Here is a 144,179-nt window from a genome sequence, read left to right on the forward strand (position 1 = left end):
ATGTTAATATTTTTTGAACACAGATGTCTCTTATTTTGCTTGACTTCGCAATCAATTTGGAATAATAGAATTTCCATTCATAAATACCTTTCGAACATGGAAACAGGATGTTGTAATCTATTTTAAACTTTAATGGAATGTAAATTAATAATTAAAACATATGTGAAGCATTAAATTATTATTTAAATTTTAATGATGTATAGCAAGGTCGCTTACCAACTCGAATCCTTTTTCACTGAGGAGAACTTTGTATTTGTTTATATATTCAATTGTAGGTACTTTACTATTTTTGAGTTCTTCCTGTCTGAGGAAATGTGATCTCTCCCAGATTTCCACAACCTTGCTCCATTCAAAGCCGTCGGTTTTTAGAATATCTAATTCGTTTTCATTAATTTCAAATTCGTCGGATGGTTTTTTTGAATTATTGGTGGCTTTAAGGTAAAGACAAAAAGAAAAAATAAATAAATAAAAACATATTATATAGTTATGTTATGGGAAAATTGTACATACATACCAGACTTTAGGGGTTGAGATTTGACTTTTCGTTTTATTATTCCCAATGCACTAAGCTTACTCCTTTTATTGTTGTAAGCATCGTAAAGCTTTCCCTTCGCTAGATGTCCTTTTTGAAATGGTACATAATACGTCTCCTTAACTTCAGATTCAAAAATTTCAACAATTGAATTAGATAATTGTATAAAATCCTCTCTAAGTAGCCTAAAACAAATTACATTTGTTATGAATTTTGTCAAATCCTTGTATTCGTTTATACATACTGTCTACTTGGGTTTTTATTTAGAATAAATTCAATTAAGGCCTTTGCAATTTTAATGCGGTCCTTATTTTCCAACGTTTTAACATTTAAGAATTGGTGAATGTCAGGGATTGCGCTAATTTCCTAAAGATAATATATTGTTGAAATTTAGAAACTCACTATTTCCACTAATCTAATATGTATACATACTAAAGTACTTATAATGAAATCCATACTTAAAGAAAAGACTTACTTGCTTTGATGGAAGACAATCCAAATTGTCAACAGTTGTGAGCACAATTATGTCTTGTGAGGAATTTAAGAATGGTTCTTCTCCAATGCAGGATATTGCTTGGCGAGCAGCTGTGAAACTTTCTGTTGATGGCGTTTCTCTAATTCTACCAGAATCTGTAGATTCACCTTCAAAAGCGGAGTCCGTATTGGATACACAAACGTCAGCATCTATGAAAATTAGAATTTAAAAAATATTAGAATTTTATAATTTGAAATAAAGTTTTTTTTTACTAATACTTACTTGATAGTTTAATATCTAGAACAAAATCGGTAGATCCAATAAATTAACTAACAAAATCGGAAAAAAAGCTTGGTTTTATGCTAAATCCTTTAGAGAGTACATCTACATCAACATCTCCACCTAAACTGTAGCTTTTTCGAACTGCAATGAAAACACAACAAAAATAAAAACGTAAACAAACAGACAATTTTGATTGCTTCCACATTTTGCGTTTGTTTTATCAATCTTCTTATATTTACCTTCATCCAAGAACAATTTGTAATTGTTAACTCCGTCAAAGCTAACACAAATAATCTCCTTTTTATCACCAAAAATTGTTTTAATAAACTTTAAACCTTTCATTTTTTGATTTTGTTAAACACACAACCTTCTCACACAAAAAGAACAGAACAACTGAAGTTAATTCTGTTCTTTTTTTGCAAGCAAAAAACATAACGGGACTCTCATCAAGGAATGCACACATTTGTATGCATGTATGTTTGAAAATGAAGAACTATTGCGTGACAATAACCATTACATGGTTGCAATAAAAATATCGTGATTGTTTTCAAAAATGATATTATTGCAGACCAACGAATACACAAAGATGCATGAAAAAACATGAATATGTAGTGTATTTTAAAAAACATACTATGATTGCATTAAAAAAGTTATTGTTGTCACCGAATAGACACAAGTTTACATTGTCAAGAATACAAAATCAGACATTTTGCATGAAAATGCGATATTTTTTTGATTTTCCATAATTTTCATTTTCATGAACAAATATATATATATATATATTACATTAAGTGAAGGATGGCACGTATTTGAAAACACTTTTCACTATGAAAAATACTTTTATTTCACAAATCCCCGTTTATTAATAAACTAGTACGACCGACTTCAATTGTTGCCAAATATAAACTGAAGAAAGAATCGTGGAAGGTTTACAGCAACATACCAAGTGACAATGTTATTATTCCTTCTAATCATGTTATGTTTAATGCTCGTAAGATTTTGATAATTACATTATGGAAAACAAAAATCGGCCACAGTATCATTGCTTACAACTATGTAAATGGTTTGTAACCATAAAATACTTTATTGATGCAAAAATGTTTTGTATCGGCAACTATGAAATAGTTTCTCTGATAATTGTATGGTTTATTAAAATAACCATACTTACGATTTTTTAATGAACAACATTGTTCCGACAAAATATTGATCAGATTTTTATTGCAGAAATAATGATGTGGTTGAAACAAATAAAAACATGCTTGAGGAAAGAATAGTATGACTGCAGCAAATATTGAGTGATTGCGGTGAAAATGTTCAACTATATTTTTTCTCTGCGTGTACATATAAATTTTCTGCGAAAATTTTTTTATCTTCCAATAACCCTACGAATGCCGAATAAGACCGGAGAAGAGATAGAGGAACCCTTGCGAGAATATTTGTATTTTATTCTTCAAGAAACCGAAATGCAAATAACATCAAATTTCGATTCGATTACGCGCCTAAATCGTTTAAAACCAAGTAGCCCCAAAACCTAAGAAGTTTCTTGTGTATTATCGGCCGCCGTGTAAATAATCAAAAAAATTTAAAATTCAAAGTATGCTGTACCTTGACGTTATCATTTAAACAAATTAATGGTCGTGTTTGTGTAATATCGACCTTTTTTTAGGAAACGAAATAACTTCCTGACGCGATCATGCCATTAGTCACACTACGCTTGTGTAATAACGGCCGATATATTTTCAAAACTTTGCATTCATTTCAAATTATTTCGTAAGTCATACACCCTCAACATTGGTTAAATATCAAGTGATTTTCAGCCTTTAGAATTTTACTTGAGCCGCTTCGAATTCTGTGTAGTATCGGCCATAATACAACAATTCGAATTTCCAATATTTAAGAGTTTCCCCATATTAAAAAATATCCGTCTTAACAAAAGATTAAAATATTTTCAATGAAAAAAAATTCCGACTTATCAGCAGGATGATACTTTGTGTAATCTCGGCCTTCATGTAAAAATAATTTCGAATTGTTACTCTTCAAAATATTTTGAAATCGAATTAATTTTCAATTAACAAAAAATGACAAGGCTTTTTTTATATTTTATGTAATATCGGCCCTCCTATGTGTTTTTACAACTATTTAAATAATCACACCTGCCAATTTAATTTTATAATAATAACAATAATTGTTTACCCAATTCAATTAATAAAAACAAAACCCAACAACAACGTACACACACAATTGATATGCATACACGTTTTACTAGAACAATATTTCTATTCGATTTTTTTATTATCAAACAAATTCAAATTAAATTTCCTTATTAAACAATACCAATACCAATGACAAATCGTTACATTGTTTCATTTTTTAATGAAATTCAAAAACAAAATGTGTAAACAAATTTGTAACGGAACTTTATTTTGCAACAAGCGATCCGATCGATCGTGTTGATTTTTCAAACAAAATTTGGCATCCCTGTCGCGGGCAGCCGGCAAATTGTGTAAATAGAAGAAAAGAACAACAACAACAGAAATACACACTCACTCAAATAAATAAAACACAAATGTGAAACTATGACAACAAGAACAACAACAACACCGAAATTCAACAAGTGGTTCATAACAACAAACAACGCAGTGAACATTGTTGGCTGTGGTTGTTTGTTTATTTGCCTGCCTGTCGGTCGGTCGGCCATCCATCTATCTATCTATCCATCCATTCAACATTATGGTCGTCCGTCCACTCAGTCAATGATCATGAAAGTGCAATGCAAGAAGTGTATCTCAACACCATACACCGTGGTTTGGTAGTTGATAAGAAGAGCATATTATTTATTCTACCATACAAAGTGAGAGCGAGTGGGAGAGAGATAGAGAAGAAATCATACAAGAGAGTGTTTACCTAACCAACAGAAACAAAACACAAACAAATGTTTTGTAGAAAGTATCTTATGGATTGGCAACATGTTGCATGCAGCCAATTGTACCGATCTAATTTTTGTTGCTGCTACTTCTGGTATGTTGTGTTGCAGTGTGCATCAAACCACCAAGCCCATGCAACATTGTTGTGTGGACGTGGTCTGTGAAACACTGCTGCATTAACAACACCACGCACAACCAGTGTTGCCGTTTGAAATTTTTATTTCCGCCCAAAATTTCCCCTAAAAAGTGCCCAAAATCGACAATTTATGGCCAAAAATTCAAGAGTTCAAAAAGTATATACTGACGTTAAATATTAAAAGCAAGGGGTCCTTTTTGTTCCACATTTTTTCAAATGCTGAAAAGTGCACTGTTTTGCAGCATGGAAATACAACATACATAATAACAATATTGATTTTTATTTTTAAATAGTTTATTTTAATATCTTTTTTTTTAATTTGTACTTTATTGCGGCAAAACTCCCTCATCGAAATATTCGTTTAGACGCCATGTGTCCTTGGACAGAATTCTATTCGACAATTTGGAGTCCATTTACAAATGACCGTCTGCCTGTCCACTCATCCGGTGCACACGATGTCTTTCGAAAGAAGTAATCGATCTCATCCAAACTTAGCACATCATAATATTTCTTCCAAATTTAAATCAAGTTCGGAGATGGAGAATATCGAAAACCTTCTTGTACCTCCCAACAAAGTGTCGAACTTTTTTCATCCAATACCAGATGAACGGAATGTCTGATTCAAACTTTCCACCTACTTTTACCAAACCTAGATCAAGTTCGAAGATGGAAAACCACGGGTGATTGATTTGATGCCTTGATTGTACATCGTAATATATCACCAAATCTGCATTAAATCCGAATATGTGGCCTCTAGGGCATAACTCTTTGATAAAAACATGTACATTATATAAATACTGTGTGGTCTAAACATGAAAGACCTTAATACTTATACATAATATACATTTTGGTGCAATTATCGGTCACAATATAATAAAAAAGTTCCACCTTGGCTATAGAGTGTAATTTCAAAATCTAGATTGAGGGTATATATATATGACGGCAAAACCGACTGAATGGCCTAAAATAAAACCAGGAAGCGGAGCAGAACATTCGGACGTGGCTGACCACACAATACCCTACACACAAACATTGGATAAACATTTTACAGTGAAAGTTTGTCCATACATGAACATTTTGGTATATCCGACCGCATACGTCAAGATAGTTGAGATGATTTCAAAGTCCAAATGATTTTATTTCATATGTTCGTGTAGAAAACCTGTCCACCATAGAATGCCATGTTCTTCGATGCCCAGATCCACTTTCCGGTAAAATTACATGGTGTTCAGATCTTACATATTGTCTGTAGAGCGATTAGAATCAAACATAAACATCCATGATTTTTTTCCGTATAAAATTTAGTCTTCTTCGGGTCATAATTGTGATGTCTAGAGCGACCAGTATTACAGACAAAAATAAAGTTTTAGATCCATTTGAAAATATAAGGGTCGACTTTGGATAGAACCGGATCCACATGGCGATTAATCCATACAAATTATAATGGACAGACAGGGGGAAAAACATGTCTAAATCGAATCAGCTAGTCGAAATATATCGGTGGTTTTGGAGCAATATTTCGCTGTTTTACAAACTCTTCTCACAAGATTTTGTGTAGGGTAAAAAAAATATATAAAAAAATTAAATGTGCCGGAAACGAAAAAATGCCCAAAATCCGCCCAAGTCCAAAATTTAAAATTTTTATGCCCATTTTTGGGCATAAATGCCCACTTTCGGCAACACTGCGCACAACACAACATCAGTTTGAGATACTCTCTTATTCTCCCACTCTATGTATTTCTCTCTCTCTGCCGTCAACAGGTTGTTGTTGTTGTTTTTTCATAAACAAAACTGTTGTCTTCTCTCCGTCAGTGTTGGGTAAAACTAAAGGGTACATTATGTTGGTACCATGGTGTGGAAATATTGAGATATTGAATTGTGTTTTAAAGTTGAATTAATTAATGAATAATTTGAAAGTTTTGAAATTGTATAAACTGTATTTATGATAAAATAAAAATTTTTTAAAAATATCCTGAGCAAAGGCCATGCTCGAAGATGTCTTTAAATCCTAATTAGATATCACCAATTAACGTAAATAGTCCCAGATGTTTTCCTTTACCAACCAGAACCAACCAAGCTGAGCCTAGAATTTGAACCTAGGTTATCAGAGCAACTCACATGTTGCCACATCACTAAGCGTTCTGAACCATCAAGACACTTATGAAGGCTGCAAAAAATATACGAATACCATGACAGCAAATTTTAAGTTGTGGAGGACAGGTTCTGGAGTGAATTCAAACGTCGAACCTTGATAAATCGTAGCCCAAGAGGATTGCCAGATTCCGTTTCGCAAAAAGCCGGACGTAACAAATACGGGGCAATGTTATTTTTATTTGTATTACACTGCACACCAATATTTCGAGGTGTGGAAATGTTTTGCTGGTTACTCTAAAGTTCATTTAGGAAAAAGCTGTAAACCTTCTTTTCCGATCTTGTGCACTAACAAATTTCGTATAAATTGCAGGTAGCTTTCGGATTTGTCTGAAATATATACCACAAGATAGATCTCTATGGACTCAGAATGTATAAATATAATTATTTTGGTGGGAAAATGCTACTACAGCTTTCAAAATTCAGAAAATAGTGTGGGACCTCTATATGGCTGCCATGTCAAAACATGACCCATTATGAATCATTTTCTGAATATATGCATGCCAGCCTCAGAAACTTCAAAATACAAAAAAGGGAGGACCATTACATGGGTCGGGTCGGACCTATAGAACCTAAAATTACAATTACTTCGGTATACAGTTTTCAAAATACCGGAAAAAAGGTGGGACTTTTATGTGTCAGCCTCAAAAAACCCTGTGTTCCAATTACGCGGCAGTTCGGAAAGTTCTTAGCCGCGGTATAAACAGAAAACGCTTAGGTGTTTCTGCAAAAATTGCGGATGCGTCTTTTTTTTTGTACTTGCGTGTCATGCAGTGCCTTTTTCTGAAGTTCTATAATTTTAACCTCCGATCCTTAAACAAAGCTTTACATTGTCTCCTATAGCCTATCACCCTAATTGTTGATCCAACCTCATATTCGAAAGAAATGTGGTACAATGACCGCGCCGGCCATAAATCGTACCAGTCTAACGCTGAGCATGGAGAGGCTACTCAATAATAGTCCCTTTATTTTTCGTGCCTAACATGTGTCATGTCACTATGGGGAAAGTGGACCTTCAAAGGGATTATGGGTTTTCTGGAATATGAGATCTATCGGCCTGCTCCTTCTAGTACCTAAGTAGTAGAATTTTAGAATTGGGCAATATCGTTCCTGAAGTGCTTCGCTCCCCAAAGGATTCAGTTAGTTCCATAGTTCGGTTTACTTCAATCGTACCACTCTCTATAAACGAGAAGTTCTAGATGAATGATTAGTTCAAAAGGAACTAGGAGAACTGGGGTATAAAAATGGCTGAAATAGCGATTTTAGCGGCATAAAAGCTGCCGACAAGCTAGCTTCACCAAATTTAGAGTGTAGAATTCTAATGTTAGAAAAAGTAATTTATAAAAAGATGGTCGGCCACAACCTCCGCATTTTTGGTATTTTGACCATGTTGCGTTCCTTTTTCAACCAAATTGGCTGTAATTTGGTATTTTGGTTCTCATTGTATAGAAAATCTCCTTACCAAAAATTATCAATATTGGACTAGTTTTTCGGGTAGCCCCCATATTAAGCTATATTACATTATTATTTATTTTTAACTTCGAAACTTCGTTATTAGGGGGAGTTGGGCACGTTTTTTAACCAAGTTGGCAGTAATTTTATATTTTGGATTCATATTTCTTGGAATGACTAATGTCACAATTAGGGGCGGATCCAAACTATTTGAAGTATTTTCCAAAAATATTTTAAGTGATTATTTATACTCTTTCGAGTCGAGCTTGATGATCTAAGTTTTGCAATGAAAAGGAAAGCCAGGAGAAGAACCTGCGACGCGTTTCGCCGTTGGTTAAGCGGCTCATAAGGCATATTGGGCTATGTGGCTTTACAAAGGTCGTACGTTGATAACTTGTATTTTTGTCAAAGTTCGACATTTGTCTTCATTCTAGGAACAGTCCTTTTCAAAGCAGATTTTTGTTTTAGCGATAGATAATTAATCCACACACCTACAAATTCTTCCATGGTATACACATGTTTTTGCGCAACCGTTTTGGAAGTGTGTTGATGGCTCATAACGTTAAGTGGTCTGGCAACATTTGTGTTGCTCCGAGGACCTAGGTTCGAGCCCTAGCCAAAAATGTTTATTTAATAAGACCCGTAGCACAAAACTAGGACCGTTTCTTCAACACCGTACTTCTAAATACTTTCTCACATCTGGAAAGTATATTTATTATATGAATGAAATAACCTAATCTAGTAGCGATCGTTCCTTTTGTAGAATAGTTCCTTTGCACTATTTCCTTTCGGAATGACACAACTTGAGAATATTAACTACTTCATATTTATTTTTTGACCGTAAAACACTTTGTAAACAAATATCAGCTGATCTCAATTCATTCTCGATTTTGAATCGAAACTCTTCAATTTAGTTTCGAAGTATTTCAAAAAAATTTCCAAATAAATCATTAACATATGTCAAAATTGTACCAACGAACAACTGGTTTCAAATTACACAAAATTGTACCGCTGTGTGCAGCAGCATGTGTGCCAACACTGACCGTCCGAGTGGTAGTCGTCGTCGTCGGCTCACACTCACACACAGGCTACAAGTGAGAAATTCGACCGCACCGCTCCACTCGTCGCTTGGTGTGTGTGTTCGTTCGTGTTCGACCAAAAAGACTTCAAATACTTTTGCTTTTTGTGAAAATCACTAGTCCTTTAAAGCATCTGAAGAAGAAAACATCGCGAAGCAATAAAAAGAAACTAAAAAATAATAAATAAATACAGAAATTGAATAAATAAGATAAAAAGATACAAAGAAATAAAGCAAGAAAAAATAATAGTATTTTGAGTTTGAAAAGAAAGCAAGAAAGTAAAGCGCAACATTAAAGAAAAAAATCGTAATAATAAAACAAAGTTAAAACAATAATAATTATAAAGTCATTAAAAAAAATAGTAGAGTGCGTGTGAAAAAAGAATTGAATTGAAAAGAATTTCAAGAATTCCAAAATAATTACATCTGAGAAGTCCCAACAAATTAAAGCCAATAAAAGTACGAAACTCGCGGCGTGAAAACGTTGTTTATTTATTTATTCTCATATCATAAGAAAAAAAAGATTTTCATTTTTGAATTTGAAAATAATCAAACAAAATCTGGAATGTAAAACAAACAACACAACAACAACCAAAGTAAATATTACACTAAAGGCCAACCACAACAAGAAGAAGAAAACAAAAACGTAAACAACCGATTTTTTTGTATAAACAAAATTGAAAATTTTAAGAAAAATAGGTGATTAGTTGAAAATTTTTGAAAAAGAAGAAGAAGAAATTGAAATTTTTTTAAAAATACGTTTTTAATATGCCCGCTTGCCCACAAAGTGTTAAAGTGTCAAGTGTTGAATTAAAAAAAAATACTTTTTTTTGGACCAGTTACCTTCTCTCTCCAGCTCTGGTTCTATGGAAAATTACAAAATAATAACAATAACAATTAAACGACAACAACAACAAATTGAGTTGACTTTTTTAGTTGTTTCGCCCGCATGCTGGATAGAGACACTGCAGGCGCGCAAATGCATGGAACGGCGGCGGCAAAAAAAAAACAAACTTTTAATAAAAATGTCAAATAAAAATGTTTAAAAAAATTACAATTATTTAAAAAAAGATTTTTTTAAGATTTCCGAACAATAAATCCTATTTTTTCTGACAATATTTAACACCAAAAAACCAACCACTGCAACCAAAACGTCACTTAGCCAAGATCACTCAGGCTAACCGGCCAGCCAGCCCGTCAGGCAGTCCTCTCGCCAGACTAACTACCCAAAATACAATAACTTGTTACCAATTGATTTTTTACACAAGACAAATGACAACAATAACCATTGTTATTATTGTTGTTGGTGTTTTGTCACAACCAGGATATTTCTGGAGTTTTTGTTTTCAAATTTCAAAAAAAAAAATCAATTGAGCGTAACGCCGCCACCACACCACCATTGACAACAACAACACCAAACCAGCAGTTCCCACAGTTGTGTAAGCAGGATAGCAGGACAACATCCTTGACAAATTTTAGACAGTCCAACAACAACAACAAGGAAATAAGGAAACTCTATGAGTAAAGGATTCCTTTATTGGCCTACTGTGTTTTTTTGTTCTTTTGCAATTCACCTGTTGCTAGGTCCATAGCAAAATATGATAACCAATTTTAAATTGCTCTGTCATGTTTTTTTCTAACACCATTTAAACTTGAGTGATATATTGAGTTTGTCATTTTTTTTAAAGATTTAATTTGTTAAATAATCAATTATAAATTATGGGAAATTTGTGGTAGGGAATCAACTTGATTAGAATGGAAAAAATATAAAAAAAAATTTCATTGAATATTATTTCATTTTAACCCATTTTGCTCTGAGATTATTATTTTTTTAATTTTTAACAATTTAATTTTTATAATTTAATTTTAATGGGAACTAAGGCCAATTGATATCAAAAATTTATCCAAATACGATATTTCGGTTTCTTAGATAATCTTTGGTGGGAATATTTTCTACCTAATGAGAAACCAAAATATCTATTTACATCCGGTTCGCTTGGAAATTGTCCTCAAACTATCCATAATACTGAAATATATGGGGTATCGCTGACCAATTTTAAAAAATTTTGGTAGGACGATTTACTGCCCAATTAGAATACAAAACATTAAAATTCAGCCAATTTGGTTGGAAAACGTGCCCAAGCTCCCCAAAACCACGAAATTTGGATGGTTCCGTTATATGAGGGCTACCCGAAAAAATAGAGCAATATTCATAATTTTTGGTAGGAAGATGTATTAACCAATGAGAACCCAAAATACCAAATTACAGCCTATTCGGTTGAAAAACGTTCCCAAGCTCCCCAAAATACCGACAGTTACGAGGTACTATTATATGGGTGCTACCCTTGAAAGTTGACCAATTTTAAAATTTTTTGGTATGAATATTTGCTAACCAATGAGAATAAAAAATATTAAAATTCAGCCAATTTATATAATAATCGTGCCCATGCTTCCCAAAATTACGAAATTTGGGAGGTTTCTTTTATATGAGGGCTACCCTCTAAAATGGAGCAATATTGATAATTTTTGGTAGGAAGATGTATTAACCAGTGAGAACCCAAAATACCAAATTACAGCCAATTCGGTTGAAAACCGCGTTCAAGCTCCCCAAAATACCGACAGTTACGAGGTACCATTATATGGGTGCTACCCTTTAAAGTTGATCAATTTTAAAAATTGTTGGTAAGAATATTTGCTAACCAATGAGAATTCAAAATATAAAAATTCAGCCAATTTGGATAATAAACATGCTCAAGCTCCCCAAAATAACGAAATTTGGAAGGTTCCTTTATATGAGGGCTACCCTCTAAAATGGAGCAATATTGATAATTTTTGGTAGGAAGATGTATTAACCAGTGAGAACCCAAAATACCAAATTACAGCCAATTCGGTTGAAAACCGCGTTCAAGCTCCCCAAAATACCGACAGTTACGAGGTACCATTATATGGGTGCTACCCTTTAAAGTTGATCAATTTTAAAAATTGTTGGTAAGAATATTTGCTAACCAATGAGAATTCAAAATATAAAAATTCAGCCAATTTGGATAATAAACATGCTCAAGCTCCCCAAAATAACGAAATTTGGAAGGTTCCTTTATATGAGGGCTACCCTCTAAAATGGAGCAATATTGATAATTTTTGGTAGGAAGATGTATTAACCAGTGAGAACCTAAAATACCAAATTACAGCCAATTCGGTTGAAAACCGCGTTCAAGCTCCCCAAAATACCGACAGTTACGAGGTACCATTATATGGGTGCTACCCTTTAAAGTTGATCAATTTTAAAAATTGTTGGTAAGAATATTTGCTAACCAATGAGAATTCAAAATATAAAAATTCAGCCAATTTGGATAATAAACATGCTCAAGCTCCCCAAAATAACGAAATTTGGAAGGTTCCGTTATGAGAGTGCTACCCTAAAAAATATAGCAATTATGATAATTTTTGGTAGAAACATGTATTAGCCAATGAGAACCCAAAATAACAAATTGCAGCCAATTCGGTTGGAAAGCGTGCCCAAGCTCCCCAAAATACCGAAAGTTACGATGTACCGTTAAATGGGGGCTACAGTAAAAATTAGAGCAATTTTGATAATTTTTGGTACGTAGCTTTTCTACACACTGATTATCCTAAATACTGAATTGCAACCAATTGCAGAAAATTAATTTGAAAAAATTGGCAGGTTCCATTATAAGAGGGCTACCCTAAAAAAATACAACAATGTTGAAAATGTTTGTTAGGAAGATATTCTACACACTGCGAACGCATAGTACTAAACGTTTGTTGTTGTAATTTACACAATAAAATATAACTGAGAACTTCTAAAAATTAATATTAAGGGATGTGAACTTTTAACGTTGGGCGCCATTTTCATTGGGTAAATTTTTTTAGCTAGTTATAGGTTAAAAATAATGAAGTACCATTTCAAGTTTTGCAGTTTTAATTAATCAAATAATTTTATAGATATTTTATATCATATATACAAAATAAATAATGTTTTGAGAATGTATTAGGTCCATTTAAATTGTTGTTGTAATTTGCACACTAGCTTATAAATTATAGGTTTGGGAACTTTTAACGTTGGGCGCCATTTTCATTGGGTAGGTTAATTTTTTATTTTTTTTAGCTAGTTATAGGTAAATAAAATATTAATGGTTGACAACTTTTAACGTTGGGCGCCATTTTCATTGTTTCGGCTAAATTTTATTTGCAAATTACAATAATTTACATAATAACATATAAATCAGAACTTTTAAATATCAACATTAGGGATTATAACTTTTAACGTTGGGCGCCAAATTCGGATTTTGGTTATTGCAGATTTACAACGGACATTTTTACGGGCATTATTATTTATTTGCATACATACACTTACAAATTAAACGACAGTTAAAAGATTTACACATTCGGTGTAAATACGCCCTTAACGTTCTCATTTTCTGTGGGTTCCTGAAAATATGTGGCAATTGTGAGGAGTTTTAAAACACAATTGGGATGCTTATATGTATGAATTCTAGTAAAAATTGGAAAAGAAGAATCACATAATACTATATTATAGGTATGGGAAGCACAGCTAATATTATCTCACTTAATAATAGAGATAGGGATCTACGAGTTCGGATTTCGGTTGATGTAAAACGAACATATTTTACGGCAATTTGTTTGCCATAAATATACAACGGAAATGACAACTTAAACGACGTTTACATTTTTACACGTTCAGTGTAAACTCGCCCTAAGCGTTCTCATTTTCTATGGGACGTCTAAATATGGGACAATTTCGAGAAGATTTACATTAAAACACCTTTGAGATCTGTTTACATGAATCAAATGCGTTTTTGATAAACTATTTTTCTTTTAGTGTCCTAAATTATGCAAAATATTTTCTCGTAGATTAATTTTTCAACGACATGGCCTAGTTCAAGGCCTTCATATTTCAGATCATAAGTCTTGTAGTTTTATTACTATTTGCAAAAAAGAACAATCACTACAAATGGCCACTGTCACGCTTAATAACTTATTTTCAACACTCTCATAAAAAAACCCCATTATTCACACTCTCTCGTTGCTCTCTCCCCCTGATCATCTGTTGTTTGATGATTGTGTGGTGGTGGTGTTGTGCCAATTAAACAAATGATTACTCTGTCAGTATAAACACTTTATAATACGGATGGATTTCCCATTAATAAACTGACATAAAATAAAAAATAATATTAATGAATAATGGAGGGACATAATAAACTCGCAATATTTATTTTTTTCTCAATAAAGGAAACATAATGGAATTTGTTGATTGATATATGCGTGATATTTTTTATTTAGAGTATTGGCATATAAAACATGTGATATGATTTTTACTGAAGAGTTTAAAAATAATTTAAAAAAATGGGACTTCATTTTGCAAAAAGAGAACAAAAAAAAAAATGAATAACCAAAATAACTCAATGTGGTTTAGTTGGAATAACTTTTTTCTGGTGTTTTTATTACCTGTTGCGGTTTTTTTGGCAAGAGATTCTTTTTGGTTGCATGGTTGGTTGATGATGTCACTTTTGTACCCTTTTTTCATTATTGAATTCCAACAAATTAAAATACGTCATCATCAATCCAGGAATTTATTGAATTTCCAAAAAAGGGGAACCAACCCAACAAACAATTTTTGTTGGGTGCAAATATATAACAGTGCTAATTTTTATTTGTGTCTTCTTTTTATTCCTCTAGATAATATAACAAAACTAAAATATATAATACAAAGAAAAACAAAAACAAAAATTAAAATAAAATAAAAAGCACAAATAAATGGTTGCTATTAATTGTTTTAAAGTGAAGTTTTGAAGTCCACATTAAAGAGAAATTAAAAAAAACACACAGTATTTAAACGACGCATTTCACACAACAAGTTTCTAAAACTCCTAGGAAGAAAGCAGTACTTAACATTTTTGCAACACATTTACTTAAATTGAAATTAATTTAAGGCAGCATTTCTACTCTTTTTGTAATAATTATCAATTATTTATTTTGTAAATGTAAGTATTTTATTTTATTATATCATTTTTAAGTTGTTGAAATAATTAATAAGCATATTTTTTCTATAAATATTATGTCAAAAATGATTAAAATACAAATGATATCATTTTCTGCACAATTTTCATGTAGTTCTAACAGTTATAACATGCGAACCCCCCTTAATCATTTAAACTCTCTCAAGAGCACAACACTTCAGGAAACAGTAATGCCAACATGGCAAATTGATAAAAGCGTAAAATGACTTTTTATTTTGACAGACAGATAATCGCGAGAAATCTTGACTGTATTTGTATTAAGAAATCGCCCAATTTTTTTATAATTCCATTAAAAATCAGTAATGCCAACATGTCAATAAAAAGCAAATCTCAAATTGAGCTATTTGTTTTTGATGTGGCTACTTAATCCACATTTTCAATAGAATGAAAGTAAATACTTCAGATTTCAGTAATGCCAACACAGCGGAAATCAGTAATGCCAACATAGCACATTGGACTGAACACTTCAGAAATCGGTAATGTCAACATGCCAAATTGAAAAAAGCACAAAAAGTAAAAACAAAACGTTTCAATGACTATTTTATTTTGACAGACCCAAAATCGCAAGAAATCTTGGCTGTATTTGTATAAAGAAATCACCCCAAATTTAGTTTTCTGAAAATTCCATTAAAAAATCAGTAATGCCAACAAAAAGCTAATCGCAAAGTGGGCTATTTGTTTTTAAAGTGGCTACTGATTCGACATTATCAATACAATTTATGTAAATACTTCAGATTTCAGTAATGCCAAATATCAGAAATCAATAATGCCAACATAGCAAATTTAAGAAGGGCAAAGGGTAATGTTTCAGGGATAAGAGGCGTTTTTTTCATATTCAAGGGAAAATTAGATTGTTGGAAATAAATAATGGGATTTTTTTTATAATAGAGTGGAAAGTATCTCCTTAATACTCAAGAACAAAATTAGCCAGGACGAGATCCCAAACCTTTTCATTATATTTTGCATAATCAAATTGAAAAGCTACTGCACTATGCCTTCAGTATTTTTAATAATTCTGTTTTTGAGGTTTTTAATCACGTGAACCCAAAGGAAGAAGTCAATTGTGATCCTTTCTACCGGATCATCAGTCAAGACTAAATTATCAAAGACATTACATTGTTGATGATTGGTCGAACAGCCGGCTTGAGTTCTCTACTAACTGAACTTTTTAAGTCTTAAGACCCACGGCAAAATAGGGATGGAAATGATGCCGAGTTTCAGTTGGACACCGACGCAATATCCTCACTTGTTAATGATACATAACATGTTCCAACAGCTCGAATTGGTCAGAAGTTGGTTTAATTCCAGACTACCCAGAAATGCTTTAATATTTTGAACTGTCACTGCAAAACATTAAAGATTAACTACCTTGTACCAAAAACACAGGGTAGTTCACTTAAAAAACAGACTACAGTAACCTGTATAATAAAGATCGGCTGATTGACATTTAGATCGTGATTAAAGTTATGTGTAAACCGTTAATCGAGTCAATTTAAAATCGAATGTACTGTATGGCAGTTACCACTTATCAAAAATCGTTTGTCTCTATTTTTCTAAAATAGATTGGATAAAATATGCATGTGTTCATGTGCTTCGTTTGTATAAGACCAAATTTATGTTACGACCTAGTCACCCCTAACAAATTCTAGGTTAAAATTGATTTTCAACTCATTAGGGAATAGATCGCCAATTTTATTGAAATTCTCTTTTGCTACAATTTTTGTTAGTTTTCTGTAAAAATATCACCAATAAAATAATTTTTTTAAGCCATAAAGAAATATGTTCCGTTCCAAAGCCAAAAAGAATCTACTAATTTTACAAGTTTGGAACTTTTTACTCGAAAAACTTTTCTGAACCCACGAAACACATTGAACCAAATTTAAGAGAGTGCAAAACATAATGGCTTTCTCTTTGTAAACGTTTTACTCGAAAATTTTGTCCGCTGTTATGTCGATTTTGAAGTATTGTCATCTAATTTTGGCATATTTACTAGATTAGCGTTCCCGAACTTTTCAAATTTTATTTTCCTCTGAGAGCGATTTTGAAATTTTTCCCTTTTACTATCTTTACTATTAAAAAGTACTGGAAAAGACCAATAGTTCATTACCTATTTTTATTATAAGTATATTTCCAATAATTATTGTAATATTGATATTCCATTCCTGAAAATATACATTTTTCATATAAACCACTTCCATCTCTGGCTTAAAATGTCATCGCCATTTCGTGGGAGAGAGTGATATTTACAAATGAAACAATCTGCATTTGAGAGAAAGAGAGAGAGATGAACAACATAAATACAGTGTTGCCAACATCTTAATTAAAGGCATTACTCGTCATGACATGTTTTTATAGTAAACAATTATAATACTCAAAAAATCCGGTTTTAAAGGATTCTTTTTAAAAAGGACTATGATGCCTAAATTTTTAATATCCAGATGTTTGGAATACCAGTAACCAAAAACATATTTTTTTGTTTGGTTTTCTTTTCGTATTTTTTTTTTTTTTGTTTTTGCCTTTCGAACATCTTTATCAAAATCTAGACAACATTTGAACAATCAATTATGTTCAATTAACACATCTTTAACGAAATATATTGACTAAATTGGTTAGCAACCGACAACAACGCACAACACACAACATGTAAAATCGATATCGATCGATAATGTTATCGAAACAACAACAAAAGCGACAAAAAATTAAAAATTAACAGCTTCTTTTTGTTTTTTTTTTTTTAATGGAAACATGTGTGTGAACTGACGACAAGCATATTGCAACATTAAATTAAATTGTAATGTGGAATTTGCACATTTCAATCCCCTCTCACCACCGCCATATAGGCTGCCTTTAGTGGGGGAGACGACGACACAGGGTGTTTTATCAAGTGTCTCAAGTATTTGTGAATGTTGGGCCGGGTTTTGTTTTGTCGATCTGTCTGTTTGTCGATCATATTAACGTTTTACATCAGCAGACTACTGCCGCTGCTGAAATACTTTCAATTGCCTTAAATTAACGTCAACACACAACGTCGTCTTGTCTAAAGACCCGCAAAGACAGACCAAGCTTTTGCTCTGATCATAGATCATTAAATTGAATGAAACAACAACAACAACAAAACAGAAAAAATGCGTAAAAAAGGGGGCTGGTACTGGCCAAATGGCTGACTCTGGACCGTATGACAAGTGTTTGTTTGTTGCCTCAACCGGACAATGTGAGTTTTGTTGTTGTTTTATTTTGCGTAGCAGTCAGTAATGCTGCGATTGCCCATGAACTCGATTTGTTTTTTGCGTACACATCTGTACATGCGATAATGCAATTCAGGCATGCATTTTTTATATACAACAATTACAAAAAAGGAAAAAAAAAACACTTAATACTAAAACACAGTTTTTGGTATGGAATTTTAGTTGTTTAAAAAAAATATACAATTTTTATTTTAAATACATATAAAAAGCATGCATTCAACTGTCTAGCCATTCTGCCAGCAAGCCAGCCTGGCATTTAGTCAGCCAACCAAAGAATATGTATATTTTTTTTCAATTCCATAATTATGTATGTTAATGAACTTGAGAACTATCAAAATACTTCCCATAACATGAAAACCCCTACACACACAGACGCACATAACCAACAACAACACCAAAATATGATTTCTTTATTATTTTTTTTTTAATGACGACACGGCGCTGCACATGAAACATAAGTCTGGCCATGGATGGCATCCCAAAACTATATATGCAGACATAAACGACCGGCAGCCAGTCAGCCAGGCTAAAAATCGTCCATCCATGTGCTCACAGCCACATTCTATTTGGAAAAAATAGAATTAACTTATATGCCGGCGGTTTATATTTAGTTTTTGTTGTAGTTGTTGTGTTTTTCTTTTGTGGCGGGAAAAAACAAATTAACACGGCTTATTTGAAAACAAAAAACAAACAAGTGTTGTTGTTGTTTTTACAATTGGAGCATTACCGGCTCAAAACAAAAAAAAACGTCAACAATAGCAACAAGCCATATGACACTTATTTCCATAGTAATGAAATATGTTGGTCGCATTGTAAAATATATACATATACAGCGGTTATTATTTATGCGGAAATTGTTGAAATTCTTGACATATTTCCGGAGTCTGTAGAATATAAAAAAACAAATGTTTTTAATTAAAAAATCATATAACCTTTTTAATATTTATTTAATGTTATTTTTAATTAAAATAATAATATTAAATATAGGTAGAGACGCGAAAAATATCATTTGTGCTGTAGGCCGTTTTTACATGCTTAGCTTTGACAATGCGCCTTGTGTTCCCTACAAAGCCGTTTCAGCATGACGTCTCACTGACATATTTCATATTGACATATTTCCTGTGTCTGTAGAATATAAAAAACAAATGCTTTTTTAATTTAAAAATCATATATATTTTTATATTTATTTAAAGTTATTTTTAGTTAATATGATAACAATAAATAGAGGGAGGGACGACGAAAAGTATCATTTGTGTTGAAGGTCGTTTTTACATGCCTACCTTTGACAACGCTCTTTGTGATTCCTACAAAGCGTAACAGCATGACGTCTCATTGACTTAAGATGGCAATACATGTTATGAAATGCATGCATTATTTATTAAAACGTGAAATGGGACGCATGAAGTATTTTCAACTGTTCAAACAGATTTTATTTAAGAAAATTCACTAAAAATTAAAGAGGAGACGCCGAGAAGTATAATTTGTGCTGTAGCATAAAATAATTAATTATCTTAATGATAGAGAAGTATCATATGTGACAGCAACGTACACAGGATTTCATTTCGGGGGGGGCCCGGTAGTACAAAATGAAAAAATTTGCTGTTGCAAACATAAATTTACTGTGAAAAAAATTCATTTCGGGGGGGGGGCCCGGGCCCCCCGGGCCGCCCCCCTGCGTACGTCCCTGATATGTGATATAGGTCGTTTTACATGTCAACTTTTGGCAACGCGCTCTGTGTTCCTCACAATGCCGTTTCCGCATGATGACATCTCGCTGACTTAAGATATCAATACACGTTATGAAAATATATCTATATATATTGATATATATATCTATATATATTGATATATATCTATATATATTTTCATACATAATTATAGACATACGATTACAACAACTGTCAAAAAAGCAGTTCGAATGTCACTTTTTTTAGAAGAGAAGTTTTATAATATTAAGGCCGTTTTTACATGCCTACCTTTGTACATTATACATCACTGTCTTACGATAACAATAGTTGCGTTACCATATCTGCAATATAGTACTATATTGAACTACTTTGAAATTCCGGTTGATTTTCATACATTTCGCATAACCAATGAGCAAATGCTTGACGTAGTTGATGATCGGTTGGTTTGAGTTCTTGTGTTAGCTGTTATTTATAAGCGGAATAATTATAAGTGGAATAAACGGAATGTCCAATTTCCCTAACTTTCGATTAATTTTTCTATTGCGAATCGAAAATAATTTTTAACAACGACCTAAAAATATCAAATGTCAATGAATAAAACCTCACCCTTGAAGCTACCAAAATATACCTTTCATAAGAAATACATTTAATAATTAATTAAAGTGTGGTACACATTAAGTTTGCCATAAACGTTTCTTATTTGCGAATGTTGTAAACATATGTTCGATAGGGACGTTTTTATATCGCAAAAATTATTCCTTGTGTGCCCTATAAAGCCGTTATTACATTTGTCGTGATTATTATATACCCATATCCGTACTTTTTGTAAAAAATCTAGCTAATGAATATTAACAAATTACTGCCAAGTACAAAATTTTTCCCAAAAAATAAAATTAACAAACATCTGTTTTATAATGGCGTTTTTATCTGACCTCGATTATTACACGTGTACCCTATAAAACCGTTTTTACATTTGCCTTTATTATTAATCAAATGCCGTAATCGTTTAGTGCGAAATTTCAATTTAATTTGTAATAATTATTATTTATGAAAAGAAGGTCTGTTCCCGTACCACAAATTGTTACTACTTTAACAATTTTTCCTTTACGATATCGAAAAAAATAAAAAATCTTAGAGTACGAAAATAGACTAATTATGTTTCTCAATATACCAAAATGTTTCGTAGTGTGTACTCCACTTAAAGCAATTGATAAAGGTGGCTTTACACGTTAAATGAAATTAATTACAATTACATAAATCAAATGTAATTTTTATTTAAATTAATTATTAACATATTTCCAGAAGAAGAAAGAACACAAATTAAATTGCAACAAATCTCTGAAATTATTTATTTTGTTTTCTCTTGTTATTATTTATTAACTAAATACGCATTTCAATTTCAAACAAAAAATATTTGCGCATATTTTTTTTATTGAATTCTGGTCAATAATTGCATTCCATTGCTGTGTGAAATAAATAAATGTACATAGACATATATTTATTGATTTTACTTCCGATCCCCCGTAGAACTAGACAATAAACAACAACAGCAACAACTAATTCCCTGTAATAATAAAACACAGAGGGCGGTGGTGGCAACTGCTACTTGGTTGCTTTGTTTTTTTTTTATTATTCTTTACCCCATCATGGCTATCATTGTCAGGGTCTGAGGTGTTGTTTTTTTTTTTTTTTTTTTTTTTTTTGAAATATTAATTTTAATTGATTCATCTCTGGCCACTTGACCAACCAATAGCCAGCGGAACATTGATGCATTAAAATAGGCCTGTAAAATGCAGGCATTAATTGTGTAGTCATATGTGTGTGTATTCGTGTACCGAATAACCATTTCAATCATTCAATAATTGTTTTATCTACATTTGAAACAGATGTTTAATTAATTCAAAGTAATGATACTCACATTTGACCTTGAAATAAGGCAAATGCACACAATGCCATGCCAATTCATCTCGTCCATAATGAGCAAAAGCGATGGCGGCGGCGTATATTCCTAAAGTCAAAAAAAGGGAAACAACTGGAAAGAAATCAAGTAAAAGCATATGGTAATTGATATCCACCATTGGAACACAAAATCTTGGCATTGCTGATTTTTTTCTTTTTTTTTTCATATTACTTCTTAACGTTTGATTGATCGAACAAAAAATGAATGCAATAATCAATTTCCAATTGCCAAGGCGCTTATGATTTCTCCAGTAAAGCAAACAATTAGCCAGTACCCTCCAACAATCGACTGACCGACCGACCATACTGATTTCATGTATGTTTAATAAAAACGTCAAAATAATGTTTCTTTTGATGCTGCCTCACAGCCCTGCCTGTTTTGACCGCGGCCAATTAGTTTGGGGGTTAATGCAAATCAATTTGTGTAGATATGAACGACGTCGAAGGAGATTGCCGCGTACACATTTTGATCAATGATCACATAACCACACACAGCATATCAATTAAAGCTCTGAATTTCATTTGTTTGTGATTTTTTTCGTTTTAAAATGAAAGTTCATTGACTTGCTATATTGAATTTCCAAAAAAAAAAAAGTAAAATAAAATAAAAAGAAAGGCCGGGGAGAAATATAATTCGTTTGGGGGAAAAAGAAAAGCCACATTAAATAATTTTCAATTTAAAATATTTTAGTTTGTAGGACCATTCTAAGTTTATACACAATGAAAGATCGCTTTCCCGCGTCGGTTTTACAAAAATAAATTTTTCTTCTTAGTTCACACATGACAATGTCAGCATTGATTCCACTTCCTCATAGCTTATCTTCTTATCTTCCATTCTCCATAATTTCTTTAATTTTTTACTGTAAATTCAATGTTTGTTGCCAACAGATTGATTTAACTGAACCGCCCTAATGATATCTCATTCACCTTTACGGCTATTTAGCGTACACATACATACATGTGCTCGTTTTTTTCTTTCTTCTTCTTGCCACATGAACATAATGTCTTCAAATATTGCATCAGCAAATCTTGTTTTATGCCAAACCAAGAAAATAAATTGCTGGCAATGAATTTGTTGTTGTTTTTTTACCTTTACAAAAATTGTTGTGGTAAGAATGCTAACAAAAATAAATATATATATAAGCAATCATATGAAATATGCGATGAACATGAATGTAAAAACGGCCTGGCATATATTTGTTTTAATTTAGGATCGATTTAGATAACCCTAACTTGACACTGAGTATAAAAATAACCTATATAGCTCTTATAATCAAATCAAATATTTGTAATGGCAATCAGCTGATTTATATTGGATAAATAAAAAAAACTTTTTCAATAAAATTGAATGTAAAAACGACACGTTAAAAATGTGCTGTATTTTCGCATACAAATTAGAATAAAAAATACTATTTTTAGACTAAAATCGATTTAAATAACCCTATCTTCCCAAAGGGTATAAAACAAACCTATAGAAACCTTTCAACTGGAGCTTGTAATGGTAAAGATAATGACAATCAGCTGACTCTTCCTCGAATTGTCGAATACTTTATATTCAAAATATTGGAAACGTTAATAAATATTTTGACATTTGAGGGGAATTACATCACAAAAATATTTTTTAGAACGCATAACAAATTATAAACAAACAACTAATTTTAGACTGTAATCGATTTTAGCTTCCTCTATATTGACATTGGATATAAAATAAACCTATAGAACCCTTTTAAGGAGATCATAAAGAGATTGTAATGGTAACAATGGTAAAATGACAATCAGCTGATGCTGATAAATCAATATTTGACATATTGGTTTAAATTAAATCACATTAAATCAGCTCTGTTTATATTAGAATCGATTTACACTATGTAAAATATAAACCCTAATAACTAGGTCATAAAATACTTGTAATGGCAAAAAACGTGACAATCAGCTGATTCGACATTATATTCGAAATTAGCTCACAAAAACAAAAAAATAAATTAGTCACAAAAATATTTTTAGAAATCATGAATTTAAAATTGGGCCGGTATAAACGTAATCTGTTTTCTCATATAAGATTCGAATAGAATTAGATATCTTTAGATACTTTTGAACCCTTTTCAAAAATATCATAAAATACTTGCAATCAATTGATATTACCTCGAATTGTCAAATACTTTATATCTCAAATTATCTATGCAATATTGAAAACATAAATAAACATTTTGAGATAATAAGATCACAATGATAGTTTTATAGGTCGGATTTACACCGAAACTGTTTTATTTATATTTATATGGAACTAGTTTCAATGAGTTCCTTTAATTCCATATATTTTTTTAGTCTTCGTTCATTTTCGTTTTATTATTGCTATTCTTGGATTTTATTTTAACCGACATTTGTTAAATCAATTAGGTAGTTTTTACATATATGATGGTCGTAGGAATATGTAAATCGACTTTTTGTCTTAATGTTCAATTGAAAAGGGTAAATTGACAACGAACATTTGTTGTTTGCAGGATTAATCATAATTGAATCGATTACCATTGCAAGTGTTCTAATTAGACAATCAGCAATTAAGTAATGTAATAACGGCATACCGGACGTGTGTATACATATTATTCGAATTTCCCTCTACATTTATAAACAAAATTAATAAAAAATTACAATACATTTACAAGCGTTATTACACAACAACAATTAAAAAATGTAGTAAATCAGCAACCGGCATTTTAACCGGCCGCTTTAACACCGCCACTGGCACACTGCCGGCCTGCTTGGCTGTCACTCAAGGCGCTTCTGAATCGTAAATCTTTAGAATTCGACGTCAATTACCCGTTTAAGGCAACATGTATGTTAATCGTTTTATATATTATTACTTATTTTGTAATATTGCTGTTGTGTTTTTGTTGTATTTTGTATTTTTTATGACATAACGCAGTTGTATATTTTCCTTTATTATTTCACATAAAAATTCAATTATTTGCTCATAAAAAAGGAAATAAAATTAAATTAAAGCGCAATGAAAATCATCATCATCAGCAGCCATATAAACAAACATTTAGTGGTGATGTGAATGGAGTACTTATGGGGGGAGCGTGAGCGCATCCGAGGGAGGTAATGACAACTAAAGCAACTCGTTAATAAACTTTGTTAATTATGTTATAAATATCTTCGCAGAGAGTGAGAAAGAACAGATAAAATAGAGAGTGACATTAAAAAAACTGAAAATGTGGGATATGCAAGGAAAACGCATTGAAAACAGCATGGCATGGCATTTATGGCCTAAGTTTATAATGTCATTAAGCCATATTTATTTATATATGCAATATGTTAAACCGACAGCGAGACAGACAGACCCAGTGTGAATAATCTACGTGAAACCATGGTTCTATTTATGGTTACAGTATGTTTGTGGTTACATTTTCTTTCATAACATAATGATCACGGTTAACGGATACATATGTTTGATATTGTTTGTTGGCGGGCAAAAAAATAATATGAAGAAGATGAAAAAACATATTGTATATGCATTCAATATGTTTTTGCTTGTTTGTTTGTCATTTCCCCTACATCTTCTTCTTGTTCTGGGGTTTTTTATGAATGATTCACATTTAATGGTGGGGAAAAGATGACACTGGGACAAGCCATTCGAGTTGACATAAGAGATGTGTTTTTTCCTCAATGAATGCGATAAATAAATGTAGTAACTTGGCGCAATGATTGGCAACGCGAAATAATGCAACACTGATAATTCAGTGCATTTAAATCGGCGTTTCTAAAACTATGAAATATATTCATAATCTAAAATTGAAAATAATGTCAAATTATGCTATTTAATATTAGAAAAACAATAATAGAATTTATGCGATTTATAATATGCGATTTATAATAATCGTTTAGTCTATAGTCGATGTAAAGTCTCCTACTTTCAGATTAAACGTTTTTTAGTTAAAAATGTGTCCACTACTTCTTTACTTTTGTCGTTTTTAAGAAATAATAAATCATTTCTAATTTATTTTACCCATTCTTATTGTTTTTCCTACACTGTATGTAAACAAAGATCAGCTGACTGGCTATTTCATTTCGTCAAAACAAACACAACTGTTTTTTTATTCCTCGGCCATCTGTCAAATTATAATTAGTAATATTTCTCATGATTGGCAACATTGATAGTTAATCGGATAGTCAGCTGCGCAAAATGCGGTACATATTTATTGTGCTATGATCGAGTTGATAAACAGTACATTATTATCTTATTAGTTACTATTCGATTTACATATCCCTAATAACCATTTAAGTTCAATATCGATCTAAAATGCCCTACATACACATGTCATATGGTGTGTTCACGGATTTTTTTTATTTTTGTAGCAAATAGGGGATACATTTAATTTTTTGGTGACTTTTTTAATAGACCTTTAGACTACGTATGTAATTAATCAATTGGCTTGTCATTTATTGACACATGCACAAAGGAATGACAGCGAAAATAATGACTGAATGCTGATTTGTCATAAAACACATGTCGGTGTAACTGTGTCATAAGGATGTACTAGGCCGTTTTTACATTTATGTGGAGTTGTCATTTATGATGGAATAGGGTTGTGTAAATCGATTTTTGTAGTTCTTTGTTTACATTAAACTTGCAATAAATCTAAGATTTAAAGCCTTTACATTTTAAGATGCTTTCAGATGTTTATTCCAAACATTCAAAAATATTTAAATTAAAATACCTTTAGATACATTAAAAATTATGTGAATTCCTCAATTTTAATTTTATATCTTAATATAAACGAAATATTTTGTAGCCCAGTTTAATGGTTTTAATTATAAACAAAATACCATAGACTATTCCTAGTGCAAAATGTACACTCCACATTTTTGTTTTATATTTAAAATGTTATAGTTTATATTGATCATACCGCATTCTTATCCAGCATTGCATTTTTGTTTGGCTGGAATGCAATGGTGGGTGGGTGATATGCCATAGTATGGGCATGAGTGTTCATTAATTTTTTTCTCTCAATCGATTATTGTGAATATTCAATGAGATCATAAATTTAATAGAAATAGTATCTATTTTTAATTTTATTTTATTTTGATTTCTAATTTTAAACACTATTGGCCCAAAATAAATTTTTTTGGACATCAATTGTTGCTGCTTGCAAAAAAAAAGTTTTCCAAACTTTTTTTCATTTCAACACTTTTCAAAAAAATTTCATACACAAAAAATTATGAATCATTTCCGTTATTTTTCTTTTTTTTGCGATTTTTGCACATGAAATATTTTGTGAAAATTGGATAAGACATTCACACGAGTGCGCTCGCAAAAAAAAGCCATTAGACAAAGTGAAAATGGGAAATAAATTGAAAAATGGTCTAAGAATGATTGACTGGTGTGCCAAATAAAAACAAACACCCAGTGTATAAATTCTCATTACTTCCGACCAAACACAACCCATCCACCATATTCATTCACCCATAGAGCCAAGCAACCGAACCTCCGACCAACCAACCATATGTTGAATTAATGTTGTGCGCGTGTTTGTTTTTCTTTTTGGGACTAATAGCCACATAGAATTCAATTAAAATTCCGCTGTAGACGCACATACACACACACTCGCAGAGAACACAAAAGTCTACATTGAACTTTGTGAAATAAATCAGGGGCACATCATTATGAAATATGTTGTTGTAGTCAATACATGATTATGATTTCTTCAAAAAGGAAAAACATATGGTAGCGAAAGTCATTTTCTTAAGAAGATTTAAGAAGAAATTGGAAAATGTGGGGTATTTGGGGACATTTTCGCATAAATGTATTAAAAAATATTTGTTGTCTAAATTGTTCCACTTTTTGGGCCACACTTAGGCGAGTTTAAAATTGAAATATACAGTTTGTTCAATATCGGTTTATAGAAACCTTGATGGAGTTCAAAGTTGATAATTTTAAACTTTATTGACATTTATTGTCTTTATATTTTATCATGGTCTAATTGAAATATATTTTCATTATAAAACGCCAGTGTATACGTATATTTAAACTGTCTTGTGTTGGAACTACTAGTCCCTAGCAATTATTCAGAGAAAGGAACGATTGGAACTACATTTATCTACATATCGATTTATAGAAACCTTGATGGAGTTCAGAGTTGCCAATGTTAAAGTATGTTTACATTCATTGCCTTTATATTTTTTATCATGGTCTATTTTAAATATATTTTCATTATAAAACGTCAGTGTAAACGTACATTTAAACTGTCTAGTCCCTAGAAATTATTCAGAGAAAGGAACGGTTGGAACTACATTTATCTAGTTTTATTATTTAAATGCTGTCACCATCATAACCCTTATAGAAAGCTTGACAGAGTTCATTAACATACTATGCTTACATTTATTTTCTCTATATATTTTCATAGAATATACCTAATTATGATTAAAAATACATAAAAATTTTATTTACAATATATAGACAGAGTCGTATTTGAACTAATAGTTCATAGGAATCATTCCGAGTAAGGAACGACTGGAACTAGATTCAACTAGTTCCTTTATTTCCATATTTTTCACTCTTCCTCGTGCAGGTTTTAGATGCTGTCATTACAATAACGATTTTAGAAACCTTGATTGAGTTTAATGTTGACAATAGTTACATGGATGTATATTACCATGTGCATATTGGTCTATTTGATATAACTACATTTAAATTTTATTTACAATATATAGACAGAGTTGTGTTTGAACTACTAGTTCATAGGAATTATTCCGAGAATGGAACGATTGGAACCAGATTCTACTAGTTTATTTATTTCCATAGTTTTCGCTTTTTCTTGTTCGGGGTTTAGGAGCTGTCAGCATCATAACTTTTTTTTTTAAATCATTGATTGTGTTCAAAGTTGACAAAAGTTTCAGTATGTTTACATGGACGTCTATTACCATGTTTATATTGGTCTATTTGAAATATATATTAACCTAAAATTAATTATGGTAAACCTTAAGTGTAAATGTACCTTTAAACTTTATTTACAATATATAGAGTTGTATTTGAGCTTCTAGTTCATAGGAAAATATTCGAGAAAGGAGTGATTGGAACTAGATTCAACTAGTTCCTTTATTTACATATTTTTCGTTCTACTTTATGGCGATCATAACTTCTTTTGCAATTAAAAAATCTTGTATTGTTTATCGTTTTGCTATATTTTCTGATATTTATTTGCGAAAGAGTATAAATATAAAATTTTATGATCATACAAGGCAAAATTCAAATAACAAAAAAAAAAATATTTGGATTTTATTTAAACTGATATTTTTAAGCTTTGAAATTTGTTGAAGTTTGTTTTAACCTAACATTTTGATCATGTCTGTATTAGGCCGTTTTTACACTTATAAGACATAAACATTTATGATGTTGAGAGACGGTGATAGGGATGTGTAAATCGATTTGTGTCTTAATTTTAATTGATTTTTTATAACCTAACATTTCAGTCATGTCTGTATTAATCCGTTTTTACACTTATAAGAGATAGACATTTATGATGTTGAGAGACAGTGAAAGGGATGTGTAAATCGATTGGTGTCTTAATTTTTAATTGATAACAAGTTTAAAATTACAATTTAAATGAAGATTGATATATAACCCGTAAGTAGATTAATTTATTTTAGAATTTAAATCAATTAAAAATTAAATTAATTAAACGGATATATTAGTTTACGTTTTATATTTGTCATATTAGACCAGATCATTCACAAAAATGAGATCGAAAACAACCAATCAATTCTCAAATTACCCTTTAATTATCTCGGCATTATTAAGTGATGTGTTTTTTTCTAATATCATGTGTTTAATTTCATAAAAATCGGAACACGCCATTGATACTTTGAACGCAAATCACTTTTAGCAAAACAATAGAAAATTATATTATTTATTATTAACCACAATAATTGATATTGTTGTCGTTTCTGTATTCTTTTGTATGGCAACAAAAACAGCAACAACAACAAACCGTATGACGGTAAAGTACAAAACATTTTTGTAAACTAGTTACACGACTACAAAAAAGTGGCAAAATAACAGCAACAACAAAAACCAGTTTAAAATATGGCTAAAAATAAAATATAATAAGTGGCAAAAAAATTAAATTATAATAAATAAATTAAATTTCAAAAAACAAAAAAACCAAAAACAATATCAACAGTAGCATTTACACAGTAACAGAACTGTGATTTAAAGTGGGAAAATACACACAGAGATTGCAATCATGCTTGGTTGGCTAAGGTTGGCTGGTTACCCCACATCATTATAATGGTCGTCATCACCTATTACCAGTAAATAACCACACTGGTGGGTATCCGTACACCATCAAATGGCTGAACTGTTATTCTGTGTGTGGTTATACTTCTGGCAATTTCCATCTAATGGTCGTGTGTTTTTTTTTTTCTTCAATATACTTTGTAGTTGCTGTTTTTTATTATATATATTATTGTTGTATTCTTCTAAAACGCCATCGCCTCGCCATCACCACCCAGATAACCCAGCACACGACTGCTGCTGCTGCTGCCACCCATGATCATTTAACTCTCATGTCTTACTGCAAGTCATAATTGCCACCAACTTTGCCGCCCAAGTGGCTGGCATGGCTGGCCAAGACTTTGTTGTTAAAACTCTCTCGTGTCGATCGTTGATTCAACATCTCAACACGGCATTAAGGCAGGCAGGAGTTTTTTTTTAATCTATTCATGTCGCATGTGCAACATAAATAAGCTGGCTGGCAACACGACAACAACCACAACAAAATAAACTACATTAATATACAGAGTAATAACAGCTCAACTGATTGTGCTAAAATTAAACCTCTTTTTAGCCAGCCGCATAGTCGCCGTTTGCCAGTCAGCCAGCCATCCATCGTGTTGTATACACAAATGTCCAGTCAGTCTTATAAAACAAGATATGTGTTTATGCCACCATGAAGTTGGTAATTGTTAAGATGAAAAAAAAAACTCCAACAACTACAACAATAAATATATATACAAAAAAATTATTGGGTGTCCGCTTGCGCGCTTCGCTCTTAAAATTCAAGTTTCAAGCTCACCTTGCCGCCATGCCTTCATTTTAAATATAAAATACCAAATAAGCTAAATTAATGCAATGTTAACACTATACCACAAAAGTATGATTCATGATTTGGAAATACTTCTATTTTTTAATATTCTATTCATTTAAAAAGATAGATTTTATGTGCACAACAAAAGTGCCAGCGATGCGTCGTATAACATACCCTTTATAATATCGTTAGTTCATTGGAATTATTCACAGAAAGGAACAATTGGAACGAAACTGAACTAGTTCCTTTATTTCCATATTTTTTCGTTCTTCCTGTTTCAGTTTTAATCAAATTCGAATGTATTACTATTAACGCTGTGATTTACTTTGTAGATATGTCAAATAAATGAGATTCGATGTAAATGTATCAAAGATTACGTTTACAACAAATCTGTTCTATAAAAATATTTCCTTTAGTTAAGAAATGTATTTAATTAAGAAAATAATAATTGAAATTACACACTCTAAAATGCATTTGTATTTAGGGTTCTATAGTTCGAAAATGTAAATTGGTAGAAAAATCGATTTGGTTGTTAAAGATGTGTAATTAGACACTTATTTTTTAGATTTAAACATAATAATTTGTTTGTTACCTGTGTAAAAATGCATAGATGTATAAACGACTTAAACGGCATATACATTAGAACTTTTTACCGGGTTAATCTACTTCATGAGGATTTATTTGACATATATGCAAAGGAATTGACAATTGAAACCCACTGGGTTAACGAAATCCGGTTAAATGTAAACGTACTATAAGCCCTTTAGGCCATATTTTATGTCGTGATACTATGTATTAATGTTATATAATATTAAAATTAAGTCCACTTATCTCGACCTACGCTGAATACTGTGAGAAATCGAGACAATTAAAAAAAAACAACAAAATTTGTATGTCTGTCAGCTGATTTTTGTTTACCTATACAAATATCAGCTGATCAACAATTTTATATAATTGAGCCGTTAAAATTTAGTTCCTCGATTTACAAAACGAGTTGATTATAAAGAATCATCTAAACGCGCTTTTATACAGCAAACCTTTTGTAGGGTATAATGAATTAAACTTTGATACGAAAAATCGATTTACACATCTCTTCTCCATCAAGAAATACATTACATACTTCATAGTTCCGTTCCAGAAAATAAAAAAACTACCAATTTTACAAGTTTTGCAACTTTTTACTCGAAAACAGTTCCTTAACCCACAAAACTAGTAAAACTAAACCAAATTTTAAATTAAAAAAGTACCGACCATATATAAATGTTAAAGCGTCCTAATTTTGTAATTAGTATTTTGACGATGAAAAGTTGATAATGTTAAATAATATTAAAATTTGTCGTCTGTTGTCAATTAACCAAAAGACAATTATCGACTTATACATCCCTAACCATCAAAGTCAAAGTAAGACATATGTTCAGATGGTCTAAATGTTAGTCAGCTGATGTTCGTTGTCACATACAAACACAAATGAATACATTAGAGTTATAAAATTATCATAAAAACGATTAAATGCGCATTAAACATTATGAAATAATATAAAGGAAACATTTAAAAAATCAATAAATAATAGATTCCTGCAGATTCTGAAACAGAGGCTGATTACTGAAACGATTTAACTATCAGTAGCAAAAACAGCAGATTGTTATGTTGACTGGGCATACGACAAATCCCATTGTGCGGATACTAAATTAAGAATAACAATTTTGTATTTGGAGGACAAATTTAACAAGATATCATAATTGATATACTTTATTGTCTGGAGATTTAAATTAGACCCTTAAAATATAAACTAAAGCTAGGAAAATATACAAACCAGCTGATCAATGTAAACAATCAGCTGATCAACAATATTATTTTATCCTTTCCTTTAACAAATTTTGCAACTTCATATGTTATTAGATCTAAGTACATACATTCAGATAAAACTCAACAAATTTAAAATTCCTCAAATTATTTAAATATTTCTCTCCATAAGAAAAAAAGACCTAATTCCTCGTACTACTTTCATTTTATTACTCTGAACTTGAGATCAATTTCACAGTTCTGTGAATACAATACGAAAAAATATAAATATAAATAAAAACTGTTTTATGGCAAATCATTTCCAAGAACTTGCATTGTTTGCAATAGAGGCCCCTCTATATTTTTCCAAATAGATAGCTAGCTGACTAGCTTACTATTCCAAATGATTTAAAAAACAAAGAATCTTGCCAACAACAGAGTGATTGTACGTACACCTTAGTATGCCCCATGACAAGTTATAACTTTTACTCTTATTTGTTGGCATGCAGATGGCGGTTGGTTGGGCTAGCGGCGGGTTGGCTGGCTAGATGGTCGGTGGGTCGCTCACTCGGTGTTGGTGATCTGTCTTTGTTATGGCCTTAAAAGATAAACAAGTTCTGTTTTATGGCAAAGATCAGTCAGCAGCCGTTACAGTTAATGCAATCAGCCAGTCAGCCAGTTTACTATTATAAAGATATCATGGAATCATGGCCGTCAACAACATCAGCTCAGGTGCATTTTGCAATAACGTTGCACTATAGAAATATGCCGTCTAAAACATATGCACACACACATATATAACAATCAATGTGCTCACACACACAAGGATCTGAAAAAAAAAACTGAATATAATATGCTTTGTGTGCCCGCGCTCTATGTTCTAGAACCAGCCTATCCCTAATACCAAACTTCGCCAACAACCTGTTGTTGATTATTCTATTGGCCAAAATGTGTATGGTTCTTGTCCATTCATCTATACGCTGTTTTATTTCTCTCTTTTTTTGTTAAATATGAAGTAGCTACAGCAAAAGCTAATATGTACGTGTACATATTTACAATGATTGTCCGTTGGTACGTCCGTCTATGGGTCTGTCGTTTGCCGCTTTTCTCAATCATGTGTGTGCAACAGCAGGCTAACATGCTAGACATTCTGTCGTCGTTTGGTGTTTTGCTTTTTGAAACAACATTACACTGCGCCTAGGCCGGCCTCTCCTATAGCCATGTGGATAGACGCGACATATAATCGCTTGCTTGCATGGCTAGCAGTAGTGGTGGTAGAATCTAAGTTTGTTGGCAATCTGTTCAGCCTGATAGCAGTGTTCAAAATACGTTCGCATGACTGAGATTTTTATTGGTATTGTTGTTGGTGCTGCTTGACGTTTTGTTTTACTATTTTTATTGACGTAACGTGATAATATTCAATAATTGCATATTTATGTATGTTTGTATGTAAATGCCTAGTTTTAAGTGTATAGAAAAATCATTGATGTGCTGTCATTAAAACGATTTGGCTAAGATTCTGATTAGATCGATTTTGAGAACATTCATGATGTATGTAACAGCAATCTAAACAGTGTAGCAACTGTGTTTTGTTTGAAAAGGGTGTTCAATTTTGGGAATTGTAATAATTAAATGACTTTATTTAGTGGCAATGTATTATTTAGGTAAATAGTGCCTTAGTACAATAATCGATCTGGTGATCCCTATGTTGACATCACAACGAACCTAGAGAGCCCTTAACATGTTTCACATGCTACATGTCAACGGAGAAAGTATAACAAAACAATGTAAACATTGCCATATAATAAGAAATAAATCTGTTATACAATTAGAATCTAAAAACAAAACAGCTGATTAATATGAATCTTGTTATAATCTATTATACGACTAGAAGCTAAAAAGCAAAACAGCTGATTGTTTTGAATCTTCTTATGTTGACTGGACACACGTCAAATTTCAAAGAATATAATAGTTTGGGTACAAAATATGATCTAAATTGTAAATTTTTTTTTAAGTATGATCCCATGTTGGGCGCCAATTTGTGACCATATTCAAATATTACACTACTAGCGTGCTTTTCCTTTTCAAGATTTATTTATGACGCTAATTGTATGATTATTATGTCTTGCCCCACATTGGGCGCCAGTTGGTAGCATTTTTTTTAAATGAGATTACAGCTAGTTAACTTTTAATCTAAACCAATATATTTTTATCAACAATATGGACGATGTTGACTACTAGATGGCGCTTTAACGATACCAGAACTTTTCATCGATACTTTCTTACATTTGCTAACTATGGCATTATGTGTGTCTTGCCCACACGTTGGGCGCCAATTTGTGACCATATTCAATATTACACTACTAGCGTGCTTCTCTTTTTCTAGATTTATTTATGACGCTAATTGTATGATTATTATGTCTTGCCCCACATTGGGCGCCAGTTGGTACTATTTTTTTTTTAATGAGACCACAGCTAGTTAACTTTTAATCTAAACCAATATATTTTTATCTACAATATGGACGATGTTGACTAACTATGGCATTATTTGTGATTTGCCCACACGTTGGGCGCCAATTTGTGGCATTTTCAAAATGATATAGTAAATATTTGTATTATGAATACAACCATTGGACACTAGATGGCGTTTTTATACCCTACACAACTATGTTGTCAGGGTATTTTAGCTTTGTGCAGCCCCAAATGTTTGTAACGCCGCGAAATATTGGTCCTAGACCCACCTTTAAGTATACCGATCGTCATATCTCGACTAGCTGAGTCGATCTAGACATGTGTTTGGGTACAAAATATGATCTAAATGGTAGATTTTTTTAAGTATGATCCCATGTTGGGCGCCAATTTGTGACCATATTCAAATATTACACTACTAGCGTGCTTTTCTTTTTTTAGATTTATTTATGACGCTAATTGTATGATTATTATGTCTTGCCCCACATTGGGCGCCAGTTGGTAGCATTTTTTTAAATGAGATTACAGCTAGTTAACTTTTAATCTAAACCAATATATTTTTATCAACAATATGGACGATGTTGACTACTAGATGGCGCTTTAACGATACCAGAACTTTTCATCGATACTTTCTTACATTTGCTAACTATGGCATTATGTGTGTCTTGCCCACACGTTGGGCGCCAATTTGTGACCATATTCAGTATTACACTACTAGCGTGCTTCTCTTTTTCTAGATTTATTTATGACACTAATTGTATGATTATTATGTCTTGCCCCACATTGGGCGCCAGTTGGTACTATTTTTTTTAATGAGACCACAGCTAGTTAACTTTTAATCTAAACCAATATATTTTTATCTACAATATGGACGAGGTTTACTAACTATGCCATTATTTGTGTTTTGCCCACACGTTGGGCGCCAATTTGTGGCATTTTCAAAATGATATTTGTATTATGAATACAACCATTGGACACTAGATGGCGTTTTTATACCCTACACAACTATGTTGTCAGGGTATTTTAGCTTTGTGCAGCCCCAAATGTTTGTAACGCCGCGAAATATTGGTCCTAGACCCACCTTTAAGTATACCGATCGTCATATCTCGACTAGCTGAGTCGATCTAGACATGTGTGTCCGTCCGTCGGTCCGTCTGTCCATTATAATTTGTAAACACGATACAGGCCACAGTTATGGACCAATCTTCACGAAATTTTGCATGTAGGATGGGTTCTGGCCAATGAAGACCCCTATTGTTTTTGGAAAAGATCGGTTAATATTTAGGGGATGAAATGGACCAAATACTAAATTTTTGTCGGTTTTTCTGGTCGCTCCAGAGGCCGCAATTATGGCCCAAACACCGCGAATTTTTGCATGGAGAAGGGGATCGGGTCAGAGAATAAGCATGCATGTTTTGATAAAGATCGGTCAATATTTAGCGGGTCAAATGGACCCTGACTTTTGTGTGAAAAATGACAAAATTTGTATTCTATGGCATACATATTTACTCCTGGAGGATGTAGACCCCAGGAGTTGATAGCATATCCAAGAGGAGTGGTTGGCCTTTAAATTGATACCAAATATAGTGATGTATCTACTCAGATGTGGGAGTTACAGTCAAATATTTACAGGTGCTTACGTATTCAGATATTATTCAGTAACCCATTACCACATTAGAGGGAGAAATATCGCGCTGATGGCTTTGACATTTTTCATGAAGTTCCAGTTATGGTCAAGAACAACGCCTACAATTTTCGGTGATGATCAGATTAAAATTTTGGGATGAAATGGACCGAAAACATAATTTTTTGTGTGTTTTTAGAGTATAATCCGAAAATCACAACACAACCCACCGTGAAGGTAATCTGGACAAGTAATTAGAAGGACTGTACTGAATATTCGAAAAAAGTAAGGAAGAGGTAATGTTAACCTCTAATCGGACAAGAGGGGGCAAATATCACGAAATATTACTCAGACTCGGAATAAACATCCTCAGAAAGTTAGAGTTCGTGGTAGTTGTGTAGGGTATCGCATGGTCGGCCCCGTCCGACTATACTGCTCCGCTCACTGGTTTTATTATGTTTTTATTCCAAATGTTCCGGGTTTCTGATAATTCCTACCTCTCAAATAAATAATACCCTGTGTTAAAGTTTTATAATTCTACAGTTTTTACTGCCTCAGCTACGTATTTTTTTGCTAATATTTACATTAAGAATACTGCTACTACCACTACTGAGGGTCTGTATGTTGTTCGTTCGGTTAGCTATCTCATTATCACTAGTCAAGCATTTAGCCGGCAATTAGAAAAACGAACAGCAATGACGACGACGGCAACCACGACAACACGACTGACTAATATCACTCGGAGATTGTGATGCAGACGCTGTGGCTGCTGGCTATTTATTGATCATTCATTTTTAGTTCAAGTTGTCTCAGAGCCACACAACAGGGGTAGTAGACTGCTGCGGGTGCTGCTGCCTCTATCAGACTCACTGTGTGTTAATCTAATTTTTTTCAGTTCTAATTTTAATTTCGATCGAACGAGTTAACGAAGACGAGTAAAACGTGTAATTGTAAATTTTTGGTTTTTTAGTTTCCGCCAAAAAATTACAGCGCGACGACAACAAACCCAAAAAGACGCCCGCCCACATTTCAATAAAATAGAAATATAAAAATATTTCGTCATACAAAAAAAAAAAAAACAATTTGTGATAAGTAAATAAGAAAAAAAGAAGAAAAGTAAGAAGGTATGAAGGATTTCAAATGAAATAAAAATAAATAATCAGTGTTATATGTGAAAACGGAATTCTTACTTAATAACGATATAAATAGAATTCTTATACCCGAAATTGAATTCAATTGAAAAATATTGATTGGAAGGTATCCACAAATAATTTTGTTTAAATCTAAAGTTTTTGTGCTCTGTGATTGGTTGAAAATGATGCGATATTCCTACAAGCTGCGTATTTCCCCAAACAACTTTATTTTTTGACAAATTCCAAATTTGTGGTTTTTTATTGATATCACACACACGCACCCTCTTTATCAAGAAATTTGATTTGGTTCATATGTTTCAATTAAGGAAATACCAATAATATTCCCAATATTCAAACGACGCAAACAGGAATTTATTTCCCATTCATCAATAATCATCATCCTGACCCGTTGACGTCCATGCGTTGTGGTTGTTGCTGCGTTTGTTTTGTTTATCTAGAAATCTTCAAATTCTTAGAATAGTATGGCAAAAAAAAAGTGTTTTAAAATATTTTACGGACTTAGCCTTTGATATAGGTACAAAATCAACAACAACAAATATGCGCCTGTCAGTGATAATTTGTGACTTTGGTCTTTCGATTTAGTTGTGATATGAAGTGACATGCAAACACCAAGCAACCGACCAAAACACACACACACGACAGACACACACACGTAAACGGTGGAGGTAGGGCGTGTTTATATTGGCAATAACGCCTCAGTAACGGCCGGCCGGCCGTCCGTCAATGTCCACAATTCGATATGTTTTGTTTGTGATTCTTTTTTAATTTGAAATTGATTGTCTTGATTGGTAGCCAATTTGTTGAGATTGTCGGCAAATTATTTTGCTTTTCCATTCTTTGCAATTGATCAATTCTCTGGCATTTCATATTTCATATCTTTTTATTATTTGTTTCCCATTTCAAATTCTTGTCTGTGAGTTTTATTTTTATATTTTTTATTTATTAAATGATGTTTTGAAGCTAGTTTTTTGATTTACTTTCAATTTATCATCAATACACAAATCAATTGTGTACGTCCATCCATTCTCCCTCCATTGAGTCTGCAACACCAGCCTCCTCCTAGTAACCGTATTGCTGTTGTCATTTATTTTTATTTCCCATTCTATCTTTGGTTTGTTTTTTTTTATTGCCACTTGTTTTGTGTTTTTGTTGTTGTTGTTAATTAAAATAAAGTAAAAATTATTATATTAACAAAAAAATCTAAATAAAGTAAAACATATTAACCGAACATGTATTCTATTATTGGCGATGTTGTCATTACTATTCTTCTGTCACCGACTGACTGACTGACTCTCTTATCTGTAAATTCTCTATGAAATATAAATGTCAACATTCCAATCTGGAACCCCTTAGTTAATAAACACTGAAAGTTTCTTTTTGGATTTAGAACATTTAAAATTTAAATATTTTACTAAAAGATAACAAAAAAGTACGGAATATTTTAGATAAATATGGTTAGCATACTCTAAAGTCTTGTGGAATGTTTAAATTTCAAGTTCATAAGTACGAAGTTTATAAGTTTGCAATCGAAGTTATGACGATTGTAGTTCGTTACTTATTTTATTTTAAATCAAATTTGCGAAGCTACGTTATTTTATTTTTTACATATAATACAAGGATTTGACAGTATAAATTAAGAGCTTTATTTAAAAAATAGGGTTCATGTGAACATCATTTATTTGTTTTATTATGAACAAATAGTGATTTTTTTCGAAATCTAGTTTGATGTAAATGTAGCATTAGCCTAAACATTTAAAATACTCTTTGATGTCCAATTAAGAATATTGCCTAACTAAGCGCACATTTATCATAAATTATATACTTTATTAGAAATCTTTTACAAACTCGATTCGGAATTTATTAAATCTCACATGTTTAACCTTTAATAATATAAATGGGATTTTGAAAGTAGCAAATTAATCATCAAACCACCTTTATTTCTTTAATAAATTATTCATTTAAATTGTCATTACCTCAAACATCAGCTGATTGACATTTAAATCCTTCAAATGTACATGTAAATGGTTAAGGTTTATTTAAAAAAAAAAAAACATTAACCTTAATCCAATTGACATTTTGTGCCACTAACTGTTTCGTTTGGTTTTCACGCCGGCGAAAAAGTATGCCGCTGACTCTCTGGTTGTGTTTAGACTCTAAGGTATATTTTTCAGTTTAAAATAGCAATCTATTATATCCCATTTATATACACACTTTATGTGAAGCTGGTTTAAAATACATAAATAAATGATATTTACACTGCCTTTGAGATCATTTAAATGGCAAATCAGCTGATTAGAACTGTGCGGTAAATAACGCAAAATTGTGCCGGTTTATGAACTACTCGTAATGAAAACGTAAACAAACATCAGCTGACTGGCACTTAAATCGTTAACAGATATATGTAAACCAATATTATATATTTTGAGTTTTATTATAACCCAGTAGGTTAATTTTCTTTTATATAAAATTAGTTTTCTATATTTTTAAAAGGTAACTGAAAAAACATCCACCATAAGCAAATACAATAAAATTCGATAATCTGGCGCCTCTAGGTTTACATTTGTGTTTAGTAATGTTTTACAAATCTAATATAAATATACACCTAATAGATCCCGATAAAGATGCTATCAACGTAATATTCTTAAATTTCAAAGTACTTTAACATAATTAAACATAGTTTACATCGACCTTGTTTACAAAAAATGTGATTTAAATTGTCATTATCTTATAGCAAATATGCCAAATAACCGACAACTATTTAAAAACCGCTCATTTTACAAACGAAACAGCTGATGTTGCATAATTGCTACTTTAGTCAAGACGCGTGTCACTAAATTCCTGTAAATCATAAAGACACAATTTTTCCTTTATAAGTCTGATATTTTTTTAGAAGGGAATGCGATTTAAATTGTCATTTTCTTATTGAAAATATGTAAAATAATCGAACATTTCTTACATAACAGCTCAAACTTAATTACGTTTTTGACAGTTCATTTCACAAATGAAACAGCCGATGCTGCATAATTGCTACTTCAATCAAGACGTGTGTCACTAATTTACTGTAAATCTTGAACGACATACGCAATATTTTCCAAATTTGAATTTTTTGGTAGAATTGTTTTGTAAAATGTCAATCACAAAAGTTGAAAGAAAAACTTCTATTTTTTCGGGCAACTTTTTTTGTCAGACGTTTTCACCAACAAAACTGTTGATTTTGTGTTATTGCTACCTTAATTATGAAGTGTGACATCTCTTTTTAATTGTACAATTTTTATTGACCAATCAAGATATTTATTATGTAAATTTGACATTTTTTCTTAGAATAATTTTGTAAAATATATTTGAAATTTATGCAACGAAAATTACGAAAATTACAATTTAAATCTACTGGATTTACTAACATTACAGAACAATGTAAATGTACTATAACTGTATAACATCTAACTTCTCTCCAATGTTATTCACAACGTTTTTTTTTTATTTAACAAAAATTATAAAAAAAAACATGTAAAACTTCGTGATGAAAGTTATTTGGCATAGTTTGTATGCCAGTTAATTGTTGAGCCATTTTATTGCAAAACAACCACCACCAGCAACAGGATGGTGATGATACACACACACAGTTAGTGATCACTAGATTGTTTGTTGATGCTTGATAGTTGGCGGGCCGATGTTACACACGTAAATTGCTGTTGTTTATATTACTTTGTTTTTACACCGTTGTTTTTGTTGCTGGTGTTTTTTTTCTAATTTGTTTCCAGTGATAGCGATCACATGCGGAAAGTGCTATTTCATCAACGTCATGATGCAATTAAAACTACAATTAATTTTATGCAAACGATCATGCCACAAACATACATAGTATAGTGTTGTATAGTATAGATATAATAATAATTGGATAGTTTAACGTGACAATCACACGGACATACTACAGGGGGATATTTATGCACATAACTCTAAGTAAAACAGCACGTATGTGTTATGTAGATATATACATATGTACATAGGTAGTAGTAGTTGGGAAGCCTACATTTATATATTTAACACAACAAAATATAAAAAAATCACAACAACAATACCTGCTTGCATGGAATGGAAATATTGGAGCCGCTTGGTCTTCGACGTATTGTTATGTTGTCGCTGTCGTCGTCGTGGGGGAATTTGCATTACTCAGCGGCTGAAATTGCAAAAAATATGTTTTAAAAAAAACAAAGTATTGTGTTTTGCCTTGCATTAAGAAGGAAGTAATGTTACAGCGTTTAAACTGTAAAACTAAACGTTTTACCACCTGGCTGGAGGATAGTGGCAATAACCACAATCACATTTTGCTTTGCCACCAGCCATTTTAAAATGTTAATGGCTGCATTGATGGCTATGAATACGCTGACGACGACCATGATAATGACGACAACATATATCACCGTCGTCGCCGTCATCCTCATCATTATTATGGCAATCAGGCAAACAAACAAAAAAATTATGCCGCATGCAAGCTCATCATATGATGACTTTTGCGGTTCTTCTTTTTTCATGCTGCTGCCTTAAAACCAATTGACCATAAACCACCAAACTTAAATGTGCATGCATGCGTGTGTCTCTTAAGATATCCATAAAATGTAATCGTTTGATGTAAGGCAAAAATTATGCGTATTTCCCATTTCATGCATTGTGATTCATAAATTCTTTCTAAAAATATTACAAAAACCCCAATTTCTTTTTCGCTGTCATGCTAAATTTTTGTAAAGATACAAAAAAAACATCATCATAATAAACTCCATATGTTCTCATTAGCATTGGCTTATCTTTTGTTCTTACACGAAATTTTATATTTATCCATAAAAGGCGGGAAAACACATAAACGACTGTCCTTTTTATACTTGGCTTAAATGTAAAGGAATAAAATGAAACAGCCACATAATTCAAATATGACTCTCTAATACACAATTGCAACTTCAAAATTAAGAAAGCCAAATAAAAAAAATAATTGGTGTGGTATAGATCCTTATAATCGGCATATACATTAGAACTTTTTACCGGGTTATTTGACTATATGCAAAGGAATTGACAATTGAAACCCACTGGGTTAACGAAATGCGGTTAAATGTAAACGTACTGCTAGATTGTGTTCCATTCCATTGTTCCATTTTATTCGTACACCGGTTTTGACAGATCATTTCACCAACGAAACAGCTGATGCGGCGTAATAACAACTTTAATTAAGACGTGTGTCACTAAATGACTGTAAATCTTGAACCGCATCCAAACACGGTGGAATTGAAATATGAAAACATATATCAGAAGAAGAAGACGATACAAAATTGATCCTGTATATATCCTTCTAAATTTTGTTTCTTTATAAATTTGATGTTTTCGTAGAATTGCTTTGTAAAATGTCAATCAAAAAATTTTAAAGGAGACTTTCTATTTATTCCAACAAAAGTGCTGATTTTGTGTTATTGCCACTTTAATCACGACGTGTGTCACTTCGCATTTTTTTGCAACTCTAGATATTGTATATGTAAATTTAACATTTATCGTAGAATTATTGTACAAACCAATTATACGATAAATGTCTATTCAATCACAAAAAACTACTTAGTTTTAATCGGACGACTTTATTGACAGCTTATTTCACTAACACAATAGCTGATGATGCATTGTTGCTATAATCATACAACTATTTGACAACTCCTTTCAACAACAAAACAGCTGATGCTGTTTCATTGATCCTTAAACCAGACATATGTGTCACTAAATGAGTCAATCTTAAATGTCACTCTGGCATTCAACCGCCCAATTCGATGGAAATTATTTACGAAATTCACTTCATTTCAAATGTCAATTTTGTGACGCAAGTGTCAAATAAAATCCACAGAATTTATGAATAGGATTTGGAATTTATATTTGAAATTGAGTGAAATTTGTAGTATAAACGCCTTGTTTTGGTATGTTTAAAATAAATCGCAATTTATTTGACATATATACAAAGGAAATATGAACATAAATGATTAATTATTATAAAACATGTCCGGCGTAAATATATACTCGTCATTTATTTGACATTCTAAATTATGGGCTTTACTTAATCCTCGTTGATGTAAATATAGCATTTCAAATGACGGTGATTTATGGAATCCTATTTTATTGTAATTACTTAATTTTGACAGCTCATTTCACCAAATGTAACAGCTGATGCAACCTTTATAACTTTGCTACTTTAATAGAGACGTGTGTCACAAAATGAATACCAATCCTACAAACTATCCTCTAAATAATTTTTTTTAATTTAAACATGTGAAATAACTGACAAATTTTAATAAGTAAACTTGACAATGAGTGGAATTGGTTTGGGGTTTTATAATGGGATTTAATAAATCCCCAAATATATTATTCCCATTACATAAAATATCTACACGGTTAAAAGTAAGCTGACAATCATGCAGCTTAAGCAATATTACGTTACCATTTGCGTATATTAACAATATATGCACTGTTTTTATCGACCTTGTTTAAAAAAACCTATAATATTAATTATCATATCTCTTTTATTAATAAAATATGTTTAATGTAAACAAAGTCTAAAGTCTGCGTTACCAAACACATCTAAAAGTCGTTACTTCAATAAAGATGTGTGTCATTATTGTAAATCATATAGCTGCTACCTTAATAAAGATCTGTGTCATTATTGTCAACAATAAATTAGCAACATTTATTAATATGAAAAATTGTATAACTACCAATTGGGAATATGTGCAGGCGATTATCCAACCAGGAATCAATGTTATTTGTCACATCAAGCCTCTGCGTATTGTTCATTCACCTTTTGTGAATACATAATTATTCCCTGTGTGTGTTTTTCTGCAAATTTTTTGAGTTCAAAATATTCATAAATATTATACAAAGAATACAAAAAAATAACAAAAAAATGTCTTAGCCCAGACAGGCCAAACAGAAATCCGTTTGATATGTTTGCCTTCATGCCACACAAACCGAAATTTGCATACACATACATATATTTTTTCCAGGTATTATTATGTGTTTCATTTTGGTGGCACGTATTGCAAGTTTCACGTTTGAGCTTGTCAAACACACAGCGAGCGTGTGCGATTTTTTTTTTGTTTGTTACAAGTTAAGTAGCCGGTTGAAACACGGTTAAGGAGCACATAACCTCTTTAACATAGCATGAAATGTGAGGGAGTCTTGACAGCCAGAGAGTGTGTGTGTCTCTGTAATCAAAATTCCATTAATAAAATGAAATTTACTAAGCATTACAATGGCTCGCATTTAAATGAACTTATTGGCCAACAAACAAACAAAACTATCACCACAAATATGCAGTTACACTTCTTTAACGATAAAATTTGACATTTATCATGGTGAAAGAGATTCCAATTAGAATTATGAAACTATTGGCCAGATAAGGCGAACAAGAAATGTGAATGTATACGTAAACAAATATCAGCTGATTGACTTTATACCAATGTAATACTAGTATAAACAACTAAGATTTAGCATCATGATTTAGAAATCGAGTCGATTTTTAAGACATAGTCAAAACTCATACTTTGATGGCCAATAATGTTTTGATGGCCAATCAGCATTATTCCACATTTACTTTTTAAAAAGCAATAATATAATACTATGTTTACACACAATTTTAAGCAAATTCCAACAAATGTGGAAAATTCGATTTTTTCTTTTCATCCTTCCTTAAGGCATGCAAATTGTAGGTGTATACATGTGTTGGATTTACCAGAAAAAAAATCACACAACCTCACTTTAATTTATCTATGTATGTAAATACATTTATAATATTGTAAGCCGGCCGGCAACTTTGGCCAATACCCAAGTGAAAATGCATGATTCATTGCAAATAGAAATGGAAAAAACATGGAGGCGAACAAGAAGAAGAAGTAGAAAACAAAAATAAAACCGAATAAAATTCAAAACCAATTGCGTGGTGTGGTATGAAGGTTGTATATCTACATACAATAACAAACTAAACGTATGTCGAGATGATAATGCTTAAAAATATCTTCATCCTCATTCATAGTTTTGTGTGACGCGCTTTTTTTTCTTGTATAAATGTGTATTTTGTATGCCTGCATACTAAATATAAGTAAAGTCATAAATTTTGAAATTCGATTCCAATTAGTAACACACAACTTTTTCTCTCTTTGGCTTATGTCCTCGGTTTGTCTGCCTGCCTGACAGTCTGCATACATGTGTAGCGATTTTTTTTGTGCGGTCTCTGGGTTGAAAATTGATATGCGTCAGAGAATCTGTTTTAACTGCTTTTATAATTTTTTTATTTATTGATGAAATGATGTATGTACGTTTTTTTTAAATGCATGCGTTATGTTTTTTGTTTCTTTTTTGTATATCGTTTTCTTTTTCGCACAATATGATGAAATATACGCCCTCTAAAAAAATGCCCACATAATTAAAGTGCTTTACATCGAAGTTATGTATAAAGGCAAATATAATTTTCCCCGAAAAAATTGAAATTAAATAAAGGGGTACAAAATGAAGTAAATTTAATGTTTAAGGCCTGTTGTGAATATATCAAACATACATTTGATGTAAACATATCACAAACACCGTGAATGTCGCCTGCTCGATTTCCATCATTTGACCTTAAAATATAAATTGATATATCTTCAGATTTACTCTTTTATATTCCAAAATGCAATTATTAATTTTTATAAAAATTTTCGATGTAACAAAGCCGTGTGATTGATGTAAACATGGCATAAGAACAGATTGGCTGCACAAGCCAAATGTATTTCTAATGTTACTACTTTAGTAAAGATGTGTGTGTGTCAAAAATTATTACAAATGTGTATTTACAAACTACAAAATTGAGAAAGACCTTCAAAACATATTAACTGTCAATTATTTCATCCTTACGTAATTCCTTATGTGTGTCAAAATTGACAACTTTGTCTAAATGACATAACCCATAATTAAACAGCTGTATTTGGTTTTTGACATATAATAATCGAATCAACAATTATATTATGTTCAACCACTTATTTCCTTCGAACAGCTGATTTATAGATCTGTAAAATATACAAATTTGGCTTATAACTGTCATTTAATTTTAACACACTGAAATTTTTGTTTGTTTGACACGGTATGATCGGTTTTCAAATGAGAAAAAAGTGACAATACAAATACAAACATATCATTTAGAATGACCAAGGGTATATTTACACCAACGGTATTTTATAAAAAAACAAATTCAATTAAATGAGGATTTTCATAAAACAAGTTCAGTGTAAATGTACCCTTAGGCTACCAACGTGTTTTATGATAAACGATTACATAATCACTTCCTATAGTTTGAACATACGTTAAAAATTCAGAATTTCGTTATTCGCAAATAAAAATGTACTTTACATTTAAATATATAGCTGTGTACACACTATAAGTTTTGTATGACGGTTTGGTTAGAATTTTGTTTGCTTTATAGTGTAACCGTTTATATTTGGCAGTTATTAGAAAATAACAAAAATATTTGCGGTTTTTGGATAGTCAATAATCTGTCATAAATACTGATAGTGTGCACACCACATAAGTCTACATTTAAATATTGCTGCAATACTATTTTTGAATAAAATAAGTGAGATTACAGAAAAACTGATTGTGTGTACCCCACATAAGTCTACATTTAAATATTGATGCAACACTGCAAGACTAAAAACCAGAATTTTATTTGATTATCCCCATTGACATTATTATCTTTAATATACAATTACATTACGTTTACACATTACGTTTACACATTGTTTCATAAAGGCGTGACATAAGTTTAATATTGATTTTCTTGATAAAAAAATTTAAATTGAATTTTTTCTTCGATACATTGTATAAGGAATTTTTTCCCCCTACCACTGCACATACACGTGGGAAAATATTTATTTTATTCACAAAACAAAAAAAAATTGTATAACAAAAGTAACAGTTATAGAATATTCATTAACGGAATTGAAATAATTAAAAATTGACATGCCTTTGACGTTATGAAATATCTTAATTAAATGTTTTTAAACATTCTAATTTATGAAAATATAAAATACAATACAATTGTTTAACAATTGCATCTTTATCGAAAAACAACAAAACAAAAAAAATAAATAAACTAAATATGCCATATATAATAACGTTTTTCTATACAATTCCAACTTGATTAAGTAATAAATAATGTATTTCTTCATTAATCATCATAGGATCTAATTAATAACCATGGGACAATATACAGTCAATAGAACTGTATTGTTGTAATAACAATTAACCACCACCCCCAAACAGATAAAAAAAAACACACCAACAAACAAACACTCAAAGAAAAATGTTAATGATTTTGCAAATCACTTTAAAAATTTCTTATTATATTATTATTTAAAAGAAATATATTTTTTAAATAATTATTTATTTCCAAAAAAGTGTGCTAGCCTTTACATAATAGCCAAACACTTTTGTTAAACCCAATGTAAAACCCCCCATGTGAAACCCCCTAATACTTCTTATTAGAACTTGATAAATGAGCGATTAAGTGTGCTACATGCTTTAGCGTATGTGTGCATGTTTTTTATTTTATTTTAATATTATTCATTTTTTAATGACATTTGTCGCTATTTGTTGATATACACACATACGTACATATATTCTTACCACTTGATATAGTGTGTTTGTCAGGGTGTAGTATTAAAAAGTCACGAGATAATTTACGAATGGTTTACACAGTCTATAGACTATATAGAAAAATAAAGCGACATGATGTCTGCCATGATCAACAACGACGGCAACGACGACGATGATGACAACAACAATGATGGAGAGGAGAATATCAGCAACAGAGAAAAAAAATGGTGGTAACACAAGAACAGAGAGAGAGAGTGAGAGGAGTGAAGCAAATCGTTTCAGTGCGAAGAACTTGTCGACAGCATGCGACGTTGTTTGATGTTTGCGTTTATTTCACATAGAACACTTGTATGTATGTTATTCGCATTGCTGATGCATTGTCATTTGGTCATTGTCTATGATGATGGCACATGTATAATTGTTGTTGTTGCTACAACAAATGCATGCATGCAAACGATTGCCGTCAATGTATGTATGCAACTATGTAATGGTGAAATGCAACGAAACGAAATGAATGATGATGCATTATGTTATTCATTCACTCTGTTCATTGTTTTTATTGTGTTCTAAATCCTAAATACTCCCCTGAAGGAAATGTGGGGTGTTGTATCGCCTTTGTCTACTATTGTGGCGACATGTCTCCATATTTTCTACAACTTGTCTACATATCATGTAATAAGAAGAAGCATTTGTTATGTTAACAACCAACTGAGCATGGTTATGCTTCTTCTTTTTTTCTTTAATTATAAATATGTTGGCGGCAATAGACAGATATTTTATTAAAAACGCGAGTTTAAAGTTATTAATGGTAATAAATCAATTAATTAATTAATTGGTGAAAAAATTTTTGAGCAAAAGAAATTATAAAAAATTTACAAGTGACATATGTGACCTTTTGTCTATATATACAAACTATTGACTTACTACTGACCGTGTCCACATATGCGACGCTGTGTCTATATCTAAAAACTACTGACTTACTACTGACCAAGTCACTAGTTCATTTCCAATGACAAGCACATGTTAAATGTCAATAGTAAAATGCATTGTGTTGGGTATAGTCGGTCAACAGTATTGGTGACAATGCCAATAGTAAGTCAATACTGATTTACTGTAGACATTTCCTACAGGGTCGTTACAAAAACAACAAGATCTATAACAAAACAAGAAAACAACAACAAAATAAATAAATAAACGAGCAATTGTATTGAATTTTTTTTATTATTTTGTTCGTCGTTTACACAATGAAAATGCGCAAATTAATTGAATATGTTAATCGTTATTTGGTTCTTCTCGCTCTCTCCGTCTCTGTCTCCGTGGTTGTTACCACTCTTGCTCTCATCTCATTGACGGTTAATCTCTGTGTAAATCATATAGAATATGGTAATGATGTATATTTTTGTTAGGGGGCTTGTCAACAAGCCAGGCAGCTAGCCAACCAAACAATCATTGGTATATATCATATATTTAAATAAACACAAATATTTACACACACGCACGTATATATTTATGTTTGCATGTGTAAAACATTGCTTGTAAAGAGCATTTTGCGATGTTTTATATCAAATATTTATTTTTTAGTTGGTTACAAAAATATTTTATTAATGAAAATCATGTGTTGTGTATTGTTCACTCCCTCTATCTGTCTCTGCCATACACACCCATGTTTATTTTACACAATATTAAGAAAAAATCATGTTAGCAATTAATATTATTGCTGAAAAGAGTATTTCAATTTAAATTCATTTGCTAATGGAAATTAATTGATGTGGCAAAAATGTTACATTTTGTTAGATTGGTGAACAATTTGAATCTTCGCTTTTTCAAAAAAAAAAATAAAAATGTTGGTAAACATTTTTTGTTAAAATTTTATTTTAAAATGAAGGAATAATAGAAAAATCATCTTCCACAGTTTCAAAATAAGACACAATTCTACCTATAGAACCCTCAATTTGCTCGAAATTATGTGTGAAATAAACATAAATTCAAATACAACACTGTTTTTGTAATGTTCAGTATGACAAACATGTGTTTAGACCTTGAATAAATAAAAAGTTGTTTTCAATTTTGTTAGTACTATAATAAACATATATGGTTTAATTCTTTAATTGTATACATATGTATGTACAGAAAAAATGCAAAAGAAATTGTTCCACTGCAAAATATATGAAATATTAAAAAATATAGCGGATTATACCTGGATCTATTGGTTTTTGGATATATTTGATAAACTTTGTATAAAATACTCCGTGCCGTTATCTTCATACAACGAATTGCATAATTAAAAATCAAGATATGTTTAAGGAGTTATTTTGCATTGATGAAACTGGAACTGTTGCACTTTATTTACTAAATTTTAATTTGGTTGACTCAAACTGCAACATAGAATTATGATAAATATGGTATAATATAAAAAACCAATATGAAAATGCTTTATAATTATCCATGGATAAAATCATTCTTGATATAATTTCAATAATATAATACATTATAAATATCATATCACATGTTAGGATTCATTTAAATGAAAAAGACTCTGTTTGACTTTATGTTTTGAATATTTGACCAATAGTGTATACTCAACTTCAATGTTTAAAAAAGGAGGGTGGAAATTAAACAAGTTTCGGAATATCCGAAATTATTACAAGATAGTTTCACATTTGTAACCATTTTGGCATATTTAGACACACACATTCACCATAAAATACAATTTAAATCTGTATCATAAAATTCAATCAATAACTACATAATCCGTTGTGTTGTGAAAATGGGACTTAATTATATAAATTTATACACTGCACAAATTCACAGCAACAAAAACAATAAAAAAAACTCCTTTGACAACTTAATGACTAGCGGATCTCTTTTTTAATCCTACTTCTTTCTTAGTATTTTCATGTAGCAGCATATAAACTCTTCCGTTTCGATTATAAAATACAACAACAACAATGAAAATCAATGATTCGCCAATATTGGCTGCATACAATGTCGCCATTCTTAAAAGAAACTTCAAAACCCAAAAAAAAACAGCAGCGACAAAAATTGTTTTAGTTTCTTCACATCTGCTGGGGCTGAAAATTTCACGGACTGTTCACTTGGTTGGCTAGTTTTTTACACTGCTCAACATATGAAGTTCATTATACACAAAAATACAATAATAATACCAACTACAACAACAACAACAAAAAGTTGCGACAGCGCACGGACATCCAATTTTTTTGTTTATAGACACATTTATTTATAGAACACAATGGTGATGATGAGATAATATCGTCTGGTGGCGGTTTGGATCAATGACAAGGTGGTGTTGTTGTTGTTTAAAACCTCACACAAGCTAAATTTACTTTGGCGTTGTAAGAAAACTATTCTATACGCCTGGCCGTACGCCCGTCCGTCTGTCTGTCTGGTCGTCCGTTCAAAATCGAACACATAAATTATGTGCGTTAAAAGTTCATACATAAATGCCCACATTGTGTGCCGCCGCCGATATCGTCGTTGTAAAGACACATAGCCAGCCATTGAGTCAGTCAGTCAGCCAGCCACCAGACACAAATTGTCCTCTTCTCTCTCCATTCTCGTGTATAGAGCTTGTAAAATTAGCTTCATTCAAGTTTTGCGCTAGTTATTTTTAGCCTGAGATCTTAACTTTATATGGTTGATTAAATTATTTTTAGCACATAAAAAGCAACCGATATAGCGTTCTTTTAATTTTTATGATATTTTGTTGTTTTTTTTTGTGAACTTTATATAATATATTTTAATTTTTATGTTGCATGTTTTTTTTTCTTGCAGATGTGTTCCCGCAGCATTAAAATCTCGGTGGTGATGATGTTCCTTATCTTCGTTCCACTGTTCACAGCTTTTCCCCGCAATCACAATATGGCCAAGAGAAGTAATTTCTTTGATCTGGAATGTAAAGGCATCTATAACAAGACCATGTTCTATCGTTTGGATAAAATATGCGATGATTGTTATAACTTATTCCGTGAGACAAGTATACACAGATTATGCAAGTAAGTTTAAATGTGCTAATTAAAAAAAACTTCATATTTTACAATGATCTTGAGAGAAAGAAAACACTTGGTTGACAAGTTGTCTATAAATCGCGCCTAAATCGAGTTGACATTTGAAAAAAAAATCCCCCGGAATTGCAGCAAATCAGGGTTGATTAAAAATACCACCATAAAAAATGAAGGTTAAAACAGATGTTTTATGAAAATACGTCACTTATTTGACATATATTCAAATACACATGACAATTTAAATTAGGCGTTTTATTACAACACATTTCGTGTATATGTTTTACAGACAGAAGACAAATTACATTACGCTTTTTCAATAATCAAAAACATGAAGAAATATATTCACTTCTAACTATAATTGTCGGACTCTCAGTTTTCCTCTCTATTACTGGGCAACTCCAAAGTCCAATAAGTGTAAACCATATGTAGTGTAAACCATATTAAACGACTCATTTTATAAAAACACATTTGATATGTACATTTTATTACGTGTTTAAATAATTCAAAACATGAACAGCTGATCATGTTTTTTTTTTCTTACAAAAACTTAATATACTTGTCGAACTGTCAGTCTCCCTCTCGATTACGGGATAATTCCAAAGTCCAATAAATTTTAGTCTAAACACAGTTGATAATATAAACGAAAAAAATTATGACTCGTTTTATTGAAACATTTAATATACACATGTAAGTGCGCACTCAATAACTCAAAACATAAACAGCTGATCATGGTTGCTTATTTGTCTTAATCGAAGCAATGTATTCAATTCTAAATGTAATTGTCAAACTGTCAGTCTCCCTCTCTATTACTGGACAACTCCAAAGTCACATAATATTTTGTCGGCAATCTCACTGTTGAGAATATAAACGATCGACGAATATAATTACGACACGTTTAATAAAAACACATTTAATATACATATAAATCACTATCATGTAAACGTAATTGTAAACGTACTTTAACCTCACACAAAGTATAAATATTATATTATCTGGCCACTGATCAAACTGTGTAAATTGCTCATGTCAAACTTGTCGCTAGAGACGTGATGAGTACACAACAAAATTGAATGGTGGACTGGAGACACATCAAATTCCTCATGCCTAAACACATGGATTGTTATATTTGGCATATTTGGAAATATGCGAATCATATTTGACATTTAAAAAGCCAATCATTTATGTATCAACATTTAACAAAAATCTAGCGTAGAAATAACAAAGCAAATTATGACTAAATTTTGACACATTCAATAATAATAACACTCTTCTAAATTATGGTATAAATTCCCAGAAAAATTAACGCGGAATATGAACTTTAAAATAAACAAAAAAATATATTAAGACCTTTATTTTCTTTCATTTCTGTGCATCACAAAAGACGACGTAGTTGTGTGTACTATTTTAAGATATTTTTTGTTTTATTTTTGAAAAACACACAAACACATATTCAAATGTAATATTCTAGTTCAAGGTAATATACACTTGACTATTTCCAATTTGCAATAGTATATTCATATATATTTCATAGAAAAAATATCAAACCGTGACCTACAAAAAGTCCAATCCTACGAATACCATGGACGTCATTTTTTTTGCTGTGTTGTTGGCTGTGGTTTTAAACAAGATGCAAATACAATTATCATTTGATATATATGCAATATCCTAAACTACAAAATATTGACATTTTCAATAATAACCAAATTAACTTTTGATAATTATAATTATCATCATCATTTCACACTAGACATTTATATAATATTTATTTCTTAAATTGCTTCAAAATAAAACGCCTGATATACATCCGGTGCATGTGTACTTAATCACATGTTATGCCTTTTGGCATATAGTATATTATTGAGCATACAATAAATAAATATATGCCATCAATTCGAAATGAAAGTGAATCTTTATTATGTATAATTGAAAGTTTTTTTAACAAATTAATCTTTTATTTACTTAGAAAACGAATTAAGAAAAATTTTTTCAATGTTTTATACCAAAACATGTGATCTATTTTGATATTGCATCAATTTAAACATTTTTTAAAGTACTTTGCCACCATATCATTTCACTGTAACTTTGTTCCTGTGTAAATGGCGTATAACTGTGCACTAATGTTTACTTCAAATAAGAATGTCACTCTCATGAATGCACGAATAACGGTCATTATTTTTATTGAGCATGCTGTATGCATGCATTGAGAGAGGCATCATTCACGAGTGCATGAATAACGGACACTTGACAGACGGTTAAATGTTGCCCACTGGTTACAAAAATAAAAGCGCCAACTAAATCGTGTTTATTCGTAAATAAATAGCTATTTAAATAATACATTATTTAAATAAGCAAAATGTAGACTTACATAAAAACAAATTTTAAGCAAATTGTTGTGATACCCAGACGAATCGCCAACATTTATTTTGCAATAAAAAAACCAATTGCCTTGAGTGCTTAAAGGAATGTTGCAATATCATAATACTTCTACAGGGAAGTTGAAATTATTTTTTGTTGTTATTTATTGTTTTTCTTGTTGTTCTTCTTTTTTCTCTCCCTCTTTATTTAAATCAACAGGCACAAATGTTTTACACATCAAACATTTGAAGGTTGTATTAATGCCTTATTAATACCCGATGAAGAAATCAGTCAACTGCAACATTTTATTAAAGTCATAAATGGCGCACCTTTGTCATTTGATTTTGCTTCCCTATTGGAAAATAACAATTAATTTACATTATGTAGCCACCATTTGAAAAAAAAACAATTACACGGAATATGACACACCTTCAATTTAGAAAAAACAAAAACAACAGAATAAAAAAAGTATATGCTAAATTTATAGAATGTTGTTAACTTTTTTGTTTTCTTTTTTATTTTGCTTATTTACATGAAATATGATTTGTTTATTGTTTTATTTTTCTTATTATTATTTGTGTTTTTATTTTATTTTCTTGTTTTTTTTTTATTATAGGAAAGACTGTTTCGATTCAAAATGGTTTGGTGAATGTTTAAAAGTTTTATTTATACCGGCCGAGGAAGTTTCACAATTACAAGATTTCATAAAAATTGTTAACGGTTCACCGATAAATTTCAATATGCCGCCAATTACAACATAACTACTTTAGATCAACACCAACATCCCTTCCCACCAAAAACAAACAAACAACAACAATCAAAGTTAAACATGTCTGTCTCTCTCTAAATTCATTGTTAAAAACAAACTTCCGGTTTGTCATGCAACTTTAGGCAATGATTTTGAATTCTCCAACCAGAAGATGAAGAAGATCATCACCCCTAAATCGCTAAAAAAAAATTGAAGAAATACCGGAAAACAAACACCACCACCCACACATCAAAAGAATATTGAAAATAGTAGTAAACATCAAACAAAAAAATAATGAAAATTAAAAAAAGAAGAAGCATAAAAGAATATTTTGTACTTATTTATTTTATTTTCGTAAATGTATTAATTACTATTATTATTATTAATTTTTATTTATTATTATAAATAATTATAATTTAATTTTATTTATTTTTAAGTTGCATTTGTTTTGTAAGAAAGTGAGAAAAAAATTTCCGAATTAGCTTGTCTAATATTGTTGGTTTTTTTTTGTGTATATTATTATTATTTTTTTACAATAATTTGCACAGCAATTTTAAACAAGGGTTTTCGTGTATACATACATATAAACATAAAAGAAATATTATTTATTTTTTTAATTTACTTTTTATTTTATTTTCTATAATTTCATTTTTTATAAGAAAACATGTTGTTAGAAGCGTAGAAACAAACAAACACACACACCCATAAAAACGAACAAAGTATTTTAGCAACGTTTTGTATTTATAGCTCATACACACACACATACAATTACATACAACATACATATAACCAATCAAAAAAACAAAAATTGAAATCAAATTAATTCTATTCTTGTTCTTGTTTTGCAAAATCCCAAAAAAAAACAACTCCTTGGTATTTTGTCTTAAGCTTGCTTGAACATTTTAAATGTTACAATTGTTTTGGACAAAATACAAAAAAAACGGGAGATTTTTTGAAAATATTAGATAATTGTAAAATATATAACATTATTTAAAAAAATATCCTGCATACCATATTAAAAAAAATAATAATAAAAAAAAAATAAAAAAAAATTAAGAAAGTGTAACGTTTAAATTTGCTGGCAAATCTTAATTATTATGATGATGTATGTACGTATTTTAATTACACACACACAAAACATATACATGTATATATTATAATAACTATTAAACAAAACATACAAAAAAAGAACTATTGAAAAATATTGTGATAGAACACGTTAAAAACACTCCTCTTTATACATAATTACTACAAAACACACGACTATTGTATTTTTTTGTGAAGAAACAAAACAATAACAAACAAACAAAAAACATAAAAAAGAAACAAGAAAAACAAAATAAAAAAATCGAAAACTTATAACTAACTTTGCTATGTGAATCCTTTGTATATGACTATGAGTTTTCTGCTGTTTTAACAAATCACATATGAATGAAACCCCCATAAAATTGGAGGAGAAGAAATAGAGTACACCTCTCAAAATACTACGTTGTATTATGGACTCAATGGAGTCCTGCTGAAGAATAGAGTTTTTGTGCAGCATTCTCTCGAAACGATGAAACTTTCTCACATGAACTGTGGCAACTCTGGAGTTTCAACCACATTCTAAAATAATCCTTCTCACACAATTGAGCCTTGTGTCTTGCTTGAGTCAATGATGTCGTCCCAAAACCTATTATCATTTCTGGAATTTATTTACTTTGGTTTATTAGGTATGTTCCTTATTCTTTGTTTTTGTAATTTTTATTTGTTTATATTTTGTTTTAATTTAAGATGATTTTTTTGAAGATTTTTCCAAGTTTGTTTTTTGAGTTTTGAATTGTGGAAAACATAACCATATTTTTTGAAGAAGTTCCCAATAATATGTATATAAGGCCACATTTACATTAGAATCGATTAATTTGGATCAATGTAAACAAGGCCTAAGGGACAAAAATAACTTTTTTTATTAAAATTTTTGAAAGTTTTTTGGAATATTTTTTTTGTAATATTATCTATAACAATTTCATGACAACGCTAAGGTGGTGGACGACATGACCTGAATTTAAAAAAATGTTACCACAGAAGAAGTTCCCAATAATATGTATATAAAGATAAATTCATTTTTTAAATACATGTTTATATATCCACTTTTAATATGAAGATGCCGTGAAAAACATTTTGGAAGAAAATAAACTCTCAAAAAATACAGCGTTGTCTAAACATTGTATTATCAATATCATTAATATTGAAATATAAAAAAAAACTAATACAATATTTTGTGAAAATCTAAACCAAAATCTGACAAATTGCAGCATTGATTCCAAAGTTTCTCCTTTAGTACAAGAATGATACAATAAATATGTACTCACTCCATTTAGCGCAGCTGACTGTCCGATTGAATGTCAAAATGCATATTTTTACATGAATTCATGGCTCAATGAATCCATTTAGCGCAGCTTATGACTTGACTTCAATGACGAACATAAGAGGCAACACTACCAAACAAGCCAAATATGGGCAAAAGTGTCATTCAATTGTTATAGTGTGTACACCGCTTTAGTCAGCTGCGCTAAATGGAGTACATATTTATTGTGCCATTATTAAAACATAGCGGAAAAAAACAAAATGCAACTCTGATATTACCAATGTCAAAACTTGATAACAATATTTCAAAGTAAATACATCAGCAAATTGGCATTTCTTTTTAATATTTTTACAGTAAAATAAAAAATAAACGATTTTGAAGGATTGTCATGTCGTTTTAGGATTTGTTTTTTACATCCCCTTTTATAACAATTGGTTTTATAGTGGATTTACTTTAATAGGAACTAAAAAAATAAAAAAATCGCAATGAAAATGGGAAAAATAAAAACAATTAATGTTTTGATTCCAGCAATTTATTTTTGTACATAAAAAATTTATACAAAGCCTTTGAATTTTGTAGAATATACAAAATTTCAATATACAATTTTTTTTTTTGAAACAAACTATTAACATTTTTGTATATATAAAAACAATTATTTTTCTAACCTCAAAACAATTTTTGACATTAAAAAGAAAGCAAAAGTGAACTTTGACATTTAATTTTTGAATGTTCACTTATTGTATATATAAAAAAAATAATTTAAATATCTATTAAAACAAATTATAATACAATGAATATTAATCTTGAAAATTTTTACATCCATTTTTTCTCCAATTTTTCTTGCTGTTTTCCAATTCTTCTCTCCTCCCCCCAACTCTGTGCACTATCGCTTGCTCTCTTCTGACACTACGTTCAGACAAGAATGCTTTGGCTCACCATTCTTCAACGCATGCATGGAAGCATTACAATTGCACCAAGAAATGGATAAATACTCGGAATGGCGTGATACTTTGGGAAGGAAGTAAATTCACTGACAGGCAAATATATACGACCGATCAACAACTGTTCCTCCACCAAAACAAAAAAAAACACATAAAGGCAACTTAACTATCTCTAATTGTTCTAAAATGCAAACAAATGAGATTAATTAAATAACAACAATAGAATGAACCCTATGAAAAGTATTACATATAAAAAAACAAAATAAAAATAAATAAATAAATTCAATTACATATTTGTTGTATGTAAATTAGGTACCTAAAATTAAAAACAAAATGGAAAATAAATAAAAAAAGAACTACAACAAAAAACATAAATAAATATTTTTTCTTAATGGGAAAAAGGTTTCAATTTCAGTAATTGAGTTAACTTTTTAACATTTTAATTTCCTTGGATTTTTTTTTTTTGCTTATTAATAATTGTTTGTATGGACAATAACAATTGAGTATTATGCAAACATTCTAAACTCCATATATATATAACAAAAAACATTCTACTAAAACAAAACAAAAATATATATTATCTACTGCAAATAGAAAGTATTAAAAATCAATGATGTCTGATGTAAATAAGTTCAAATATATATTTATGTATGTATATTCTACACATTCGTTTCGTTATAACTACTACTTTTTTAATTGTATATTTTTCTTAAATAATAATTACAATTATTATAATTTTTAAATTACATTTAGTTTAGTTTTATATATACATATATATGTGTAATTTTTTATATATACTTTTTGTTTGGTATTACAGTTATTAATTTTTTTATACGATTTTATGTTAATTGTCAAAAAAAAAAAGAAAACATTAAACTATTTTTAATATTCATTTTGTATGTATTGTATGATTTTTTTAAACATCTTTGGATCTAGTCGTATAAATAAAGATTGTTTAATACAATAATTAAAAAATAAAATATATGAAACCAATGTTTTATTTAATACAAATTTGGAACATAAGCCTAATTTCAACTACAAAGGTAAGACAATCATCAAATGGTACAATACACAAATCGCAAGCAATATTTTTTAAAGATTATTTTTTAATATAAATACGAGAGATTTAGATAAATAAGCAAATTATAACGAGTAACCTCTATTCATTTACGCCTAAAAGTATGCTTTAAATCGCAAGTTCACTGAATGGTTGGCAACACCGGCAAAGACATGCTAATAGCGCCATCTATTGAAACACATGATTGGAAATCGCAAAACGACTTTTTCGTTGACAACAATTTGCTAAAAAATTACAGATCGTTAAAAATTTAAAAATACGACTTTTCATCAATTTATTGATCGACACAATTACAATGTAATTCAGATCAAATTCAAAAGAAAAATACCCATATTTGTCGTGGTGGTTATTAAAAAACAAAAACATTAGAACGGTCAATTGATCAAAGAAGATCAAAGATATTTAGATTATTTTTCATAGATTTAATAAAAATATAACTTTCTATTAAACAAAATCATTAAGAGATGGCGCTGACGACAGGTTGCATACCTCATTTCTTTTCGTCATAACTTTATCGTATTGAAGATATTTAAATGACCGGTTGGTCGAAGAGTTCCCTACTCTGTTCCTCTAGACTATCGCGGATAGCATTAAGGGTCCCATGTAGGTCATCCCCTCCCAGAACTACAGTCCTGCCAGTCGTAGACTGATTTGCATCAGTCTTGCCTAGCTCGTTTTCCATTTAAATTGCCGGGTCGCCTTTTTTTGGGGTAAACATGATGAGCTTGTAGCAGGTACAGCTGCAGATGCAAGGCACCCACACCTAGAACATCCGGATCATGATCTCGACGACATGTGGCTTGTGGTCTCACCAACGATTGCGGCCGATACTGAGTTATTAACTCCCTACACCGAAACTTTATTTCTTCTATTCTTTTATTCCATGTTAGTTGATTATTTTAAGGGCACTACCCCGATTCATTTTGGTCCACAGGGGATCCGAAGATCCCCAAGGTTTCCACGAAGTGCACAGAAAATCCGGCATAGTTTGACTTAGTTCTGCTAAAACCAGCACATCGTAGAAACCCCCTTCCCATCCGCCACCCGACAAAACGCGCCTATTAGGAGATTGACAACTGCCCTAGGTTGTCATACGAAAGGTATTAATTTTTCTTTTTTTTTATAAGACCAATTTTTGTATGATTTTCTGTAGACTTCTGCAAACCGTAAGCTGAGGGTAAATATCTGTCGGCAACACCGATTGACACTTTTTATTTGTTTTTCCAGTAATAACTAATGCAATGTATGTCACTGCCAATGAAGTTTTACACTAGCTTCTTTGTTTTGAAATTCCACCCTAATGCCATTGGAATTGTGTGTTGTGTGATGTTTATCTTTGGCCGTAATTGATTGTAATTATCTGACTAAATATCACCCCTCCCAAATATTATATTCATACAAAAGGAGTAAAATTCCAAACATTTACGAAAATTCAAACATTTGTAACCATTTCACAACTCAGCCAATAAAAGAACTCCTCCGGATAAAAAAGAAAGAAACAATGCGTTCTTTATTCGAAAGTAAAAGTGTTCTGCAGTGTTTTCAAATAATGTTCTTCATACTCTATCACACTGGCTGTTTGGGGTTTAAACTGAAGAATGGTGTCAAGTTGTATTATACACGCTGGTCCACTATTTACATTTACATTGTGCGTTTTATGGCGCTGGCGAGCTTCTGCGGCGGAGCGGCTATCAAAATCAACATTGAAAAATATTACAATGCCATGATTGGTCGCTTGACGCCCATAGTGGCATTTGTAATGTGTTTGGAATCCGTTATCTGTGTCTTCTGTTATTTGGTGGTTACCTTTAGTTTGGATATGACACGTTCGGAGCACCAAAACTGTTGGCATCGTCTACAGAGTCTCGATGATGAATTGATTAAAGATTTTCCTGGTGTCAATTGGAACTACACAAAGAATACCAAAAAATATTTAAAATTAACAGCATTTTTTTATTTGTATTTTTCATGTATATCCTTCGGCTTTGTTTTTAACTTGGCCAATTGCAAGTGTGGCTATTTGAGTTCGTTGTTGGTGTGTTTCGGCTATGCCTACATGACGGGTTCGGCAGCAGTGGCCAGTTTCTTGTTTGTCGTTCAAATGGATATGTTACGGTTGCGTTTCCGTTTACTATATAAACTATTTCAATTGAATTTCGTTGAGAATAATGGCAAAGGACGACGACGTAATGACATCAAGATATTGAGAACATTTAAATCATTGGAATATTATTTTAAGGAATACAATGAATTAATACCACGTTTAAATTCGGTATTTAATGTTGTTAGCAGTGCATCGGTATTCCATGATTTTGCAATTATAACAACAATGGGTTTTTTGTTATGCTCCAAAGCAATTGAAGCGAATCACCATTGGAAAGAATATATGTTTATTGTGTTTTTTGTAATGCCACGAGTTTATAAAGTCATTGTGTGCAGTATTTATGGTCATATGGCGCATGTGGAGGTAAGAAAAATACGTTGAATCATTCCCAATAAAAGATGGCGGCGACGATGGGTTTAGGAAAATTGCATACCTAGATTTAAGATTGAAAGAAATATTATGATGTGTGAATGAAATTGGCTGCTCCCTTCGAGAGTTATAGACTATTTAGATCTCCTCAAACCATAAATGTGGTCAACACCGACTAATATTTCTTCCAATCTTAAATCTAGGCATGCAATTTTCATAAACCCATCGTCAGCGCCATCTATTATTGGGAATGATTTAAATCTTGCAAATTAGTTTTTATGTCTAAACTTCCAAGCGTATAACTTTTGAATAGATAATCGCATTTCAACTAAAATGGTGTCACATCACAGAGTAAATAATCTACTTTACTATGACTGTGAAATTATAGAAAACTTCAGTACTAAATTTCATATTTAAAATTTGAAGAATTTCTTTTCAAAAAAAGGTGTAAAATTAAACCTTTCAGATGACACCACTTTCATTTAAATATCTAATGTCAAAACCTATAGACATAGTCTAAACATGTTTTAATTCTAATTCAATAACAATATCAACATTACAGTACGTTTACATTTAACCAGATTTCGTTAACCCAGTGGGTTTCAATTGTCAATTCCTTTGAATATATGTCAAATAAATCCTCATAAAGGTTAACCCCTGTAAAAAGTTCTAATGTACATGTCGTTTTACTCTTTATATCTTCAATTTTGATAAACAGCGTAAGAAATGTTGGCAGGAATTTGTGCGCATGGAAAATTACGTAAATAAATCGTTTCGAATTCACGACACTATGGATTCCCTTTATCATTGGCGCATGCATAACAATGCGTATTTTACCGTTGGCAGGATTTTGCGGTTTAATCTGGGTCTATTGTTTATGGTAAGATGATTGAAAAAGTTCATTTATATAAACAAAAAATTATTATTTATATATGTTTTTATTACAGATATTTAATAGCATTGCGAATTATATAATTATTTTGATACAACTACAATTTCAACAGAATACAATAAGACGAGCATTACATAGCGGTAAAAATGCTAACGATGTTGAAATGATTGAAATGTAACGGAAAAAAACACTTTTGAAATGAAAATTTTGCAAAAAATATTTATTGAAATAAAATGTATGCTTCAAGGGATTTACGGTCTTCTCCAGTCTACTTAGAGCGTTATGAGGTATTGTCACTTCCATTAAGTCCTTGCTCGCTTCCGTGGTTGCATAAGACGCGACACTGGCATAAGTCTGATCATTAACAGCCTCAGTTTTATCAAAATTTTCTGACGCTGTTCGTGACGCAGTGTCCTCAGCAGAAACAGAGGCTTTACAAATATGCATCATTTTAGTTGATGCCTTCTTCGAAGACGTATTTCGTTTCTGCTCAGAAACGGACGGCGACGATACAAATTCATCGAGTTCCTGGTACTTATCATACAGATAAGGAAATGTTTCAAAACGACTTGATAATGATGTAAAGTCCGTCTTAATGGACACAAGCTCCGATTGCAAGTTTTTAAAGAGTTATAAAAATCGGCAGAAAATTTTCTACAGTGAACACAGCACCAATGAACGCCAACATTGTCTCCAATACTATCAACTACTTTCACGTTGATACGAGCACACTTAACATGCCACTGATTTAAACAGAACCATCACGTAACGCACAATTCATCTTCATTAGAAATGTTACACAATTCATACGGACAGATCATTGTAAAGCTTTTTTTAATTCAAATATTTATAAAATTAAAAAATAGCTGGAATTCGTAATCCTTTGATTTGTACAAAATATGTATTATTGGCAACTCTGTTTTGAGAAGACAATAAGAAAATAAACCAGAATAATGTTACAACAAACAAATTAAGAAATGTAACGAGGGGAACAAACAGGGAATGGAACACAGACTACCAATTAGAAAATAAATTGTATGTTTTTTTTATCACAAAAATTCACTACACCAATTAGCACAGACAAATCAAAAATAACGACAGAGTTGCCAAAGTATTGATGACTTGAATGATTTTTTTTCATTTTATCGTGCACGACACAGGGTGTTCTGCTTTTCCAACTAAAGTCGACCTATGTAGCCCTGGAAAAAGATGTTGGCATATATTACACTTCCCTTTAGAACCCTACTGCCTGTCAAGATCGATCTTAAAATCCCTAGTCAGCTTAATTTTGTTTTGTTCCCCAATTTTAACGATATTCTCTTTCACCATCATATTCGTAGAAATTCTGTGTGTGTCTGTCAGAGCGTCGGTGCGTGTTTTTTAATAAATCTATTTAATTGTACTAAATTAATTAAATATTTCCTTGTTGAAGATCTCAAGATAGAAAGCATGCCGGGCGCTGATGCAAGCCTGAACGACAGTGACTGTGTGTTGCAGGAACACTCTGTTAGTTGTATTACACTGGATGACTCCCATGAGGATGCAATAGAAGAAGGTGAACTGGACGACGATGAGGATGAATCCTCCCACGACGGCAATATATGTCGAATAATATTTACCAGCGAAAACTATGCCAAATTTGGATGTCTTATTGAAGAATGTATCAAAGAGAAATTAAATGGCAGATGTGAAAATAGAAAAATAGAAATTTTACCCAAAGAAGAGGACAACAGCATTACATTGAATGTTAGATATGCGACAGACAATGAGAATGATTCCCAACTTGACGAAGAACAAAGCGCCACTTGTAAACCGGACTCCTTTGAGAAGGAAGATTCACCAGACCTCAGCGGCATTAGTGAATTATTTACTATTGATACTACACCGGCGGAGAAATTGGATAGCATAAAAATACCCTCCTATAAACGAGCTATAAAGGATGCCCTCCTGGACGAAGAAGCAGCTGCAACTAAGAAACAAAAACAAGAAGAGAAAAATATGAAAGCATCCAAATCGAATAACTGTTTCAATTGTGGTGAAGCTGATCATAACATAAGAGATTGCCCGATGCCACACAATATTAAACGCATCAAAATGGCCAAGAAGAACTTTGCCAAAACGGAACGTTATCATGTTGATGTAGAGCAACGGTTTGCCCATTTGAGACCGGGCAATATAAGTGATAAATTGAGGGAGGCTATGGGTTTGCGAAAAGGCGAATTGCCGTTCTTCTTTTATCGCATGCGTGTTTTGGGATATCCACCCGGTTGGTTGGAAGATGCCAAGGTGGAACATTCTGGCATCAATTTGTTTAATTCGGATGTAAGTTCCAGTGTTATTAAATTCAGAGATTTGTTGTAATTTTTATGTTATTGTTTTAGGGATCGAAAATTTTGAATTCCGATGAGGATGACGGCGAGGTGGATGCAAACACTCACAAATACAATGTATCAAAAATTATCGACTTTCCTGGTTTTAATCAAGATCCAGGTGAAAATTTCTTTGATGTAAGTAGTGGACGATTAAGTTCATTTTAAATTATGTTGTAACATTAAATATCATTGCCTTATTCTACAGGACTACAAGTATCACAATGTGCCGCCAATGAACCGAAACCAAATGAAAGAGGAATTTGTTAAAACGCTCGGTGATAATGTGGTCAAAGGTTACAAACGCAAGAAGCTTAAAGATTTTCCCAAATCAAATGCCGATGATAGCATCAATGATTCCAATCACATACAAATATCAGATATGGAGATTGAAGATGTGGAGCCAAGTGAAAATGTGGAATTTGTGAGACCGCCACCACCATCCGACCCGCCAGAAATTGTGGAAGAGATACCGCCCCCACCACCTCCACTGCCACCCCCAAGTCCTGATCGTAGTATGGCTCCCGCTTCACCAAATTCACCAGATTCTCCATCTTTGGATGAGCTGGAGGTGCAAAAGAAACAACTTTTAAAGGCATTAAATACATCAGATGTAGAAATCGATGATTCTCTGGTCGACGAAATAATTGCAATAGAAGACAGCATAGGGGATGAGGCAACATACAATGAGACATCTAATGAACCGCCAGCAGAAGATGATCTTAGCCAAGAGCCCGATAAGGATGTTAACCAACAACCAGGAAACGCAGCTAGCCAACAATCAGAAAGCAATGCAAGCCAAAACAGTAATGAAGATTCTAAAGATTCTTGCAAATCCTCCGAAACCAATAATGACAATATTGACAAAACCTACATGGGTACACCGGTATTGAAATTCTCACCCTATGATTCATTGCCAAATGGTGAAAACTTTAAAGTTGGCGTCAGTGATGTCATTAATTTTGAAAATTTACCCGATTCAACGGGTAAATATGAAAATATGAAAGAACTTATAAAAAAGGTACGAACCGTTATACATAAAATTCACAGCGATGAATAAATCGTTACGGTCGGGTGGGTGTTTGAGAAATTTTACATTAATGATCTATTAGTAGTAATGCTTGTAATCAATAAATATAAACAAGATCATATTTTATAGTAAAAATTTGGATGTTTTCATTGAGGCAATGTTAGTCTTTATTTACATCAATTATGGTCCATATGTATATGAGGATTAAGCTGACACATGAACTGAACATTGAAAATCTGCTGCAAAAATGTTTCCCACCCTGGAATGCCAAATGCGGGGCCCCAGGCTACGTCGTTGACTTCATATAAAAAACCAGATGGTTCTCTCATGAAATAAAGCAGGGTATTCTTTTAGTGGACCACAGATTTTTCTTATAGAGGACCGAAGAGTATTCTTAAAAAAATTATCTTATAGGAAGAAGACCTAATGGTCCTCTTATAGTAGCACACATAGTCTTTTAATGGAAGAATATGCAGTTTATGTTTGAAACTATTCTGTAGTGAGATTCTGTAATATGTTTTTCTGTTGCAGGCATTTATCGATAACATTAAAACAAACCTTCACGAAATTTTGCATGTAAGTCCGGTCAATGAAGACCCCTAATGGGGTTAAATACAGGAAATATGATTCGGAAAATTTGCCAGTGTAAAAAAATGATCTGTTGACCTATACGCGAAATCTCGCCCAGGCTCGGAATATAGATCCCACAGAGATAGTTCTGTATAGTCCCTTTAGGAAATGTCTATAGTAAATCACTAATGACTTACCATTGCCATTCTCATCAGTTCTACTGACCGACTATACCAAACACAAAAGGTAGACCATGACACTAGTAAATTTCACTTTCACTGCCACTTAAAATTTCTTTTGCTTAAACTTTGTTTTCTTCACCAATTTATTAAATTAACTTTTATCTTTAATAACTGTAAACTAGCGCTTTTTAATCGTATTTTAACAAAATATCTATATGCTGCCGCCAAAATTATTACAATAAAAGAAAAATAAGAAGAAGGATAAACATGCTCAGCTGACTGTTAGCACAACCAATGTTTTTTCTTATTACGTGACATGTAAACAAGTGGAGACACGTCGACAAAAGCCATCATCCAATTAACAGGACGTGTAAGAGGTGAAATGATTTCATTGGAACTTTTAAATTTGACCTAATCGTGTGAAAACGCAAACAAAAAAATTGACCTCTCACTGGTTTTGCTACTGGTGAATAGGTGGCGCTATACAGACATAAATTCAATAACCTTGCAATATGTTTGATGTAGAAGCACCCTGTGATGGTAAACAAATAGGTGAGTCATACATTATGAAATTTAATAAAGGGAAAAGATTAGGAATGACCATTGGATCTTCTAGCGTACAGTAATGGAAACGTGGTTAGACAACACTTACCTTTTAAGCTTCTACTGCGCTGCTAATAATAAATTTACTTATATTTGGTTAACACAATTGCTATATATACTCGAAGTTACGGTTTTTAAATTAGTTTTTTCTCTCCCGCCCGAAGCGTTGGATTAAACGTCGGAAAATGCGTTTCGAATGCTTTCCTACGGCTGTGAAAAGGATTGAAAGGTTGAAACTCGGAAAATTGATGACGGAACTATTAAAAAGAAACACAAATTTATCTATAGAATAGCTTTGTTGTTTCGAGCCGAATGTAAATAGAGGAGATGGAGTTTTTACACTCTTTAATTTAACAACTGGCAAAATAACCGAACACTACAACGAACGACACCTGCACTTGATGAACGCGATGAAAGAACTAAATGAGCGGGCAATTCTAGAACTCTCTATCTTAATTTGTATGGGGAATAAGAGGGAGTTGAAACTAAAATATTTCATCTGATTTTTAGGTGTGTGTACTGAAAAATTAAATTTTTTCTGGGAGTAGCTATGAGGGCAAAGAAAGGAATATTTAGTTATTATACTCTCAGCCTTATGGTTAAAGAAGATATATAATTCGATTGGTTTTAAACCCCCATGTTTCTTTGGACAAAATTCGTTTCAGACAATTTGGAGTCAATTTACAAATAATATTCGTCCGGCTGGTGCACACGATAACCGTCGAACGGAGTTATAATATCATATCACGTGAATGTAGTATCCGATTTGAACTAAACTTTGCACATCCTATTATCTTTACCAAGCTTAGATCAAGTCCAGGGACCTTCTGGTACGTCCCTCACAACGGGTCAAATTTTTCAATATTTATAAATTCAATATTAGGTAAATGCAATGTTCTAATTGATCATAACTGTGTGATTCAATGGTAGACGGTGAAATTGAAAATTGTTTACCCTCCCCATTACCTACATGAGCGAGCCAGTGTCCAAATTAAAGAAAAAACGCCAAATAATTTTGGAATGTCTTTTTTGTTTCTTTCTTGTTTTCATTTCTTTTTCTCATCAATAATATTTATTTACAAGGATGGCATTAATAGTTTCTTGTATTTGTTGTTGTTGGATGTTTTATGATGGTATTATAAAACATTTCTCGGTTGTTGTTGCTTGCTTGCAAATATGTAAACAATTAATTATGTATCTTTTTTTTTGGTTTTTTACACATAAATTGAAATAGTTCTAACATGATTATATATAGTTTATGCAGTTGTTTGTAATTGTATATAAATATATATGTATTAGCATATTCGTAAGTATCAACAATTGGTTTTGTTATCAATTTAGACATTATTGTTGATTATATTGTAATAATATTATTATTGTTATTGATAATAATAGCTAAAAAACAACAACAATTAGAGTAAGGATGCTTGCTCTATAAAACCAGATTTTGTTTTTGTGCTTTGAAAAACAAAAAAATGGAAAACCAAATGATGAAAAATTATATAAAATAATTTAAAAAACAGTAAACACGTTTTTGTTGTTTGTTTAAAATTATTTTCTTAAAATCTTTTCTTTTTAATAGATTTATTTTTCTTTAACATAATTATACACAGAATACTGTTAACAATCAAAACAAACAAAAAATTAATTACAACCAAAACAAATAAAGTTCTGCGCTTTTCTTTGTATTGTAGTGGGTGTAGTAGTAATTATAATAGAGTGTTACGAAATAAGGGAGGAATCTTATTTTTTGTTTAAAAAATATGTAATAGCAAATATGGACAAAAGAATGGAAGATATTAACTTAACATTTAATAAAAAAGCAAAGGGATAAACAACGAAACAAGAGCTTTAAAAATGGGAAGAAAAAATTAACAAGCCGCCGCCAGCTATTTTTCTTTTTTAAGAGTTTAATTTTTCTTCCAAATAAATAATATTTTTTTAGGGATTGTTGGGTTGGTGTATCACTGCTTCTGTTTCTTTGTTAGATTAGATAGTTGTGTTTTTCGTTTTGTTTTTTTGTACAATACATACATAGTATTAAGTTTTACTTAGGTTTCTTTTTTGTTGTTTTTTGAAATTACAATTATACACGACATTATTTTTAAAAATTAAGCTAATTATTATTTAAGAATTTATATTGTTTTTTTGTTGTTGTTGTTGTAGTTTTTGTTGCACACACATACATATCCATATATATAAGGTGTTTGCTTGCTCCTTTGTTCCATGGAAAAACAATACAGCTCAGGTTTTACATTTTAGCAGCTTCTATCATATCGATGTTGATTTTATAGAATACATATGGATAGTATTCAGCTTGTCCGAAACCTAAGCCGGGAATATCAACATTCTGGAAAAGAAGCAAATAAGTAAGGAAACAAATTATTATTTTGGCACATTGGATAAAGCGGAAGTTTAAAAAGAGGAGGATAGAAGAATGGACAAGGATAATTTTTCCAATACTTACATCAGCACCACTGCCAGACAATTGACCACCAGCTGAAGCACCATCCAAATGGCCATACAATTGATTCAAGCAGTCACGTAGACGCTTTATGCTCTTCTTGTTGGGTTCAATGAGAATGGCTTGGAAATTGACAGGCAAACCGTATCTATAGAAAGGAAACAACAACAATATTGTATTAAATTATATGTTGATGAGAAATGAAAACATTTTCGTCCAGATATATACCTTAAAACAGATTCAACAAAGACACGCAATGCCTTGACATGGATCAAAGCACAGAAGGCTTCACTGAAGTTAACCTTCAACCATCTGACCAAAGGGCCCTATTTGAGAAATAAACCAACAGATTAATTAGTAATTTTTATTTATATTAAATATATTTTTTGTTACTTACAAATTGCTTCTTCTTGTCGGTAATCAATTTGGTTCTTTCATTTTTGCCAGCGGCCAATTCCTCTTCATTGTAAACGAAATCGCGTACAATGAATTTCTTTTCGCGGGCATGTAACTTGAATTCTTCGACAACCTTCTTGAACAAGGTAACATTGTACAGGCAGTAATCATTGTCTTGGGTAATCAACGTCGATGAACGTGGCACAATCATATCGGTGATTTTCTCATAGTTAGCCATCCAGTCGTTGGCCAACATTCTAATTTAAAGAGAAAAGAAAATAAAGGGAAAACAAAATTTTAATTAGTTTAGAAAATAGCGGAAAATTGCAAATTATTTGCTACTTACTTTGGTACAATGACCAAAAGTGTGGTTAAGTACTCGGAATCCAAAATGAAATGTTCCTTTTTAACCAAATCAGCCAAGTTACGGGTTAACAAACTGCCACTGAATAAATTGTAAAAAAACCAAGGGAAATTAATTAATAAACCAGTAAGGGGAAAAGCCAATGTCGAACGGGGCCTCTTATAAAATATCCTACACCACCTTGGGTTACACAGAAAAGGTACTCCTAAGTTTGTTCTATTCTAATGAGGAACATGTATTTGGTGAAATCGGTTGACAATATATGTGCCAGTTACATTAGTGCGCTATTTAGATGAAATCGGACAAAAATATATATGAGAGCTATATTTAAATTTGAACAGATTTCGACAAAACTTTACACACGTCATGATAGACCTTATCCGGTACACTGTGCAAAATTTCGTCTCAATCAAACAACCAGTGGGCATTTGGTGGACAATTCGCATAAAATCGGACAAAAATATATATGGGAGCTATATCTAAATTTGAACCGATTTCAATAAAACTTAACATGCATCATTCTAGGCCTTATTCAGTACACTGCAAAATTCCATGCCAATCGGAGAAAGTTTTTGTGTATTTGGTGCACTATTTAGGAGAAATCGAATGGAAATATATATGAGAGCTATATCTAAATTTGAACAGATTTGACAAAACTTGACACACGTCATGGTAGACCTTATCCGGTACACTGTGCAAAATTTCGTCTCAAACAACCATTGGGCATTTGGTGCGCAATTGCTTAAAATCGGACGAAATTATATATGGGAACTATATCTAAATTTGAACCGATTTCAATAAAACTTAACATACATCATTCTAGGCCTTATTCAGTACGCCGTGCAAAATTTCATGGCAATCGGAGCAATTTTTGAGTATTTGGTGCACTATTTAGATGAAATCGGATGGAAATAAATATATATGGGACTATATCTAAATTTGAACCGACTTCAAAAAAACTTAACATACCACTTCTATGACTTATTTAGTACACTGTGCAAAATTTCTTTATGTTACAAACATATGCAAAACCCTGTACCATATTGTGGTGTAGGTGGGTATAAAAACTAATATTTTTTTGAGGGAAATAGAAACAATTTTGATGGCTCATCATTTTTTTTGATTATAAGTTACGTTCAAAAAATTATTCTAAAATGCACATTTATTGGTTAATTAAATTAAGTGCAAATTTGTTAATATATTACCAAACATGCTAAGTGTTACAATGGGTATTGTGATCATAGAAACCAAATCGATTCTATTTTTTAATAAAGCAAAATGTATTTTTCGATAATTTTTACTGGAAATATAAAAGAAAATCTCTGTGTTTTACAGTGGAAATCTCTTATTTGGTAGCTATAATCAATATCAAATTTATTCAATTTAAATTTTTAAAAATCGATTTAATCTCTCTTTTATTTGTAACTTTTTTCTTTTTTGAACTTCGTTTTCGTTAACTTACGTTTGTTTCTTTTCCAAGTTTTGCAAACTACCCTTCAAATTGTTATAGGCATTTGATTTTGTCTTCAAATCGGCATCAATTTGGCCAACTTGTTTAGAAATGATATCGGCAATATTACGCAAAGATTGCTTAATTGGATACTTGGCCATATCCCATTGGAAGCGTGTAATGTAGTTGGGTAAATCGGCTAATTTAATTAAAAACAGAAGCAAAAGCAAAATAATAAAAAAAGAAATTGTTATTAAAATTTGAAATGATTAATAATATTATATATTAATACAATAATTAAAAAAAATTACTACAAATAATACACATACACAATTTTATACTAGATAGAGAGAGATACTATATTTTAAAGTGATTTTTGTTAAGCATATATAAAACTTGTCAGTTTTACTTTAAACAAAATATAATAATAATATATTTTAAAGCAATTTCTATTTCTATTAATAAGTGGTTTTTTCTTGATTATTTTTCTTTTTTGTTTTGAATTTTATAAAACGTTTTGTTCACTATATTATCTATAAGAAAAATAAAGCAACAACAAAATATGTTTTTTGGCAGATCAAATGGACAATAACACAAGCAAGCATTATATATACAGATAATAACACAAAAAGCTAAGATAAACAAACTTCCGTGAGCCACAACACACAATTTTAAACATGAATATTATATTTAAATAATATTTATTTAAAAAATATTAAAATAAGCATTTAGTGTTTTTGAAAAACTTTCCTAAGCCACAACATACAATTTTAAACATTAGTTTAAAAAAAATATATATATTTGAAAAAATATTAAAATAAGCCTTCAGTGTTTTTGAACAAAAAAAAAAAAAAAAAAACAATTCATAAATTAAGTATATAACATCATTTTACAACAAGTGATACATGCATTTGACATTTTTGTTTTAGTAATCATAAACCTGATAAGTTGAAACACAATTCAACATACAAACCAGTCAGGAAAAAGGCTAATGTCCGATGAATCCATTTACATAAACTTGAAACATGTCCTTTGGTATGCCGCCAATTTAGTATTTGGCATGAAATCGAACGAAAATATATATGGAAGCTATATTTAAATCGGAATCGATTTCAATAAAACTTAAGACATAATTTGATGCGCTGAGCAAAATTTCGTCGCAATCGGACAAACTTTGAGTATTTGATGCACATTTTCCATGAAATCGGATGAAAATATATATGTGATCTATATTCAAATCTCAATCGATTATAACAAAATTAAATAAAAGTCATTCTAGGCATAATTCGATACACTGTGCAAAATTTCGTCTCAATTGGACAAACGTTGGGTATTAGATGCATCATTTAGATGAAATCGGTCGAAAATATATATGTGGGAGCTATATGTAAATCTGAATCGATGTCAAAAAATTAATACACGTCCTTCCAGACTTATTTCGGAAAATTTTGTGTAAATCGGACAAATGTTGGGTATTTAGTGCCCAATTTGCATGAAATAGGTCGAATATATATATGGGAGCTATATACAAATCTGAACCGATTTGAACAAAACTTTATACGTTCTAGGCTGTATTTGATACAGTGTGCCAAATTTCGTCGTAATAGGACAAATGTTGAGTATTTGGTCCATCATTTAGATGAAATCGGTCCATGATTTAGATGTAATCTGAAACGTTTTCAATAAAACTTACACAAAAAACTTAAACGCAAACGTTGGATATTTAGTCCAGCATTTATATGAAATAGGACGAAATTATATATGGAAGCTATATTTAAATCTGAAGCGATTTGAACAAAACTTCACACACGTCATATTAGACTTAAAGTGGTAGGCTGTGCCAAATTTTCTCTCAATCGTACAAACATTGTGTATTTAATACACCATTTAGATGAAATCGGTCGACAAACAGGCGGACGGACGGGAAGTAAATATTGGTCGAGATCTCGACTCCGTTTACATATTACCTGTCACAAAGACATAATATCCTGTTCCACAGTGTGAAGCAGAGTCTAAAGATATCAAAACAAGACATGACACACAAATATATTTACAAAATTTTTTTAATATATCGCATATCATACTTAAAATTAAGGTATTTGTATTAAAAAAAAAATAAAATATAGCATAGTATAGCGGTATATAGTAAAAAATCGAATCTTGTACAATAGAACCGCTTCTGTCGGTTATAGCCATTTTGAAAAAAGTATAACAATATTGAATAGCAAATACATTTCAGCATTATTAGAAGAAAGAGGTGGTGGAGAAAAAAATCTGTGAACAAACAAAATTCATAAATATAACTGAAAAAAAGAGGTAAAAAACAAAAATAAGATATGGCAAAAGAAAGGTTACAGTACACATCATACTTTTTTCATTTTGTATGAATTATATGTGTTACAATAGTATTTTTTTAAGTAAATAAAATATTCAGTGATAAAAGTTTTTGAGAGAATAAGAAGAAGAAGATTTGGAAATATGTTCTTGTTTGTGTTTTTTTTTATTTTGATATGTACACACACACATACACACAAATTAGGAGTAGAGCATAGAGTACAAAACACAACCCGCTAACCTGGACTCAAAGGCATCGCTGGCGGTTCACCCATATCAATATCCGGACTGGAACGACCATGGCTACTACTGCCACAACAACTACTCACTGGCGACGATCTATGTGTTGATGTTAAATTAAATAAAATATTTAAATTTAATTGACTCGTTGTTGATGATTGACTGCTAGATATATTTTGATTGTTTTTTGCAATAAAAATGGGAAGGTTTTTTTTGGTGGTTGTTGGTGGTGGCGTTGGGAAAAATAACCGAAACGAAAAAAAGAAAGGAAGAATTGCACAAAAAAAAACGAAACCGAAAAGAAAATAGACAAATTCAAATACTAGTGAAGAGCAGAGCCATAAGTGTGGTGTTAGAAAATTTGATTTGTTTGGGGGGAAATGGTCGTGGTAGGGAATGATGGTGGAAATGAAATGAGGGTGTGGGTGTTAATGGTGAAAATAATGTGCCAGTGGTTTGAAAAAAGTAAATTTTAAATAAAAAGTATTCTTTTCTTTGGGAAGCTTTTTTAAATTTATTCCGCCGTAAGGAACTAAAAACAAAAAAATATATTTAAATCTGAACAGATTTGAATAACACTTTATACACCTCATTTTAGACTCAGTTCGGCTCGGTATGCAAAATGTTGACACAATCGGACAGACGTTTAGGTATTTGGCGCACTATATTTTACAATGGAAACACGTATTTCTAATTTTTCCATTGTAAAAAATTGCGGATGCGTATATTTTGAATACCTGTTTCTATATGAAGGAGTTGCTAGATCGAAACAAAAGTTAACATGTGTTCATAACAGAGATGGAAGTTTCCAAAATACTTTATACCGCGCTTTTTGTCCTATCCGAACTGCCCTCGTAAATCGGACGAAAAAATATTTGTGAAAAATATATATATGGAAGCTATACCATAAATCTGAACCGATATCACGTAATATACTTTATTCTATGGCCAAATCATTACGCTATGCAAAATTTCGTTTCAATCGGACAAACATTGGGAGTTTGGTGATCCATTTTTCACAAAATCGGACGAAAATATATATGGGAGCTATATCTAAATATGATCCGATTTCAATGAAACTTAACATACTTTACTCCAAGGTCAAATCAATGCGCTATGTAAAATGTTGACGCAATCAGATAGATTAAATAAATAAGGAAGCTACATAAAAAATCGATATCAATAAAACTTAATATATGTCACACTTAATTCGGTACACTGTGCTTTGGTTATTTGGTGCAGAACTTCTATGAAATCGGACAAACATATATAGGATAGCTATACCTAAACCTGAACCGATTTCAATAAAACTTTATACACGAGATTGTAGGTTCAATTTGGTAACATGTGTAAAATATAGTCTCAATCGGACAAACGTTGAGTATTATTTTAGATGAAATCGTCAAAAAAATATATATAGGAGCTATATCTATATATGAGGTGTATTTCCTATTCCATACTCAAGTCAAATAAAAAATAAAATAGACTGGTGTTTAAAAATAGAGCTTGCAAACAAAATATAAGATGTAAAGATAACTTCAATTACAAACGACGACGGCAGCGATGAAGAAGGATGTGTCATTCCTTTTTTATTCTGTCCTTTGTTGTTGACATGAATCTGATAACAATTCGAATGAAGGAAATAAAGAAAAATTAAAAAAAAATGGTTCCACAGAGTATGGATGAAATGTGACAATATTGATGATAGCATGTTGTCTATGTGAGGAGGAGGGAGGACAATGCTGGGAGGCGTGTTTGGGTATACCTGCTCTTTTTTGTTGAATGTCGTTTGTGTCTTTGAAACCACCATTCAAATGTATCGCTAACATCATCCGATAAACTATCAGAACTTTTCAAATGTTTTTGCTGCTGATTGTTGTCAGCAGCAGCACCACCACCATAATGGTCATGTGGTTCATGGTGATGATGCTGATGTGGATGGTTGTGGATGTGGGAGTGACGTTGCTGGTTGTGATTTTGATGACAGTGTTGGTGCTGCTGTTGATGATGATGACTTTCATTGTTGACATCCATTTTCGAAATACTACGGCTATGATTACTACAAAAGAAGCCAGCAAAACCACGAGTAGTCGACGAAGAACCGGAATTTTGGTGATAAGTCGGTGTCGATGGCATCGTCTTTTGATTCGACAAACTGCACAGTGTTGTGGTCGTTGTGGATGTTGAATTATTATTTATGCTACAAGTGTTATTGTTGTGATGACTGGATGTTAGCTTATTTAGCAGAGAGCGTGCGCTAAAATTGCTGGAACCTGTTGTGGGAGCGGAACTTGAACAAAAATATAAACTATTTGCTGTAGTCACTGGGCCGGTGGCACATGTATTTGCGGCCGTAATGGCTGTGGATATACTAAAACTTGATGAAGAAGTGGCGCCGCTTTCTTTCCTTAGAGGTGACATTAGACCAAAGTGTCGTTGACGTGTTGTTGTTGTTGCTGCTGCTGTTCCACACTGTTGTTGAAATGGATTAATTGATCTTAAATTCATCACCGAATTTGCCGATGTCAGGGTACAATTGTCATTGGCCACTGTCGTAGGACTGATCGCTGTAAGGCTTGTCACCTCATCGGCACCATCACTCGCCAAATCGCATGGACACGACGACGTTGGCGGTGGTGAGGCGGCGGCGGAGGATGATAAGATATCAAGATCACATTCTTCATTGGAGGAAAAATTCAAACAACTTCCCGATGGGCAAACTGAGCAAGAAGTAGTTGTAGTGGTGGTAGTTGTTGTGTCATGGCTATTCGACAAATTCGAAGATTTACCAGTTAAATCTGAATGTATGGTGGTGCTATGGGTGTTGGTGTTGGTATTGGAGGAGAAGGAGGTTGTAGCATGCGTTGTTGTTGATGTACAGCAATCATCGGGTGGCCCAGGACCTTAATTTGAATTTTGTTTTGATTTTCATACAGGGTGTTATGGTTAATTGTTGATGTTGTTTTTTGATAGCATTCAAACATAATTTGAAAACATTTCAGTTTTTTTTTCGATTTTTTTCAATAGTTTAAAAGGGTTTTGGTACATATATATTTATATATACACATTTGTTTTTATTTATTTTATTTTTTTTGTAAAAAATTTAAGGGAGAATCCTATTTACAACTAAAATATCCTACTGCTGATTTGTTGTTTTCGATTCGTAAACAAAAATACGGTGATATTTGAAAGATAATATATATTGATATATAAAAATAGTTCATATATACTCGTATATACTATACTAATATGTACGCTACAAAAAAATTCTTGTTTTTTTAATAAAGTGAGGTTATGACAAGTTGTTTTTTTTTTTAATTATTTGTATAGTTTAAAATTACTTTAATTAGACAAAAAAGGAACCTGAAACCTATAGTAAAAATGCTACGTCTGCCGGTCAGACAGACGTAGCATTTTTAATATAGGATACAAGTTCCTTTTTTGCCTAATTAAAGTAATGATCCCTTTGTTAGTTGTTATATAGAGGCAACTTCAATCTATCATACACATGTCATTCGGCAATCTGGCATGACATTTCATGCAAATGGGTCAAAATTTGGTTATTTGGTACACAATGAAGATGAAATCAGTCGTAAATATACATGGAAGCTATTTCTAAATCTGAACCAATTTCAATAAAATTTTATACATTTTAGGCTCAATTTGTTTAGATGTGCCAAATCACCCCACAATCAGACAAACTTTGGGTATTTGTTGTACCATTTGTATGAAATAGGACGAACATATATATGGGAGCTATATCTAAATCTTAACCGATTTCAATGAAATTTAACACATGTCATTCTAAGCTCTATTTATTGAGCTGTGCAAAATTTTGTCATAAATTGGACGGAAATATATATGGGAGATATATCAAAATCTGATCCTATTTCAAACAAAAAATATTTTTAATAAAAATAGACAGTCATAACCACACTTTATAAGATAATTTATAATTAATTACTGTAGCACCGTGTAAACTTAGGCTAAGTTGTACCTAGTAGTAAAATCCCTTTCACGTAACTCCTGTTGAAGTCATTTTTATTACTATTTTAAAAAGTTTAAAGAAAGAAATCAAAAAAAGATTTGAGTAAAGGAGGATAACAAAATCAAAATAACTCATTCAAATAAAAATAAGAAGAAGAAGAGGAAGAGAATAAGGAAAATAATCGAAACTAAAACTAAAGTAAGGTAAGGTAGATAATATAAAAAACAATGTGCCAAGATGTTTGGATTTAAATTTGTTTACAACTATAATAAAAACAAAACAATGTAAACAATTTGCAATTGAAAAACAAATTATTGGCAGCGTACAATAAAAACAAAATACGAATAAGTAGAAAAATGTTGGCAAATTATATATATAAAAAAAACAAAATATAGATTCCATGATTTGAAAATATTTGCAAAAAATATTGAGAGTTATGTACAAATATGCAGTAAAGAGATGCACACACACACGCATACACAAACATCACTAGTAAAAAAGAAATTGAACAACAACAACGAACGAATATATGATGTGAACAAGAACGTTTTAACATATTTCAAAATTCAAGAAAATTAAAGGGACACAAATGAGAAATCGTATAACAATGAATAATTCTAGTCGAACCAGCGAGAGACCAACAAAAATAGAATTTAAGAAAAATTGTTTGATGAGTTGGGGTTTTTTTCCAAAGACTCTGTACAAGAGAGCCTTTTTTGGTCTGCTTTGTTGTATATATTTTTTGTTAAGAAATATATTTTGCAATGATTTAAAAACTAATTGTTTTCCAATAGTTAGAAAACACAAACAACGACACTGTTTGTTGTCTATTGAAATGATTGAAATCATAATAACAATAATAATAGTAAGAAGTAGAAACACATGATTTGAGTTTTGAGTTAATGGAACATAAATGTAAAATAAAAAAAAATGAATGTAACAATAATAACAAGTTATAACATAAGTGTAAGACTAGGGGACTTTTTTTGGCGTTGGATGGGAAAGCAGGACAGGGAAAGGATTTGTATTCTTAAATTAAGGGAAATATAGGATGGGGGTTTCCATAAATTATACAGTGTTAGTGGTGTTTGAAAGTTACTGTTGGATCTTATAAACTAATTTGCTCGTGTTGGATTTTTATTAAGGCAATTAGTTTTAAGTGATTTGAAAATAAAAATGAGTAAATAAAAAATAGAGAAATGTTAAAAAATTCTTAACGTATTTTCTTTTAGGCTAATAATATTCCTAGAAATATATTGTAAAATAAAAAATAGCCTGCCCGAACTTTGTTTACTCTCCTTAAAGCAGATTTTGAAACCGCTGAAAAAATTACCAAATTTAAAATAATTGAAAAATATACTAAATCAGTAGTGAATACGTCAGCAGGAGATATTTTTTGACGAAAATTTCCATATATGGATTTAATATTAATTTAGTATTTTTTAGGTCTCAAAGGCTTTTTTCTTCATAGATTTAAAACTGGACTGAATTCAGTATGCTGTGCAAAATTTTGTCCAAATCGGACCAATATTGGGAGTGCACCATTTACATAAAATCGGACGGATCTATATATGGGAGCTATATCTAAATCTGTACTGATTCCAAGAAAACTTCGCATACACACCTAATTCAGTACTCTATGCAACATTTTGTCCCAATCGGGTAAATATTTTCAGTTTGGTGCACCATTTACCTAAAATCCAACGAAACTATATATGGGAGCTATATCTAAATCTGGACCGATTCTAACAAAAATTCGCATACATTTGGACCTAATTCAATAGACTGTGCAAAATTTTGTGCCAATCGGCCTGAATTTGCCTCTGTGATGCTCCATTTATATAAAATCTGATATAACTAGCTATATCTAAATCTGGACCGATTCCAACAAAACTTCGTATACATCAATCTGGACATAATTCAGCACTCTGGGTAAAATTTTGTTTCAATCGGACCAATATTGGCAGTACGATGCTCTAAAGGACCCATGGGTCTATCTCGATTCCTTTTGCCTGCACACAGACATAATACCCTGTACCACAGTGTGGTGAAGGGTATAAAAAATTGCTAAGAAATCCAACCCTAGTTCTTTTAAAATTATTCTTAAAATATCACGCTAAGTTCATTTAAAAATTTCCTACAAACATTTGTAGGTCTCTGAAGCCTACGAAAAGTGTCCCATTAAAATTTGTAGGCCTACAAAATCCAACCCTAGTTCTTTTAAAATTATTCTTAAAATATCATGCTAAGTTCATTTAAAAATTTCCTCTGAAGCCTACGAAAAGTGTCCCATTAAAATGTGTAGGCCTACAAAAACGACAACACAAACAATTATTATTTGTAATGAAAATAAGTATATCTAATTTTTAACAATTACTACGTTTAAATATGTACAAATATATCTCTCTCTGATGATTTATGTACTCAATTCACTGTGTAATAATAATACAAAATATTAAAATTTGCACTAAAGTAAATATACAGAAGAAAAAATATTTATGATGAATATTAGTATTAGAGACTGTGTATGTATGTATGATGTTGTTGTTTTGTGATGTTTGGTTGGGTTACGCATTAATATACAATTGACAATAATCATCAAATTGTTGTAATATAATAAAAACCAAAATAGTATAACACAAAATTTAACAATTTCACGAAAAACAAAAACAAATACAATAATTTCACTTTAAAACGTCCACAAAAAATATGGGAACCGTTTCTTTTTTCATGATAGTTGTTTGTTTGGAAACAGATAATATAAAAAGCAAATCTCTAAAACAATGGAAATACCAATTGTTATAGAGATGTATGTAATGAATGTGGCTGGTGCTATATGAGTTCAAGAAACAAAAATTCAAATAATCAAGAAAAAATAAAAACAAATAAAACTAAGATAAAATTCAAAACAAAAGACTAAAGTAAAATGTATAGAAAAAATAATTTAAAATAGAAAAAAGAAAATGAAAAAAAAATCTTGAAATGTTCAAATAGAGAACGAACCTCATTGAAAAACGTTTAGTTTTTAAATCTTCTATAATTTGTTGTGTAGAATTTGATATTATTATTTCAAAAAAGATAAAATATTTAAATATAAATGTATTATTTTTGTTTAACTACCATTCATTAAAAGGAGTTTTAAATAAAATAGTTTAAGACTATAAATTTTGTTAATATAATTTAATATTTAAAAATTTTGGTTAGTTTTTTTACTCATTCCCAAAAAAAAAATAATTCGAAAAAATAAACTATTTGTTATATATTATTTCGTCAAAAGTTAGTAAATAAAAATGCCTTCTACTGCTAGATATACTTTTGTAAACTAAATATTTTTGTTTTCGGACTTTAAATTAGCATAATTGTACTTACTGTTGTTGGCGAGCAAATTCTCATGCAATTTATCGCGTTGATCTTCTAAGACCTCACCCAAATAGGCGGCAACTTTACGGGTAATTTGTTCAACATAAGTATCCAATTTACCCAAATCATCGGAGAGACCCACCAATTGATCGAGAGTACCAACCTGTATAGGGGAGAGAGAAATAATATTTATTTTTAATTTTGTTGGTAAATTTCATTGGAGTGTGTGAGGCTTACCTTCAGATCGGGAATATGGAACTTAAAGTTGTTACACAAATTATTTTGTTTGCTGGTGAGATTGTTCATGGTATCAAAAGTTTGCTGGCAGGTTTTATCGCCAGGGGCTGAAATAAGCCAGTACTCGGACATCTTGCTGATTTCTGTAAATAGGAAGAAAATAATGTTAGAGAAAAATAAAAAAAATTAAGAAAAGTTTTGCTGTCCTTTGAAAAAAAATCAAAAGTCGTGTAAAACTGTTGGTATTATCAGGAGGTGCTCTTGGGTTTTATATATTATAAATTTATCCACGAAAGTCCACAAAAAATTTCCCAATGAAATTTTTAGACCAACGAAACTTTTTCTACAGAAATTTGTGGACCTCTAAGGCCTAAGACAATTTTTCTATAGAATTTTTTAGGCCTTTTGAGGTATATGAACAAATTTCGATATAGACATTTGTAGGCCTCTGAGGTATATGAACAAATTTCGAAAGCCTGAGGCCTACAAAAAAAAACTTACAAAAATTTGTAGGCATCCAAAATTTTTCACATTCAAATTTAGGCCTATGGATAATTTCCTATTGAAATTTCTAGGCTACTGATGACTATGAAAAAGCCTCTATTCAAATTTGTAGGCCTTATAGAAGTTTGTAGGCTTTTGGGGCCTAAGAAAAATGTCCTCTGAGGCCTAAAACAATTCTTATAGAAATTTCCAAACGTTTGAGGACTATAAAAATTTTCTACAAAAATGTTTAGGCCCCTAGGGCCTATACAATTTGTAGGCTTCTGGGCCCAAGAAAAATATCCAATGAGACCTAACAAATTTTCTTATAGAAATTTCAAAACTTGTGACAAATTTCCTACATATATTTTTAGGCCTCTAGGGCCTATGAAAGCTAAAGCCTACGCCAAAGGCCCAGAGTTGATTCAATACCCCAAAAAATTCATGAAGCTGTTGAGGACAAAGGACAGCCTATGAACATTTCATGAAAAATTTCAGTGTATTAGATACGACACACACATTCTATTATTTCTCTCAAACATGACATATGTTTTTGAATACCTAAATAATAACTCTTATGTTTGAAATTGCAGTAGAACTTCAAATCAACATAGTATTAGTAAAGATTTGGACGGGGCCATCTCGGTCATTTCCATAAACCTAATGAAAAATATATTTTTTGTTCTTGTGCCCTCCTAACAAAATTAGATTAACCCTACACCCCTGCCCTTTAGGTCCCATTAACATGTTATTGTTGTAATTGTAATAAACACAGCTGTTTTAATTTATTATAATTTCCCTGGAATTGATATGTTATATAATAATTGTATTACTATTTTTAATCTTTAAATCGAAAATGTATTTTCCTCGCCCTCCCTCTCTCACACACAATCAACACCAACATATTCTAATTACGGTGGTTTTTTGATACAAAAATAATAACTTCCTACTTTCGATTTTCAATGTCAATGAAACATTAATATCCTAGGTCAAGTAAATCTACATCTGATGGGGTGGAAGGTGGTTACCCTGAAAAAAAACCACAACCATTTCTCTATTTTCAATTACAAACACACACACCTGCCCACACCCATTTGGAATATTTAAATAATTTCTCAAACCAAATCAACTTATCTACATAAATCCGACCGAACAACCAACCATTAACATCACCACCTGGCCAATAGCCGCTTGGAAATGTTTAATATTTAATGTTCAATTCTTTTTTTCTTCTTCATGGAAGATCAAATTGAATAAACGGTTTGGTTTGTTGGTTTTTTTTAGCAAAAATAAAAAACTACAACAAATGAAATTTGTTAGACAACACCATGACTGGTGGTGACATTTCCATGTAGTTAAGACAGGTGAAGAAGACGACCCATGCTTATTGATAAATAATTTATTAACAAAAGCAGTCAAGTTTTCCAATTGAAAATATTATAGCATGGTAGGCAGCGAGACAACCTTTGGTTCAATGCCACTTTTGTTCGTCTTCTTTAAGAGTTTCAAAGTTAGTTTGCTAGGAATTGCAATATAAAACTTAAATGCAATAATAAAATTGAATATTTTTATTTCTGAAAGCAGATTTTCTTCGAGGGAATCATATAGTCTAGGGAAGATTTCAGTTAATACTTTGCAAAATTATCAAAATTTTCCGGTACGAGAAGGCAGACATTAGCACTCCATCTGGAGTTTTAACGACGAAAATCTAACTCACTAAGGAAGAATAAACATAAACATATTGTAGGGGTTATAACAGGTTACTGTAGAATTAGGATTCCTACCTTCTATCGGGATGGAGTCGTTTATGTAATATGTAATGTAATATACTCTAACCGTCTTCTCGAAAATATATACACCACCAAAATTCACAGCTTTAGCAAAAAATAGTACATGACTAAGAACAAGTAAAAAAGTGTCAGTCGGTGTTGCCGACAGATATATACCCCTAAGCTATGGTTTGCGAAGGTCTTCGAAATCACACACAAATTTTATTTTGAACTTTATATAAGAGATATGTTTTTATTAAAGAGGTTTCGGATTTAATCTTGATAAAATTTTATAAAATATTGACCATTTGTGAGAGAGGTACCGGAAGGAGTGAACTACTGAGTCCCATATTCGGACTTGATATAGGGTTGGTAAAGACAATAGGTTGTGCAAGGTTTGGTTGAAATATGGCATTCCATTCGTCTGCTATTGCATTTACTAATATTGAAAATGGCGACCTTTTTTGGGGGAGGTTTGGAGGAAGTCTTTGGACTTAATCTAGACTTCGTAAAGATAATGGGTTGTGCAAATTTTGGTTCATATTGGGCATTCCATTCGCCTGATATTGGATTTACAAATATTGAAAATTTTGGCTAGGTAACGAAATGAGTGGACCAATGGGTCCCATCTTATTACTTGATTGAGTAATCGAAAGGAGTAATGGATTTCATCCAAACCTTGCACATCATAATATTTCTTCCAAACTTAAATCCAGTTCGAAGATGTGGAATATCGATCCACATTCCTTTCCATAAAAAGCCACTTTTTAACAAGATCCCTCTATTAAGCGAAAATAATGTCAGATTTGCACAGTAGTCTCTTCTGGTACCTCTCCACAGAATAAAAACAGTGTGTAATAATTCCCTAGACCTTTGAAGACCAGGGGGTATTCATATACATCATAAGATCCTATTTGTCAGCGGGGATACTTTCATGTTTCCTGGTTGAATATTCAATCCGAGCAATGTGTTGGATTTTTGCTTTTGTGACCATTGAGACTGAGGGTACGGGGCTACATCAGTCGAAAAAGTTGGTTGAAGCTTTAATTTAAAGTCAGTATACCGACTACAAAGCCCTTATAGCCACAAGGTCGCCGCATAACACCAAAGTTTTTGGGATATCAGTCATACGTTATCCGAGTCCGAGTAATGAGCGGAGGTTTTACTCTTGTGAGATTTCGGAATGAGAGTGCCAACTTGGACTTTCCCATGACTTCGTTTGAATACAGACGGTATTCTGCTTAGCTGAATAATGAGCGGAGGTTTTACTATTGTGAGATTTTGGGACTGAGAGTGCCAAGGTTGCCACGCTTGGTAAGTTGAACTTTCCCAAGACTTCGTTTGAATGCAGACGTTATTCTGCTTAGCTGAATAATATTTTAATACAATTGTCTTACTTCAAATTGTCCTTCAGGGTAGCTGAATACAATTTCCTTTCAGTACTCAGCTTAGATGGATATATTTTTCTCTTAAAGAATTTTTATTCATATTGTCTGAAACTGTTATAAAAAAGGCAAACCTATTCAGCTAACTTATTTTTTAATTAATAATTTCCAAGTTAAATATAATTCGGTTTTAAAAATTTTTAGTGGATCTCTGCTAATTCAATTTTCCAAAAATAAAAAATCCTTTTTTCTTATAGAAAATATTAATTCAGCTTAGCTGAATACTATTTTTGTAAAAGTTTAACTATGTTGAAACTTGTTCGTTAAATGTTCGAAATCAAAAAAAAAAAATATATATATTTTTTTTCTAATAGTTAATATTAATTCAGCTTAGCTTTTGTATATATGCACGTTTAATCCAGCTTAATTAAAATAATATAATTTTGATTATCAGTTTAGCTGAATACAAATATCTTCTTCTTTCTTAAATGATTTTTTTATACCAAATTTTAACTTTTTACACTTTGTTCATATAAAAAAAATATCCTTTAGTTAGCTGAATACAATTTTGGTTTTAAAAACTTTCAAATTTGTAGATTGTAGAATTTGTAGATTTGATTGTATTTTTTTTTCTTCCTTTCCGGACTTACTCTCTTATATATGACACGTAATAATGTCGTTCTCATTAAAAGTTCAACGTTGTCAAAAACGTGTTCGCAACAATTCCGAGACGACCGCATTAACATTTTCCACAAAACACCACAATATTCGCGCGTTTAATAATATATATGAAAATTATTTTATTAAATAAATTTCAAAATTTCTACGACACCATACTGCAGTTGAGTAAGAAACTTTCTAGTTTTCTTTTTTTCGAGTAATTTCATTAAAACTTTTTTCGTTCATGACATCATAGAAGTAGTCGTCATGCCTGCCGCCGATGTGTTGAAGACAACACTAACGTGGAGACTAACTGGTGAATGTTCACACCAGGACAAATGAAAATGAACTAAAATCGTGTTATGAACTCTGCGCTGGTCGCTGTAGAGCGAAACGAAATAAAAGGAAATTGTTCGGCTTTTTTAGTTTGTCTGCATACAGGACCAAAGGAAAGAAAAACACAATGTGTATGTGATGATATGTATGTGTACAATGTGGTTCAAAAGTAATGCAATAATAACAAACATAAACGGGAAGGAATTTTTTAAAGAGGAACAAAGTGCCAGCATGGACCCTTTTTAACAATTTTCTGCGAAGAAGTATTTTATAATTCGAGAGATGAAACACCAAATGAAATTTTCACATTCCAAAACCAGGAATTTTAATTTACAGCCATTTCAATTTGATAATGGGGTCTGGGTTTAACCCTCCCAAGATACCAAAAAGAAGGGAGACATCTTTGTAAGGGATATTAAAAAAAAGCTGAAGATCAGCCACTGCTGGAAAATGTGGTTAAACCCTTCAACTTTTTTCAAGGAGACGGGTGGTCTTTGTGCATCTTCTGCACTAATCTCATTGCCTTCTAGAACTCAGAATGTCATGATCTAGAATTGGCAAAATTATTACGATGTACATATTTTGATCAAATCGGACATTCTAATTCCTTTGATATAGAATCAACAAATTTTCAAAATTTTGACACTATGTAGTGATTTGTGATTTGCAAATTTTGGATCAAATTGGAAATTTTATTCATTTCATATTGAATTTACTAATATTTAAATGTTTTGACACTTTGTGGGAGAGGTACCAGAAGGAGTGGACCGATGGATCTCATCTTCGGACTTGATCTAGCCAAGGTAAAAATATTATAATGTACAAAGTTTGGATCAAATCGGACATTCAATTCGCTTCGTATTGAATTAAAAAAAAAAAATTTGACCAATTTGTGTGGGTAGTATCAGAAGGAGTGGACAGATGGATCTTATCTTTGGACTTTATATAGGATTTGAAATATTATTATGATTATGCAAATTTTGGATCAAATCGGTTGAAATTTGGTTGAAATTGAATTAACAGTCTATTAAGATCTGGATCCTTTGTGGGGGAAGCAACAAATCGCTTGAAATTGAATTAACAGTTTATTAAGATTTTGATCCTTTGTGTGGGAGGTACCAGAAGGAGTGGACCGTCGGGTCCCATCTTCGAACATGATCAAGTTTTGGTAAAAGTATTAAGATGCGTAAAGTTTGTGTCAAATCGGATTTTTCATTCGCTAAATATTGGATTTGGAAAAATTGTAAATTTTCACCCTTTGCGGTGGAGGTGCTAGAAGGAATGCGCCGATAAGTCCCACCTTTCACCAATATACAGGCTTGATAAATATAATAGGTTTTGCAATGTTTGAATCAAATCGGATAGTCCGTTCACATGATATTACAAAATTACTTTTCAACAAAATTTTGACCATTTTGTGAGGGAGATACCCGAAAGAAGGAGTGGACCACCGACATCGTCCATCTTCGACTTAAGTTTTGAAGAAATACGATGTGCAACGTTTTGATGAAATCGGTTACTCCCTTCAGAGTAATCGTGCGTACGGCCGGGCAGACAGTCAGAGGGCCGGACATTTGTAAATCAACACCGAAATTGTCTAAAGCGGATTTGGACCAAAAAACATGGGGTCTAAAACCAATATTTCAATGAGGATGATGTTTGCCGTATCAAAGTGTATATATTCTCATAATCCATAAGGCTGAGGATATAAAAATGTTCTATGTAGCGACACTATGTGGATTCAAGTTCAAAGTGACAGAAGAAATGGTTCTAGAATGTTTTTAAAAAACTTCTGAACATCACTGTGAAAAAAAAAACAAAAGTCTTGCATGTTAAGTTTGCATGTAATTGTCATTGTTTCAAAACTACTTGCTCCTCATTCGATATAAGAGGATATGAACTTTGGAACGAGCTAAGTTCAATTCACTCATGTACTGTCATCTCCTTCTCAATTGTAAGACAACATCAGGCAAAATGTGATAGGTTGAGTTTCTTTGTTCTTTCTTTTTTTCATATGACTCTTTAAGTAGCCTTGTGGTACAATGACCAAAATTTTTTGAAACTCTCTTCTAAAAAAATCTAAAATTGCATGTGTTTGGTCTAAAAGAAAATCGATATTTTTTTTTTCATTCCACGAAATATATCTTCATATTTTTTAATTAAATATACATATATATATATATATATATTAAACAGCTGAACTTGTTGACCACATCAGAAGTGACCACAGAATTTTCTAAATTTGTTCCTATAAAATTAAAATATATGTATCCTCTTCGGTTCCTCTTAAAATATATGTATCCTCTTCGGCTCCTCTGCAATATTTTGAAATAACATGATTGTCGTCAAAACAACAACTTCATAAATCAATCGATAAAAACATTTCCTATCAGTCATTCAAGAAGAGAGGCCACTCAACTTTCATATATCATAAAAGTCCTTTTTTGTTGTTGTTGTCCTTAATTCTCACATTCATTTTCATTGTTCATCAATACAAAAAGCGAGAGGGAGCAAACAAATATCTATATATAAGAACTATAACAAACCAAATAGTCAATATATGTATGTTTTTTTTATTATTACTGTAGTTATCGGTTTTGGGAGATTGTTTTTAAACACGATATGTGTTACTATTTTTAGACTTCCTGTATACGAACGAACGAATGAATTGTTCGTATTCAATTCATTCGTTCGCATACTATATATGTGAGTGTATGTTAGAGCTGTCGTAAAACAAATAAAATTAGCTAGTCATAAACAAATATAAAAGGATTAGTTCCGACACTATGGTGTCGTTGGACGCGTACACACACTCAGGGAGATATATGAAGTGTATGTATGTAATAGATCATTTAATCATTTATAATGTGAAAAGTATTGAGTATGGATTATTCGTATAATTTCGTGTTTTTTTTTTTCAATGAGGAAATTATAATATTAAAAAATACAGATGGAAATTTTCATGTGGCAAAATTTGAATTTATTCACACACAATAATTAAAGGAAAAGAAAATAAGAGAGGAAAACGATAAAGTAGACACAAATGTCTACATTTTTAGAGCGGAATTCGTTTTTTATATTGAGTGTGACCTAGAAATCCAACATTATCTTATAGTAGACTAGGCAAAAAAAAATTTCCCCGATACTGTTTTAAACAGTTCAGTATGAGTGAATGTAAATGACATATACCAACTCACGAGCAGTGCTATATATTTCAAAATACAGAATTTATGCTGTTGTCCCTAATCAAAAATTAACCCTCAATTTTTTTAGTTATCAAAGAAAAAAATCAAACCAGCACTACATTGGACAATTACACATTAGACAAATTATGTTACACATGTATCAATCTAGCTTGTATTAATTATTAATAAAAAACACTCTTCATACAAAAACAAAACTTTTTCGGTAGCGATAGAGGACAATGTACATAAGCATAGCCAACAAAAAACTTTATAAGTGTAACGAAAATTGAATACATTTTTGTTGTTGTTTAGTAATTCCATTTTTATGACAATTTTCAAGGTTATAAAAAGGAATTTTTAACATGCAATCCATTTGTCCCGTTAATGTAATTAAATATTCCATCATGACAAATATAGAAGCTTCAGTTTTTGTTTTTTTTTAATAAATTATCAACAATTAATAAAACAAAGTGAGTTATAAAAAAAATATATCGTTTTTTTTTAAATAGTTAAAGTAATAATTGTAATTGATTTGTTAATTTGAGTGAAATCAAGTACAGTCGAAATCGTTTTTTAACGACACCTTTATAATGAAATATCATTAACCGTCATTATAAACGATTTCGACTGTAGAAAACCCATGTTATAAGTAAAACGATGGAAAAATTTCGATTCTAATAAAAATATTTAGACCTTAAAAATAAGTTTTTGCAGCCGCCTAAATATGTTTATATGTTCCTAAAAACAAATAAAGCTGTCTTTACAAGCTCATATAAACGAATCTTTATAGTTTCCTATGGAATAGGCTCCCCGAAAGGAGTCTTTATAGACTCTCCCAAGGGTATCTTTACAGACTCTCCCAAAGGGGTCTTTATGGACTCCTCGAAAGGAGTCTTTATACACTCCTCGAAAGGAGTCTTTATGGACTCCTCGAGAGGTGTCTTTATAGACTCCTCGAGAGGTGTCTTTATAGACTCCTCGAAAGGAGTATTTATAGACTCCTTGAAAGGAGTCTTTATAGACTCCTCGGAAGGAGTCTTTATAGGCTCCTAGAAAGGAGTTTTATTGACTACTCGAAAATTCTTTAAAGGCTCCTCGAAAGTATTCTTTAGACTCCTCGAAAGGAGGGTTTATAGGCTCCTAGAAAGGAGTTTTATTGACTACTCGAAAAGTCTTTATAGGCTCCTCGAAAGTAGTCTTTATAGACTCCTCGAAACGAGCCCTTTCATCCTCCTCGTAAGAAGTCTTTTCAGATTCCTCAAAATATTACCTTTCAGACTCTTCGAAATCTCTTTCGATAGGAGTATTAACAGAATCCTCAAAAAATGAGTTTTTATAGACTACTGAGAACGAGTCTTTATAGACCACTCAATAGATCATGCGGTTATGGGGTCTCTTAACCTATCGAACGCCCGCGATACTGCCAAAATTTGTCAAACAGTGCGAAGACATAGAGAAGGTCATCCTCTGGCCGTGTTTGAAACGTTGTATAATTAAATATATGGCATGGACGCCAGCCATATGTAAAATTCAGTCGAAGATTCGTATAATGAAACAGGAAGTATCCCTTGGCAAAAAGGTCGTAACATATGCGAATGATTGGAAGCGAAATTGTTCAAGCATAATGTCTGTAACTTCGTTTTTGCACAGCTTCGTTGTTGTTGTTGTTGTTACATTCGGTATGAATTAAACATACCAAAAGCCAAATCATTCTGCCGGTGCCTTAACCGACATAAGCGATTTCAAATATATACAAAAATCATGTCATTCTAAAAAAATCCGATGTGTGTAAGAAGCAGTTGCAAAACAACTATGAGGATGGTGTTCCTCTAAATCTAAGACATTCCAACAAAAACAACTATTGTTGTAAATATTTAGTAGAGAGTTCATGGGTTGAATTGGAATGTTTTATTGACGATGATTTTTGTTATTGTCCTCAAAATGGCATAACAACGACAACTTCATAATTTCCCTCCGGCAACTTCATAAGGGATCCGGTGGAACTCCAACCCCACAACCCCATAAACAGAATGTCTGTAAAGAAAAAACAAACAAACAAATGTTTGATAATGTTAGGCTATGTGTGAACAAACATGTAAACACATGAAATACTTCTCTCCAAGGAATTTGGTGTTGGTCCCTGACCCCAACTCCTGATAAGACAGGAGTGCCATTACATGGCCTATAACATTCATCACATTAATAAACGGAAAACCAACAAAAACTAAAACAGAAAAGGCGCAGTCATCACTTGGCACGCACATCTCCAAAAACCAACAACAACAAACAACTAAATCACATAACAGATAATTAACACAAGAGGTAGGTCGGTCGTTTGGTCGGTCATCATCAATAAATGTCTGGCAATGGGTCAAAACATGTATGTCCACATCCATCCATACGTGTACAGTCACATATAGCCCCAAAAAAACAAACTGCCAGGTCATGTAACTTTTATTAGTATTTACTTAAAATGTGTCATGCCAGAGAAATTAACGGAATTAAATATTTAATTTAATAGTAACCGTTGTCCGTTAATGTTTTGTTTGAAATTACGGTAGTTTCTTTCACTCCTATTCGGTCACTCTCCTAGACTAACCGTCTGTCGGAAGTTCACCACTCAAATGCAACTCTGTGTTTTGTTTGCACATCTTTTTGTTTTTGTATTTTCATAGCCACGGTGGTGAGTTTGAATTTAATGTCAGCTGTTTGCGACAGATGACAGTCACATGACAAGCTTGAATCGATAATTTTTTTCACTCACGGGTTTTTTCCTTCATATCACATCAAATCCACACAAGAAACAGAAAAAATATTAAACAGATTTTATTAAAAGCTGCGCATGTTTGTAAATATTTTCAGAAAATTACACAAACATTTAGCAGCCAGGCATTTAGTTAAAATGCTTAGCAATAGTATTTGCACAAATTCTCACACTTCGAGGCATTAAATTATTGTTAAAAATTCCCAAAAAAAGAAAAACAAAATGTTCCTTCAAAATTTCTTTTTCATATCAAACACAAAATGTTTTTTTTTTCTTCATACGATGGCTTTGTAACAGGTGTTAGAAATTCCACTACAATATCAATATCTGGAAACCATAGATTAATCCGTATTTTTTCGTGATCACCAATTTTGCATAGCTTCATAGTTTTTGTATTAGGTTGTTTTAAATGACCCTGCATTTACATGATTTTTTTGATTGCAATGTCGTTGTCGTCGTCACTAAGGAGACTTTTTTCGTTGCTCATTTCTTTAAGAGTTCTGTTTTCAGTTTTTTTTCTCGTTTTCATTTCAACACTTCACTTACATTTTTTGTAGCTTTTCAACGACAATTAAAGCGAATTTTCTTTTTTTATTCTACGTTTATTTGGTTGATACACCCGAATTTTCTAACCGAGTTTTGTGCGGTGGAAAACAGCAAAATTGCGTTGAATTAATTTTTTCGCCACAAAAATCAATCGACGACGACCCAAGACCCAAAAAAACTCAACATACAATCTTTTTTCTGTATAAATGACAAGCGAAAGAGGAGGAGAAGAAATTCACGTGATAAGTGGACATAGGGGTAGTTAGATCGACTAATCGATTTATCGAAATATTGGTTGATGAGAAATCGTGTCAACGGCAGATTATCGAATGTTAAATTTGAATTTTGCTTTTCTCGTCTTGTTGGAATAGTCAATGGGGTTGTAGTTGGAAAATGATTGATTTGCTGGAAATTGGATTGGTTCTTATTAGAACCAAGGTATTATAATACAAGTAAAACAGGTTGAATTGGAAAACAAAAAAGCAACTATGTAGCTTCTTCTGTCAAATATAAAAAAACATACGCAACAATACAATAAATTTCTTGTTTTGTTATCATGGTCAATAGGGTTGTAGTTGGAAAATGACTGATTTGCAGAAAATTGGATTGGTTCTTATTAGAATCATGGTACAATAATACAAGGTTGAGTTGGAAAACAAAAAAGCAACTATGTAGCTGTTAGCTTCTTCTGTCAAATATAAAAAAACATACAATAAATAACTAAAAAAGCTAGAAATGAATGAAACCAGTAGGCAATATAAAGTAATGAGTAACAAAGTTATTACTTTCGGACCAACGCTGTAAAAAATCATATTCATTTCAATTAAATATAAATTTATTTAATATGGTATTCAAGCAACTATGACTGGTGGCTTCTTCTGTCAAATATAAAAATATTAGCAACGAGTGGTTGTTTTTATTTGATATTTTGTCAACACAAAATTAAAACCGCAAATAATGAAAATGTATGATTTCATACCAAAATCCTATAGGGAATACGATGAAATGTTTGTTTCCTCCATAACTAAATAATTACTTCCAGATGAACGAGGTAAAAGTTATTATAAGTTATTTTCAATTAAATTTGAATATATTTAGATTTTGTTTGAATTTATTTGACATGCTTTCAAAACAATACAGATATAGATATGTATAGAATATATATTTTGATTTAATAGAATCTTGAGAAAAAAAATGGAATCAGCTGATAGGTAGCTTGTAATAATCACTTTTAGGCTACGTTTAGACTACTAAGACTACGTCACGTTAATCCTGTCACAAATCGAGTGGATTATATTTGACGTACACCCTATGGAATTGACATAGCCTAAAGGGGGAAACACATACGAGGATTCAGGTGTGACCTGTTAAGTTGGCTTTGTATGGATTGTCAATTTATTAAGGAATATCAAAGTCAATCTTGATTTCGGCCGCCGTTCTCCTTTATTCTTTTACAATAAAAGAACTCAACTTAACATGGCAAGCCTGAAGTCCTCTTATGTGTTTCCGCCTTAATTGCGCATATGGTTTAGTCATTCCCAATAAATCTGATCTACAATATAAGGAATACTATTATTAAATTGAATTTTTTTAATTTGCTCCATTAGTTGCATCTGCAATTATTATCTTAATAAATCATTTTAATTGTTTTGTATGTTGGCACAAATTAATACTCCTCGAAAATTGCATAACCTACATTGATTATATTTTATCGTTTTTTACATAATGTATGCAGGTATTATTTTTAAGATTTCATTTATGTTTTCCATAATTGCCAATTCAAAAAGTGTATAAAAAAATAAACGACATCAAGCCCCCATTATGCAACATGTCATTGCAAGTGTCCCACATGTGTAGCTCTCAATTAAAGTGCGGCGGCGACATGAAAACGCCGATGGCCCATTTATGTTCTTCCATCATCAAATAATAATTTATCAATATCAGCACTTATAATATTTATATTTACAAATGAAAATGAGAGCAAAACCTTTCATTTTTTTTTTTTTGCAGTAATATGGGCAATGTCATAAAAGTGGAAAAATTCCAATGTAAGAAAGGGTAATGTGGTGTGGGAATGATATAGATTTTGTGGAAGTGCAAAAAATGGGAAGAAACTTTGTATAATAAGTTTTATATGATATTAAATTCAATTCTTATTCCATTCGTATACGTCTAGTAAATCCCAGTAATAGATTCAGTGGTTTTATTTGACGTCAATCTAAACGTAATTTAAGGTAAAATCACGTTTAGGCTATGTCTTCTAAATTACGATACAAATCCTAGTTGATTAGTCTAGTAAAATTTTAGAAAGATGACAATCAGCTGTTATTTTCATATTAGCTTTTCAGATGCTGCCGTATTATTTTTCAACTGCATTTACATTAGAATCCATGAGAATTTATTCAACTGGATTTAGTAAATGTTAAAGTGATATTAGGCTACGTTTAGACTACTAAATCCACCCGATCTCAAATGTCAATTTCATTTCGTAAATGTAACGTTAATCCTGTTCACAAATCCAGTGAATTATATTTCACGTGTACGCAATGGAATTGACATTTGAGACCGAGTGGATTTCGTAAATCTAAATTTAATGTATTTTGAAGAGTGAAGCGATTGTAGTAGAACTAATGCATTTTTTGATGCAAAATCAGAGATGTATTTGAAAATATCTCGATGTAACACAGGATTTCGAGCAAATCGATATTATTAGTGGTGACATTTTGTGTGGTAAATCGAATTAGCAATTAAATAATAATGAATATTACCGACACAAAAGCTATAGTCTAAACGCATATTAAGGCTGGTAAGCAACAGTCAACATATTTGACTTATAGCGCTTTTATACTAGCTTAAATTACATTAATTTATACGATTTTAAATCGATTCGATTAACGAAATCCAGAAACCTTTAATCTAAGTGATAATCAGCTGATTTTTGTTTGTATACATTGAAAATTATTAATTTGCGCAGAAGAAATTTATTTAAGATTCATGTGATGAACATTTGCAAATTGTTGTTCATTAAAAAACTGTGTCGTATCATAATTTCGATCGTTATTCAAATAAAATTCTGCCGCAAGATGGGTTAACTTTCATTATGAGGATTTATTTGACATATAAACAAGGGAATCGACCAATGCCTATAAATAAGGTCGTCCAGGGAGACCAGCTGGAAATCAGCTGCCTCTCACGTTTGCTGTCAAAATCCATTATTGTGAGTAGACTTACATTATGAAAACGTAAACAAAGACCAAATTTTTGACATTAGACTTGAGAAAACACAGCTGACTTTCGCTAGGTGGTTGACATTATTAATAAATCTTGGAATTGACCATGGCACAATGAATAGGTAGTCCAGCGCAGCTGATGTCTTGATTAACTTTCAAAGTTTCTACTTGAATTCGATGTGCAGTGTTGTCAACCAGTTGAAATATTGTATGGAAAAATTTGACAGATAATCGAGACAAAAACAAAAGTTTTTGTTGGTATACATCACCTTATTATTGCATCATGGAATTGACCATTTAAATCAACTGCGTTAATGAAATCTGGTAAAATATAAACGTACTATTACTCAGAATACGTTTACACTGGATTTCGTTAATTCGGTGGGTTTAAATTGTCCATTCCTTTAAATATATGCCAAATAAATCTTCATAAAGTAGGTTAAACCAGTAAAATATTCTAATGTAAATGCCGTTTAAGATTTTCCTATTATGTCTTTTATGAAAGTTTTTCAAAAAAATAAAATAATAAATAAATAACATCCAGTTCGAACCAAACATCAGTCAAAATCATTAGAATCTCATTCATGAAATGTAACAAATATTCTCTCAAATTTTTCCTTTGCTTATTTCGTATTCAAACAATTTGCAATCTTGGGGTCATTGAATATTATCTCAAGATATTGTTGTTGTTATTATTATTGTTATTACTTTGTATGTCGTTGTGTGTAAAATGACAAAAATATGTACTCAATTTATTTCTTATCAATCATCTTTCTTGTAGTTCTTGTTGATCAAGTCCAAGTCAAGCTTCGTTCGATAATTGTGGGCTTGCTTCACAATTGATATGTCTCAGTTAGTCTTGAACTATACGTTCGATAGCAATGTGCGGCATTCGGAATTAATGGAATAGCCGCCGGACGGTAGTCGTTGTCTTTACTTATCCAAAGATTAAAAAATTCAAAAAAAAGAAACAAACAAAAAATTACAAAAAAATCCGGTGTCATCAATTTTAAACGGTACATTTAAATTAATTAATATATCAATACAAGCACAAGAAGTGTAATAAGGTGGCACTAAGCAAGAGACACACAGAAAGAAAGGGAAAGAGAGATAGAAAGTGTAAAGAAAGTACCTTAACTAGATGTTTGATTTTGTTAAGTGAGAATATTCTTGAGATTGTTTTCTTATCATTCGAAGTTCTCCAAAAAAGTCTCCTTTTCAATTGGGTGTTCTACTCGAATGAGAAAGCGCATGTGTGTGAGTGCGCCGATGTATTTTTGAGTGATAAAATATTTGCAAATCAATTTTAAAGTAAACAAACAAAATACAAGAACACATTTAAACTTTAAAGTGTCATACTACTTATGTATGCACGTCTGAACTGATAACCAACAATCAACAATTGGAGGTAACATCCCCCTCCTGGTGTCATATTATCTTCTTCATTATGTTACATACTTACACTGATGGTCAAAACTGAAGCAACTGAAATTCGGCGGAGCTCTTAAGTCGATATTTTTTTATTTTGTTCGCATTTTTTAGAAGTACAGGCTAAAGGGGAAACACATAAGACGACTTCAAGATTGGCATGTTAAGTTGGCTTATTTTATTGTAAAAGGATAAAGGAGAACGGCTTACAAATTCAAGTTTGACTCTGATATCATACAAAGCCAACATAACATGCCAAGCCTGAATTCTCATATGTGTTTCCTCCTTAAAGTTCTACGACATTTTCGTCCTTGAATTTTAAAGCGTTGACATTTTGATACTTTTAGGAGAAGTGATGAATTTTTTGGAACAAAATCAGAGTTGCATTTGTCGTTTTCATTCAGGATTGCGAGCAAAATGAGATATTGAATAAATTTAATTTTTTATGGTAAAAATCTAGATAAATTCAGTTCGATATTGCAATTAGAGATAATTCGAATTATCACGATAAAAGCTATAATCTAAAAGTTCATATACCTTCAGTCTGTGTGAAGCCACCATTTGTGGAATTTGACAGTCCAAACCGATAGTGTTCTTACCTCTAAATTGTCTTTTGACTGAACATACCTCATATAAAATATACCCAACATTATGATCTTCTTCATCTATCCGACAACTCGGAAATGTTTTAAATTTGATTTTTGGTACGAATATAATAGTACGTTTACATTGTCCCGGATTTCGCTAACCCAGTGGGTTTAAATTGCCAGTTCCATTGTATATATATCAAATAAATCCTCATAAAGTAGATTAACCCGGTAAAAAGTTCTAATGTAAATGCCGTTTAAGGCTATTAATACTCTTTTCCGCTTCAGTTGCTTTAGTTTTGGCCACCTGTGTGTTTTGACAACAAAATATCTACTCCACCACTACCTATAGTTGGAGATCATTAGGGGGTGTTGTCTATCAGTGTGAGAGTGATAACATAACACAACTGGGAATCCTCTCCCCCATATACTGTATGTTGCATACGTTTTTTTTTTGAAAAACAAACGAAGTCTTATAAAATACGGCTGTTTTCAACAACAATCAAACATTAAGTACTCAGTGTCTTACTGGGTTGTATCTCTGAACGCTAAGAATAACGGGTTTTCGGTTATTTTTTTTTTAGAAAAAAAATCCTGGAAGAAATGTATAAAACTATTTTAAAATTCCTCGTACTGAGTGTTGCCATACAGGCATCGTTGGCTTTGGAAAATGGTTTGGCTCGTACACCGCCCATGGGTTGGATGCATTGGGAACGTTATCGCTGTATTACCGATTGTAATAAATATCCTGACGAGTGTATAAGGTAAATATGAAACAAAAAATAAATAAATCAAAAGTGAAAAATGTGACATGAAAATGTGTACAAATGTGTAAAAAATTATACGATTGTGTTTCGAAATCGGAAAAGCTCTTAAAGGACATACACACACGAGGATTCAAGGCATGAATCTTTATGTTGTATTGTATTGAATTCGAATTTGTAACGAAATTTCAGAGTCCAATTCAATTTGGGCGCCATTCCAATTTATTCGTTTACATTTAACAATGTCAACTTAAAACATTATGCCTGAAATCCTCGTATGTGTCTTCCCTTTTAATAATCTAGTTCTGATATTTTTTACTAGCTATCCACATTTTATTATTCGACAAATCTTTTAAAACTATGTGATTTTGAAACAACGACAATTCATTTCCTTGCTTTGAAGAGAAACAGGAAGAATTGAAAAATTATATTATTTTTAATCGAGATTAACCTTGTTAGGTTTTTAATTACGGAAAACAAATCTTATTTGTTTGCATTGAGAATATTATTACGTATCAGGTGATGTTTGTTTACAAAACAAAATATAGGCATAGAATTAAATGATGCTAAATTGGATCGTCGATTTATTCTGAATCCCTTAAAAAATATCCTACATACGTTTTCATAATGGAAGTCTATTCACAATGATGAATTTTGACAGCAATTGTGAGAGGCACCTGATATCCAGCTGGTCTCCGTGGATGACCTTGATAAATTCCTATTAGGATTTTGAGAATACTGGTCAGCTGCGTGGTATTAGAAATTTGTATGTATACGTAAACAAATATCAGGTGACTAGCTTTATATCATTTTAATACAAGCATAAACATCTACGATTTAGAGGGCATAATACGTTTACATTTGGTACAGTGATTTAAAAAGTTTTAATTTAATTGCCGTATTAAACGTGACTTAAAACATTCAGTATAGATATAATTTTTTATATATTAAAAAAATAATAATAACTCAATACATTCACAAAATATTTTATTTAATAATTTTATTTTATTATTTCATTAGTGAAAACTTATTTAAACGCACCACTGACTTGCTGGTCGATGAAGGATATTTGGCTGCCGGCTATGAATATGTTATCATTGATGATTGTTGGTTGGAAAAGGAACGTGATAATGTCACCAATCGATTAGTTGAAGATCGTAAACGGTTTCCAAGTGGTCTCAATGCATTGGCGGATTATGTGAGTTATATTAATAACAAACACAGAAACTACAGATAAAAATAATTATCGTTTTTCCAGATCCATCAAAGAGGTGTAAAGTTCGGTTTATATCAAGATTATGGTACAAATACCTGTGCCGGCTATCCTGGTGTTATCAACAACATGGCCTTGGATGCTCAAACATTTGCCGAATGGGATGTTGATTATGTTAAATTAGATGGCTGCTATGCGGATATTAATCAAATGGATGAAGGTTATCCGGAATTTGGTCGTTTGTTAAATCGCACAGGACGTCCAATGGTGTATTCATGCAGTTGGCCAGTATATCAGGAATATGAGGGAAAATTGGTATGTTGTAGTAAAATAATAAATGCTTTTAAATACGGTTCTTATGGTTTTGTTTTTGTTATATTTAGCCCAACTATGAAGCTTTGAAGCAACATTGTAATTTATGGCGTAATTGGAATGATATTGATGACTCATTTGAATCGGTTGCACAAATTATGGATTATTTCTCCAAGAATCAAGATAGAATTCAACCACATGCTGGACCAGGACATTGGAATGATCCTGATATGGTAAGTTTAAAGAAATGATAGGAGATTTTATGCACGGGCAGGCATAAAGCGAGTACACACTACCAGTTTAAACTGCCAGATTTCTTGCCGCTTACTGATTGACCAACAAACAGCCATATTTTAGCTTGATGTATCAAAAAAAGCAAAACTCGTACCAAACTGTCACTCAAATCTGGTAGTGTGTACACCGCTTGCTGCTATTTATTTCGTAAGCGTTAAAAGTCGAGGTGTTTATTCTGTTTCGAAATTAATTGTTTTACCCTTTTAATGAATTTGTTTTGTTTTTTTCAGCTTATCCTTGGCAATTATGGTCTATCGTACGATCAAAGTAAATTACAAATGGCGGTGTGGTCTATTTTGGCGGCTCCTTTAATTATGTCAAATGATTTGTCAGCTGTTCGTCCAGAAATTAAGGAAATTTTACAAAACAAGTAAGTTACGAGTATTGAATGCATTTGCAATTAGTTTAAGCTTTTTATAAGAATTTAAAATCCATTTAACCTATAATTAAGCTTTCTTAAAAAATTATTGATTAGTCTTAAGCAGGACACAAATTTTACTTGTTTGACCATGTGACCGTTCATGTCCGTTATTTACGAACGTATTCATAGTTGACAATCCAAACAGATAGTGAGTTAACCATGGCACAATAAATAGGTAGTCCATTTAGCGCAGCTGATGACTGGATTAACTGTCAAAGTGCGTAATTTCTACTTGAGTTCGATGTGCAATGTTGCCAACCATGTTAAATATTATAAGGAAATTTGACAGATGGTCGAGTCAAAAACAAAGGTTTTTGTTTTCATACATCACCTTATTATTGCATCATGGAGCTAACCTAAGGTGGCCATATTCCTTCTTTTTAGAGGACAATTATCTGGTTTTATTGCCTGACCTCTATAAATGTCCGTCTGTCATCTATTTCAATGAACGTCATCTCTATTTGTTAAACCTTGGTCAATATTTATTTTAGAATATTTAAACACATATTTTTTGTCAAGTCGTTGCAGTACTTGTACTGTTCAGGCTCTTACTCTTAAAAAATAAAAAATATATATATTTTTTTGTATTGATAAATTTTATGACTACATGACTGTTACATTGAAAATTTTTAGATTGAGTATCGTGACACTATTGGTGGGTTTCAGAACCTATACAAATCTAAAAATAGAAATTTTGTTGAATTGTTTTCAATTTTTTCCTGATGTCATTTTTTATTTTTCTAAGTATGGTCGCCTTAGCTAACCACTTAATTCTCTTTTGACTGAACATACCCCATATAAAATATCACAACATATAAAAATGTAAACAAATCAATGGTTAAAATAAATAATTAAAAATATTTATATTTCTTATTAGGCACGTCATTGCTGTCGATCAAGATCCTTTGGGTATTCAAGGTAGACGAATTTCAATCAAAAACAAAATTGAGGTAAGGAATTTGAAGCGTACACGAAAATGTATTTTGAAATAATGTTAACTTCCACTTTATAGGTATGGTCAAGACCGATTACACCCGTAATTTTGAATGGTGAATATTCATATGCTGTGGCATTTGTTAGTCGTCGTGCCGATGGTGCTCCCTATACAATTAAATTTAAACTTTCCGAATTGAATTTGACAAATCCTCGTGGTTATTCAGTTACAGTAAGTGCATTTTGAAATGCTGAACATTTTTAGATTTTTAATTATTTTTTTAAATACCTTTTTAGGATCTTTACGACAATAACAGATATTTAGGATTCGTGAAACCATCGACCGTTTTTGAAACACGTATTAATCCCAATGGTGAGTATTGAATATAATAATTTTATTTCAGAAATAATTAGGCTAAAGCTGGTTTTTGATGAATTCCCATTGTTATTTAATTTGTCATTTCCTGTCAAATAAATAACGATTGCCGTCAACAGTCAATTACTTTAGTGGTCGTGGTTAACGGTATGTTATACGAGCCCTCATTGACATATGTACTCTCATTTTTTGCTGTGCTGTCACATAGCCTTTACAGACGCGATCTTCGTGCATGTCATTAATCTGCTTGCTCACTTTTTAAGTCGACCTTAATGCACAAAACCATCAGTCATATATCAAATTAGATAATATAATTTTATTTTCGACCTTTACCCTTATTTAATTATATACTATCGACTTCACTTAAAATAATTTTCTAATCTAATTTTTTTCTATTTTAGGTGTTATGTTCTATAAGTTTACGGCTTTGCAAAGTGGTAGAAAATAATTGACGTCTTACGTTAATTATTAAATACATACATACATCCAAAGAAGAATAAACAATCCAAAAACAAATATATATAGAATTTATAATAAGTACATAGATTTGTTGAATAAATGCCAATAAAATGTATATTTTTTCATTTGAAATTTGATTTTTGATTGATAGCAAGGTCATTGCAAAAGTGTTTTGTTTTTTGGATTTTCTGTAATCTAATAACAAACCAATAACCAAAATTATGGTATTGTGTGTATATAAGTATGTTTTGAACGTGTCTATCATGGTATTATTGTTTACAAATTAATTACGAATTTTATTTTCATTATATTTTGTGGTTGCTTGTGTAAGTTTAGTTCACTGTAATATTGAACAAAAAAGCGAGTAAAATGAATATTGAAAATAATAAAAAACGTTTCCATAGTTTTCATCGATTCACAAATCGAATGGATTGCAAGGCATATTCTAAACGGGCTCGTACCAAATTCTCTGGATTTAAAATGTCAATTCCATAGGGTATACCATGGCAATAATAAGGTGATGTATCACAACAACAACCTTTGTTTTTGTCTCGATTATCTGTCAAAAATTTCCATATAATATTTCAAATGGTTGGCAACACTGCACAACGAATTCAAGTAAAAATTACCCACTTTGACAGTTAATCAAGACATCAGCTGCGCTAAATGGACTACCTATTCATTGTGCCATGGGTATACCCATGGCACAATGTCAAAGTGGTAAATTTTACTTGAATTCGATGTGCAATGCTGCCAAATTTTTGAAATATTATATGGAAAAATAGGTATACCATGGCACAATAAATAGGTAGTCCATTTAGCGCACGAATTTTTTAATATATGTTCCACGAAAATCTAGCCTTAAAGTAGGGTTAGATTTACGAAATGTACTTTATTTTAAATGTCATGCCATAGCGAATACATCAAATAAAGAGCGATGACGTTTTTGTCTCGATCATATGTGAAAATTTTCTTTATAATATTTCACATGGTTGGCAACATTGCACATCGAAGCTAGGTAGAAATTACACACTTTGACAGTTAATCCAGACATCAGCTGCGCTAAATGGACTACCTATTCATTGTGCCATGGGTATACCCATGGCACAATGTCAAAGTGGTAAATTTTACCTATTCATTGTGGCATGGGGTATACCATGGCACAATAAATAGGTAGTCCATTTAGCGCAGCTGATGTCTCGATTAACTGTGAACGTGTGTAATTTCTACTTGGCTTCGATGTGCAATGTTGCCAACCATGTGAAATATTATAAAGAAAAATTTCACATATGATCGAGACAAAAACGTCATCGCTCTTTATTTGATGTATTCGCTATGGCATGACATTTAAAATAAAGTACATTTCGTAAATCTAACCCTACTTTAAGGCTAGATTTTCGTGGAACATATATTAAAAAATTCGTCATTTTTTAAAAATAAACCCATATTCGGTCTTTAATCATGATCAAATATTATAGGTAAACCCGCTTGATGGTTGACATTTATCAATGCGACAATGTGGCAACAAAAGACTTATTGGTAACTGATCAAAACTGATGTTTGTCGATAATGACGTTCCGCCGTTATCAATCACTAAATTTAAAGTGTTGCCATCTCAATTGACTAAATGATGCTAAATTTTGAATGGTGTACACATTTTAATTTTTTAATAAATTTTGCCCAGATTCTGTTTGTAGTGTGACATTTTGAACTGATGATCGTGTATACTCTCTTTCAGCTTTTTTCTGGAAAACCTTTCTCTTACCCGAACGAACCTGTAAAACATGTTTAAATTGAAGAGAACATCTTTTAAACCGTCCCATTAATTGATTTTGGCCGATTATCATTGACTAGTATAGCAATTTTCATTCCAATGCTATTTTTATTAATTTAAAATATTTTTTTTTGGGCAAAACGAAATATACATTAGAACTTTTTACCGGGTTAACCTACTTTATGAGGATTTATTTGGTATATATTGAAAGGAATTGACAATTGAAACCCACTGGGTTAACGAAATCCGGTTAAATGTAAACGTACTAGAAGCCTTATTCAATGTAATATTATGTTCACATTGTACTAGATTTTGTTAAGCTAGTGGTGTACAGTTGTCAATTCGATTGATACAAAGTTCTAATGTCAATGTCATGTAATAGAATTTAGAAGGATCCATATGATCTGAAACAATATAAGATATCATGGAAACTTTAAACTGTACCACCACATAAATAAAATACAATTTCCATACATTTTCCTTGAGTAAAATAAAAATTTTATTTTTTTATAAATTAAACAAAAAAATTGTAGTAATCATTATACAATATATATAATTTTAAAAATTAATAACCTAATGTCGATGACAAGTTTTTCATATTGTTGAACTTAGTTTTGTAGATGCAAAGATATAAATGGGGGGAAGAGAAAAAAAACTGGGAAATAGCGTTACAATAATATTTTTGAATAGTTTTAAGCTAAAAAATAAATAATTTATTAAATTTTTTATCTGATAGTGTTAAAGATTTAGTTAAGCCAGAACACAATTGTTGGCTTTTGAATAAACCACTATTAGTTTATTTGAAATAAACCATTATCTTCAGCACCATCATCATTATTGTCAAGTACTAGTTGTTTTGCTGGCTTGTATTGTTGTTGTTAAGAAAAGTAATTGAAAATAAATACATAGCTATATATGTAATATAAAATTGTATAGAAATCAACAAAATTTAAACTAATTTAAAGTTAATTTTTTTCCGATGTATTTTTTTATATCAATTATTGTTTTTTTCTTTCGTATAAAACTTTTAAAGTTTTATGATTTGTTGTGTGTGTTTGTTGTTGTTTTTTTTCCATTCCATATTAATTATTATTATTAACTAGATTAAATTTAATTGTAGTTAAGTAAAGCTAAAGTAGCTGGAGCTTTCTGTTCTGCTTCAAAATGTTCTCCTCTTTCACACGCACACACACTATTTCAGTGCACACCATTTGAAATGGTTGGTGTACGTTCATAGGTGCGCCGATGCATTTCATCAACACTCTTGAGGTAGTAGGTGCCCGGGAACAAGGCACTAATGCTGCCTGTGGGCGTATAGGGTGCGGCATGATTGTTCTTTTCGCGAATCTCCATCAGTTCCGAGAACACTTCGGGCGCCACTTTCTCCCGGGAATTCAGCAAAGGCAAAACATAGTTCAGTTTCTCACTGAATTTCTGGAAGACATCCGCATTTGAGGTCACTTTGATGGAGTACATAGATGCAGCCAAGCCGGATCCGTATGAAAATACAGCAATTCGCTTGCCAACTAAATTTTCAGGCTTCTCACTGACCAGCAGTGATACCAAACCTGAATAGACCGAGGGAGTGTACATATTGCCGACTTGATTGGCCAACAGCAGTGATTTTTTCGTCTTCTCCTCAAAGACATTGGCAAATTGTGTCATGAATGCCTTTTCCACATCACGATCGAAATAGGTTGTGGCCAGTGTGTGGTTATTGAATTTTTCCAAAGCGGGATATTTTTGGGCGCGTTTTGTTTCATCGGCGGTAAGCAAAAAGTCATTGAATACCAAGCGAGCCACAGATTTTTGTACTAATTTGCAGAATGGGGTGTGGAAGAGAATGGCATCGAAGTTGTCCAAGCCCTCCTTTTCGTTTTGGGGATTGAGTTTTTCGAATTTCTTACGATACAACTGATAGCAGGTATCCAAAGCAGACAAGTAACATTGAATAGATAATTTGCCATCGACTGTTGGGTATTCTGAACTCAAATCTGGCTTATAGAAATCGTAGGCATGTTCCATGTGTGTTGCTCTAAGGCCTCTTTCGAAAACCAAAGGTGCATTTGGTCCCACCAGCATGGCAATGGCGCCGGCGCCACCTGTTGGACGTGCAGCACCCTTGGCGTACACCGCAATATCCGCACAAACTGCCAAGGCCAAACGGCCATCCCAGCTAGATGATTCTACCCAATTGATGGCATTGAAGAGAGCAGCAGTACCACCATAACAGGCATTTGTGGTATCAATACCTTCCATATCGGTATTACCACTATCGGCAAACAGTTGCATCAGTACGGATTTAACTGATTTCGATTTGTCGACAATTGTTTCGGTACCAACTTCTAGACGGCCAATATCGGCGGCTTTAATATTATGTCTTTCCATAAGGCGGGTTACAACAGTCAGGCACAGGGAATTGACATCTTCACGATCCGAACAGAAGCCCATTTTCGATTGGCCCAAACCAATGGTATATTTACCGGCGGAGGCACCATCGAATTGTTCCAATTCGGTTTGATCGACATACTGTGAGGGGAATAAGACCTCAATGGCTAAAATACCAACATTTTCGGGCCACATTTTATTATTGTGTGTTTATTTATTTACAGCGTTGAAGAGGTAAGAAAGAAAAAATATAACTGAAAATAAAGAGAGAAAAATATAATCAATTAGTATTGTTATTGAATTTGAATAACTTAAAAATTTAAATATATATAAAATAATTGCATTATTATTTTTAACGATTTGGATCAAATAAAAAATTTATCAACACTTCATGTTTTTGTGCGTTTATTTTTCAGTTGAACATGTAATATGTTTGAATGTGCTTTGTGTAAACATAGTTTTCCAGATGATAATATAAAATCTAAAATTGGCAAGTGTATTTTTTGTTAGAAATACATATATTATGTATATTTAAAGTAATGCTAATTATCTGCTATTTTTGAATTTACAAGTAATAATTGAGTAATTTTATATAATAATTTAATTTCTTTATAAGAGAAGTAGATATTTTTGTTTATATATCACTCTCTTTAGCACGCAGCTCTTCTTCTTCCCTTAGTATAAACAGTATGCACAACGACTTAATATCACCAGTGTTGTGAAATGATGAATTTCATTGGTAAAATGACAATAAGTAAACATATGTAGCATACTTCTAGGCGAATAAAAATACTGTTGGCAATAAAAAACTATAAAGTATAAAAGCAATTAAATGAGAAATTTTAATATAATGTATATAAAATATGACTATTAATTAAACATAATTTTTTTACAAAAAGTCTCCAATATTACGTCTTAAAAAAATTGCTGTTGAACTTTAAAACTTTTGCACTTAATAAGAAGTCTGTAAATTTTTTTTACTTCCATACAAGTACACAGTAATATATACATATCCATATGTATATTTAATACCTTTGTTATCGTTTAACATTTTGATTAAATGCCAAGACATAGGTATTTAAGAAAACAACTAAAAAACACTTTCACCATTTTTTTTGTGCAGTTAATAGTAATGACCATGAATTAAACTGTGAATAATTCTTCTTTGGTTGTTGTATTTTAGTCTTGTTTCGAAACTGAAAACCTTTCTGGCCTGGTTTACAAGCCAGCAAGCATGGCGGCAGTAAATATTAGTTTTATGATTGCGTTATTGACAGACAGACAGACAGCCTAGCCTACTCATCTCTTTTGTGTCCAAGTAAACAAAAACACACAAAATACAAACAAAATCTTTGAACAAGAGAGTAAATAAAATCAAATCGTACGATGATGTTAGGTTTCGATATGTTGACAAATTTTTGTGGATTTCTCAATTTGTGTTGTAATTTTTATGCTCATGTGAAACTAATAGGAAATTTCCGGTTTCTTGTTGGAAATTTATTTAATAAAAATAGAAGATAAATGTGGGAGATTTTATGTAAATTCTAATTTACATTTTTATGTTTTACAAAAAATTTCTTTGGGATGACCTAAAATGAAAAAGTTAAGCAGGGGGTAAGGGCTAAGAAAACCTAAACGAAATTTTCTTTACAAAAATACACTTGTTTTAATCAATAAACTCAGATTACAGTTTAACTAATAGCCCATGCTTAACGTAGGCACATGCATACACACGCACACTTCAATAACTTTCTCCTAAAACTGTTAAAAAACAATCTCTAAATCACACAATGAGCTGCAATTTAAAATCCATAACAACATACATACATAATTTTTAGCTTTTTTTGAGGTTCGGTATCCAGAAAAATAAACCAAGCATATTTTCTCTTTAGAAAATGCTTGTTGTTGTTGCTATTGCTGGTGCAGTGGTAGTCTTGATTTTTATTGTAAATGAAATAAGTCTGTCAGACTTTCTGACTGGAATATCAACGAGAAGCAGCCTGTGTTGTGTCACATAAACACACATACAAACACGGAAAAGCACAAGCCTTAACAACTAATTTGCCGGAGACCACTGAAGCCAGTTTTATTGTAAACAAAAAAATTTCAAAATTTCTTATTTACGAGGATGACTTTAAAAATTACCATAACATGAAGATGTTAATGAGACATGAAAAAATAAGGTGTGTGTGACAAGTTTATGCAGATTTTGAAAGATCAATTTCAAAATGTAAACATATGTAAATAAATTGTGTTATAAATACACATGCAAATTTATTTCGGTTTGTTTGATTAATTAATTTAAAAAATGCATAAAAATAGCATATTCTGTCATTTTCTGTATACTACATTGTATTAGGTATTTTTCCATTGCCATTTAATTCCACAGACCTTTTAAAATCTGGCAAAATAACGTTACATAATTATATTGTATGCTAGTTTAGTTGATTCGTCAATAGGATACCACTCCTCATCTAATATTGTTCCGTGAAAGAAATTCTTTTGAAATATTAAAGGATATGGCTGAACTAACTATCTCTTCTTCTTACAATATTAACGAAAGGCACGTTAATAACACATTTTTTATAAAATGCGCTAACCAACACTATTTTCAAAAATTTCGTCAGTGATCGTTCGTCATTCGTTAAGCTCGGTTTTTTGTGCTTCTTCACAATTTCTTGCCAAAAATATGTGTGTTTCGGTTAATAAAATGTGTTAAATTAACATTAACGATACAATTGAGTTATAATTGTTAAAAACGAATAATAAGATCATGTGTTACATTGTGAATAATAATGTAATAATTCCTTCGGGCAATTGCCGCCTATTGTCACTGTAAAGAATGGTGTGTGATACTGGTTTTAATGGAAAAACATAAATGCTCATGTCTGTTGTGATAAAGATAATAAATTGAATAGAAATTGAGTGACTATGCATTTCTTCTCCCTATATTCCCGTGCAATGGGTATGTTAAGCAATTGTACTTGATTCAAAAGGATATCCAACCGAAAGAAATGTATGAAAATAAATGTCAAATGTGTAGCCTTCTTCTTCCACTACTGGCACTCACACACGTTAATGACAATTGCATTACAATTACGCTGACCAACACTATTTTGTATAGCTTTCGTCAGTGATCGTTCATCGTTCGTTAAAATCGCGTTTTCCTTTGTGCTTCTCCACAATTAGTTTGCAAAAACGCGTATTTTCGGTTAATAAAATGTGTTAAATTGACAATAAACTATGAAATTGTGTTGTTATTGTTTAAAAAATATGAATAATAAAAAAGCATTTGTGACACAAAGTGAATAATACTGAATAAGTTCCTCGGGTCAAAGGAAGTAGACATTGCAACGCAAATGCAAAGAATTCTCGCTTGCTAAAATTATTTTTACGGTGAATTATAAATATTCATGTTTTTTGTGATATAAATTATAAATTGAAGTGACATAGATTAACAAAGCAAATGTTCTCCTTATATTCTTACACAAGGGGTATGTTCAGTAATTCAAAAGGATAAGGAAAGTAAGCGATGTGTATCTCTTCTTCTTCCACTACTGATATCTGACATTCACATAGGTCAACGATAATGACAGGTTGCATTAAAATTGCGCTAACCAACACTATTTTACATGACTTTCGTCAGTGATCGTTCATCGTTCGTTAAGCTCGGTTTTCTTTTGTGTTTTTCCACAATTAGTTGGCAAAAATGCGTATTTTCGGTTAATAAAATGTGTTAAATTGACAATAAACGTTCAAATTAAGTAAAATTTCTTTCAATTTTGTGCGTGTTTCGTGTTTTGAACGTGAAATATTAAATATTCGTGTTTTTTGTAACATAAATAATAAATTGAAGTTACTATGCAAATTTTCTCCTTGTATTCTTGCACAAGGGGTATGTTCAGTAATTCAAAAGGATAAGGAACGTAAGCGAAATATGTTAGATGTGTAGCTCTTCTTCTTCAACTATTGGTAACTGACATTCACATACTTTAATGACAAATTGCATTAAAATTGCGCTAACCAACACTATACTGCATGACATTCGTCAGTGATCGTACATCGTTCGTTAAGCTCGGTTTTCGTTTGTGCTTTTTCACAATTAATTTGCAAAAATGTGTATTTTCGGTTAATAAAATGTGTTCAATTGACAATAAACATTCAAATTAAGTAACATTTCTTTCCATTTAGTGCGTGTTTCGTGTTTTTAAAGTGAATTTTTAAATATTCGTGTTTTTTAACATAAGTAATAAATTGAAGTGGCATTGAGTGACTATGCAAATTATCTCCTATTCTCCCCCAAAGGGGTATGTTCAGTTAAGATAACGACAAGGCATGACATTCTTCGGTCGGGTTAATAATTTATAAAACAATATAAACAATTTTCCGACCCCAACTTTAACAAAAGTTCAGAATATTAATATGGAAACCCGAGAAATGGATTTTTGTTCTGCAAAATCATTTAAACATCTGGCTCGCTTATGTATGGATCTTTTTGTTGCCTTTTGGTTAATGGTTGTTACATTCCGGGAAACTCAAGTAAGTAAATTTGATGTGTTTTTTAATTCGTTTTGCTGCTCTATATAGAAAAGTAAAAATTAGGTTAAATTCAAATCAATTTCATGTTAGCTTTGACGACTTCTATACAAATATTTCTGGTTTGGTAATAGTTTAGGGACATTCTTCAGATACATTTGAAATTTTTATCGAAGATACTATTTGTTGCGATATGAATCCAATAGTTCATGAGCGGATAGTGCCGACGAAGATGGGTTCATAAAAGTTTTCATGATAAATCGCCTGTCAAAAAGGTAACAATACATTATAATGTAGTTAAAAGTTATAGCCATATTCACCTAATATTCAGAAAGCACTATAAGGAGTATTTTCATTAAAAATTTCAAAGTTATTATATACTAAAAAATGGAAATGTTTTTAATGTCAAGGACAATTTTGCCAATTATTTTACATAGGATGTCGTACATCTCCTAGTTCCGAAAAACCATGTAGGTTACTTCTTTTAGTTGAATTATTTGTTCATCCATAACAAATTTGAATATGGTAACTAGCGTCAACCACACTTTCATATCATCCTCATAAAATTTCCTACATTCCAACACATAACTTAAAGACAACGTGTAAGCATTTGAAGAGCTAGCTGTGAGCATAATTTGTGCCTTCAAAAAAGGTGTTAATTACACAGGTAAATCCCTTTGGTATTTAGGTCATTACCAAAACACTTCTTCTTATTGCAGCAATCAAAACTCATGGCGCAATTCACACACACAAAATAGTACTTCAATTTTTTTTGGCAATGAAAAATTAACAACGTCAATATAGCAATATTTACAAAAAAACACAATATTTGCTTAGTCAGCCATCATTCACCAGGAGAAAATGTTCATTTATTTCCAGTTTTGTTTTTCCAAAATTCATTAACAAAAATAAACAAATTTCTTTCTGCGAATCAAATTTCTACGAAATCAAAAAAAATGTTTATAGCAAAACAGTTTATGGAATTTTGTGTTGGAAGTATTTTTGTTATTATTTTTTAAAATTAATAAGGATATTTAAAAATAATTACTTTGTTTCACAAGAAATCCTTTTCACAGTTATGAATATTTGTTTTCACTTTTTTGTAAATTCTCCAGTATTTTTATTTTGTTAATTTTGCGATCACAACCAACCGTTTAAGTGAAAACCACTTGTATAACTGACACAACGTCTGCCAATGAATTTCGTTCGAACACTCGCTCAGTGATCATCAGAGACAACAACAAGAGCACCAGGTACAACAAAAACCTCAAAACATATTTTTTTTCTTCGAACGCAATACACTATGAACTGACTGAGCAATACAAGAATTTAGGCCCAATATGAATGATTTGGCTCACTGACTGACTAGCTGGCTATGGATGGACAATGCGTTATTGTGGAGAGAAGTGGCGCTATTGTTTATACATTAACTGATTGACGCTGTTGTTTGGCGGCGTGTATGCATGCATTAGCCAGCTAGCTGCTGACGCTGAACTTTTGTGGATTGTTTTCGTTGCCGCATGGAACACCTTTACCACATACTACAACGCCAAAGGTCTGGGGCGCGTGTAATCTCTTTTTTTCGTTTCTTTCGTCGTGTGCTCTCTTCGAAAGAAAGAAAATAGTTGCGTCATAACAATGGCAATATCTTGTTTATTTTCAAACATTTACGACTTTTGTACTTTGTCTTGTTGTTTTGGAGTCTAGCGGAATACGTTGACTTTTCATAATTTATTTCTGTAGTTTTTTGGTTAACAATGCCCCCATAGATGTGGCTATAGTTATTACTTTCCTATTCTGAAAATCTGCGTAACAACAATGGTGTTTGTCATCCACTATTCTTCAACTTTGTTTCGCATGTGTGCGCTGGCTTATCTATATGGTGTAATATAGCCGATAAGTTATGGCCGTTTATAGTTATTTTTATATTCATATCTATTGATTGGTAACGTTTTTTTATATTTCCCCAAACTTCTTTTCGCTGTGGGGGAAATTTTAAAAGTCATTTTGATAGTAGCCCGCCCAAGACAATTTTTTGTTTCTCTTTTAATTAGATAAACAATATTTTCTGTTTGTTTTTAATTTGCCTAGAAAATGTTGATTAGTTATCGCCCATATTGTTTTAAAGTTCACACTTTTCCTATAGAACTCGTGGCCTTATTTTTGCCTGCAAATTTTAAATGAATAATTTTAATAGCCTTCTTTGTTTTCGCCAACAGCATCTTTTGTTCTCTCTTTGTGACCTGTTTTCCTGCCCCATTTTGTGCGCAAATGGAAATTGTGGCACTTTGAACCACATATTTATTCTATTTACAAAATAAATAAGACGCATAATAAGTTGAGTAAGAAAATATAGGGGGCCAGATTAAGATCTAAAGGGAGAGTCATTTATTTTATAGCAGTTTTGGCTGGGAATACATTTATATATTTTTATATATATTAATATTTAAGATTAGTTTTCTGCTTAGGAGGATATGCTTCATTAATAGCGATTCAAAAAAAACAACAAAGTCAACTCCCAAATTTTCACAGTAATTATAACTCCAAATTACTGAGTTCTTACCCATTTTCGTGGGAAGAATTTTCTAGGAGGTGACTTTTTTTCTTAATCAGAAATTTTAAAAGCCAAATGACAGCAACATGGTGGAAAAGTACAACAAGTAATTTTTTAATTCCGGATTTTAGAGGATGACAGATCTCCTCATAGTAATGTTCAATTTGAAATCATGTTTAAACACGGTTTTTATACAATGACACCTCCTACATGTAGCTATTTTCAAGAACATTTTCAAACATGGATTAACATTTAGACACAGTCAATTTCAAAAAAAAAAAAAAAAAAATTTTTTTTTTTTGAAAGTTCATGTCACATTTCTGACCTAAAGTCTCACATCTAAACATAGCTTCATTGAATTACAGAAGCAAAACTTAAAATAATGAAATCATTATATGGAATCTATGTCAAAACCCAGCAAATATAGAAATTTGTGTGAGGTCTTTTAGACATTAAAATAGCATCATGCCTATTTACAAATTTGGCTAGTAATTTTAAATGCAGTAAATCTATGTGAAGTGCTAGGAAAAAGAGCCTCGAACTATACCAATTTTGAGGTAGTGACTTAATAATTTTTTAAAGTTGACGATATCGTAATTGTCCGATTTTTGCGAATTCAATGACGATCTGTCACTTAAGGACCTATAAATTTAGACATTCAATTAAACAAACAAGTTTCTAGGTATGATAAATTACAGCTCGAAACAGAATCAAATAGGTTGAAAATGTGCATAAGGCCACCAAAATATATGTAAAGGACATGGACCTTTATTTGCACCTAATCAAAGCTCAAAGGTGGTAACCGATTTCATTCAAATTTGCACATCGTAATATTTCTTCCAAACTTAGGTCAAGTTCGAAGATTGGGAATATCGGTCCACTTACTTTGGTACCTTCCCCACAAAATGGTCAACATATTGTGAAAATTAATTTTATTTATTTTATAATATCATGCGAACGGTCTTTGGCCCATTCCTCCACTTCTTCTTTTGTCGCCATCACAAATGGTCTAATATTGGTCAATATTTTATAAAATGTAATTTGAAGCGAATTGAATGACCGATTTGAGCACCAGTAAATCCGAAACCTCTTTGATAAAAATATATACCTTTGTTAGAACAAATAATAAAACCTCTGTGTAATTTCGAAGACCTCCACAAACCATAGGCTATACCCTCAGCCTGTCGGCAACATAGACTAGTACGTTTTTACTTGTTTGTAGTAAGATGAACCAGAAATATAGACACAATTAAAGCCAATTCTGTTGAAAAGCCAGTTTGAAAATATCGAAAATTAATTAGAGGCTCCGAAATTTAAGGAGCTTCGGTGAATATTTTGTTGCAAATGGGATGACATATTATGGTGGAGAATATAAAAATATTTTCCCATTTTGGTTTATATGGAGGAGGGTTTCGCTGGGTCAAGTCAAAACTCTTTAAAGAATCGTATGAAAATATTCAAATCTTGTATCGAAATTACGCAATTTATTAGGAACTATATAAATCCACAAGCTATACTTACGATTTTCAAGCTTCATGGGGCAACAATTAACAAATATCTGATGGCACCACAAGATAAAAAAAAATCGGTTAAGATCTATGACACCGATTATTAATTAAAAAAATTAAAATTTTATCGACTAATGATATATTAAGTATAAAGTTATTATTGACGCGTTGCATTTTTAGTAATGCATTTACACAACATTTAATCATGGGGGTAAACTGATGAACTTATATCAAGGTTCCCCTATAAATTAAATCGATTAATTAGCCAATTACAATTTCCAAATTAATTACCATTTTTTCCATCAATAATCTTACATTAACTCGAATATAATTAAAACATAATCATGGAAATTGAATAGGAAAATTTTGCGTAATGATATATTAAGTATAAAGTTATTATTGACGCGTTGCATTTTTAGTAATGCATTTACACAACATTTAATCATGGGGGTAAACAGATGAACTTATATCGAGGTTCCAAATTAATTACCAATTTTTCCATCAATAATGTTACATTAACTCGAATATAATTAAAACATAATCATGGAAATTGAATAGGAAAATTTTGTAGTTTGAAAATGGGTTTCGTAACATCCCTCAAAAGTGCAATATTGAACAAATTCGATTTCAAATTTCTAGGCCGGTTGTGCATTCTGAAAGCAGACTAGGGAAGGGTTTACAAATGAATATATAAGTGAATATCTTAATATTTTCAATTCATGAAAAATCCTAAAGCAAAAGCTCAATTTCTTTCATAACAATCTTTGGGTTCTTCTAAGAATATAATTCCTTAATAAAAAGAAAACCTCTGAACAATTCTTAAACAGTCTTTTGAAATCTTTTGTTATTAGGAATTATTGCAATTCTTGAAATATTATTGCCCATTTCATTAATTCTACTATCAAACCAAATCAATTATTTTAAGTGCAATTGAATGTAATTGTATGCCATATTATTAAAGGTAATTGAACTTGAATTGTTAATTGAAACAAACATGCGTGTTGATTTTCTTTTTTTGCACTGCACATGGGACTCCTCTGACATTTATTTGCAATTGATTCCATATGATAAAGATAGAATTTCAATTTAATACAATTTTAATTTAAAAAAAAAAAAACGACAAACAATTTTATAACAGACAATTTGCAAATGCATGAGGCTATTGAGGAAGAACAATGCACGCGGACGGGCATAATTTCTATTGACTGATTAATAATATAAGATAGGGAGGACAAAGTGCAATCATAAGTCACTACACAATAATTCACAAATACACTGAATTCTATATAAATGGAATTATTCAATATTGCGTTCAATAGAAAATGCCTTTAATTTTCATTGATAATTTGTCATTGTTTTTAGACCCTCCACATGTCCCCTGTTTCTTTAGATTTGATGTACTTCTAAACATTGATCTTTATTCAGTTTAATGCGGCAATTTGTAGTTCTAAACATTAGTCTTTTCTTTCCGTTTATGCAAAAATTTAATCAACGACAATCTCCTAAATGCATTTGTTTTTTTTTTTTTCAATATTGCAGAACTGACTGTAAATCGTAATTTGTCACCAAATATCACACACCCGCATATATGTATGTACGTACGTACGCAGGCAATCACACGATATTGCCAGAAATACACAACGGCGGCGAGCATGCATGCAAACATAACAACAGCCAATCATAATTGATGCTCAAGAACATGCCATCGGCAATAAGTATGGCCTGGAATTAATCAAGAAAAACCATGATAATGATGAATGAAAACCACAACATCGGAATGATTTAAAATACCCAGATCACTTCAGTGAACAGATTAAATCATGCTTCCTTGTTATAATCTACATCCACACTTTTTCTTTTAAATAATTTCCAGCCATCCGGCGTGCACAACACGACCCCCATTAATTCATTCATTGCGACATGTTGCATTCAGCCACAAAGATAGGTGATAATTTAACAAAAGAATATGCCTCAATTGGGGAGACTATCCAAAATGATGGGTTATTACATCATGTCCCCGCTCGCTCGGCTCGCTAGCTATTTCACAAAATCCAATCAGACGTTGTAATCCAATACAACAACGCGCAACAAGAGTGAGAAACAAAAAACTTTCACTTATATTTTCTATTTTTTTCTTGCTTTCTTTCGTTGTCTCTCTGCTGTTAATGTCGTGTGATTGATCAAGTTTCATTTAAAGATTTTTCGGGTTTTAACTTACTTTCTTTGTATATTATCTGGGTATTCTCTTTTGCCACAGTCTTTCTAAACAATGGTCTCTTTCTTTTACACTTTTGCAATAAAAGTTAATACAAAATTATTACTTTAAAAAATCCCTGGACTTGTTCCCTGTTTTCTAAATGTTGTCTAAAATGAATGTTTTTCTTTTTTTCTCCTCTGCTGCACTGCAACGAACACTCAACTGACAGCCACTTGCTCAAAGCTGGGGTATGTTCAGTGCGGAGAGCAATTGCCGTATGGTCGTGTTTTGTCAATAAACAGCTGTTCTCGGTGCTTTTAGTGTAGTGAACTAATATGAAACGTATATGGTAGAGCGTAAAACTATTTGAAAGCGTATACATTGATTAAAGGAAGATATTTTTTGTAAGCTATGTTTATATGTAAGTGATTTATGTGTATATATCTTCTTTTTGGAAATATTTTACAAAATTAGAAAGACTTTCAAGGACGGAAAAGACATTGGTGTCAGAAATAAAGAAAAAAGAACACCTAACCAAGGATATCAAGATAATTTATTATTATATTATTATTTATATAAGATAATTTATTTTTATTATTGATATATATATATATATATATATATATATAAACGATAGTATCAGCAGTGTTGCTTAAAAAAGTCAGCTTTTAAACCCAGACTTACTGCCAATATTTGAACGGGAATTTTTTACTAGAAATCCAAATCAGTTATAACGACCGTTAAAGGACCAGCGAAATTGATCGTTATAAGCGACGTGACCCTGTAATCGATAATTAATAGAAGTTATATATTTTCTGGGGACTTTTGGATATGTCGATATATAATGGATTTCGAGTGTATATTCATCATCAAAGACCTTTGGTATTTAAGGTTCACAAGGGATAATTTCTCTCACCTTTGGAATCTGCCTAATAATATTGTATTTTGAGTACTTCGATTTTCTTCTAGCATATCTAAGTCAGTAAACCATTGAAGACTACGAACCTGATACTTGTGCGAAAAATTTATATTATTAAGCAATAGACAAAAATAACCTGACGTATCATGCAATTATTTTTTGTTTTATAAAAGCAAACATCTTGTTTTCTAAACGTTCAGTGACCCAAAACAATTTGAATGCATTCAAATTCTTCTATAACACGTGCCTATATTTAAGAATACAAAATACAATGTATTTATAAGTAATGTTATTGACTTGAAATTAATCTATGAATATATTTTTTCGGTTTATTTCAGGTCGATGTTGAAACAAAATGCAAAAAACAAAGCAACTCAATATAAACAAAATAATTGGATATTTATAAAATGAAATACATATGTATATTCTATGTAAGCAAAAAAGGAATTGGTGAATTCGAAGCGGTGTGGAAAATGTGGAATACGTTTCAACGTCAAATTCCATACAGAATCATAAATATGTTTTAAAGGCTGCACTGTGTCCGAAGTTTTAAAATCGCCTTAATTAAAATTATGCTTTTTAAAGGTCGAGGAGCAATTATGGAAAATTATAGGAGGACATTGACACGCTTATTCACCCGCACCAAAAATCTGCCAGAAGTCCATCAACAACTGCAAATTTTTATCCGATATTTAAAACGTGCCATTAAGACACCTTGAAAGAGCGAAATATTAGTCCAAATACCGACTGTGAAGTGATAAAAATGTCCACAACAAATCTTCAACGACTTGGCTTTCAAACTATGGAGTGCCAAGGGAATGCCGCTTGCAAAGCAATCATATCAACCATTTCTATTTAATTTTAAAATCCTATAAATCTTAAGTCACTTGGAAGAAAAATAACTTACATTCAATTAAGGATATATCATCAGTTCGATTTCCGAGCATCGGAAGTCTCCAAAACATAAAATGGAGTTCCTGTGGTCTATGTTACAAACGACCCGAATCTTGGCCAACAACTGTCACCTGTGCCCATTGACTAAAAAGCGTGGGGATGCTGCATTAACAATAGAAGTAAAATGTATCCTCCACCGGTCAGCAAACATAAAATTGTACATACATTCTCAAGACCAATGGTATATCTTCACCTGATTCGAAAATCAGCACAAACAACTGTAATATCGGAGAGCTTGCTATTAAATTATTGTGTCAAAGACGTAAACAGTGGACCAGATAGGTAAGTGATCATAAATACATTTTTTAGGATAATACTTTATTATTAAAATCGTATTAAATTTCCGAATTAATATTAACGAACTATAAAATATATTTTGTAGTTTTCGAACAAATTGGTGTTGGTCTGGGCTATGTTCGTATTTTGTATTTGACGGAATACCCTGTATCTGTTCACAAATTGTTGTATTGGTGAGTTACCCTTTGGCTTTGTGAAATACCTAGCAACTTTAATGTTAACGTATGGCGACTGTCGACGTTATAAAAATTTAAAAATGAAAATATTTAATAATCCACACCAATTTAAAAATTTGTTGAAATTTTTTGAAAAATATTAAAAAAAAATCGATTGAATTTTTTTTAAATCCACGCCTACATTTGCTGTTGGAAAAATATTTTTAAAAATTCCACTCCTATTTTTAATCTTGAAGAACCTATTTTTAAGCTTGAAAAAATATTTTTAAATCCACGGCTATATTTGAAGCTTGAAATTATTTTAAAAAATCTAGGAAAATTGTTTTGACTTGAAAAATATTTTTAAAAAATCCACGTCTATTGGTTTGACTTGATCCACGACTCTAATGGCAGCCTTTAATTTGATTAGAACAAATATTTGAAAAAATTTCAATATCTGTTAATTTTTCTCTTCAGTTGGCCTCTAATGGTAGATAGCCTCCCATCAATCTCACCCGTGTAGGGTATAATCTCTTCAGCTTAGCTATTACTTATGTATGCAATATTTAAAAAAAAAACTTTGAAAACTTGTTTTTTTTTTTTGAAATATTAACGCTACATACTCTTGCACACTCACTTGCCATCAGCAACAAGTAATGCAGTCAATATTTATTTTTTGTTTTGTTACTGCATCAGCCGCCTTATTATCAAGATCAACTGATGTTGCTGCGGTCGGTCTAAAGTTGCTGCTGCTGTTGCTTCAAAAACAAGAATTCCCAAGACAAATTCCAAGTATATAAGTTTTTTTCTTTGTGGTTTATTGAAAACTTGTTTTCTCAATGGTTGGTGTTGGTGGTTGTATAGGGAGTGAGAGTCACTTTGGTTAAGACCCAAAGCCAGCCAACCTATGTTCCCAACCTATGTGTCACGACTTTAATGCAAATGTTAAACAAAAAATGGTTCAGCCCATGTCACCGATTTGTGGTTTTGAAAAAATGAATAATATTTACATTTTTTTCTGTTTACAACAACTACAACTTTCCCAAGACTTTTAAATACAATTCATTAGATCGGCACTAACGAAAAACAACAACAACAAAAAATGACATAAATTAATTAATATTTTATTTGTGTGTTTGTTATTATTGAAAACAAAAAAGTGTGATTGAATGTTGGGTTTGAGTGAGTTGTTTGGGAGCGTGTGTTTGAGACTGACTCATCGCTGCTTCTATGAAATCCGAACATTGCTTCGATTGGATATCCCAATACCAATCGATGTTACTGTTGTTGTCTATAACAATTTTTATTTCAACATTTAATTGTTTTTTTTTTTTTTGATGTTGTTGTTTATTTTCCGGTGTTATTATGTATGTTTAGTTAGAAGCTATTGTATTTTTTTAGGGAACATATCAAACAAGGCATCGGCAAGGCCAAGCGTGATGGGGAGGAACCTACAATGATTTTGGTTTACGAACATCAGGAGGAATCCAATAGGGGATGGATGGATTAAAAACAAACATTTTTTCATGAACGGATTTTTTTCAAGCTTTTTCCCAGCTGTCATTCGGAGCGTGATTTTTATACCCTCCAATATAGTATGGAGGGTATATTAATTTTGTCATTTCGTTTGTTACACCTAGAAATATTCATTTCCCACCCTATAAGGTATATATATTCTTGATGAAGATAAAATTCTAAGACGATCTAACCATGTCCGTCCGTCTGTTAAATCACGCTATCTTCTGAAGGAATGCAAAATTTTGCATTGAGTCGTCTTTTGTCTGCAGGAAAGTCAATTTCAAAATTGGCTATATGGGTCGACTTTTAGGCATAACCCCCATATAAGGGTACCGCCCAATTTACGATATTTTGGGTTTCTTGAGCGCGCTTTTCAACCGAATTCGCTGAAATTTGGTACATTGAATTATTTTTGGATGCCAAATGTCTCCACTAAAACTTATAAATAAAGGTAATTTTTTCGGGTAGCTCCCATATAAGGGCACCCCCAATTTTCGGTATTTTGGGGTTCTTGGACGCGTTTTTAAACCGAATTCGCTGAAATTTGGCACAATGGATTCTTATTGGGTACCAAATTTCTCCACTAAAACTTATAAATAAAGGCCATTTTTTTCGGGTAGCTCCCACATAAGGATACCGCCCAATTTTCGATATTTTGGGTTTCTTGGGCGCGCTTTTCAACTGAATTCGCTGAAATTTGTTACATTGGGTTCTTTTTGGGAACCAAATGTCTTCACTACAAATTATAATTATCGGTCCACTTTTTCTGGTAGCCCTCATATAACGATATTTTGGTAGCCCCCATTTACGGTATTTTGGGGAGGTTTTAAGCGCGATTTTAAACCGAATTCGCCGAAATTTTCCACAATGGGTTCTTATTGGGTACCAAATTTCTCTACAAAAAATTATAATTTTTTTCAGGTAGCCCGCATATAAGGGTACCCCCAAATTTTCGGTATTTTGGGGTTCTTGAGCGCGTTTTCAACAGAATTCGCTGAAATTTGGTATTTGGTGTAGTCGCATATGGAAACAAATCTTAATATCAAAAATTATTTATATTCGGACCCTTTTAGCAGTAGTTCCCATTTAACCCCCTTCTTATATTAAAATAGTTAGCTGATTAGTTCCGTGTTCCCATAAAGGTTCTTGAGGGCGTTTTTCAATAGAATTCGCTGTAATTTGCTATTTTGTAGTCGCATATGGTAACAAATCTTAATACCGGAAATTATTAACATTCGGGCCCTTTTAAGAGTAGTTCCCATATAACCCCCTTTTTATATTAAAGTAGTTAGCTGATTTATTCCGTGTCCCCATATAGGCGTATTCTACCATAGTATAGTCGTTACTCGAAATAGTCAGTTTTACCCTACAAATTATGGAATTCTATTATGATTTAGCCATCGGTTGTAATCATTCTGCTTTCTAAGGAAATCGTGATAAAAAAAACTCGAACCTGACGATAATGAAATATATCGGCCAGCATTTAGGCATCTATCCCCAATATAATTATACCTCCTGAACAGAGGTGGAAGCGAGCCGACTGTGAATCGGCGGGGCGCCGATTCAAGTGAGCTGGTCGCCGACGATTTCATCTGCTCAAACCGGCTAAAAATCGCCGCTGAAAGTTGTTCAAAATTATGGGGATATATTGTTTTCTTGGGGGACGTACCCGATTACCCGGTTATTTGACCCGGAAGTTCGGGTAAGGGTACCCGGTTATATCCGGTTCTACTTATAGGGATATCTTGTTTTCTTGGGGGACGTATCCGATTACCCGGTTATTTGACCCGGAAGTTCGGGTACGGGTACCCGGTTCTACGGATTCGGTTTATATAAAATGGGTATCAGTTTAAAATTTGAGTGGTGATATGATGGGGTATTGGTCCCCGATTTTTTGTAAAACTCCATAAAAGTCGAGCTTGGGTCCATTATAGTCCCTCTCCAATCCTGAAGGTATTTTTATAACCTTTAAAGAAAAGGTATTTTTGTATCCTTTACAATTATACCCATTTTACCCGAACTTCCGGGTCAAATAACCGGGTAATCGGATACGTCCCCCAAGAAAACAAGATATCCCCATAATTAGGGTAAAAATACCTACCTCTGGAAAAAAATTTCAGAAAAATCTGATCGTTTTTACTAAACTAGAGTTAAGCCCCTTCACCACACTGTGGTACAGGGTATTGTCTTTGTTTGTAACAGGCAAAAGGAAACGAGATAGACCCATGGCTTCTTGGGGGAACATGCATAGAATCACTTTCTGAGTCGATTTATGCATGTCCGTCCGTCCGTCTGTTGATGTTAAATTGTAAACAAAGTACTGGTCGCATTTATCATCCGATTTAGTCGCATTTATCATCCGATTTGGATGAAAATTTGGCACAGCTCATTTATTTGGCCCAAGGACGAACCCTATTGAAATTGGGAAAAATCGGTTCCGATTAAGATATAGCTCCCATATATATTTTCGTCCGATTTAAGGTAAATGGTGCGCCAAAGTCCCTAAATATCTTTCGATTTGCACAAATTTGGCATAGCTTGCTAAATGGAGTCTATAATAATGTGTGCTAAGTTTCGTGAAAATCGGTTCAGATTTAGATATAGCTCGCATATGTATTTTCGTCCGATTTAAGGTAAATGGTGCACCAAAGTTCAATTTCATGTCAATGTTTTTTTCGAAAAGTCTGTTAAGTGACTTTGTAGAAATACCCAGAGTGGTGAAGGGTATCATATAGTCGGCCCAGTCCGACTGTACACCTTTCCGTACTGGTTTATATAAATTTTTATGGAATGATTGTTTTATGGTAATTTTTTTTCTCCCAACAATGTTCTTCCCCTCATTCACCATTAAGTCATGGCTGTTCGGCTTGCTATGTCTTTTATTGGGGATTTTTTTTTCAATTTTCCTGGGGTGTTATTTTGGTGTCTAAAGTTTCGTATGTGTTTCCCCTCCACCTAACCACAATCCAGGTGATGAAATGAATATTTCAAAAGATGTTTTTGGGGATTTTTTCGTATAGGTAACCTCCTCCTCTTTATGAAGTCATCCGTCATGTTTTTTTTCCTCGCGTATTGAAATCAGTCATATTTTCTGCTTTAAGTCCGATTTAAAATGCACATTATTTTACAATTAGTAATACTATTTATTTTTTCTCTCGTTTTTCTTTTACTCTATTTTTTTATTTATTTTTTTTTCATTTTAATTTTTGTATTTTTTTACAATCGATCTTAATCATCGTTTTTGTTTCATTTTTTTATTACTTAAAACTAGAAAATATCACATGTTATTCATGTTTTATATATATATGTATGTACGTATATTTATGTATAAATACTAACTAATCGTATGTCGGCTAATAGGTATTAGCCAATCTCTATATTTTTGTGTTCTGCAACAGTCACAGGCAGTCGTCGTCTATGCTGTAAATTTGCTTGTTGTTGCTGTGGCCAACTCTAGTAGTTTTGTCGTTGTGGTTTCTACATCTATTGCAGGACATCCGTCATGGTCATGATCATGACCTTCTCCTGGAAAATAAGAAAGAAATGGAAAATTATTTATTTATTAAATAAATAGAAAAATAAAAATAGGCGTCGAATTTTGAACATCTTTTTCCATCTCCAACCAATAGGCGTGAATTTTTTGGTCGTACTTTTTTTCTATAGAAAAAAATTCGTAGACGCTCAGGTCGGAGTTTTTTTTCTATAGACCCTCAAGTTGGAGTTTTTTTTTCTATAGAAAAAAATTCGTAGACCTTCAGCTCGTAGTTTTTTTTTCTATAGAAAAAAATTCGTAGACCCTCAGGTCGGAGTTTTTTTTTCTGTAGAAAAACATTCGTAGACCCTCAGGTCGGAGTTTTTTTCTCTGTAGAAAAACATTCGTAGACCCTCAGGTCGGAGTTTTTTTCTCTGTAGAAAAACATTCGTAGACCCTCAGGTCGGAGTTTTTTTCTCTGTAGAAAAACATTCGTAGACCCTCAGGTCGGAGTTTTTTTCTATAGAAAAAAATTCGTAGACCCTCAGGTCGGGGTTTTTTCAATAGAAACAAATTCGTAGACCCTCAGGTCGGAGTTTTTTCTATAGAAAAAATTATTTATTTTTTGATGGAACTAATCATCAGGGCAATTGCCTATCATTATCCGAATTTTAACAGATAATCTTAACTGAGAAAGTGCGCATGCTAATGAATAGAAACCTCAATAACTTAAATGCAATTGATTAAAATTCTGGGATACGAAGTTCAATGACTTTTTAATCTAAATTATAATTCCTAAAGCCGAGTACTTCTTTTGTTTCAATATTTGTTGTCACCTGCCACTCCAAGGAGTAAACTTTTAAATACATTTTTTGTTTCAATATTTAAGTAAAATTTATGACAAGCACTTGTTTATTTTCCATGCAAAGAAAACAAAACTCAACACATTTCGTCATAGATAATAACAAATTTCGAGAGGTAGGTGTATGGTAAATCAAAAACGTGTCTATACCCCTTCCGTCCTCTAGTCCACACATTGGTCATATCTCCAAGTGGCAGTGCATTTCATTCGATATTATTTTTTATTGTTGTTATTACATTAAAACATTGTTGTTATCTCCTTTGGCAACTTAATTTAGCGCAAAAATTCTGTGGATACAGACGAACAGACAGACAGTGAGACAAAAATTCGTTAGGTAAATACTACTTGTCGAGAAGTACGTACACAGTACTACAGATGTTATCTGGGGATTTTTTTTTCGTTTCATAAAAAATGTCAGTTGTCAAGATTGTTAGGAAACATATCAGGTGAAGGAATTATATTCAAACATCATTCACATTGCTGCAAATTTGAAATGAAGGCTTTAAATTAAATGTGAAAAATTATCGAATAAAATTGTAGGTGTTGGCTGGGTCGGTATTTTAAATAATGTCTTTGAAATCGGGCCACCACCAGTTTGACATGTGACATAAATAGATTATTGTCTATTTTAATTTAATAATATTTTAAATTATGATATTTCATCAAATGGAAAGCTTTGATTATTTATAGTTTGCCGCCAATTTTACCGAAGATAAAATTTTGGACATTTTTGTTATTCAAAGGGATAAAAACCTCAGAACTGAGATTCTACCAATTTTGTATAGAAAAACCTCCGACCTGAAGGCCTACGATTTTTTATAGAAAAAACTCTGACTGAGACTCTACGAATATTTTTCTATAGAAAAAGCACCCAGATAGGGGTCTAAAATTTGTTTCTATAGAAGAAACTTTGACTTAATGTTCTAAGATTTTTTTGCTATAGAAAAAAAACCGACCTGAGGGTCTATGAATTTTTTTCTATAGAAAAAAAAACGACCTGAGGGTCTACGAATTTTTTTTCTATAGAAAAAATCCGACTTGAGGGTCTACGAATTTTTTTCTATACCCTTCACCACACTGTGGTACAGGGTATTATGTCTTTGTGCATATGTTTGTAACAGGCAAAAGGAAACGAGATATACACACGGTTCCTTATGAGAATATTTATAGAATCACTTTCTAAGTCGATTTATGCATGTCCGTCCGTCCGCCCGTCTGTAGATGTTAAATTGTAAACAAAGTACAGGTCGCATTTATGATCCGATTTGGTTGAAATTTGGTACAGCTCACTTATTTGGCCCAAGCACGAACCCTATTGAAATTAAAGGAAATCGAATCAGATTTAGATATAGCTCACGTATACGGGGCACCAAAGTCCCTACATATCTTTCGATTTGCACGAAATTTGGCATAGGATACTGAATTAGGCCCAGAATGATATGTGCTAAGTTTCGGAAAATTCGGTTCAGATTTTAGATATAGCTTTGTCCGATTTTATGTAAATGGTGCACCAAAGTCCCTATATATCTTTCGACTCGCGCGAAATTTTGCATAGCGTACTGAATTGAGGCTAGAATGATGTGTGTCAAGTTTCGAGAAAATCGGGTCAGATTTAGATAGAGCTCTCGTATATAGTTTCGTCCGATTTAAGGTAAACGGAGCACCAATGTCCCTTCATATCTTTCGATTTGCACGAAATTTGCCAGAGGGTACTGAATTAGGCCCAGAATGATATGTGCTAAGTTTCGGGAAATTCGGTTCAGATTTAGATATAGCTCCCATATATAGCTTTGTCCGATTTTATGTAAATGGTGCACCAAAGTCCCTATATATCTTTCGATTTGTACGAAATTTGGCATAGAGTACTGAATTAGGTCCAGAATGATGTGTGCCAAGTTTTGAGAAAATCGGGTCAGATTTAAATATAGCTCTCATATATATTTTCGTCCGATTTAAGGTAATTGGGGCACCAAAGTCCTTACATATCTGTCGATTTGCACGAAATTTGCCATAGGTTACTAACATAGGTCCAGAATGTTGTATGCTAAGTTTCGTGAAAATCGGTATATATTTAGATTTAGCTCCCATATATATTTTTGTCCGATTTAATGTAAATTGTGCACTAAAGACCCAAAGTTTGGCCGACCGGTACACAATTTTGTACAATGTATTGAAGTTACGCTAATTGAATGTTTTGTACCTTGAAGTATTTCTAACAACCTCTTTTATATATTTGTTCTCTCATGACAGGTGTATTCACAGAAATTTTCTCTGTATTTGGATTTACACTTGATGTTGTTGTTGTTCTGCATGTTCATGGGAAATTTCGTGCCTTTGAAATGGAAATCTGTCCCTACAATAGCTCGTGTGTTAAGTTTCGAGAAAATCGGGTTAGATTTAGATTGAGGTTCGTTCAATATCATTTCAATGTTCCTTCGAAAAGGCCAAGGCGTCTGTTATGTAGGATACATATGTAGAACATACCCAAAGTGGAAAAGGATATTATATAGTCGGCCCAGTCCGACTTTACTACTTTTCTTACTGGTTTTCTATAGAAAAAAACTCGGATCTATGGTCTACAATTTTTTCTTATGGAATACACGCTTTTGGGTTGGTCTTAATTTTTTTTTTTAATTCACGCCATATTTAAAAAAATTCACAAGTTTTAAGTGAATGCACATGAATTATATCATCATTTATCTGCTGCTGTGGACGCTCTATCTTGTATTCATAAATTCAAATAATATTTGAATGAAAAAAGTCGTTGCACTACAACAACAACAACGACGTCAAACAACTGACATTTCAAATAACTCTCCCAGGGATAAAAACACAATATTTATTGTTAGAGATAATTGTCCGGACACCTAAGGCCGATAACATAATTTCATTAGGTAGTGGTGGGGTTTAGTTGATATAAATCGTAAACTTTTTTCGTGATACTTTCTAAAAATATATTACCAAAATTTAATCAGATTTAATCGGGTTCCTTTATGTCAATTGACGTCTGCCGTTTTTCGTTTCGACTGCAGAACAAAAAAAGATCGAAAATCAACTAGTCATTGACAATAAACTGACCGATAAGATTTGAAATATGAATCTGAAATTAGGTAAAATTAAACATATATATTTAATTTAAAATATAGAAAGTTCCCATCACATAGGGTGGAGGTTCTTCCCTGTCAGACTTTAATATTTCCAATTATGTTCTCTTACCTTCCGTGTAACTAAAAAATAAACCCTTAGGGCTTGTTAATTTATAATACTGAGTGGATGACGTTCAGTTCGTGTGAATCTTTAACCAAAAGCTTAGCGTCTTCCAATCTGAAGTGACTTCCGTATTGAACACAGTTTCCTATTTATGGTCATAGCACCAACCAGTCTTAATTTGAATCACTCATTTTAGGTTCTGTCGTGTGCCTTATTGTGCGGCGCGCGTCTCAAAGATTTCCGTTGTTATACCTAGTTAATATTCAAATAGCAGACAAAAAAACAAAACCCGAACCAACCTCAACGTGTGTTATGGATTACTAATTGTCCAAAAAGAAAAACACTAACAAAAAATACAAAAACAATAAAAGAATTATTATTTTTTTATTGTTGTTGCCACCTTAATGAACCTCCGAAGTGTTTTTTTTTTTATATAAAAAATTATCGAAATCATTTGTAGAACACAACCCACTACAGGAGATAAGAATAATTTCGTTTTTGTTTTTTTTGGTTGTTGTTTTCTTACGAAACCCTAACAACACCTCGAAGAGGTATGCACCCACTCGATCGTTAATGATGGACGTTAATTCAAAATGGAGTCGCTACAATAACTCTTTAACTTTTCGTGTTATATATATTTTTTGTTGTTTGCCTTTCCTCAATCGACGCCGTGTGATGTTTTTCTCAGTGCCGTCGATTAAATTGTTTGTACACTTGAAGGGTTTCGAAAAAAAAAACAAAATATTTTTTCCAACTGATATCTCGGTTGGTACTATAAATCTTGAGATATGCAAACGTGAAGATAACAATTCTGCATTGCGATAACTCGTTAAGTATTGGAGGTTATTTCGCATAATTTTATGGACTATGAACAAACCAAAAACCAGAGGTCTGTGAATTTGTTCTATAGAAGAAAATAATAAAAAAAACTAAAATCTGCGGAGAGCCGATTTGTTTAAGCATTTTCTCAATTCCTACAAGAGGCGTTGATTTTTTAAAAATATTTTTTTTATGATTACTCAAGGCGTGGATTTAAAAAAATATATTTTTTTTCAGTGTGGTAAAGGGCATAAATATAGACCCTCAGATCTCTATTTATACCCTTCACCACACTGTGGTACAGGGTATTATGTCTTTGTGCATATGTTTGTAACAGGCGAAAGGTAACGAGATAGACCCATAGTTCCTTTTGAGAATATGCATAGACTCACTTTTTGAATCAATTTATGCATGTCCGTCCATCCGTCTGTCTGTCTGTCCATGTTGAATTGTAAACAAAGTACAGGTCGCACATTGGCACAGCTCATTTATTTGGCCCAAGGACGAAATCTCTAGAAATTGGGAAAAATCGGTTCAGATTTAGATATAGCTCCCATATATATTTTCGTCCGATTTCGTCCGATGTCAATATTGCACAAAAGTCCCAATATATCTTTCGATTTGCACGAAATTTGGCACATCCTACTGAATTAAGCCTAGAATGATGTGTGCTAAATTTCGTAAAAATCGGTTCAGATTTAGATATAGCTTCCATATATATCTTCGCCCGATTTTATGTAAATGGTGCACTAAAGTCCCTATATATCTTTCGATTTGCACGGAATTTGGCTCTTCATACTGAATTAAGCATAGATCGATGTGTGCTAAGTTTCGTGAAAATCGGTTCTGTTTTAGATATAGCTCCCATATACATTTTTGTCCGATTTTATGTAAATGTTGCACTAAAGTCCCTATATATCTTATGATGTGCACGAAATTTGGCATAACGTAATGATATAGGCCTAGAATGAGGTGTGCTAAGTTTCGTGAAAATCGGTTCAGATTTATATATAGCTCACATATATATTTTTGTCCGATTTAATGTTAATTTTGCACCAAAGTCCCTTAATATCTTTCGATTTGCATGAAATTTGGCACGGCGTAATGAATTAGCTCTAGAATGATGTGTGTTAAGTTTCCTGAAAATCGGTTCAGATTTAAATATAGCTCCCATATATATATTTTCGTCCGATTTAAGGCAAACGGTGTACCACAGTTCCTCAATGTCTTTCGGTTTGCACGAAATTTGGCCCAGCGTAATGAATTAGGTCTAGAATGTTGTGTATTAAGTTTCCTGAAATCGGTTCAGATTTAGATATAACTTCTATATCTGATCAAATGAAAAATTTAGTATCGGCTGCAGAATGACATGTTTATGGATCCAATTTCAGTTTACTGGTCCTTTAAAAATGCGACGTCTGTTGGGATTCATATTTTGAATATACTCAAAGTGGTGAAGGGTATCATATAGTCGGCCCCGCCCGACTTTACTTCTTTCCTTACTGGTTTTCTATAGAAAAAACTTCGACCTGAGGTCTAGGATTTTTTTTTATAGAAAAAACTCCGACCTGAGGGTCTACAATTTTCCGAGCTGAAGGTCTGCTAAATTTTTGCCTATAGAAAGAACCGACATGAGGATTTCCGATTTTTTTTATAGAAAAAAAACTCTTATCTGAGGATATACGATTTTTTCGATCTGGGGGTCTAAGATTTTTTATATAAAAGTTCGACTTCAGTGATTGCGATTTCATTATAGACAAAACTCCGAAATAAAAAATATTCTTTAAAAAATCCAAGCATTGATAAGGCCTTGAAAAAAATATATTTTTTTTAAATTCACGCCTTAAAATAGCCCTGAAAATTTGTTCTTATATCTAATATCTAAATCTACTGCAATTTATTTCAATTAAAATATGGTCTTGCCCCATTAATCACAATTTTTCCAAACCCTGTATTGTTCGTATTTTCAATAACTGACCAATCCACGTCGTCTTAGGTAATTGGCTGTTATCAATCAATCCATAAATCATTTTTCAATATTATATGGCTGTATATAATTGTATGTGTGTGTGAATGCCTTGTACTACTTACCTATATTTTGTAGACCAAACATTAGGCAAAATCCTATCAGCATGGCTAAAAATGCACCCAATCCGGCATGATTTTTAGAAAGAATTTCAAAGAAGACCACATACAGCAGAGTACCACAGGCAATGCCCTGTAGTATCGCTGAGGGTAAGCTATCCTCTGACGACGAAGAATCATGACTTATGGCCAGACCGATGGCCACACCAATTGGACTGACAATGGCAAAGGTGATGGTATAGATCGCAGCCAGAATGGGTTTGGTACGTGCCACAATTAGTTCCACGCCCACACAGAAAGCCAATACCAATTTGTGGGCTGAGACAGCGGCAAAGAGAAACCAAACCGACGACGTGCTATCTTCGAGACCAATGGCCAATCCTTCAAAGACTTCGTGCAGAGAGAGGGCCAAGACAATACCCAAACCGCGCAGCGAAGAGCTGACCACATTTTCATCACCATTTCCAGAGTCGAGAGGCAAATGTGAATGGCCGTGGCCACCGTGGTCGTGATGCTGATGATCGTTGGCATGATTGTCATGATGGTGTTTGGGTGTGGGGCAGGGTGACTTGGTCGGTTCCAATTGCAGGTCGCTGTGTTTTTCACAACCCGATTCGCCGATGAGGTGATTCACATTTAGCGTCGACTGCAGATAGCTGGGATTTTCATAACTTCCATTGCCGTTGGCGGCCATGACCTCAACACTTTTAATGGTGCCCGCCACATTGTCCTCCGCGACATAATCATGATTCTTCTTGCGTCCTCCCTTAACCAGAACACTGTTGCGAACACTGTGACCCCTCTCGAACGCCGCCACCACACAATCATCTTCGTCGGCATTGTGGGGCTTGTGCGAAGTCTTGTGACGATGCAGATACATGTGGACACACTCTTCGATGAGGTACATTAAGAAGAAACCTGCACACATTAAAACTTCGGCCACACCGAAATTTGTCTCGCCCATTTGTCCACAGCTCTGAAGATGTTCCACCACCTCCTGCACTTCGGGCAGCAGGTGGACGAATGTTGTGGCCAGCAGTACACCACCACCAAAATACAACAGATATTGGACGACACGAGCCGAACGGGATTCGGGTTTCTTTTCGGTCCACTTCAGCCAATAGTTCAATAAGAATGGAATGCAGCCGAATATGACTGTGGCGCAGAAGAGAGAGGCCATGGCCAAACATTTGGCAACCAACAGATCATGTTCATCGGAAGCTGTTTCGGCAGGATGGTCATGATCGTGATCGTGGTCCATGTTTTTTGTTTTTTTTTTTTTTATAAATTTTACCACTAACAACAACTTCAAGTGTGTTTAAACAATGTCGTTAAACAATTTTCTTTTCTTTTTTCACTTTCCCGAGTTGTTTTTAAATTTTGTTGTTGTTATTGCTTTTTTATGTTGTCGTTTTTATTTCGGATGTTTATTTTTTTATTTTTATTTTTATTATTATTTTTTTTTTTGAAAACTTGTTTCTTCGTTAGTGGTTTCCGTTTAACAAACAAACAAAAAATAAAACCGTTGCAAAGGTCTAACCTCGTAGACCTTTCGCAAACTACTGATCGTTTAACTTAGTGTTAACGGTTATTTTAAACGAGCAACATAACACTTTATACTCTCCCACTCTTTATCTTTCGCTCTCCACAATTACGGCTACGAACATAAACAACTACAGAGAGTGTCAATCGTAGTTAAGTACCTTAAGCTTATCGATACTGCACAGATTGCTGCACAGTGTTTGGAAGTAAACGAGATCGAGGACTATTGGATTTTTTTGAAGAATGTTTTTTTATGTTCTAACAAAGGCATGGATTTTAGACGAATATTTGAAGGTCTCTTTTTAAGCGTGAAGTTATTTAACAAATAATTTAAGGCCTATTTTTAAGCGTGGAGTTTTTATACCCTTCACCACACTGTGGTACAGGGTATTATGTCTTTGTGCATATGTTTGTAACAGGCAAAAGGAAACGAGGTAGACCCATGGTTCCTTTTGAGAATATGCATAGAATCAATTTCTGAGTCGATTTATGCATGTCCGTCTGTCTGCCCGTCCGTATGTTGATGTTAAATTGTAAACAAAGTACGGGTCGCATTTATCATCCGATTTGGATGAAAATTTGGCACAGCTCATTTATTTGGCCCAAGGACGAACCCTATTGAAATTGGGAAAAATCGGTTCAGATTTAGATATAGCTCCCATATATATTTTCGTCCGATTTAAGGTAAATGGTGCGCCAAAGTCCCTAAATATCTTTCGATTTGCACGAAATTTGGCATAGCTTGCTAAATGGAGTCTATAATAATGTGTGCTAAGTTTCGATGTTCACGGTTTAGATTTAGATATAGCTCCCATATATATTTTCGTCCGATTTAAGGTAAGTGGTGCGCCAAAGTCCCTAAATATATTTCGATTTGTACGAAATTTGTCATAGCTTGCTAAATGTCTACAATAATTTGTGCTAAATTCGTGAAAATCGGTTCCGATTTAGATATAGTTCCCATATATATTTTCGTCCGATTTAAGGTAAATGGTGTGCCAAAGTCCCTAAATATCTTTCGATTTGCATGAAATTTGTCATAGCTTGCTAAGTGGAGTCTATAATAATTTGTGCTAAGTGTCGTGAAAATCGGTTCCGATTTAGATATAGCTCACATATATATTTTCGTCCGATTTAAGGTAAATGGTGCGCCAAAGTCTCTAAATATCTTTCGATTTGTACGAAATTTGGCATAGCTTGCTAAATGGAGTCTATAATAATGTGTGGTAAGCTTTGTGAAAATCGGTTCCGATTTAGATATAGCTCACATATATATTTTCGTCCGATTTAAGGTAAATGGTGCACCAAAGTTCAATTTCATGTCAATGTTTTTTCGAAAAGTCTTTTAAGTGACTTTGTAGAATATACCCAAAGTGGTGAAGGGTATCACAAAGTCCCAGTCTTTCGAGTTGCACGAAATTTGGCTTAGCTGGTTTAAGAATATTTTTGAGGTATATATTTAGGTTTGAATTTTTAAAATATATTTATAATATTTTTAAAGGCCTATTTATAGGTGTGGATTTTTAAAGAATATTTATACCCTACACGAAATTTATGTTGTAAGTGGGTATTAATTTGTGCTTTGTGCAGCCCCAAGAGTTTGTAACGCCATATATATTATTCCTAGACCCACCTTTAAGTATACCAAAGTTCAATTTCATGTCATATCTCGACTAAGTCTGTTAGGTGACTTTGTAGAATATACCCAAAGTGTGTATCCGTCCGTCCGTCTGTCCATTATAACTTGTAAACATTATAACTGGGTATATATTTAGGCCGCAATTTTAATACGTATAATATTTTTAAATGCCTATTTATAGGTGTGGATTTTTAAAGAATATTTTTAATGTATATTTTTTTAATTTAAAAATCGGTCAATATTTAGCGGGTCAAATGGACACTGAGTTTTGTGTGAAAAATTACAAAATCCACAATTGAAATCCGAACATAACAACACAACCCACGGTGGAGGTCAAGAGAGTGCAAATATTGCCCAAGATCAGAATATAGAATAACACAAAGTTAGTGGAAGTTTTTTAAGGCCCTAACAAAGTTGTGGACTTTTTTAATGTATATATTTTTTTTAATTTTAAAGAATATTTGTTAAGGTCTATTTGAGGCGTAGATCTTTAAGGCCCTAAACAAGATTTGGATGTTTTAAAGAATATTTTTAAGGCCCTAACAAAGGCACGTTTTTTTAAAGAATATTTGAAAGGCGTGGATTTTTTTAAGAATATTTTCAAGACTAACAAAGGCGTGTTTTTTTAAAAATGTTTTTTTTTTCAAGGTTCCTATAAGGCGGGGATTTAGAAGGAAGGCTTCTATAAGGCGAGCATTTTTTCTATAAAAGTAATAAAGTAGTAGTAACACTGTGGTATGTTTGTGCTCTCATTGACTCCCTCTCTTTCTCTCACAGTCTCTCCAAACATGTTGACTTGCTCACTCTATATTTGTCCCAGTCTCATTACTCCCCGAGAATGTTAGTTTTTATTGGTCTCTGTTGCGATGTTGTTAGCTGATATTCGTTCGTTCGTTCAATCAGTCAGTCAGATCAAAAAACCGCAAAACTATTTTAAGATTTCAAATGTGTGGCGGCATTCTTGTTTTAATTTTTTTTTATTATTTTTGATTTGCCTTTTGTTATGATTGATTGACGGAATAACACCACCCTTCACCTTGCTACTGATTCCTACTTTTACTTGCATTTATGTTTCGTGGTATCATAATCGTCTGGTTCGTAAATGGGTCTAGGCCATGATAGGTGATCGGGTTAGAAATGATTTAATAATTCCACAAGGAATAAATATTATGAGTTTGAGAATTTGAGCGAGAGTGTGTGTGTCGGTATGTTTCATTTGTGTGGCAAACCAGTTTTTGTTTTCATTTTCATTTCAGTCTCCTCAAGCTAAAATATTCAAATAGATATTCTTCTAATTTCTTGTCAGACAACAATATCCGATGAACGCATTCTGGTGTGATAGGAATAAAGTAGACATTTGTGATTGTTGTTCAGTCGTCGTTAGTTGGATATTATTCACGAGATTTTTATTTTATTTTTGTTTGTAAATTAAAAATTCATCAGCTGCCGCCGCCAATAGTTTATTAACCCGAAGTACTTTGTTTTTACAAAAAAATAAACTTGTAGGCGTACTAGAATTATTTGTATTTACCGGGAAATTATTTTTTTGATTTGTTTTAATATTTAATATTAAATAAGTTGAAATAACTGTTCAGATATTATTTATGTACATATATTAAGGGGGGTCGCTGAGGCCAATCGATTTTTTCTATGGAAAAATATTAGTTGAAATATCCAGGCCCAAAAATAGGTCTTGAAAAATATTCTTTAAAAAATCACCGCCTAAAAATAAGACTTAAAAATTTTTTTTTAAAAAATCGACTCTTAAAAAATAAGATTTGAAAACTATTCTTAAAGAAATTCATCCTAAAACCAGTAAGGAAAGTAATAAAGTCAGACTGGGCCGACTATGTGATACCCTTCACCACTTGGCTATATTGTACATATGTATCCTTACAATTATATGTCAATGTTCCCTCATGTCTTTCCGCAACCTATGATAAATTTAATTTCATTCGGGCAGATTTGGAGTCGTCTACGTACCATGGAACAAACCGATTTATATCAAAATTGGTATACGCTATTCGTTGGTGCACCATTTACATTATATCGGACGAAAATATATATGGGAGCTATATCTAAAACTGAACTGATTTTCGCGAAACTTAGCACACATCATTCTAGGCTTAATTCAGTACGCTGAATTAAATCGAACCGTGCAAATCGAAAGATATTTAGGGACTTTGGTGCACTATTTACATTAAATCGAACGAATATATATAGGAGCTATATCTAAATCTAAACCGATGTTCACGAAACTTTACGCACGTCATTCAAGGCCTACTTCAGTACACTATGCCAAATTTTGTGCAAATCGAAAGATATTTAGGGACTTTGGCGCACCATTTACCTTAAATCGGACGAAGATATATATGGAATCTATATCTAAATCTGAACCCATTTTCACGAAACTTAGCAAACGTCATTCTAGGCCTAATTCATTACACTATGCCAAATTTCGTGCACATCGCGAGATATATAGGGACTTTAGTGCACTATTTACATAAAATCGGACGAAAATATATATGGGAGCTATATCTAAATCTGAACCGAACGCTATGCCAAATTTCGTGCAAATCGAAAGACATTTAGGGACTTTGGCGCACCATTTACCTGAAATCGGACGAATATATATATATATATATATATATATAGGAGCTATATCTAAATCTGAACCGATTTTCACGAAACTTAGCACACATCATTCCAGGCCTAATTCAGTACGCTGAATTAAATCGAACCGTGCAAATCGAAAGATATTTAGGGACTTTGGTGCACCATTTACATTAAATCGAACGAATATTTATAGGAGCTATATCTAAACCGATGTTCACGAAACTTTGCGCAAGTCATTCTAGGCCTACTTCAGTACGCTATGCCAAATTTTGTGCAAATCGAAAGATATTTAGGGACTTTGGCACACCATTTACCTTAAATCGGACGGAAAAATATATGGAAGCTATATCTAAATCTGAACCGATGTTCACGAAACTTTACGCACGTCATTCTAGGCCTACTTCAGTACGCTATGCCAAATTTCGTGCAAATCGAAAGACATTTAGGGACTTTGGCGCACCATTTACCTTAAATCGGACGGAAATATATATGGGAGCTATATCTAAATCTGAACCGATTTTCACGAAACTTAGCACACCTCATTCTAGGCTTAATTCAGTACGCTGTACCAAATTTCGTGCAAATCGAAACATATATAGGGACTTTGGTGCACCATTTACATTAAATCGGACGAAAATATATATGGGTGTTATAACTAAATCTGAACCGATTTTTCCCAATTTCAATAGGGTTCGTCTTTGGGCCAAATAAGTGACCTATGCCTAATTTCATCCAATTCGGATCAGAAATGCGACCTGTACTTTGTTTAAAATTTAACATGGACAGACAGACATTTACCTTAAATCGGACGAAAATATATATAGGAGCTATATCTAAATCTGAACCGATTTTCACGAAACTTAGCACACAACATTCTAGGCTTAATTCAGTACGATGTTCCAAATTTCGTGCAAATCGAAACATATATAGAGACTTTGGTGCACCATTTACATTAAATCGGAGCAATATGTATTATGTCCTTGGGCCAAATAAGTGGCCTATGCCTAATTTCACCCAATTCGGATCATAAATGCGACCCGTACTTTGTTTACAATTTAACATGGACAGACAGACAGACGGACGGACGGACATGCATAAATCGACTTAGAAAGTGATTCTATGCATATTCTCAAAAGGAACCATGTGTCTATCTCGTTTCCTTTTGTCGCCTAAAAATAGGCCTTTAAATTATTCTTTAAACTAAATCCACGCCTAAAAATAGGCCTTTAAATTATTCTTTAAACTAAATCCACGCCTAAAAATAGGCCTTTAAATTATTCTTTAAACTAAATCCACGCCTAAAAATAGGCCTTTAAAGTATATTCCACGCCTAAAAATAGGCCTTTAAATTATTCTTTAAACTAAATCCACACCTAAAAATAGGCCTTCAAATTATTCTTTAAACTAAATCCACACCTAAAAATAGGCCTTCAAATTATTCTTTAAACTAAATCCACGCCTAAAAATAGGCCTTTAAATTATTCTTTAAACTAAATCCACGCCTAAAAATAGGCCTTCAAATTAATCTTTAAACTAAATCCACGCCTAAAAATAGGCCTTCAAATTATTCTTTAAACTAAATCCACATCTAAAAATAGGCCTTTAAAGTATTCATTAGACTAAATCCACGCCTAAAAATAGGCCTTTAAAGTATTCTTTAAACTATATCCACGCCTAAAAATAGGCCTTTAAATTATACTTTAGACTAAATCCACGCCTAAAAATAGGCCTTTAAATTATTCTTTAAACTAAATCCACGCCTAAAAATAGGCCTTCAAATTATTCTTTAAACTAAATCCACGTCTAAAAATAGGACTTCAAATTATTCTTTAAACTAAATCCACGCCTATAAATAGGCCTTAAAAAATCATAAATAGGCCTTCAAAATATTCTTAAAAAATCCACGCCTATAAATAGGCCGTAAAAAATCATAAATAGGCCTTCAAAATATTTTTAAAAAATCCACGCCTATAAATAGGCCTTAAAAATCATAAATAGGCCTTCAAAATATTCTTAAAAATCCACGCCTATAAATAGGCATTAAAAAATCATAAATAGACCATCAAAATATTCTTAAAAAATCCACGCCTATAAATAGGCCTTAAAAAATCATAAATAGGCCTTTAAAATATTCTTATAAAATTCACGCCTATAAATTGGACTTAAAAACATAATAAAAATTTATTGTGTCCGCATCAAGTGACGGCTGAAGGGCTTCTCAAACTTTAAACGCGTTTTTCTCTAAACATTTTTTTGCGAATGGCGGGCACGATAACTCAAAAACTAATAATCCAATCGGCTCCAAATTTTGCAACGTTTCTCTGGGAGTGTAAATAGCTCTTTATGAACTAGGATAAAGCCAATCGGTGAAAATCTTCCTTACTTGTTTTTCAACTTGGTTTTTGGTAAAAAATCGGCGATTTACCCAAAATATTTTTTCAAAGGTCCACCATTTTGTTAATTTTAGAGCGAAGTCAATAATCCTAGTTCATACGAGAAAACATGTACTCTTTCTAACACCGTTGGAATTTTCGGATTCCGATGTTCCAGTGAGGAGTTATCATGCCCGCCATCAAAAATAAGGACTTTTCTTTAATTACAAAAACAACAACAAAACAATAACAAAATTTTTTTGTAAATTATTTTTCTTCTCTTTTAAATCTTCAATTATATATGTGCAAAGTTACAAACCTTAACAAGCGTTGGTATAGATTTACCAGCCCATTGAAAATCTTGAAAAAATAAAATCGAGAATGGGGGGGGGTTCCCTTAAACTAAAAAAATCTATGGACCTTATAAGAGCTCTGGAAAAAATATTCTTTGAAAAACCATATCGAAAAGTAGGCCCTGAAAATATTATTTAGAAAAAAAAGTACATCTTGTAAGAGCATTGAAAAATATTCTTTAACACCTAAAAATATGCCTTAAAAAGATTCTTTAAAAACTCCATTCCTTCTAGCCACCTTTAAAAAATATTCATTAAAAATCAGGCCTATAATAGCTCTTGGAAAATGTTCTTCAAAAAAAATCCCAGCAAGGCCTTGAAAATATTCTCACCGACTCTTGGTAATTATTTCTATAACAAAAAGTCCTCATCAAGTCTCGGTGAATTTTTCAATAGGTGATGACATTATGCAGATTTGTAAATTACCCTTTTTCAGGGGGATTTTTTTTCTTTTGTCTTGTCATGTAAGTCTTTGTTCATCAAACTTTAAAGATAGAGATGATTTATCGGTGGTTATGTGCAGGTATGTGTGTATATCATTGCATAATGTAATCGGATACAAATTAAAGGGGGGTGTTGGTATGACAACTTGTCTGTAATTAAATTTTATATAAATAAAGATGATGATGTGGCGGAGGAGGTGAGTTCAATCACTTTATGACAGGGCCTAATCTTATCTTTAACTCACGTTACGCATTTAATTACCATCAATTCGCACATTAGCTACTCTTTAAATACAATAAATATCTCAATTAACAAAAACACACATTTGTCGATTTTTTTTCAAAAATAATTTAATTTATTTTTTTGGCTGGAATATCTAGAAAATAAATTTACACGAGTAACCTAATTTTAATTATTTGTGATAAATATTTGCACACTTGAGACTCTTGGGATTTTATCTTGTCAGTCAACAAAAGGCCTTAAAGTGACAAGGACGTTATCTGCGGTGAAATGAATTAATGTTTAATTTTAGTTATTCTATTGTATTTCAAAGGAAAAAATATTAACATCTGGTTACAGTTTTTTTACTATATACAAATTTCTTGGAATTTTTCGAAAAGCTCTTATAGACACGGATTTTTAAAAATTATTTTGGACTTTTAAAAAGTGTGGATTTTTAAAGACAATTTTTTAAAGCCAATTATTTGGCGGGGATTTTTTGAAGAATTTTTTTTAGGCCTAAAAAAGGCGAAACAAGGCCTAAACAAGGCGTGGATTTTTTTAAAGAATATTTTTTCAAGACCTAAACAAAGCCTGGATTTTTTAAGGAATATTTTTTCAAGGCCTAAACAAGGCGTGGATTTTTTAAAGAATATTTTTTCAAGGCCTAAACAAGGCGTGGATTTTTTAAAGAATATTTTTTCAAGGCCTAAACAAGGCGTGGATTTTTTAAAGAATATTTTTTCAAGGCCTAAACAAGGCGTGGATTTTTTAAAGAATATTTTTTCAAGGCCTAAACAAGGCGTGGATTTTTTAAAGTATATTTTTTTAAGGCATAAACAAGGCGTGGATTTTTTAAAGAATATTTTTTTATGGCCTAAACGAGGCGTGGATTTTTTAAAGAATATTTTTTCAAGGCCTAAACAAGGCGTGGATTTTTTAAAGAATATTTTTTCAAGGCCTAAACAAGGCGTGGATTTTTTAAAGAATATTTTTTCAAGGCCTAAACAAGGCGTGGATTTTTTAAAGAATATTTTTTCAAGGCCTAAACAAGGCGTGGATTTTTTAAAGAATATTTTTTCAAGGCCTAAACAAGGCGTGGATTTTTTAAAGAATATTTTTTCAAGGCCTAAACAAGGCGTGGATTTTTTAAAGAATATTTTTTCAAGGCCTAAACAAGGCGTGGATTTTTTAAAGAATATTTTTTCAAGGCCTAAACAAGGCTTGGATTTTTTAAAGAATATTTTTTTCAAGGCCTAAACAAGGCGTGGATTTTTTAAAGAATAATTTTTTCATGGCCTAAACAAGGCGTGAATTTTTTAAAGAATATTTAAAAAAATTGTTATCTCTTTTTTAAATTGCATGTGTTGCGTGAATCGTAACTCGCGTAGTTGTGGAGTTATCTTCCTCTAGAA

At 32.0% G+C, this 144,179-nt stretch overlaps 7 protein-coding genes and 1 long non-coding RNA gene across 10 annotated transcripts; 4 read left to right on the top strand and 4 right to left on the bottom strand.

Moving 5' to 3' along the window:
- Positions 1-768: 768 nt before the first annotated feature.
- On the bottom strand, positions 769-1,740 carry LOC133321267 (uncharacterized). Its single transcript, XR_009754007.1, has 4 exons — positions 1,529-1,740; positions 1,290-1,430; positions 1,008-1,216; positions 769-898 (listed from the first exon to the last, which is right to left on the bottom strand). It is a non-coding gene; the product is annotated as an uncharacterized LOC133321267 (long non-coding RNA).
- A 50,785-nt stretch (positions 1,741-52,525) lies between these two features.
- Positions 52,526-59,240, top strand: LOC133321265 (ion transport peptide). 2 transcript variants are annotated; one of them, XM_061530363.1, is made up of 2 exons: positions 52,526-52,756; positions 59,132-59,240. In XM_061530363.1, exons 1-2 carry the CDS (start codon positions 52,536-52,538, stop codon positions 59,238-59,240), a joined length of 330 nt encoding a protein of 109 aa, XP_061386347.1. In that variant the 5' UTR covers positions 52,526-52,535. The 2 variants fall into 2 exon arrangements, with proteins under 2 accessions (XP_061386347.1, XP_061386346.1); XM_061530362.1 differs by lacking the exon at positions 59,132-59,240 and adding an exon at positions 55,737-55,936.
- Positions 59,241-61,735: 2,495 nt separating this feature from the next.
- LOC133321273 (putative gustatory receptor 47b) lies at positions 61,736-63,777 on the top strand. Its single transcript, XM_061530369.1, has 4 exons — positions 61,736-62,129; positions 62,181-62,701; positions 63,426-63,587; positions 63,655-63,777. Exons 1-4 carry the CDS (start codon positions 61,736-61,738, stop codon positions 63,775-63,777), a joined length of 1,200 nt encoding a protein of 399 aa, XP_061386353.1.
- A 1,271-nt stretch (positions 63,778-65,048) lies between these two features.
- LOC133321274 (zinc finger CCHC domain-containing protein 8 homolog) lies at positions 65,049-67,028 on the top strand. The gene is made up of 3 exons (XM_061530370.1): positions 65,049-65,921; positions 65,981-66,106; positions 66,177-67,028. Exons 1-3 carry the CDS (start codon positions 65,049-65,051, stop codon positions 67,026-67,028), a joined length of 1,851 nt encoding a protein of 616 aa, XP_061386354.1.
- Positions 67,029-70,567: 3,539 nt separating this feature from the next.
- On the bottom strand, positions 70,568-94,361 carry LOC133321264 (V-type proton ATPase subunit C). 2 transcript variants are annotated; one of them, XM_061530359.1, is made up of 9 exons: positions 94,315-94,361; positions 83,187-83,329; positions 82,959-83,112; positions 73,040-73,226; positions 71,560-71,658; positions 71,215-71,470; positions 71,046-71,143; positions 70,821-70,965; positions 70,568-70,703 (listed from the first exon to the last, which is right to left on the bottom strand). In XM_061530359.1, the coding sequence occupies exons 2-9, from the start codon at positions 83,316-83,318 to the stop codon at positions 70,605-70,607; spliced, it is 1,170 nt and encodes a 389-aa protein (XP_061386343.1). In that variant the 5' UTR covers positions 83,319-83,329; positions 94,315-94,361; the 3' UTR covers positions 70,568-70,604. The 2 variants fall into 2 exon arrangements, with proteins under 2 accessions (XP_061386343.1, XP_061386345.1); XM_061530361.1 differs by lacking the exon at positions 94,315-94,361 and adding an exon at positions 87,474-87,515.
- A 5,801-nt stretch (positions 94,362-100,162) lies between these two features.
- On the top strand, positions 100,163-104,320 carry LOC133321275 (alpha-N-acetylgalactosaminidase). Its single transcript, XM_061530372.1, has 9 exons — positions 100,163-100,323; positions 101,344-101,521; positions 101,582-101,851; positions 101,920-102,081; positions 102,373-102,512; positions 103,441-103,513; positions 103,576-103,728; positions 103,794-103,869; positions 104,274-104,320. The coding sequence occupies exons 1-9, from the start codon at positions 100,163-100,165 to the stop codon at positions 104,318-104,320; spliced, it is 1,260 nt and encodes a 419-aa protein (XP_061386356.1).
- A 2,982-nt stretch (positions 104,321-107,302) lies between these two features.
- LOC133321262 (hydroxymethylglutaryl-CoA synthase 1) lies at positions 107,303-108,688 on the bottom strand. The gene has a single exon (XM_061530357.1). It carries the CDS (start codon positions 108,686-108,688, stop codon positions 107,303-107,305), a length of 1,386 nt encoding a protein of 461 aa, XP_061386341.1.
- Positions 108,689-126,546: 17,858 nt separating this feature from the next.
- Positions 126,547-134,840, bottom strand: LOC133321276 (protein zntC-like). The gene is made up of 2 exons (XM_061530373.1): positions 133,586-134,840; positions 126,547-126,656 (listed from the first exon to the last, which is right to left on the bottom strand). Exons 1-2 carry the CDS (start codon positions 134,838-134,840, stop codon positions 126,547-126,549), a joined length of 1,365 nt encoding a protein of 454 aa, XP_061386357.1.
- Between the last annotated feature and the right edge of the window lie 9,339 nt (positions 134,841-144,179).

This window comes from Musca vetustissima, unplaced genomic scaffold (assembly GCF_032173495.1).
Source record: "Musca vetustissima isolate MV318-11 ecotype Yass unplaced genomic scaffold, APGP_CSIRO_Mvet_v1 utg3339, whole genome shotgun sequence".
NCBI lineage: Eukaryota > Metazoa > Arthropoda > Insecta > Diptera > Muscidae > Musca > Musca vetustissima.

Coding starts and splice junctions, on each gene's coding strand:
- LOC133321265 (XM_061530362.1), top strand. CDS start 52,536: ATGTGTTCCCGCAGCATTAAAATCTCGGTGGTGATGATGTTCCTTATC. Junction 52,757..55,736: donor AGTATACACAGATTATGCAA/GTAAGTTTAAAT, acceptor TTTTTATTATAG/GAAAGACTGTTTCGATTCAA.
- LOC133321273 (XM_061530369.1), top strand. CDS start 61,736: ATGCGTTCTTTATTCGAAAGTAAAAGTGTTCTGCAGTGTTTTCAAATA. Junction 62,130..62,180: donor ATTGATTAAAGATTTTCCTG/GTGTCAATTGGA, acceptor TAAAATTAACAG/CATTTTTTTATTTGTATTTT. Junction 62,702..63,425: donor GTCATATGGCGCATGTGGAG/GTAAGAAAAATA, acceptor TTTGATAAACAG/CGTAAGAAATGTTGGCAGGA.
- LOC133321274 (XM_061530370.1), top strand. CDS start 65,049: ATGCCGGGCGCTGATGCAAGCCTGAACGACAGTGACTGTGTGTTGCAG. Junction 65,922..65,980: donor TCAATTTGTTTAATTCGGAT/GTAAGTTCCAGT, acceptor TTATTGTTTTAG/GGATCGAAAATTTTGAATTC. Junction 66,107..66,176: donor CAGGTGAAAATTTCTTTGAT/GTAAGTAGTGGA, acceptor CTTATTCTACAG/GACTACAAGTATCACAATGT.
- LOC133321264 (XM_061530359.1), bottom strand. CDS start 83,318: ATGTCCGAGTACTGGCTTATTTCAGCCCCTGGCGATAAAACCTGCCAG. Junction 71,659..73,039: donor AACTTGGAAAAGAAACAAAC/GTAAGTTAACGA, acceptor CAATTTATTCAG/TGGCAGTTTGTTAACCCGTA. Junction 70,966..71,045: donor TTTGTTGAATCTGTTTTAAG/GTATATATCTGG, acceptor TCCTTTCTATAG/ATACGGTTTGCCTGTCAATT.
- LOC133321275 (XM_061530372.1), top strand. CDS start 100,163: ATGTATAAAACTATTTTAAAATTCCTCGTACTGAGTGTTGCCATACAG. Junction 103,729..103,793: donor CTCGTGGTTATTCAGTTACA/GTAAGTGCATTT, acceptor ATACCTTTTTAG/GATCTTTACGACAATAACAG. Junction 103,870..104,273: donor AACACGTATTAATCCCAATG/GTGAGTATTGAA, acceptor TTTCTATTTTAG/GTGTTATGTTCTATAAGTTT.
- LOC133321262 (XM_061530357.1), bottom strand. CDS start 108,688: ATGTGGCCCGAAAATGTTGGTATTTTAGCCATTGAGGTCTTATTCCCC.
- LOC133321276 (XM_061530373.1), bottom strand. CDS start 134,840: ATGGACCACGATCACGATCATGACCATCCTGCCGAAACAGCTTCCGAT. Junction 126,657..133,585: donor GTTTGGTCTACAAAATATAG/GTAAGTAGTACA, acceptor CTTATTTTCCAG/GAGAAGGTCATGATCATGAC.